The sequence below is a fragment of the Zootoca vivipara genome, chromosome 8, assembly GCF_963506605.1.
Source record: "Zootoca vivipara chromosome 8, rZooViv1.1, whole genome shotgun sequence".
NCBI lineage: Eukaryota > Metazoa > Chordata > Lepidosauria > Squamata > Lacertidae > Zootoca > Zootoca vivipara.
The window spans coordinates 832,868-956,060 of record NC_083283.1 but is presented as its reverse complement, the minus strand read 5'-3'; the positions used below and the strand labels follow the sequence as shown (position 1 = coordinate 956,060).

General features: G+C 52.4%; 3 protein-coding genes across 7 annotated transcripts; 1 reads left to right on the top strand and 2 right to left on the bottom strand.

Annotated features, from left to right (window-relative positions):
- The first annotated feature begins 2,645 nt into the window (after window positions 1-2,645).
- BOP1 (BOP1 ribosomal biogenesis factor) lies at window positions 2,646-75,040 on the top strand. The gene is made up of 16 exons (XM_035124614.2): window positions 2,646-2,777; window positions 4,324-4,512; window positions 14,585-14,704; window positions 68,656-68,810; window positions 69,127-69,244; window positions 69,339-69,440; window positions 70,264-70,476; window positions 70,644-70,805; window positions 71,288-71,368; window positions 71,643-71,712; window positions 71,846-71,978; window positions 73,066-73,246; window positions 73,485-73,773; window positions 73,992-74,076; window positions 74,555-74,662; window positions 74,773-75,040. The coding sequence occupies exons 1-16, from the start codon at window positions 2,724-2,726 to the stop codon at window positions 74,924-74,926; spliced, it is 2,214 nt and encodes a 737-aa protein (XP_034980505.2). The 5' UTR covers window positions 2,646-2,723; the 3' UTR covers window positions 74,927-75,040.
- Window positions 50,876-62,328, bottom strand: SCX (scleraxis bHLH transcription factor). Of its 2 annotated transcripts, XM_035124652.2 has the most exons (3): window positions 61,765-62,328; window positions 58,888-58,961; window positions 50,876-51,585 (listed from the first exon to the last, which is right to left on the bottom strand). In XM_035124652.2, the coding sequence occupies exons 1-2, from the start codon at window positions 62,293-62,295 to the stop codon at window positions 58,914-58,916; spliced, it is 579 nt and encodes a 192-aa protein (XP_034980543.2). In that variant the 5' UTR covers window positions 62,296-62,328; the 3' UTR covers window positions 50,876-51,585; window positions 58,888-58,913. The 2 variants fall into 2 exon arrangements, with proteins under 2 accessions (XP_034980543.2, XP_034980544.2); XM_035124653.2 differs by lacking the exon at window positions 58,888-58,961.
- Window positions 75,041-75,177: 137 nt separating the features above from the next.
- On the bottom strand, window positions 75,178-122,307 carry MROH1 (maestro heat like repeat family member 1). 4 transcript variants are annotated; one of them, XM_035124606.2, is made up of 43 exons: window positions 122,164-122,307; window positions 117,001-117,425; window positions 111,574-111,719; window positions 111,075-111,206; window positions 110,624-110,786; window positions 110,306-110,404; window positions 107,551-107,702; window positions 106,355-106,495; window positions 105,953-106,045; window positions 105,309-105,387; window positions 102,403-102,516; window positions 101,017-101,090; window positions 100,225-100,344; window positions 99,711-99,830; window positions 98,630-98,774; window positions 97,709-97,749; window positions 96,861-97,002; window positions 96,357-96,409; window positions 94,357-94,464; window positions 93,962-94,081; window positions 93,396-93,518; window positions 92,859-93,005; window positions 92,685-92,711; window positions 91,298-91,420; window positions 90,704-90,783; window positions 90,217-90,355; window positions 89,717-89,812; window positions 89,310-89,414; window positions 88,365-88,500; window positions 87,354-87,466; window positions 87,041-87,193; window positions 86,387-86,541; window positions 85,808-85,973; window positions 84,712-84,908; window positions 82,070-82,207; window positions 81,259-81,373; window positions 79,983-80,129; window positions 79,507-79,695; window positions 79,067-79,222; window positions 78,831-78,965; window positions 77,946-78,048; window positions 77,751-77,816; window positions 75,178-76,121 (listed from the first exon to the last, which is right to left on the bottom strand). In XM_035124606.2, the coding sequence occupies exons 2-43, from the start codon at window positions 117,020-117,022 to the stop codon at window positions 76,036-76,038; spliced, it is 4,959 nt and encodes a 1,652-aa protein (XP_034980497.1). In that variant the 5' UTR covers window positions 117,023-117,425; window positions 122,164-122,307; the 3' UTR covers window positions 75,178-76,035. The 4 variants fall into 4 exon arrangements, with proteins under 4 accessions (XP_034980497.1, XP_034980496.1, XP_034980498.1 ...); XM_035124605.2 differs by lacking the exon at window positions 122,164-122,307 and adding an exon at window positions 121,172-121,295; XM_035124607.2 differs by lacking the exon at window positions 122,164-122,307 and adding an exon at window positions 121,163-121,266.
- Between the last annotated feature and the right edge of the window lie 886 nt (window positions 122,308-123,193).

Below are 123,193 nucleotides of genomic sequence, written 5' to 3'. Positions count from 1 at the left end.
TGGCCACATGACCTGGAAGCTGTATGCCGGCTCCCTTGGCCAATAACGCGAGATGAGCGCCGCAACCCCAGAGTTGGTCACGGCTGGACCTAAAGGGTCCCTTTACCTAAGCTATCCTGGGGGACGCAGGTGGCACTGTGGTCTAAACCACAGAGCCTAGGGCTTGCCGATCAGAAGGCCCCAACCTAGCAGTTCGAAAACACATCACAGTGCAAGTAGATAAATAGGTACTACTCCAGGGGTACCTTTACCTTTACCTTTACCTAAGCTATCCTGGGAGTCTTTCTTGGCTGAAGAGTGGTATTCAAAATATTTAAATAAAACATTTGCATACATACTCGCAATGGCTCACAACATATCATTAGCATCGTATACACAGGATAATTTAGTTTCCTATGCATAGCAGGTATATCATGCTTTCAGACAATTTACAGAACATCTGCAGTGCTTCCAATCCAGGCCCCAATGACCTTTCTTTTACTTGGCCACCTGCCAGCCATTCTGCCTGGCTAATGTGTGAAACTTGTTCCTAGCTCTTAAATCCCCCCCCCCACTCTGGCTTCACCTTTAATATTAAAGATGTTGGGAGAAAGGAGTACTGGAGCTGGGGTGGCCATGGTTACAACAACCGTGTAATGGTGGCCATTGTTAATGCAGAAGGTTATAGGTGTGGTGTGGTGTGGATGAAGCTGGTGTTTGCTGCTGCACGCACTGTCCTGTTTCTGTTAATTGGTTCTCATGGGAAACTTACAGATTCTTGCTTCACACAATTAACTCAAGGCAGTGTCAATTTACTCTTGGCAGAAACCCAATGTCTGCCTGACCTGGAAACTACTCTCTGATTGGTTAACGACCAGCACTGAACTCTGTTATCTAGGAATGCTAGCACAGTTGTTTCTTGTTGGGTGTTAGGAGTAGGAGTGCTGCGTGTGGTTGGAGAGAGAGAGAGAGACAGAGAGGATTTATTTTGCTTTGCTTTGTATGCAGAAACTCTGCTGGTTTTCTTTTAATAAATCCTGTAAATAGTTATTCTGCGTCTAGCCGACTAGTCATTTCCACCTCAACTAGCTTCTGCGCTGTGCAGGAAAACTCTGCTACGTTTGGGCTAAAGCCACTAGAGCTATGCCTGACACTTCAAACCCTCCCCTGTAGTTGCAGGAAATATAAAAACTGCCTTCTGGACCAGACCAATGGCCCATCTAGTCCAGCATCCTGCATTGCACAGGGTTGGACTTTCTTCTTCTTTGGTGATCACTCGTAGCCGAGTAACATTGTCTTCCATAAACACAATTTTAACAATGGGTCCGTTGTTGGACTAGGTGACCATTGGGGTTCCGTCCAGTTCTACGATTCTATGATCCTCTGATCCTGTACTCACATTGGTTACCGTAACTTCCGTCATAGAGCTTCAGTATGATGATGACAACGTAGTGTGCGCACGCTCAGAGGATGACCTCCGAACCATCCTAAATATCTTTGCAGAAGCTTATTAAAAGCTTGGCCTATCGCTCAACATCCAATAAACCAAAGTGCTGCACCAACAAGTACAAAACAACCAACTCAATGGTGTAACGTTGGAAAATGTCAATCACTTCTCCTACCTAGGCAGTTACCTTTCCACAAGGGCCAACATTGATGCCGAAATCCAGCATCGCCTGAGCTCTGCGAGTGCAGCTTTCTCCCAATTGAAGTGCAGAGTATTTGAGGACCGGGCATAGCTGCCAAGTTTTCCCTTTTCTCACGAGGAAGCCTATTCAGCATAAGGGAATTTCCCTTAAAAAAGGGGATAACTTGGCAGCTATGGGACCGGGACACTCACAGGGAAAACAAAATGCTTGTTTATAAAGCTATTGTACTACCGACCTTACTGTATGCTTGTGAAACATGGACCACTTATAAATGCCATCTCCAGCTCCTCGAAAGATTCCATCAACGGTGTCTCTGAAAAATGTTACACTGACAGCAGTCACACAAAGGTAAAGGAGAGCTTTATTTTTGCTGCTCCCTTTCATTGAGCAGGTGGTGGGGTTTGGAGTGACAGCTGCCTGTTGCTGAATCACAACTATGCTGAAGTCTTGCAGTTTTCTATTGTTTAAGAATAGAGGAAGAGCCTGCTGGATCAGGCCAATGGCCCATCTAGTCCACCATCCCGGCTCTGACAGCACACGTGGTGGAAATATACCCCGTAACGAGCAGCTTTCTCTACTGACAGCTCTCATTTCGGAGGAAAAGGGGGAAGGAAAAGAGTTCCCGGAAGCTGGGCTCGATATGCACGTCTAAGCTTCGTGTGTCTATGTGCATCAGGGTCCCTTCGAAGCCATTCCCTGCGACCGTAGACTTATGCGATCGTGGCGCCTGCGCTGTAGGCGCGATTTTTTGCAACTCGGGCCTGTGGGGCGCACGCGCGGAACTGAGAAGTACACCGGCGCGCGTGTGCTGACGTCACAGCTTGACCTCTGACCTCTCCCCTCAGGTTTCCCCTCAGAGCCGCTTTCCCCGCCGGTATTTGAATCTTATCGCTAAGGCAAAGACGGCGACCTCGCTCTGAGCGGACCGAAGAGAAATCCCGCTCCGTCCGCTTCAAGGCGAAGGCCGCGCGACGACGCACGCGAGCGAGCGAGGAGGGGCGGGGCGTGTTCCTTCCCGTCGCGCCTGCGCACTTGCGAGCAGCTGGAGCGGCGAGCGCACGCGGCGGGGACGTGAGGCGGCTCTGAGGGGGAAGCATGAAGGCCGCCGGGGGCGAGGGGAGCAACGGAGGCGGCGGCAGCAGCAGCCGGGTGAGGGCCGGGACGCGAGGGGACGGAGGGCGGAGGCCCCGCTCCGGGGTGGCCACTGGCCTGGGAGTGGGGGAGGAGAAGAGGGGGCAGCCCCTCCCCCGAGACCCCCGGGAGAAAAGGGGGCCTCCCTCCGGGAGTTGCTGGGCCCTCCGCTCCCAGGGGCCAGGGACCTGGCCCGCCCCTTCCTCATTCTAGAACAACAGCCCTGCGAGGTGGCAACGCTTCAGAGATTGTCTTCCTGTCACTATAATACACATATGTTGCATTTCTTCATTTCATAGAATTGTAGAGTTGGAAGGGGCTTGCAAGGTCGGGCGGCTGCGGCTGCGCCCCCAGGCCACGCCCCGTGAGCATCACGTGGCCCCGTGGAGGATTCGAACCCAGACCTGCCTCAGCCCTTGACCCGCTCTGCTACCCGCTCTGCCGCCACAGGCTCTCCCTGGGGCAGTTGGAGCCCCGAGAAGCGCCTGGGGAGCCATGACAGGCAGGCCCAGCCCTGGCTGCAGAATGGTGGCAAGATCCTGGGGGGCGGCTGCCAGTCAGAGTGGGCAATGCTAGGTCAGGTGGGCCAGGGGCATGAGGTATGGTGTGAGAACCTTCACGTGTTGTGTTGTAAAGCACCGTGTGGTCCTCGGATGAAGCGCACTATAGAAATCTAGTGATGGGGATGAGGACGGTGCCCCCAGAGCTCCTGATGAGCAGCAGTTTCTAGCTTATCAGGAGGCGGAAGGGCTCTCTGGGCACTTGGCACCATCCTCATCACCATTACTTTAAAAAAAAATAAAGAAATATATAAGAAAACTGGGTCTTTTTCTTTGGCGATTGCTTGTAGCCGAGTAAGATTGTCTTCCATGGACAGTTTTAACATTGAGTCCGTAAGTGACTGTGGAGGCCAATTCTGGATCCACATGTCCTTCCACAGTGGGGACATAGTTTTCCGTGTGGGGATTGATAACGGTAAGGGTTTACCAAGCATGCCTTCCTCTTGGCACGTTTCTCTCTTGCGTCGTGAATTCCAGCGTCTTCAAAGTCCACGACACCTTTGCTAAAGGCTGTTCTCTAATTGGAGCGCTCACAAGCCAGTGTTTCCAAATTGTCGGTGCTCATACTACATTTTTAAAGATTTGCCTTGAGAGAGTCTTTAAACCTGTTGTTGACCACCACCATTACACTTTCCATTTTTAAGTTTGGACTGAAAACTGAGTAGCGATGCTGGAAGCTGGGTAAAAGAACTGGGTCTCTAGCATTGTTGGGTAAGTGGGTTGTTGAAGACAAGAGTCATATCTGAATGGCAAGGTATGTTTCTGGTGCCCAAGGCTATTATTGGAAGGACGGTAATTAGTTATTGTCTCTGCAGCCTATTGACATCACAAGCGATGCTTGTAGCGTTGTTTGGAAGAACCTTTTGGCCTACAAGGGGATGATGATGATTTTTTAAATTTCTATACTGTTTTTCATCCAAAGATCACAGGGTGGCTTACAATATAGGGATTTTTGACACAGCTGCTAGTAAACTCTTCTAATGCTTTCTGTTTCCTTCTGGCAGCCTCTCCTCAGCATCCTTCCCCTTGAGGAGCAAGAAGGGCAAAGTGATGATCTGACAGACAGTGATGAAAGTGTATTCTCTGGACTAGAGGATTCTGGGAGTGACAGCATCACAGAGGATGAGGAGGAAGACCAGGACAGTGGGGTCGAGGAGAAGTCAGAAGGTGTCTTGCCCTCTGAAAATACGCTTGTAAGTATAGAATACTCTGGAGTGCTGTGTCTATGGCACTGTGTCTTTAGGTGATTCTTCTCATGTAGCTTTTCAAGAAGGAGGTTCTGGACAAAGAAATCACATACAGTGGTACCTCGGGTTACAGACACTTCAGGTTACAGACTCCACTAGAATCATAGAATCATGGAGTTGGAAGAGACCACAAGGGCCATCCATTCCAACCCCCTGCCAAGCAGGAAACACCATCAAAGCATTATTGACATATGCCTGTCAAGCCTCTGCTTAAAGACCTCCAAAGGAGGAGACTCCACCACACTCCTTGGCAGCAAGTTCCACTGTCGAACAGCTCTTACTGTCAGGAAGTTCTTCCTAATGTTTAGGTGGAATCTTCTTTCTTGTAGTTTGAATCCATTGCTCCGTGTCCGCTTCTCTGGAGCAGCAGAAAACAACCTTTCACCCTCCTCTATATGGCATCCTTTAATGTATTTGAACATGGCTATCATATCACCCCTTAACCCTCTCTTCTCCAGGGTAACCCAGAAGTAGTACCTCGGGTTAATATTCAGGATGAGAACAGAAATTGCGGCGCAGCGGCAGCGGGAGGCCCCATTAGCTAAAGTGGTACATCAGGTTAAGAACAGTTTCAGGTTAAGAATGGACCTCCAGAACAAATTAAGCTTTTAACCCGAGGTACCACTGTATTCCTTCAGTGGCAACGCTTCAGAGATTGTCTTCCTGTCACTATAATACACATATGTTGCATTTCTTCATTTCATAGAATTGTAGAGTTGGAAGGGACTTGGAAGGGTCATTTAGTCCAACTCTTGCAAGTTAAGAATCTTTTGCCCGAAGTGGGACTCAAACCTACCACCCTGAGATTAAGAGCCTTGTGCTCTGCCGTCTGAGCTATCCCTTCAGTTTGTATGTTATGCTTGTCATTTTGCAGTGAAGTTGGTTTTCCTTGGGAAGTTTCCCGTTTAAGAAGTTCAGGTGCACATACAATGTTTGGCAAGCTCAGCAGCTTCAAAGTTGTAATTCATGTTTTTCAGGTGGTGGAATTCCACTTATGCAACAGAGCTTCCCCTTCCCCTTTTCTCCCTGTGCACCCCCAAAAATGATCCAGAAAGTCTATTCTCGGGGTGCATGGAGGCTGCAGGAGAGAGGATGAGGAAGAGCCATTGTGCAAATGGGAGTATTGTGCAGTTGGAACAGTAGCTTTGGATACAGCCCTGTGTGAAGCATGCACAGTTCTCCGGTTGCTAAAATGTATTAGTAAGCCAAGAGTTTTAAGTTCCTTTGGTTTTTTTAACATTTAAGTTACGTCTGGAAGGGGTGTGGAAACTTCAGCTCAAGGTCCTCATTCCCTCATAGGCAGCCTTCCAGCAGTCACATGTTAATTGTGGGTGAGGCAAAGAATGGGACTTAGCTTTGTATGTTCTAGCCATGCAAAAGGAAAGGAAAGTGCACACACCTCCATGCAGGCAAGGAAGAGGCATTAGCACATTCAAGGACACGTTCCAGCCAGGCAACAGCACTTCAGGAGGGTGCCAAGGAGGGCTGGTAAGGGGTGTGGCCTGTGGACAGTCTCAAGGACCTATCAGAGAGGTGGCAAGGGAGGGGCTCAACTTCTCTACCATGGATATTAGGGTGGGTCATAAAAAACTTTTTTGGGAAAATGTTTCCTCCCTTGATTTTATATCAGGCGTATGGTATAAACATAGTCAAATTTGAAATTTGAAATTTTTAATATTTAGACCCTGCTCCTACAGATTGAAATTTTGCCTCACTACGAGTGATGAAAACATAGGAATTTGACTCATTTATTCTCAGTATGTTAAATTGTGAACTAATAAACATAAATTTTAGGTTTTATGTAGAGCGATAATAGTTGCATATTATTATTTTCTGCAATATTTATTTATTTAAGATAAAACATGTTGATAATTTACATGAAAAACCAATGATTTTGAACAAATTATATGGAACAATTAAGCAAACGGTGTACTAAACAAGTAAACATAAACATTAAACAATCCATCCCCTTGATTATTTTGATGGCTCTTTTCTGGACCCTTTCCTTTTTGAGATGAGGTGACCAGGCAAGCTTTTGAATGTGTGGATTGACGTGCTTACTTGAGTAATTGGTTTTCGATAGGCCTCCTAGTGTGGTTGGCATATTTGCATTCCCATATTTGCATTCCTATTAGGACTCCCTGATACGTTGATCTGTGAGGCTTTGCTGCTCTCCATGATCCGACCTGTTTTGACTAAGAGAACTTGTCAGTGCTTTTCATGCTCTGGCCCTCCTGTTGCAGCTGAACTGAGCAGCTGCTTTTGGCATGTGGTGCTCACTTAGAATCATAGAATCATAGAGTTGAAAGAGACCAAAAGGGCCAACCAGCCCAACCTCCTGCCAAGCAGGAAACACCATCAAAGCATTCTTGACAGATGGCTGTCAAGCCTCTGCTTAAAGACCTCCAAAGAAGGAGACTCCACCACACTCCTTGGCAGCAAATTCCACTGTTGAACAGCTCTTACTGTCAGGAAGTTCTTCCTAATGTTTAGGTGGAATCTTCTTTCTCGTAGCTTGAATCCATTGCTCCATGTCCGCTTCTCTGGAGCAGCAGAAAACAATCTTTCACCCTCTTCTATATGACATCCTTTTATATATTTGAACATGGCTATCATATCACCCCTTAACCTTCTCTTCTCTAGGCTAAACATAGCCAGCTCCCTAAGCCATTCCTCATAAGGCATTGTTTCCAGGCCTTTGACCATTTTGGTTGCCCTCCTCTGGACACGTTCCAGCTTGTCAGTATCCTTCTTGAACTGTGGTGCCCAGAACTGGACACAGTACTCCAGGTAAGGTTTGACCAGAGCAGAATACAGTGGTACTATTACTTCCCTTGATCTAGATGCTATACTCCTATTGATGCAGCCCCAGAATTGCATTGGCTTTTTTAGCTGCTGCATCACACTACTGACTCATGTCAAGTTTGTGGTCTACCAAGACTCCTAGATCCTTTTCACATGTACTGCTCTCAAGCCAGGTGTCACCCATCCTGTATTTGTGCCCTTCATTTTTTTTTGCCCAAGTGTAGTACTTTACATTTCTCCCTGTTGAAATTCATCTTGTTTGCTTTGGCCCAGTTGTCTAATCTGCTAAGGTCATTTTGAAGTGTGATCCTGTCCTCTGGGGTATTAGCCACTCCTCCCAATTTGTTTTTTTCCCCAAAATTTTTTTAATTCTTTTTCCAACACATTTAACACAATCAAAACAATAACAACAAAAATACAAATAAAACACACAAATAAAAATTGTATAAACTTTCACAGTTCTTAACATTGTTCTAATCATTGTGCTGTGACTTCCTCAACTCCTTATTTGCTGCGATTCACTATTAATCCTGTTTAGCAATTCTATCTCATAGACCATTTCTATAATTTCTCAAATTCTTAATTCTTGATTCTACTATCCATTATTTACATTTATCATCTTATCTTTTCTCCCTTACTCCTAATCTACGCTACAACTTCTACTGTGATTCAAAATCCATATCTTATTAATCAATCAAAATACTATATTTCTTCAAATAAACTTTAAAACTCGACCATTCTTCTTCCGCCGCCTTCTCCCCCTGGTCACGAAGTCTCCCGGTCAGATCAGCCAGTTCCATATAATCCAACATTTTCACCTGCCATTCTTCCACTGATGGTATATCCTGGGTCTTCCATTTCTGTACTATCAACATTCTCGCTGCTGTTGTGGCATACAAAAAAACAGTAACATCTTTCTTTGGTATTTCTTCCCCCACAATTCCCAACAAAAAGGCCTCTGGTTTTTTAATAAAAGTATTTTTAAACATTTTCTTCAATTCATTGTAAATCTTATCCCAGAAGTCTTTTACTTTGGGGCAGGTCCACCACATGTGATAAAACGTCCCTTCTGCTACTTTGCATTTCCAACACTTATTATCATGTGTGTGGTACATCTTTGCTAACTTAACTGGGGTTAAATACCATCTATACATCATTTCCAGCATATTTTCTTTTAGAACATTACATGCAGTAAACTTCATGGATTTTTTCCACATTCTTTCCCAATCCTGCATCATTATATTATGTCCAACATCTTTAGCCCAATCAATCATTACTGACTTTGTTTGTTCATCCTTAGTTTGCCACTCCAGCAGTAAATTATACGTTTTGGAAAGATTTTTAGTTTTTGAATTTAATAAAAGTGTTTCCAGCTTGGATTCTTCCATTTGAAAACCTATTTTTTGTCCATTTTAAACACTTCATTGATTTGATGATACTGTAGCCAATCATATAAAAAACATCTTTCAACTGATCATATGGTTTAATTTTATATTGGCCTCCTTCTTGTATTAAGATATCCTTATACTTTGGCCACCTAGCTTCCATATTTCGCCTTTTAAAGGCCTTAGCTTCCAAAGGTGAGATCCACCTGGGCGTTTTACTCTCTAGCAAATCCTTGTACCTCATCCATACATTTAGCAATGATTTCCTAATTATATGGGTTTTAAACCCTTTATAAACCTTCGCTTTGTCATACCATAGATATGCATGCCATCCATAAACATTATCAAAGCCTTCCAAGTCTAGTACAGCGGTATTGTCCAACAAAAACCATTCTTTCATCCAACATAAGGCAGCAGCCTCAAAGTATAATTTCAGATCTGGCAGGGAAAATCCCCCCCCCTATCTTTAGTGTCTGTTAAAATCTTAAACTTAATTCTGGGTTTTTTCCCCTGCCAGATAAATTTAGATAGTATCTTTTGCCATTCTTTAAAGCATTTTGTCTTATCAATTATAGGTAGTGCTTGGAATAAAAATAGCATTCTCGGCAATACATTCATCTTAATAACTGATATTCTACCCAACAATTGACAATTTTAAACTAGACCATATATCCAAATCCCTCTTAATCTCATTCCACATCTTTTCATAATTATCTTTGTACAAGCTCAGATTTTTTGCAGTCATGTTCACGCCCAAGTACTTCACCCTTTTTACAAACATCAAGCCTGTAGTCTCTTGTATCTTGTTTCTTTCCTCTAATGACAAGTTCTTCTCTAGAACTTTCGTTTTAGTCTTATTCAATTTAAATCCCGCAACATGTCTGAACTCCTGAATTATATCCAGCGCTTTGATTACGCTGGTTTCTGGGTCCTGCAAAGTCAATACTAAATCATCCGCAAAGGCTTTTAATTTGGTGTCATCTGCAAACTTGCTCAGGATGCCCTCAAGCCCATCATCCAAGTCATTGATAAAGATGTTGAATAAGATGTTGATCTACCAGGCTTGTAATTCTGTCAAAAAATGAGATCAGATTAGTCTGACATGACTTGTTTTTCAGAAATCCATGCTGACTTTTAGTGATCACAGCATTCCTTTCTAGGTGCTCACAGACCGTTAATGATCTGCTCTAGAATCTTTCATGGTATTGATGTCAGGCTGACTGGGTGGTAATTGGGTCTTCTCTTTCCCCCCTTTTGAAAATCGGGACAACATTTTCCCTCCTCCAGTCTGCTGGGACTTCGTCTGTTCTCCAGGAATTTTCAAAGATTATTGCCAGTGGTTCTGAAATAACCTCTGCCAGTTCTTTTAATACTCTTGGATGTAGTTCATCTGGCCCTGGAGACTTGAATACATCTAAACTAGCCAAGTGTTCTTGTACTACCTCCTTACTTATTCTGGGCTGTGTTTCCCCTGCTGAATAATCTGCTCCATATTCTTCAGGTTGGGCATTGTTTTCTTTTTTTGGAGAAGACTTGAGGCAAAGAAGGTATTGAGGAATTCTGCCCTTTCTCTGTCCCCTCTCCCAGCACACAATTTTTCCGCTGGCTTGGCTTTAGACAGTAAGTTTCTTCAGTGTCAAGAGCCTGATGCTCTGTGCATTGCAAATAAAAATAATAGCAAATATATAATATACTGCCAGGCCTCTCTGCTTCTGTCATCTGCCTTATTCATCAGGGCTTGGCAGTCAGTCAACTTGGCAGGGATCCTGGGGAGCATGAACGTGTAGAACAGAATAGGCAACCATCAGCCGGCGATGGGGATGAAAAGCTCCTGTGCGTGCTGCAGCTCGGCCGCGTGCTCCAAAGTTGGGAATTCTTCTATATTGCTACTGGTGGGTCTCCTACCTCAAGGCAAAACCTCCTCTCTTGTGCATAGAAACAGGAGGAGGTGGAGGAAGCAAAGGAAGATGCTTCACCCAGGGCTGAAGAAACTTCCCTTGATGCTGCTGACTCAGGATGGATAAATTTGTGATAAACAGATGATTCTTTGTCCCTGGAAAGCTGTCTTAAGTTGCAAGCATGCACAATTCTGTGCAGTGTTCAGACACAAAACAGCGGGAGGCAAGGCAGTTTCATCTTTGGAAAACTGGCAGGCCTTCAGCCGCAGTGGCCAGCTTTTGCCTGTGTAGTTCATTGGGCGACAGGCTGCTGGCCTGGGGAGCCTGGGTGCCATTGCTGTTCTGTTGTGAAGCTCCAAGGTTGGCCTTGGGCACATCCTAGTCACTTAGCTTAACCTACCTCACACAGAGTTAGAACTACAGAGGCGATATGTGTGTGCTGGCCTTAGCTCCCTGAAGGAAGGCTAGGATTCAAGTTTCATATAATGAAGAGGGCACTCGACTTCACAGACCTCCTAGGAAGCGGGATGGTAAGGAACAGAGGAACTTGCACCCCTCTAACCTTGCGAGGGAGGAAGCTTGGCATTGGAGAGTTGCATGGGACCAGTATCCTCTGCACAGAGGAGCTCAGTCCTGCTAGTCCTGGATTTCCTTGGTGATGCCCCGTGGTGCCAAAGAGAGAATTGAAGAAGCACTTGTAGAGCTTCTGATGAAAAGGCATTAGCCACGTTAGAAGAGTTTTCTTGGTGGACAGTACAAATGTAATAAATACGGCAACACAGTTTTCAGATTAAAGGAGTCTTGCAGACGGTTACTGAAAAGTAGAGAAGAGTTGCAGAACAGACCCTTGTGCCGCCCGTTCAAGAACTGAACTGTCTCAGTGGCTTCTGCACAGGCCGTTTGCTGATGGTGAAGTGAGTTTTCAGCACCAGCCAGTGCTTCTCACCTGACCACAAGCATTGCTGAATCAGCAGATGCAGGCACAGCGGCCTCACAGCCTGACCTCTTCACCTCGGAAGCCCTGGCTGCCACAGCTGCTGCAATTACTCCTTCCGATTGCTTTTCCTGGCTGTCTCTCCTGCCCCACCCCCTGCACATTCCTTTTGGTGTTGCATGCTGCCCTCTGGCGGCCTCTTTGCCCACCTTCCTGCAGGAGCCTCTGAACTGACTGCTCAGGGCAGGAAGCAAGGCCCCGTTTTGTGTCCATTAATGAAAAAATGCAGAGAGCCAGTGTGGCTGTAGAAAAATCCAAGAACAAGAGTGCTGTGCAAGAAGGAAGGTTCCCAGCACGTATCAAGGCTAGGTGTCACCAAGGGAATTCTTTTATATGCCTCTTAATAAAAGCTGCTTGGGAGAAACTTACCCTTCATCTCACCTAAGCCCCTACATCTCCTGAGTCAGGAGGGTGGCACAAGCCTGCCCCCTCCATCTGCAAAATGAACAAATGAGCCTTAAAGCATGAGCCTTGGAACGTTCTGCCAGAGGAGACGCACTTGCTGGTGTTGTCTGAAGAACCCACATCAGCCTGCCTTGTCCTAGCTCTCTTCCAGCTGATTGCCGGAGGGACATGAGCGCAGCAACAGGAAGGGGAGCTTGGTCATTGCAGGGGCGCTTTGGTTTGCGGGTGTCTCCACAGCAGCATTGCCCCACATGTCTTGTTCTGGAGGTGCACTGAGAAGCGGCTCTTGTGCCTGTGAGGGATGAGGAGCTGGGCCAGTCTTGCTAGACCAGGGTACCCTTGGCAGTGACCCTGGGCCTCCTTGGCATGACCTGGCAGGCCGCCAGGGTGGCTTGCTGCACCAGTGGCCCATTTCTGCAGAATGGGGCTCTGCTCCAAGCTCATGGAGTGTTAGGAGGAAGGAGGACGAGGGGAGGAGAGCGGGAGAGACAGACAAAACCTTCTCAATGCCAAAAGCCTGGGAAAAAACTTACCTCCGATCTCCTTTTTAAAAAGACTTTAATAAAGCCTTTGTTTTTGCTGTAATCCCATCTTCTAGTTGGCCCTGTGCTTTCTAGGCCCCCAGCCCCACTTTCTCCCCTTGGCCAGAAGGGTGGAAGTCAGAGGGGGGGGGGCAGAAAGGGCTGTGTTATGGGTTGCGTACAGCAGAAGGTGATCACACACTGTGCAGATTTTACTGCTCCCAGGAGGGGTGCTTTGTAGGGCTGCTTTTCTGATTATTCTGTCAAATCCTCCGGTAAAACCCACTCCAGGCTGGGTCCCCTCTGAGCGGGGGAGGAGGGTGAATCTCTTTAACAGGGAAGGATGTGCAGCTCTGCCTGCACCCGCACGCCAGGCCAAGGCGTAGGTGCAGTCTGGAACGCCAGGCCCGTGGGCTGGAATCTGGCTGGGGCTGGATCCTGTCCTTTCTCAAATCCTAAGAACAGCCCTGGTGGACCAGACCAAGGTGCTTCCATCTAGCCCAGCCTCTTGTTGCCAAGAGTGGCCAGCCAGATGCCTTCAGGATGCCCACAAACACGGCGTAGAAAGTAGGAGCCTTATCCTGCTGCTGCTGCTGTTGTACATGCAGAAGACGCCTGCTGCCTCTTAGCTCATGGCTGCTGATAGGCCGAGCCATCTAAAGAACGGAAAGTTTCCATTCCGTCCATGCATAAAGCATAGAGAGCACTGCTTGATGTGTCATCTGGTGTTTGTGCAGGATGGTCTAGGGAAGCCTTCCCCAGAAAAGTGCCCTCTGGCTGCTTTGGACTACAGCTCCCAACTGCCCTGGGCAGCATGACCATATGAGGCTGGGGCTGATGGGGTTTGTAGTCCAAAACAGTGGGGGGCTCCCACCTTGAGGAAGGGTGACCTATATGCAAATTTGCCCATCTACCTCCCTGACTTTACATAAGGAGACGGCCATCACGACATTCTCTGACAACTAACTTGGGGAGGGGGTTCATTCTGCAAAGAAATGCTTTCTGTTGTCTGTCCTGGATCAGACCAATGGCCCATCTAGTCCAGCATCCTGTTCCGACAGGAGACAAACAGATGCCTGCAGGCAGAACATGAGCACAAGAGCCCTCTCCCTCCTGTGGTTTCCAGCAACTGGTATTCATTCAGAAGCCTCCCAGGTGTGGAGGTGGAGCATTGCTTTCATGGTCCATCCATCTGTGGAGGCAGAGAATAGCCTCCATCATGACTGGTGGCCATTGAAAGCCTTTTTTCATGAATCTGTCTGATCCTCATTTAAAGGCATCCAAGTTGGTGGCTGTCTCTTAACACCTGTGCGAGTGAGTTCCACAGTTTAACTGTGCTGCACGAATAAGCACTTGTTTTCATCTGTCCTGAATCTTTGAACATTCAACTTGATTTGATGCCTCCAAAGTTCTAGTGTTATAAGAGAGGGATAAAACTTTTCTCTGTCCACTTTCCCCATACTCAAATATCCGTCACATGGGACTGTCACACGGAAGAGGGAGCAAGCTTGTTTTCTCCTGCTCTGGAGGGCAGCACTCAAACCAATGGCGTCAAGTTACAAGAAAAAGATTCCCACTAAATATCAGGAAAAAATGTCTGACTGTAAGAGCTGTTCAACAGTGGAACAAACTCCCTTGGAAGGTGGTGGACTCTCTTGGAAGGTGGTGGTTTTTAGACAGAGCTTTGATGGCCATCTGCCATGGATGCTTTAGCTGAGATTCCTACATTGCAGGAGGTTGGACTAGATGACCCTTTGGGTCCCTTCCAAATCTACAATTCTGAGATTCTCCTGGGAGAGGGTGGCTCCAGGTCTCAACGTTTTGCGATGTCTTTTTCATGTGTTGAGAGGGAGCGCCAGGCTGTACCTAGTAGAAGACTTTAGCCTATAGCCCAAGGGAGGGAGGCCCTCCTTACACTGAGTGTTCATTGCTGGCCATTTTGTGTAAGACACACAGCCTCTCGCTGCCTGTACGTGGTAACTCTTTCCTGCCATCCTGCTTGTCTTTCAGGCTGAAGAGGTTTCCAAGAAGAAAGTGCGATCGCACCGTAAGATCAAGGGCACAGAACACAATCCACAGGAGGAGTCACTCTTGCAGAATGAATATGTGGAAGACAGCTCCGATGAGGAGGTAAGGTGGTCTCCTGTTCCATGTTACTCTGTGGGCAGTGCTAAACAAATCATGGTCTCCTGCTCTTTGAATGAAAAGTGAGTTGGCTCCTTGTATCTCTGTGTTTCCTGTGTGCTTTTTCAACCACTGCTGACCCATTTTTTCTGTCATATGGACATTTGGCTGCATGGGTTACAATGATGTTTGTTCTTTACAGAGGAATTGTTGCTGGTGTTGGGGGGTGGGGGGAGACTGACTTGATATCCTGCAAGAAACTTAAGAGCAGTGGATGAGGCTGTTAGTCACACACAGGGCCCAGAGAAGTGGATTATGGGGTGGCTCCAGGGCAGTGAGAAAAGGGCTGGTGGAGGGGGGGCAATTAGGTTGGCTTGTGCCTGCAAAGTTGCAAGAGGATGTGTGGGGGATTTGAGGTCGGATGAGGACCATTGTTTACCTTCCCTCAGGCAAAATGTAAGAGGCTGCACTTTCTTGGGCTCATGGTTTGAGGAAGAAAAAAATTCTGATGGTTTAGTGTTGAACTCTTAAGTAACTGGACTAAATTCCAGGTGAATGAGGAAGGTAAATGGTGGTAAACACAAGTGAGGAAAATATTCACAATGTTGAAGGGAGGATAATTGGATAGGCATCGCTGCAGAAAAAGGTCTGGAAGTTACAATAGGTAAGGCACTTTGAAGAAGCCCTTGATGCTCTTGTTGCAAAATTAGCCAAGGCCTTTTAAAGTTGTATTCTTTATTATTATTATTAACTTTCAATACTGCCCTTCATCCTAGGATCACAGGGCAGTTTACGAAATAAAAACACAAAAATACATACCATTGTGACAAACAAAATTAACACCTCCCTTCTGCACACTGGCAGTTTAAAAGGCCGTAGATTGCTTAATTTGCCAAAGGCCTAGGAAGAGAATGTTTTTGACTGGTGCCTAAAGATATGTAACAAAGGTCCCAGGCAAGCCTCTGTGGGGAGAGCATTCCACAAACAGGGAGCCGCCACAGAGCCACCCCACAGACCTGTCACAAAAGAGGCTGATTTCAGGGGACCAGGTCAGTTCATATGGGGAGAGGTGGTCCTTGAGGAGTTGCGGTCCTGAGCCATAAACTGCAGAAATCATCATGGCCAAGGGCAGACACCTAATTGTGTCAAGTTCTGGGCACTCTGTTTCTAGGCAGTTCGGAGCAAAATACAGTGGTACCTCGCTAGACGAATGCCCTGCTAGACGATTTTTTCGCTAGACGAATGGGTTTTGTGATTGGAGGTTGCCTCGCAAGACGAATTAGTTTTGTGAAAAATTCGTCTAGCGAATCGTGGTTTCCCATAGGAATGCATTGAAATTCAATTAATGCGTTCCTATGGGCAAAACAACAACAATTCAGTGCATTCCTATGGGATTCGCAAGACGAATTGACTCACAGAACGAATTAAATTCGTCTTGTGAGGCACCACTGTAGTGGGAGACTGAAAAGAGAGACAGGAGCTCTGTGTGGTGTATTTAGCCTGCACAAAAAGCAAGTGGGTGGGGAAAATACTGCTCCTAGCAGGGTGGAAAGTTCAGAAGAGTGCAAGGAAATAGGGAGGTCTCTGAGTTTGAGACATTGGCTGACTGTTGTGGCCTGAGTGTCATGTACCTCTGGTGAGGCACATGGACACAGCTGTTTCTCCTTGACAGAATCAGCACAAGAAGGTGTTTGTTGTTGTTGTTGTTTTTACAAAAGTCTGCTCTGTAAGACATAATTGAATTATTTGTTGGCATTTTAGTTGAAGAAGACTGGGATTTCCTTGCTGCCTTTGTCATTCTTGTGGAAACTTCTGCCTTGAGTAATGTAGTGGAATAACTTGTTAGTTCCTTCTCAGCAAGCGGAGTGTAGGTCAGTATTCCTAACCTCCTGTCACCTCCCGAGTCCTTGAACTCTCAGTTTCTGGCTGAAGGACAGGAAAGCTCCCTCCCCATTCCCCTGTTCCACCAGCCTGCCATTGGTTCTCTCCAGTTCTGCTTTCCCAACCAGCAGCCTGGTCTCGTCCCCACAATGGGTGAGGCCACAACAGCATTAGCACTGCCTGCCATTCCTTTTTAGCAAGCATGTGGCTGCATTTGCAACTGCTTGCATCCAGTTCCCATTCTTCCACCTGGTCCCTCTGTCAGATTCCTTATGTGGTAGTCCCAGTCTAAGCAACAGAAGCACCTTGAAGACTTGCTTAAAGCCGTCTGGGTTCTTCTTTGAAGCAGGAAATGAGAGACATCGGGGGGGGGGGCAGGTTTGTGAATACAAAATAAAAAAAATCCTTCCAGTAGCACCTTAGAGACCAACTAAGTTTGTCATAGGTATGAGCTTTCGTGTGCATGCACACCTCTTCTTCAGGTAATACCCAAGAGCTGGATGGTAAGGAGTGCATCCTGGAGGGTCTTTGTGTCACTTTGAATCAGCAGCCAGTTGAGAAAGACTTGGGACAGGCTTCCATGTCAACTGCTCATGTAGCTTTTAGTCAGTCAGAGCCAACTGCCCAGGGTGACGCAGAGGAGTGCTGCTTGCATATGGTGTTGTCTGAGTGGGATGCTTATTTGGGGAGTCTGAGTGGGTGAGGCCACAAGAGAGCAGGGAGCTTGGACCTGGGCTTAGCATCCCCAGGAATGAAATCCCTGCTTGCCTTTCTGACCCAGCAAAGTCATGCGTTCAGGGCATCCACAGACTAGAAGCCCACCTGGTCTGGAGCGGGAGCTGCGGAAGTGCCGGGTCTGGAATAGAGATTGAGAGCGTAATGAAATATATGGCCATACAAAACGCACGCTTGTGTAATGTCTCGAGCATTACCCAGGGACACAGCTCTTTCATGTCTGAATCCAAGGTCTCTCCCTCCCCAGCTGGTCCTATTTCAGGGCCCCATTGAGGGGAGCACTGATTCAGAACCTGTTGACATCAGAGAGGCTTCCAGTGGCTTTGTTCCTGCCTCCCTCTCTTTCTGTAATTGCATTTATCTCTCCTCCAGAAGAGTCTTGATGCTGCTGCTGCTTCCTGTGCTCAGGACATGTGCTTCTCACTGTGCATTATAACCCCTTGAACTCTAGATTGACAAGGCCAGTGCCCCCAGTGCTTCTGGTCAGAGACGCAAAGCTTCAGGTAATGAAAGTCCCTGTATCTTCTTCAGGCATGAGGACTGGGAGCCCTGAAAGTTGTTTCAAGGAGCAGTAAGGACACAAATGGAAAAAAACTCAGGCATAGCAAAGAGCTTTGAACTCCTGGTAGGTTGGAACTTAGAAGTGTGACAGTCCCTGCTCCAGAGTCTTCCAGCCTACATTCAGAAGGAAAAAGCTTGATGATCACACTGAGGATAATAAAATGGGTGTAAAAACCCAGTGATGGAAGCAAAGGATGAGCTTCACCACACAACCCACTCACTCACCCCTCTGTCTCCTCCAGAGAAAAATAGGACTGGCCCCCATTGGAAACAGGATGCTGGGCTTGCTGAACCCGTAGCGTGACTCAGCCTGGCAAGTGTCAGATTGTGAGTGGCTTGGCGCCTGTCCTGCGCAGCTGCAGGCTTGGCAAAGTCCACCTTTGGGGATGGGCATAGAATGGAGGCGTGGGGAGAATGAGTGGAATGAGCGTGCACACACTCCTACGGAGGAGCTTTGCTTCCTTTCCTCTGTTCCGCCATCTTTCCTCTTGGTTTCCCCAGTCTTCCCCTTTCAAATCTGCCCTGCCCTGGGCTTTCTGTCTGGGCACATTCCTCTACCCATTTCCAAATGGAACGGCAAGTGGAGATGTTTTGCTATGAGGTCATGGATTTAAAAAGAGAAGCCCTTCTAGGTTTGCAGTTTGTCTCCTTCCCAAGGCAATTCTGTCCAGCTGGATGATTGTTCTTGCAGCTGTGCCACAAAGTGTTACCAGCCAAAGCAGCAGCGAGGAGAGCTGGCAATGGGTCTCTGCTCTTTGCTGGGCAATGCCAAGGCTTGCAAGGCAGAAGGTGTCCTGCCAGAAGAGGTGCCTTTTCCAGAGGAGGCAATTGGTTGCAGCCCTTTCCCCTCACCCCCTGGATGTGCCTGGCTTGTGAGGTTTGGCCCGGCCGGGCAGCATCCTGTGGGGACGGGAGGCTGGCCCCAGGAGCCTTGGCACAGGGCCTGGCTGGGACGAAGTGTGTTATCCACATCTGTGATTGTACACATAGGTATGCAGTTTGGGATCTGGTGCAGAACTGTCCTCTGATCTCTTGGAGTTTCCAAACTTGGGGCCGAGGGGAAGGGATCCAGGGGGAGTTCACAACTCTTGGTTCTCCAGTCCTGCCTACAGGCCCAGTATCCCTCCTTTCCATGCCCTTTCTTCCTGGCATAGCCCTGTTTCCCTTCCTGATTATTTGCAAACCTGGTTCCTGTCTGCAAGGTGAGCAGAAGGCAGTAAAAGTGTTGCTGAGTTGCCTTGTTGGCAGCAGAACTGGGCTAGCAGTGTTGTGGCTCAGCTCCTGTTCACCTGCCTGCCCCCTCTGCAAGCGCTGGTGCTTCTCCCCCCTACACCACCCCATCTTCACCGCCCTCCTGGCCTGCGTGGGTTGTGTAGCGAAGACTAGCAAGCAGCGGAGGGAGGCCCACACGGCTGTCCCTGCACTGAGCACAGACTAAACTTCCTCCTACTGAGCTCCTGCTCAGTTGGCAGCCGCCGGCGTTGGGCCTGGCGTGCCGCCCAACTCCTTCTCTACCGTGTGTTCTGGGAAGAGACACAACAAAATAAATTGGTTTCCTGGCGTGGCCTGGCTGGGCCGTCCCGGATAAGGCAGCTCTGCTCGCCTTGCCTCCTCGCAGCAGCGCCTTGGACCGTCTCCCACTGCACCCCCGCTTGGCTGCAAAGATGGCTGCTGCACAGTGGGGAGAGCAGAGGTGCTGCCTGTGCAGATATGTCCCCGTCAGGCGGAGGGCTGGAGCTGGGGAAATCCCCGGCCCCCTTGCTCTTGCGCTCCTTCCCCTCCCTGCCCCCCCCCAACACTGCCTGTGTGTGCCGCACTTGCTTGCTTGCTGGGCAGACCGAGCGTCCCTCCCTCCCTCCCCTTCAGCTGCCCGGAGATGAATGGCCGGGAGCTGGAGAGGCTGTCAAGGCCTCGCTGGGAGGAAGCAGTTTGGGGCTCTTGTTTGGTTCTGCTTCCTCCCACAATGACTATTCCATATGTCGGTGGATAATGAATGACGGCGCGTTGAGTGCTCCTCCGCGAGCCAGCGGCTGTTCCAAGCCCACTTCCCTCCTTCATGGTGCAGCTGACCAGGAGGTGGGTGGCGGGGGGGGGGGAGAGTGTGCAGCGCCTGGCAGGACGGAGGGAGCTCTTCTTTCAGTAGCTGATTAGCTGGGGGGGGCGGGAATCATTCAGAATGTGCTCCTGGCAGGCGGCTTCTTGAACTCACTGCACCACGAGCAGGCATGACTTCCCAACCCACCAGAGCTCACAGCTGCTTCATCCTTCCCTCCTGCAGACGGTGTGAAGCTCAGCAAAGCTGTCTGCGAATGTCTGCTTCTCTGCCAGACCCACAGCGGAGGGGACATGCTTTGAGGTGGTGGTGCTGCTGCTGCTGCTGCTGCTGCAACCCGTGCCAGCACTTTCTCCCTGACGGGGTGTCTCAGCTGCATCGACAGGGCTTCATTCAGGGGCTGCAATCCTCTCCCTGCTGTGTAGGGAGCCCCTGCTTTGCACTCAGAGTTAAGTCCTTGCTCATACCAAAGTTGCTTTGACCAGACTTTGAAGGTGCTTAAAGGAAAACACAGCAAAGGGTGGCAGCTCTGGGGCACAGATGCTCCAAAGGCTTAAGCTTCCTTCCCCTTGAGAGTCATGGAAAGTTGCCAGGGGAGCCCTGAGGTTCTCTGTGGCTCTTTCCATTTACAGTGGTGCCTCGCAAGACGAATTTAATTTGTTCCGCAAGTCAATTCGTTTTGCAAAAAAATTGTCTTGCGAATCGCAATTTCCCATAGGAATGCATTGAAATTTCTTTTTTTATCCATAGGAACGCATTAATTAAATTTCAATGCATTCCTATGGGAAACTGCAATTCGCAAGACGAATTTTTCGCAAGACGAATTCGTCTTGCGAGTCGCCATCAGATCGCAAGAGAAAAATTCGTCTTGCAGGGCATTCGTCTTGCAAGGTACCACTGTAGTGACTTTGAGTGTCCTATGATATACATGCCTTCCCCAACCTGGTGCCCTCCGGATGTTGTTGGACTACAGCTCCCATTAACCCCACCCATCATGGCCAGGGATGATGGGAGCTCATATCGACCAGCACTATGGTAGCTTGGTGTTCTTCAGGGACATTGTTTGCTACCCTGGGGCATGCCTCACAAAGTCTGTTACTCCTGGCAACCCCTTGAACCCTGGACACAGTTCAGTGCTGCAGCTTCACTGGTGCAAGGGACTTCCTTTCCCTCTCTTCCCGCCTCCCCCTGCCTCTCAAAATAAGCTCTGGACTTTTGAGGGACCATTGGGAGCAGATTTTGGGGGCATATATGGGTTGGGGAGAGGAGGAAACAGAAGTCTCACTGGACGCAACCCCTTGTGTCTTCCATGTGTGCTTATGCAGAGACCAATAAGGAAATGAAGGCTGGGCTTGAGAGTGGGACTGGGCAGCCACCAGGAGTAAGAGCAGGGCTCAGCAAACTTTTTCTTTTTTTTCTTTTTTTCAAATTTTGTTTAAAAAGACTATTTCAAATTTTTAAAATATACAACAAAAGAAGAAACAAACTTAAATGATGGTAAAATCAGTCATATACATAGATACAATCCCCTTTACCCACCCTTTCCCTCCCCCTCCCCCCTATACTTCCCTCCGCACTTTTTCGACTTCCTTTTCCACTCTTATATTCACTCGTGCATTTATTTCCAATACAATTCTACTTTACTGTTAAAATTACTAATTAATTATTTTTTGTTTTTATTTCCCTTCATATCCCCTAGCCTACACATATTAACATATCTTCTTTCGAACAATGTTTTCTCATATACTCATCATAACTTTCCCACTCTTTTTCAGCAGGGGGCCGGTCTATTGTCCCTTGTGGGGAGCCGGACTAGATTTTTTTTTTTTAATGAACAAATTCCTATGCCCCACAAATAACCCAGAGATGCATTTTAAATAAAAGGACACATTCTACTCATGTAAAAACACGCTGATTCCCGGACCGTCTGTGGGCCAGATTGAGAAGGCGATTGGGCCGGAACTGGTCCCCGGGCCTTAGTTTGCCTACCCATGAGTAAGAGGAAGATGTGAGGGCAGAATAATAATATAATAATAATTTATTATTTATACCCCGCCCATCTGGCCGGGTTCCCCCAGCCACTCTGGGCGGCTTCCAACAAAACAGAAATTCTAAAATACAGAAATCCATCAAACATTAAAATACAGAGATCCATCAAACATTAAAAGCTTCCCTAAATAGGGCTGCCTTGAGATGCCTTCTAAAGGTCTGGTAGTTGTTGTTCTCTTTGACCTCTAGTGGGAGGGCATTCCACAGGGTGGGTGCCACTACCGAGAAGGCCCTCTGCCTGGTTCCCTGTAACTTGGCTTCTCGTAGTGAGGGAACCGCCAGAAGGCCCTCGGAGCTGGACCTCAGTGTCCGGGCAGAACGATGGGGGTGGAGACGCTCCTTCAGGTATACCGGACCGAGGCCGTTTAGGGCTTTAAAGGTCAGCACCAACACTTTGAATTGTGCTCGGAAACGTACTGGGAGCCAATGTAGGTCTTTCAGGACCGGTGTTATGTGGTCTCGGCGGCCGCTCCCAGTCACCAGTCTAGCTGCCGCATTCTGGATTAGTTGTAGTTTCCGGGTCACCTTCAAAGGTAGCCCCACGTAGAGCGCATTGCAGTAGTCCAAGCGGGAGATAACTAGAGCATGCACCACTCTGGAGAGACAGTCAGTGGGCAGGTAGGGACTCAGCCTGCGTACCAGATGGAGCTGATAAACAGCTGCCTTGGACACCGAGTTGACCTGTGCCTCCATGGACAGCTGTGAGTCTAAAATGACTCCCAGGCTGCGCACCTGGTCTTTCAGGGGCACAGTTACCCCATTCAGGACCAGGGAGTCCTCCACACCCGCCCGCCTCCTGTCCCCCACAAACAGTACTTCTGTCTTGTCAGGATTCAATCTCAATCTGTTAGCCGCCATCCATCCTCCAACCGCCTCCAAGCACTCACACAGGACCTTCACCGCCTTCACTGGTTCTGATTTAAAAGAGAGGTAGAGCTGGGTATCATCAGCATACTGATGGACACCCAGCCCAAACCCCCTGATGATCTCTCCCAGCGGCTGCATATAGATGTTAAAAAGCATGGGGGAGAGGACAGAACCCTGCGGCACCCCACAAGTGAGAGCCCAGGGGTCTGAACACTCATCCCCCACCACCACTTTCTGAACACGGCCCAGGAGGAAGGCGCGGAACCACTGCATGACAGTGCCCCCAGCTCCCAAGCCCTCTAGACGGTCCAGAAGGATGTTATGGTCGATGGTGTCAAAAGCCGCTGAGAGATCCAGCAGAACAAGGAAACAGCTCTTACCTTTGTCCCTAGCCCGCCGGAGATCATCGACCAGTGCGACCAAGGCAGTTTCAGTCCCATGATGAGGCCTGAATCCTGACTGGAAGGGATCCAAATGGTCCGCTTCTTCCAGGCGTGCCTGGAGTTGTTCAGCAACCACTCGCTCAATCACCTTGCCCAAGAATGGAAGATTTGAGACTGGGCGATAGTTGGCCATATTGGCCGGATCTAAAGATGTTTTTTTAAGAAGCGGTTTAATAACCGCCTCTTTCAGCGGGTCTGGGAAGGCTCCCTCATGGAGAGAAGCATTTACCAGCCCGCGAAGCCCATCGCCCAGCCCTTCCCGGCTAGCTTTTATAAGCCAGGATGGGCAAGGATCAAGGAGACAGGTGGTTGGTTTCACTCGTCCAAGCAGCCTGTCCACATCCTCGGAGGTAACAGATTGAAATTGATCCCACAAAACTTGACTAGACAGGACTCTAGCACTCCCCCGCCCCGGCCCTGCTCCCACGGTGGAGTCTACCTCTTCCCGAATCTGAGCGACTTTATCTGCAAAAAACTTTGCAAAATCATTGCAGGAGATCATGTGGCCCATACTGGGCCCGGATGGAGCAGGTGGTTCCGCTAAATTGCGAACCACCTGGAAGAGTCTCCTGCTGCTGTTTTCTGCAGATGCGATGGAGACGGTGAAGAAGGTCCTCTTCGCCGTCGCCATTGCCACTTGGTAGGCTCGAAGTTGAGCTCTAGCCCGTGTCCGGTCTGATTCAAAATGAGTTTTCCGCCACCGGCGCTCTAGCCGTCTCAATGACTGTTTCATCACCCTCAGCGCCGGGGAAAACCACGGGGCTGTCCGGGCTCCATGCAATCTGAGAGGGCGCTTCGGAGCCAGACAGTCAATAGCGCTGGTTAACTCCGCATTCCAGCGGGCCACCAGGGAATCAGCTGAAAGGCCATCGACATGGGATAAAACATCCCCTACCACTCTCTGGAAGCCAATTGGATCCATTAAGTAGCGGGGGCGGACCATCCGAATCGGTCCCACCTCCCTGCAGAGGGGAAGGGTTGCGGAGAAGTCCAGTTGCACCAGAAAGTGATCTGACCATGGCATTCTTTTGTTTCGCTTTTACTTAATGTCAGATCACCAACATCCATAGAGGTAAACACCAAGTCCAAGGCATGTCCGCGGCTATGAGTTGGGCCAGACTTATTCAGTGACAGCCCCATGGTGGCCATGCTTTCCACGAAGTCCCGAGCGGCTCCTTGTAAGGTCGTGTCGGCATGGATGTTAAAATCCCCTAAGACAACCAAGCTAGGTGTCTCCAGGAGCACATCCGACACGACCTGAAGCAGCTCGGGCAGGGAATCCTTGGTGCAGCGGGGAGGTCGGTACACCAAAAGGAATCCTGTACTGCCCCTATTGCCCAACTTCCAGAACATGCACTCAGAGAACTCAGTCTTACCAATAGGACGCCTGGTGCAAACTAATGACTTCCTAAAAATCACTGCAACCCCCCCTCCCCGCCCAGATGGCCTGGGTTGCTGTGCATAAGAGAAACCTGTTGGGCAAGCAGCGCCAAGAACGGGCCCATCGGCTTCATCCAACCAGGTCTCTGTCACACATGCCAGGTCAAATCCTCCATCCACAATCAGGTCGTGAATGGCAGTGGTCTTATTCATCATCGACCTGGCATTGCACAGCAGCACCTTCAGGTCATGTGGGTATCCCTTGCTGATTCCAATATCCGTCCGGTCAGGACCAGACCCGGAGGCAGGGATAGTCCTCAGACAACGACTAAGTCTGCCTCCTCGGTAATGACATGGTCTGGTCTTAGCGTAACTCCTCCTCCTACCCTTGACCACTGAGATCGGTTGTCCCAGTGCATCACCCCCTGTGGAATCTGCCCCAGCCATTTTGCTTGCTGGGACCCCCTCCCAGGCAGCCCTGACCCTTCCCCTTAAAAACAAAATAAAGCCTCTGTAAAAAACAGCAAGAACGGAACAAAAGAAAAACACAAAAAACACAGTAAAACAATAAAACCAAAAACAATAAAAATTACAATACACCAAAATTTAACAGATTTCCACACCCCACTAAAAATCCCTCCCACCTACCACCCCAAAGAAAATACCCTCCCACCTACCACCCCAAGAAAATAAAAACATAAAATTCTTTAAAAGCATTTTAAAAAGAACTCTGTGCTGTTTTAAGTTCCCCTGGGCAGCACCAGCAGCAGAGCAGCGGCGGCAGTCCTTATGAGGCCCTCCAGGCCCCGCCCTAGACTAGGTGGAAGGAGGCAGGGACAGGGCCTGTGGGCACTCACAGCAGGAGAGAGTCCTGGGCAGCACCCACCACACAAAAAACACAATAAGACAATACTAACCAAGAAACAAAAATCACAGAGTAACAAAATTTAAAAAATTCCCAAACCCAAGTAAATAACCAACCCCCCAACATAATGTATTTAAAATGATAAAAAAGAATTTAAAACATTTTTAAAAGAACTCTGCACAGTTCAGAGTCCTCCTGGACAGCAACAGCGCTGGGGGCAACAGTCCCCAGCAGGCCTGCCAGGCCCCGCCCTAGGCCAGGTGGTGAGAGGCAGGGACAGGACCTGCAGGCACTCACGACAGGGGAGTCCTCCTGGGCAGCAGCAGCGGTGGAAGCAGCAGACCTATTTGAGGCCTGCCAGGCCCCGCCCTAGGCCAGGTGGTGAGAGGCAGGGACAGGACCTGCAGGCACTCACGACAGGGGAGTCCTCCTGGGCAGAAGGTTTTTTAGCAGCCGGCTGGGAAAGCTGGATGTCACATGGACCGCACCCTGCTCTCCATGTGGAAGACCCCAGGATTTGAGCATCCTCCCCCCTGCCCCACAACATTTACGGTATTTCCCCTGGGGCATGAGAGTGGGGGGGGGGGTGTCTCCAGCATCCCTGCTTGCTCCGGGCTACTTCCGAAAGGAGGCCCTTCCAGGCATAATTTGCAGGGTTCTTAATGCAAAAGGAGTCAGAGTTGGGGGTGGGTTAGCCATTCCATGAGCATCAGCTGGGGAGAAAGTAGAATGCCTTGGGCAGGAGGTGCAGGAAACAGGAGGGAATCCTGCAGAAAGGGCTGTGGTGACGCCACAGGAATGAATGGGATGCTTCAGGAGAGCTGGATTCTGGCCCTCGCCCTGCTGTCATAGAGAGGGGAGCTCAGAACTGGGTGTAGCGAGAATATTTGAAGCCTGGGGAGAAAATATGGTTTCTTAATCTGGAGGCTATTAAACCAGGCTCTCCTCAGTGTGCAAGGGAAAGCAAAGCATAATGAAGAAATCATGCCCGCAAATATGATGCAGGAGAAATGGGCACAGAGTCCCGCTGAGGAATATTTTGAAATGCCTTTGGGAGGCATATCAGACTCCACTGAGCTGGTTGGGATTCCAGAGTTTCAGCAGGGAACATGTTTGAGCAATTGGGATCCCGTTCCTGAGTTTGTTTGGTTTCTGCTTGCCTCTGGATAGATGATTTTCTTCCTGCTGGTAATAGGGAAAGGCTTAAGGCTCTGCCTCCTGCCCTTGGGGCACTTCTACCACCTCATGGATCTGGTCCCCCACATGTTTTCAAGGCTACACAAAGAAGCCTGCTTTTTAAAATTGTATTTATTTATTTGAATTTATATTTGTCCTTCACCACTATTATGTGATGTTTTGACGCAACACATAATATGAGTGGTGTTTTATTGTTTATTGTTTATGTTTACTTGTTTAGTACACTTAATGGTTCCATATAATTTGTTCAAAACCATTGGTTTTTCATGTAAATTATCAACATGTTTTATCTTAAATAAATAAATATTGCAGAAAATAATAGTATGCAACTATTATTGCTCTACATAAAACCTAAAACTTATGTTTATTAGTTCACAATTTAACATACTGAGAATAAATGGTCAAATTCCTATGTTTTCATCACTCATAGTGAGGCAAAATTTGAATCTTTAGGAGCAGGGTCTAAATATTAACTGATTTGTCCCAAATTTGAAATTTGACTATGTTTATACCATACACCTGATATAAGATCAAGGGAGGAAACATTTTCCAAAAAAAGTTTTTTATGACCCACCCTACTACCTAAACACAACACAACATAAAGCACACAAAAAACCCACTAATTCAAACGACACCCCCCTAACCCCCCCCACAAAACCCCCACATTCCAACCAAAATCCACCTCAATGGTTTATTAATTACATTCACATGTAATCCAACTTGGGATGATATAAAAAAACAAATACTTCCTCCCCAATCTACACTTGACAGACATGACATTACAACACATGTTTTCAGACAAAAAACAAACAAACACTAATGGATATGGACCTTTTACAACCCCCTGCATTTGGGTAGGATGAATGTGTCAGGCCAGGTTGGGACGATTTAACAAAACATGCGTGGGTAGGGGAGTCAGGGTTGGAACAGGTCATAATTTCACAGAACACGCGTATTGGGGGGAATGAGTGTGTACAAAATGAAGGGGGACTCTGAACCAGAGAGGACTCTCCATGGAGACTCTGAAGGTCCATTTAACAGAAAAGGCTCCACTTAACACAAACACCCACAGCAACGCGTGGCTGGGCCAGCTAGTACAATATAAAAACCTAAAGGAGCGTCTCCACCCCCATTGTTCTCCCCGGACACTGAGGTCCAGCGCTGAGGGCCTTCTGGCGGTTCCCTCGTTACGAGAAGCCAAGTTGCAGGGAACCAGACAGAGGGCCTTCTCGGTGGTGGCGCCCGCCCCATAATAATAATAATAATAATAATAATTAATAACCCGTTTTGATTTTTATAACCAGGCATTCTGTTTTTTGTGCCCACAATCCAAGTCCCAGGAGCCAGATGACTCCTAGCTTTTGTATCCCAGTTTCTAATGCTGGAAGAGATAGCATTGCAAGCATGGGTTTTGTTGTTGTTTAGTCGTTTAGTCGTGTCCGACTCTTCGTGACCCCATGGACCATAGCACGCCAGGCACTCCTGTCTTGCACTGCCTCCCGTAGTTTGGTCAAACTCATGTTCGTAGCTTCGAGAACACTGTCCAACCATCTTGTCCTCTGTCGTCCCCTTCTCCTAGTGCCCTCAATCTTTCCCAAAATCAGGGTCTTTTCCAAGGATTCTTCTCTTCTCATGAGGTGGCCAAAGTATTGGAGCCTCAGCTTCACGATCTGTCCTTCCAGGGAGCACTCAGGGCTGATTTCCTTAAGAATGGATAGGTTTGATCTTCTAGCAGTCCATGGGACTCTCAAGAGTCTCCTCCAGCACCATAATTCAAAAGCATCAATTCTTCGGCGATCAGCCTTCTTTATGGTCCAGCTCTCACTTCCATACATCACTACTGGGAAAACCATAGCTTTAACTATACGGACCTTTGTCGGCAAGGTGATGTCTCTGCTTTTTAAGATGCTGTCTAGGTTTGTCATTGCTTTTCTCCCAAGAAGCAGGCGTCTTTTAATTTCGTGACTGCTGTCACCATCTGCAGTGATCAAGGAGCCCAAGAAAGTAAAATCTCTCACTGCCTCCATTTCTTTCCCTTCTATTTGCCAGGAGGTGATGGGACCAGTGGCCATGATCTTGGTTTTTTTGATGTTGAGCTTCAGACCATATTTTGCGCTCTCCTCTTTCATCCTCATTAAAAGGTTCTTTAATTCCTCCTCACTTTCTGCCATCAAGGTTGTGTCATCTGCATATCTGAGGTTGTTGATATTTCTTCCGGCAATCTTAATCCCTGCTTGGGATTCATCTAGTCCAGCCTTTCGCATGATGAAACTGTTCAGAAACCAAATCTTTCGCATGGGTTAAACTGTTCAGAAACCAAATCCAGCCTTGTTTGTTAGCTGTGTTCAGAAGCTGCCCTAGAAGAGAGTTCTCAAGGCCCCTGATGAGAGAGAAAACCATTGACAGCTCCAGCCTGGTTGGCCGCTGTGAGAACAGGGTGCTGCACTTGGTGGGCCAGGAGCCTGATCCAGCAAGCTTGTCTTTTGTCCTTCTGCCTTGGGTTCTCTCTCTCTGTGTGTGGCTGGCATTGTAACCCTGGGCTTTGCAGGGGTGTTGCAAGTGGGCATCTTGGGCTGTTGAGGGGTTGCTTGTTCGTTTCAGCTTCTCTCCTATCCTCTGAGCACACAGCAAGGCCCAGCATGCAGGCCAGCCGGAGGAAACCAGGGTGGCTGGGTTATTGGGCAGTGGCGGGGCAGACTGCTTTGCCTGCTGTTGCCCTCAGAGAGGTCAGTGCTGCCTGGCATCCTGCTCTGGTCCAGCTTAGCCACTTGGCTGACGTATCACCGCCTGTGTGCAGACGCTGGCATGGCAAGGAAGCACCGCGGCACTTCTATTTTGGGCTCTCCAGGCAGAGAGCTGCCCTCTCTCTCGGCTTGGGGCTGGGTGTGGTGTGAGGCCCCCCTGCCGAACGGGTGTGGGTGCCCTCATAAAAAGAGGGAAGGAATTACTCTGTCTTCTGGCCTCCCCCAAATTGATTTTTGAAGTGTTTGCATAGAAGTGTGTTATGTGGGAGGAAAAAGAGAGGGGGTTGGCAGGGAGAGCTTTTTTTATCCTGGAAAAAATGACATCAGTGAATAGTTGAAACGATCATCTCTCTCTCTCTCTGACCCAGAAAGGGAGAGAAACCCACAGCAGCTTTGAGGTGAGGAGTGGAAACTTTCTTTCCATTTATTTTCCCCCTCTGTGCGCTGGGTTCGTCTCGGCTTACGGCTGCCCTTTTGGAGGCAAGTTTACCTCCATTCCGCCGGGGTCTGCTGGGATTCCTGCCTTGCTGCCGGAACCAGAGCTCCAAAGAGGAAGGAAAGTGGGCTTAGTCAACCCAGCCGTGTCTGGTGCTGTCGGCACCCGGCGGCTGCTGCTGCTTCTTGCCTTTGCTTTCTCCAAAACGCCCAGCGCATGTTGCAGAAGCTCAGCAGGGCTGCTTTCTGAGAGCTGCACTCCATGGGCCATTTCTTCCACCTGTGCAGTTGTTAGAAGTGATGGATAGCTACAGCCTTCTCAGTTCATGGTATGAGACATCAGATGTCACATAGAGAGGCTATGCACAAATGTGGTCTCTGGATGGCCTATAGCCATCACAGGTCTCTTTGTGATGACTCTGGTTGCCCAACATACAGTGAAAGATTTCTCTTCTTCCCCAGGCCAGGGAACTCTTGCAAACTATGGAGAAGGAAAAGCAGGGTGGATTTGATTTAAATCAAATCGATTTAAATCACAATTTAAAACACTAGTCAGTAAGATTTGATTTAAACCTCTCTCTTTTTAACAGAAAGACTCATTCTTACTGGTATAAAAAAATTCCTTCCAGTAGCACCTTAGAGCAGTGTTTCCCAACCAGTGTGCCTCCAGATGTTTTGGGACTACAACTCCCATCATCCCTAGCTAGCAAGACCAGTGGTCAGGAATGATGGGAGTTGTAGTCCCAAAACATCTGGAGGCACACTGGTTGGGAAACACTGCCTTAGAGATCAACTAGGTTTGCCATTGGTATGAGCTTTTTTGTGCATGCACACTTCTTCAGATACACTGAAACAGAAGATCACCAGACCCTTATATATTACCGTAGTGAGAGGGTGGGGAGGGGTATTACTCAGAAGGGTGGTGGGAATGGGTGATTGGCTGATAGGTGTGGTAAACCTGTTGACGATGGTTAATGACAGCAATTGGTCTTACAGGAAAAAGCAATGGGTGAGATGGCTAAACATAGCTTTGTCATGTTGTTGTTGTTGTTTAGTCGTTTAGTCGTGTCCGACTCTTCGTGACCCCATGGACCATAGCACGCCAGGCACTCCTGTCTCGCACTGCCTCCCGCAGTTTGGTCAAACTCATGTTCGTAGCTTCGAGAACACTGTCCAACCATCTTGTCCTCTGTCGTCCCCTTCTCCTAGTGCCCTCCATCTTTCCCAACATCAGGGTCTTTTCCAAGGATTCTTCTCTTCTCATGAGGTAGCCAAAGTATTGGAGCCTCAGCTTCACGATCTGTCCTTCCAGGGAGCACTCAGGGCTGATTTCCTTAAGAATGGATAGGTTTGATCTTCTTGCAGTCCATGGGACTCTCAAGAGTCTCCTCCAGCACCATAATTCAAAAGCATCAATTCTTCGGCGATCAGCCTTCTTTATGGTCCAACTCTCACTTCCATACATCACTACTGGGAAAACCATAGCTTTAACTATACGGACCTTTGTCGGCAAGGTGATGTCTCTGCTTTTTAAGATGCTGTCTAGGTTTGTCATTGCTTTTCTCCCAAGAAGCAGGCGTCTTTTAATTTCGTGACTGCTGTCACCATCTGCAGTGATCAAGGAGCCCAAGAAAGTAAAATCTCTCACTGCCTCCATTTCTTCCCCTTCTATTTGCCAGGAGGTGATGGGACCAGTGGCCATGATCTTGGTTTTTTTGATGTTGAGCTTCAGACCATATTTTGCGCTCTCCTCTTTCACCCTCATTAAAAGGTTCTTTAATTCCTCCTCGCTTTCTGCCATCAAGGTTGTGTCATCTGCATATCTGAGGTTGTTGATATTTCTTCCAGCAATCTTCCAGCCTTTCGCATGATGAATTCTGCATATAAGTTAAATAAGCAGGGAGACAATATACAACCTTGTTGTACTCCTTTCCCAATTTTGAACCAATCAGTTGTTCCATATCCAGTTCTAACTGTAGCTTCTTGTCCCACATAGAGATTTCTCAGGAGACAGATGAGGTGATCAGGCACTCCCATTTCTTTAAGAACTTGCCATAGTTTGCTGTGGTCGACACAGTCAAAGGCTTTTGCATAGTCAATGAAGCAGAAGTAGACGTTTTTCTGGAACTCTCTAGCTTTCTCCATAATCCAGCGCATGTTTGCTATTTGGTCTCTGGTTCCTCTGCCCCTTCGAAATCCAGCTTGCACTTCTGGGAGTTCTCGGTCCACATACTGCCTAAGCCTGCCTTGTAGAATTTTAAGCATAACCTTGCTAGCGTGTGAAATGAGCGCAATTGTGCGGTAGTTGGAGCATTCTTTGGCACTGCCCTTTGTCATGTATAATGAGATAAGAATCCCATGTCTCTATTCAGACCAGGTCTCTCCATGGTTTTAAGTTTGGTAATAAGTTGCAGTTCAGCAACTTCTCTTTCCTGTCTATTTCTGAAATTTGCAACTTATTACCAAACTTAAAACCATGGAGAGACCTGGTCTGAATAGAGACAATCTTAATATTGACAACCAGATGAAAGTTTCATTTTTGGAATAATAAAATTTCAGAGTAGTTTTTACAGTTATATCAAAAATCACTGATTAGGTTATACTATTAGAAATACATAGACAGATAATTATGAAATTATTGTGAGGTTTAATAAGTTAACTGTTTATATTTGGACAACTTTTCTGCTGTACTTTATTGGAAGGAGAAAAATAATCATTTCTTTAATAACAATTTAAACAATTCATTTAACTAAAACAATAACATTATAGCATATGTATCCATGTTTGTTAACTGATGTGGTTAAATGGTTTTTTTTATAAAAAAAACTTGCACTGAGTTTTAGCACACATGAAAAACTTATAACAAATCCTTATTTCCTGATGAATAGCTTTTGGACTATAATGTAACTTAAATAGAAAATTAGAAAGATTTTTTTTCCAGCAAAAGCATGTTATTTTAAAAAATCTGATTAAAAATTTTAAAATCTGATTAAAAAAAAAATATCAATCATCGATTTTTATCCACCCTGAGGAAAAGCAAACTCTGGTCCTGTACCGAGTTCCTTGGCATTGTTTGCATTCTTTCCCCGTCATCCCTAGTGATGGAGGCACTTGGAAGCAGCAGCAGTGGTTCTCACTTTTTGGTTGTCTGCAGAGCCCACCATAGCCAAAGGGCCCCCTCAGCTCCCAAATGCCGCCACTGGGGGCTGCTCAGTTGGCTCTCAACACACTGCAGTGCCTTTTCAGAGGTGGCTCCCTGCTTGTGGGATGCACTCCCTGGTGAGGGGCGTCTTTCGCCCTCATTATTTACTTTTAGGAGGAATTTCAAACATTCCTTTTTACCCAGGCATTTGAAGATACTGAAAGATACTGTTTTTGGAAATACTGAGTCCACTGGTTGAGAATTTTTAAAACTGTTTTTAGAATGTGATTCAAAATGTTTTTATTTCCTTTTGGAGGAAGAATAAATAATTTCTTTGTACATCCTGGGTGGGTGGGAACCACAAAACTGGCCAATTACCATGAAAATTCAAGATTTGTGGACTTCTCATTTCTGGAACCCATCCTGACTACTACAGTTTGATTAAGAATTCTGTGGAACTTGAAAGCTTGCAAAATGCATTGTAAACTTTGGTCCTCAGCCTCATATTAACCCAGCCCATTTTGGTGTTTGTAAAGTAGATTTCATTTCTTGTTACAGTTAAGAGAAGTTGGTGCTTGGGTAATTAAGTAATTAGCAGGAAATGAAGGGGCACCGTTGCTCAGCGGAAGGGTAATGAGTTATTGTAACATCTACATCTTCAGAAATGGTTTGTGAAGTTGGTAAAGCAGGTCTTATGGGTTGGAGAGGGCAGACCAATGGGTGGCCCAGGTGAGGTGTCTGGTCTCCAGCCAAAGCTGGGGGCATTGCGGAGCCCTTCAGAAATACTTTGGTTGCTTCCCACATTGCCATTCAGCCACATGCTTGTCTGGGGTGCAACTGGGGGAGACATGGAGACACATCAGTGGGAAATGATGATAAGAACAGAAGACCCACGTTCTTCCTTTTCTGCTTGGAGAGCTTATGGGCAGTGAGATGGTGGATCCCAGTGGCATGGAGGGGAGGAGGGGAAAACCTGGAAAAGACCTGATCTCCTTTTCCTCGGTAGGTGAGCCTTGGGCCACGTGCATTTGTGTACATTCCCGCAGCAGGGAGCTCTCCTCGCCATGCTCAGGAATGTCTTGGCACCAGGGATGATGCTCCGATGCTTGAGCCCCACGTCATCCTGTCCTCTGCCCGTCTTTCCCTCCAGGCTGCTGCTGCGCTCTGTGGCTGCTACGTTGGTTTTGATTTACACCCAGCATGAAGTATTTTATTTTTCTGGACGGCAAGGGTAGAGTTTCAGAGTTCCTTTCCCCTCAGTTTAATTGAGCTTTAATGAAGATAGATCCAGAAAGATTTCTCTGGAAGAAAAGCAGCTCCTCTGCAGGGTTTATACTTAAGGGTAGGAATTCACTCGTCATCAGATCGGCTAGACTGGAAGATGCCAGCTCATGGGTACTTATTATTTTTATGTGAAAAGGAGTAGACAGCCCTTGTTGATTTCAAATAGGCCACAAATCTGGAGGCAATTGCAATCGCTTTTGACAGTGAAAGCCAGGCATCCCCAAACTTCGGCCCTCCAGATGTTTTGGACTACAATTCCCATCTTCCCCGACCACTGGTCCTGTTAGCTAGGGATCATGGGAGTTGTAGGCCAAAACATCTGGAGGGCCAAAGTTTGGGGATGCCTGGTGAAAGCCATGAGATATAGTTCCCCAACTCAAGAAATGATAAACCTTTAGGAGGGAAGGGACCTCAAATGGTGTGCCCACACAAGTGGAGCCCAAACAGGCATAAGCTGTGCTTGTAAGTGCAATAATGGATCTGCCCTCATTCCAACCTCCATGCCTGAGAAGAGAGTCTAAATTTATGTGACAAACCCTTGAATGTGGAAAGTGCCCTCAGTGCAGCTAGCTCAGTATTGGCTCTCCAGGATTTCGGGCACAGCTCTCTCCCAGCTGTGACTGGTTTCTACTTGCGCTGGAGCTGACAGCTGTGGAAGGAGCTGCCGAGAGCCCTGGGCACCCTGTCTGTGGCACTCTCCTTGCTTCTCACCTGCTCCATTTCACCATTCTTTCGGGAAGAAGCATAATAATGGCCCAACAGGGTCATCCTTTAAACAGGACAGACTCCCCACTCCCACTTGATGTAGTGGTGGCCACCAGCTTAGCTGGATTTAAAAGAGAATTTCAACAAATTCATAGAGGATGACTACCAATGGGTCCTAGTCTTGCTTGCACAGTATGAGAAGCAGCCTGCCTGTGAATTGCAAGTGGGGAGACCGCTGCTGTCGCACTCCAGTCCTGCTTGTGGGCTTCCCAGAAGAGGCAGCTGGTTGACCACAGACTAGAGGGACCAGCTTTGGCCTGATCCAGCTGCAGCCAAGCTCTTCTTACATGAGTAAGAGCTCCTTGATTGTGGCGCCTGTATCTTGAGGTTTGTCGTTCAAAGCTGAGGTGCCAGGTTGCAAGCGCAGCTCCGGTGCCTTATCCTCTTTCACTTCCTCCCTTCCTTATGGCTGTTGGGTCAATTGGGCTGAAGAAGGGGGCTCTATCCAGATCCCCTCTCTCCCAATTTGCCCACACCCAGGAAATATTTGTATCTTTCCTTTGCTAGAGTCAGGTTTTCCTATCACAGAAAAGCAGCAGTTTTTCTCATTTGCACATTGCATGCAGATGGCAACCAAAGACCTGTGTCCAGATGTGAAGCCCTCTTTTCCATAGATAGGCTTCTGAAGGGGCCAAGCCCCTCCCTCCCCAGAGTGAGAAAAATGGCTGTTGGGGCAGTTGGCTGCAGGGCATGTTTTGAAAAGCTCTCCGAAAGTTGCCCACCTTAGCCTTAAACTCCTAGAACAGGCCCTTGCCTGCATGAGGGTTGCCAGAGGAAACCTTGAAAAGATGAAGGGAGGGAAGAAACATAGTAGAGCTGAGGACTGTCAGAGCATCTTGACTCTGGAAGAGAACTGGGGGGTGAGGGTGGAGGGAGTAGAGTTACAACTGCATCAAGAATCTCATCATACAGTCTTTAACACAGATAAAAAATGATCCTGGGGGAAATTGGAGAATTGATTTAAAAACAGTAAGGTGGAGCTCAACAAATCTGTAAAATATTATGTATGGGAAGGAGACGCCGAATCGTAGACTTGGAAGTGGCAAAAGGTTGTCTCGTCCTCTTCCACCCACCCACTCAAAAGACACCTCCCAAGCCCACACAGTGCAGGAGCTCAGCGCAGACAGAAGGTGCCCTGAGCAAAGTGCTTTGAGAGCAAACGGCTCCAGATGTCTCAGACAAACCAGCCGAGCTACACGCTGCGAAGAGAGAGAAGCACTTTCCTCTGCTCATCGGTTGGTCTCCAGAGGGTTCGGTCCTGCTGGCTGCTGCTTTGTGTTGCCCTCATGGATCAACATCGGCAGGTGCACGTGGCTGCCTATTAGTCACTTGGCACCATCCTGATACCCACCTGTCAAAGTTGGCCCGCAGGGGTGGGGGGGAGATCAAGGCTTGGTTTCCTGGGCCAAAGAGGTTCCCCAGCCCTGCTGCAGCTTGACAACTGCTGCCCCCAGTGTTGTTAGGACACAGGCCTCTTTCCAAGTCACTGTGGCTGTGAAGGTGATGTGGCTTGCTCTGTGAGATAGAGGATTCCCTGGTGGTTGTACAGGTGTCTGGTGCCCTTACTTGAAGGAGGGATGAGACATCTGTACCTCCCCCCCCCCATGATGTTGTTGGACACCAGCTCCCATCAGTGTTGTGGTCAATGGTCAGGGATGGTGATGAGGCGAGTCGTAGTCTGGGGGAGCACAGCATCTGGAGGCCCACAGGCTCCCCATCCTGACTGTAAGCAAACATCCCAAATGAGAAACGCCTGCGAAGACTAAGGGACCTCCGATCTATACAAGTTTGGGGTGGGGTCTCTGTGGCAGATGCAGAGTGTTATATTCAGGGTTTCTGCTCCTTGTGAATGTGTCCTCAGCTCTGTGGTTTGCCTTCCTCAGCTCTGGAGTTGCAAAGAGGCCTGCAGCGTTGCTTTGATGGTAATCTTCGTTGTTACTACAGTTCTGCCATGGAGTCTTGGCAAGCCTTTGAGCTCCCTCCGTTCGCTTGCTCTGCCTCCTGAAGGAAATCTTTCTTTAATGGGCTTTTCTGCAGAGCAGGGCCTTTTGTTTGCCTAAGCAGGAGGGATATTGACATGGAAGTCTTGGCAGCTTCTCTCTGACAGTTTTCTGGGATTCTGGGCTGCCTTGTTACGCTTTCGGAGAGTTTGTGTGTGTTTGTGTGGTTGCAGCATTCTGGAGGGGTATAGGCCAAGGCCAACTTTTGTCACCTTTACTGTTTTCCTACATCCAGTGCCTCTTAGCCATTTTGTCTCATCCACAATCTGTGATCCCACCTGATTGTTAACATTGCATGCAGAGAAAGTACACAAGGACATGGGAAGCTGCCTCATCCTGAGTCAGACCATTGGCCCATCCAGCTCAGTGTTGTCTACACTGACTGGCAACAACCCTCCGGCCTTCTACGCTACTTGGAAGTGCCAGAGATTGAAGCTGGGACTTTCTGTGTGGAAATCAGATCCTCCGGCACTGAGTTATGGCCCTTTCCTGAAGGTGAAAGCCTTGGTGCTTTAAGAGGGGTAAAAGAAGGAAGATGATAATTCTTTCAGAACAAAAATGACTGCTTAAGAATGGCACCAGTTATGGCTGTGTGTGTAAGTTCTTCTGAGAGGCAGCCAGGAAAGCAGAGGGATAGACTCGTGCACAGGCTCATATCCCTTCTCAGCCGTGACCTTGGGACATCCCATTATCTCTTTGCCACCATTTCCCACCTGTAAAATGGGCAGAACAGCTTGGCTGGTGTGTTGTGACAAAGTAATAATAACGGCAGCAGCAAGGCGGTTTGTGAAGTGCTTGATTGTGATTGAAAAGGCGAAAGTAATTAGTCTGTTACTGTTTGGTAAAGGGACCCCCTGACCATTAGGTCCAGTCGTGACCGACTCTAGGGTTGTGGCGCTCATTTCACATTATTGGCCGAGGGATCCGGCATACAGCTTCCAGGTCATGTGGCCAGCATGACAAAGCCGCTTCTGGTGAACCATTCACCTTCCCGCCATTCACCTTCCCGCTATAGCAGTACCTATTTATCTACTTGCACTTTGACGTGCTTTTGAACTGCTAGGTTGGCAGGAGCTGGGACAGAGCAACAGGCGCTCACCCCGTCGCGGGGATTCGAACCGCCGACCTTCTGATCAGCAAGCCCTAGGCTCTGTGGTTTAACCCACAGCGCCACCCGCGTCCCTGTTAGAAAGGTGTAAACCACTCTGGTTCTGATTTGATTCTAGGGTGTATTTTAATTGATTGCTTGATTTTATCTTGATGTGTTATATAATTGATGTTAGCAGCTCTGAGCCCGGTTTTGGCCAGGGAGGCCGGGGTATAAATAAAATTTATTGTTGTTGTTGCTGCTGCTGTTATTATTATTCAGGCTTAGCCACCCTCCAGCTTTGTGCTGCCTCAGGACGCAACTGTGATGCTGCCTTGCTTCCTCTTCATTCTGGGGAGGGTGCGGGATGTCAGCAGGGAAATTTGCTTACCCACCCAGTTTGAGGCTGACAGAGGGCTGTGCTTCATCTGTGTCTCTTATAACCTTTAACAAGCTGGGCCTGGTTTGCACAGAAGCAAGATCTGGGTGGTTCCTTTATAAGGGAGCTGAGGAGGGTGGGGGGCAGTGAGCAGTTTTTGCCCCTGGACTGCACAGTGCTGGAAGGTGCCCTGGGTGCAACCTTGGGGGTGGTGAGTCCTTTGCCAGAGAGATGTGTGTGTTGCTGCCAAATGCAGATACACCCTGTAACTCCAAAACCTCCAACTTCCAACATGGAGCTCTCTGGCATCTCCAGCAACATGCTGCCACCCCACCAGCCAGGCAGTTAATAAGCAGGCCTGGTCTGCTTAGCGGAGAGGGCTGGAAGGGGTCCTGCTGCAATGAACCCTTCCTTCCTTCCTCCCAGTCCCAGCCAGCTTGAGGGAAGGCTGGCGTGGAGCAGAGAGTTTTGTTTCTTTCTCTTGCTGGAGGACCTTGGCAAATCCCAGGGCACCAACAAGGGATCTCTGTGCCCTTTGGGAGTGGCTCTTGCGGTGTCTAGAATGGAAAAGTCCAGTTGTCAAAGCTGAGAGCAGGACGTGCCAGTAGCAACAGCCAATTGGGGTAGTGGCAACTGAGGCGAAAACACAGTGAATATTGGAGGCAGAAAGAGAAACTTTCTCTGCAGGCCATAAATCAGCCTGGAAAAGAGGGGAGTTCAGGATTTGGCATGGAAGAGCTGTTGACTGCATGGAAGCTGGGGTGCTGCTGTGCCCCCAAAGGAGAGTTTGAGTCTCTGCTGGGATGTGCAGGGGGAGAGAGGCAAAAACTGGAACAAGCTTGCTGGAGAAGGGAAGGAGACCCTTGAGGACTTGCTGCACTAAGGGGAGTGCTGCATACATTGGCCTGAGGGGAGGATTGCATCTGCTGCTTTGGGGGCGCAAATGCACACAAAGGGAGAGAAAGAAACATGGGCTTATTTCATAGAATCACAGAACTGTAAGAGTTGGAAGGGATCCCGAGGGTCATCTAGTCCACCCCCTGCAATGCAAGAATCTCAACCCACGGTTCCCCATCCAATTTGAAACCATACCAGACCCTGCTTAGCTTTGCAAATGTGCTAGTAGTTTTATTGCTTTGTGTTTGCCTTGCTATCTCTTATTTCTGTGTCTTTTCTTTTCCTAATAAAATGCACTGGTTGTTTTCAGAGCTCCTTACTGATTTCACAGGCAGGTTCTGCCTACATCTCATATCTTCTAATCCTTGAAATTCACACTCCTGAATGGTGCTACAATCTTAAAGAGGGTGTGTGTGTCTGGAATGCTGTATGGCTTAAAAGTACTGTTGGACAGACAGACACTTCTGCAACCAGTCACTATGGCAGATCCTACGGGATAATCCCAATAATATAAGCCGCCCTGATGTGAGCTATGAAATGACCATGCTCAGGACAGCGACTACTTCGGTAATTGGGATTCTGGGCGGCTGTTTCTGCTCCTTTGGGCCTGTTGGGCTCTCAGCGTTGTGAGCTGGCCCCCTCCGTGGTGGAGGGGTGCCTGTACTTGTGCAAACAAGGGTCTGTCTGTGCCCCCTCTTCCGCCCGCTGCCGCGTGCTCCCCTTCCCGCCCCATTCCCTTCAATTGGAGCTGACGCACGCTATTTGTCGGAGATAAAAAATAGCAGAGGAGTAATGGAAAGACAGAAGGCACAGGAAGGCGGTTTGGTCGTTAGAGACAGAAGAGCAGAATTAACGTGCAGTGGGGGATTTGGAGCGAACACTGCCTGCATTGTAATCGGAGAGGGGCAAGGGGGGGGGAGAGAGAGACCGAGTGAGCGAGACTGACCCCCAATCCCCTGGAGGGACGCGGGGAGAGTAGCAACGAGGAGAGAGTGAAGGATTCCAGAGGTGGACTGGCTTCCTCTTTCACCAGACAGACACAAGGGAGACGGGCAGGGCGCCAGCTCCTGTACCTGCACTTCCAATCTGGGCCATTGACAGCTGGAGCTACTTTGCAGGGGAGGGGGGAGGGGAGGCAGGCAGGGCAGCAGCAGCATGCAGGCTCTTCCGCTGGAAAGGGGAGGGATGGTGCCTTGTGAAGTCGGGGCGGCTGCCACTGCCGCTGCTGCTGCTGCTGCTGGACATGGTGGAGGAGGTGCAGGAGCCGTAGTCCTTGTCGGCTGCTCTCAAAGCAGTGGCAATGGAGGGGTGCCAGGATATCCTGTCCCCAGAGGAACCAACCAGAGACCCTCAGCCAGGCAGTCTGCAACCCTGAGTTCAGGCGAGACGGGACGGATCTGGGGACAGATCTGCAGACACAGTCCCAGCTGGCAAGCGTTGAGCAAGCAGGCCAGCCTCCCTGGGGGAGGGAGAGCCTCGCAGCAGCTAAATCAGAGGAAGAAAGGGCTGCCCCGCCAGTCCCACTGGGAGAAGAGGGAGGGGGGCACATGTGTTTCTTGGCAGCCTTGCAGGTGCAAAACAGTGACACAGGCATAAGCACCTTGTGATGGATCATGTGGTGAGGGCAGCAGTTCATTCACTCTTCCACCCACCCAATTTGGGGCAGGAGGCCCAGGTCCTCAGTCTTCTTCCCCCTGGGTATAGAGGAAGCCACACTAGGAGTGCCAAGGTCCCTCTTTGGGACAGCTGTGCATGTGGCTGCTGGAGCCAAAATGAGATGCCTTTCCCTCTTCTTGTGGGGAGAGGAGAGTGTTTCAGTGCAGGGTGGGAAAGTGGGGCAATGGCTGGGAGGGTTTGGAGGGCAGCTGGGCCCCCAGTGCACCGGAGCCCTCTGGGCTCCTCTGGCCTGCCTACTTTTCAGCTGCTTCTCCAATACAACACACACATGCATATATAATCTTATATAAGCCCAAGATGTCCAAGCCAGTTGTCCCTGTTCTGAACCCATGAATATTTGAGGCCTCTTTTTGTCTTTACCTTGTTCCAAGCAGGGATTGAAGCCAGAGTGGCATCCTTTCCATCCCAGCCATGTGTGGGTTCCTGGAGGATTAGGAAGAGGAAATCTGGACTTAGGTTACTCTCAATATTGTGTTTTAATTTTGTTTGATTCTGATCATGTTGGCTCTATAGTCTCTCTTCTCCCCACGCCCCCAGCCCCAAAGCCCTTAATAGCTTGGCTTCGAGCAATTCCTCTCCACGTGCTCCTCTGGCTTCTTGTTTCTAGAGCTCCCTGGGGAGGTCTGTAGCCTTGTGGAAGATGACTGGAACTTGGTCCATGGGGTGGGAGCACCGGAGGGCTTGCCGCTTAACCTGACGTTGAGTGTGCTTGCTGGCTCCCACTTACTCTTGTGTTCTTCCACACTGGAAGATTTCACTTGCCCTATGGGACCAAAGGCTGGAGGCTTGTAGATCAAGATCTCTAGCTTGTGGCATGCGCATTTGCTCTGGAGAAAATCCCCACCAACAGGGCAGGAGAGCAGAGGCTCCTCCTGCCAGTTCTGGTAATGCTTTGCAATGCTGCACATGCTCCTCACCTGTGCTCTTGGACACCTTGGCCTACTTCAAACTAGCAAAGTTGGGTGTGTGGAGGAATGGTGCCTGTAAGAGGAGGAGGAGGAGGTGTGGAAGGGATTTCTTCAAAAAAGTATACCTATCGAAGTCATGAAACACTGTCAGATGAACAAGTAAAGCAGTTGAAGCTGGTGACATGTTCACCAGTAGAGGACCACAGTCTTCTGTCTTAGAGAGACCTCCCAGTTACTTACCACCTTCGTTTGTAGATTACTTTTGAAGTTTTTCTCAGCCCTGCACTCCTGAACCGAAGCTGAATGCTTTTGTTTTTCTTGAAACCAGTTTGCTGGTCCTTCTGGGTTGAGATGAGTATTGATACAGACAGTGTTTCAATGACTTCCTACGGCATGCAAACTTGTTTTACTGGACAATACATTGAGACTGTTTCTGTAAAAAGCTTCTCTATAGCTTTTATACGAAACGGCTGTGTGAGTGTGAAGAGGCCCCCCACTTGAACTGCTCTCAGCCCCCTGTCATTCAAGTCCTCTCTCTGTTTGTAGAAGGGCATTCGTTGGGGCAGTTGACCTCTTCTTCTGCCCCCACTGCTCTGCAATGTACCTCATTGCCACATTGGTGTTCATATTTGGGAGCCATTGAGCAACCACCTGTTCAGAAGAGGCTGCCACTTTGTATTAGGATGGAGACACAGCTCTTGGAGATGCCTCTCCCAGCTTGCCCTCATACTTTGTTGGAAGCTACCCAGAGTAGCTGAGGCAACCCAGTCAGATGGGTAGAGTACAATAAATACTTACTATTATCATAATCATTATTATTGAAGCCTGTTGCCCATGGGCACTGCAGGATTGGGGCCGTGGTGTGCTCCACTCCCTTTCTGGCAGGTCCTGAGAGTGCTTTGCCAGCTGCCAAGTGCAGACACACATCCCATCCTATCTACGTCAAGAATCTTTTTTCCTGGTGCCTGGATTTAGAGCTACTCCAACAAGCAGCTATTCCCATCTGGGAGTTTCCTTCATGGGAGTGCCCAGCCTGCGTTTCTAGCTCGCTCTCTCCCAATGGGACACCCCTGAAAGTGATCCAGAAAGGAAAGGAAAATCTTTGCTTCTGCTTCCCTTGCTTGGTTAAACCCCCCAAAATATGGCTTCCTAAAAGCATAACCCTGGCCACCAAACGTGGGCCCAGATGAAAAGCTGCTCTGATGCTTCCAGGAGATGTTCAGCCCTGTGGGACAGCCGCTGAGTAAATAGTTCACTTCTCAGACTCTTGCCACCTGGACTTGCCATTCAGGTGAGGCATTCAAGAGAATGTGCTTAGTTAATTGTAGGTTTATATCAGGGGTCTCCAAACTAAGGCCTGGGGGCCGGATGCGGCCCAATCGCCTTCTAAATCCAGCCCACGGCCGGTCCGGGAATCAGCATGTTTTTACATGAGTAGAATGTGTCCTTTTATTTAAAATGCATCTCTGGGTTATTTGTGGGGCATAGGAATTCATTCATATATTTTTTTCAAAATATAGTCCAGCCCCCCACAAGGTCTGAGGGACAGTGGACCGGCCCCCTGCTGAAAAAGTTTGCTGACCCCCGGTTTATAGGGCTCTGTCAGCCAAAGTATACAGAAAAAATGAGGCATCAAACAAGACCATTGTCAGCATACATTATGGACGCTGGGCAACCTTCATACTTATTCAGAGCATAAACAGAGTATAAACAGCCTGATGTTTTATAAAACGTTTAAGTGGTATTCAATGTAAAAACAATATCACTGAAACAGAAATGCAACATAAAATCTGTAAAACAGATGAATGAAATAAAGGAATATTGGTAATATTAGAAAGGAATATTAAAAGCATTCATTTAAACAAATAGTCCTAGTTTATGGGTCAGGGAAACCTGGGCAAGAAGACAAGCCTATCCTTAAGAAGAGCCTGCTGGATCAGGCCAAAGGCCCATCTACTCACAGTGGCAGAACAGTTGCCTGTGGGAAACCTGAAGTCAGGCTTCAAACACAGGACCTTTATTCCCCTCCTGTGACTTCCAGCAACTGGGATTCAGAAGCCCTCCTGCCTCCAAGGGTAGAGGCAGAGCCGAGTCATCAGGGCTAGAAGCCATCATAGTTCTCTCTTCCAGGAATTTGCCTGATCCTCTTGTAAAGCCATCCAAGTTGGTGGCCATCACTGCCTCCTGTGGGAGTGAGTTCCATAGTTTAACCCTCAAAGCATCTCAGTTGAAACATGCAAAGAGATCAGGTCCCATAGTTCTACACCTGCGCACTGCCATCTGCAGGTATGGTTTGCTGCAGATGAGGGTAATTTTAACCTGAAGTTTAAAGAGTCGGGCAAAGGCGTGTCTCTATGTGGAAGCGGACTCCCAAGTCTCAGAGAAGGATGTGAGTCTCTGGAAATGTCCTTTTCCCTCCCCCAGTTGTGGAATACAGTACAGACAGATATTTAGACCCTGTCATCGGTGATGTCCCACACCTGGGAAAGATTTCCATACTTCCTGTGCTAATAACTGCAGCTTATTGTGCCTCAAGCGGAGGACTACTGTCATCACAAATTGGGTCAGTTCTCTCACCTGGCCCAAGTTTAACCTCTCTTTAAAGTATTGGCTAGAGGAGGGGACCCTCTGGGGAAGATTGGGGGGGAAACTACACAGGGGAGGAGAGGGAGAGGAATCCCATCATGCAAGCACAAGCCCACTCACACAACATTAGATATCACCACAGTGTTTTTGGGTTTTATTTTTAATTCTAAAATTGCGTTTATGCTAGCTTATCTATACTGTGAGCCATATTTGCCTTGAAAAGCAAGATGTAAAAAAAAGAGTCACAACATATTGTGACAATATACTGAACTTCCCACGAGGCAAAGCTTTTTACCATTCTTCTCAGCATACACGTGCAAACTTGGTCAAAATAGTTTGTTTGTTTTTCCAGAAAATTGACTTTTGGTTATTGCATCTCTTTTAAAAAAAAATGAAATGTGAGTGTTGAGAGTCTCCCTTCTCTGCCCAGCCTTCAGCAACCTGGTGCTCTCCAGTTTCTGTTGGACCGCAGCTCCCATGAGCCTCAGCATCCCAGGGCCATACTGGCTGAGAGTTATAGTCTGAAGCGCCTGGAGGGCAGTAGGTTGGCGGAGGCTTCACCGGACCTCACTTGATGTTAAGGTCCTAGGACAAAGCTCTTGCCTCTCACTTGGCGGCTCCTTCAGAGCTGTGGCTAGCCTATCATGCATGGAGCACTAGTCCACCCAGGCACAGCCTTGGCAGTAAATTCGGTGCCCTGGGGCAACTCTCTTCAACAGCCGCCGGAAAGGTGTGTAAAAAAAGGCTTTCCCTTTCTTCTGCGGGACCTTTGCAACTTTAACAGCCATCCTATAATTTTCACCTGTGTTCTTTTAATGCCTTCCCAGCTGTGCGCATTGCCAGAGGGTATCTGGCAGGGGGCCTGCACGGGGAAGGCATGCACATGGAAGCAATTGGGAGGCAGGCTCCAGGGCTACAGGTCAGTCCTCCTGAGGGGTGGTTCTCAGGGCGGCCCTGTCACCTCCCACAGGCTGGCTGTCCCCTCTGCAGGCCAGGGACACAGAGCAAATGGGGAGCACCCCATGGCTCTTAGGCGGTTCTCACTTGTCACTTGCCCTCCCATGTTTGGTGCTGGGGATGGGATGGACGCCAGCCAGGGAGGCATCTGCTGCTCAGCCTGCCTCAGCCGCCGCTGCTGCTGCTGCTGCCAGGCAATGGCTCCCCGGGTGCTTGTTTGGCTAATGTGTATGAAAGTGCCATAAAGCTTCTCGGCTGGCAGACGGCCCTGTTGTCTTTGCTCTTGGCTCAACAAGTGGCCAGTGTGGAAGCCCCACCACCACCCTGTGGTCAGTATGGGGGGAGGGAGACTCGGGTGATGGAGGCCCCATGCTGTCTTGGTAGCGACAGCCGAGGCTCAGGTTGCTGCTGGTGCTTTGGAGTCTCTAATTTGCCCCAGATCCGTGACGGGAGGCTGGAGGACCTCCCCACCACCTTTGCTGCGAAGGGAAAACACAATGTTGAGGAAACTGTAGACACAGACCCATCAGCAAGGAGGAGGCTCAGAATTATGCAAGGGCAATGCAGCTGCTCACAAAACACGGAATGTCAGAAAGCAAACCACCCCTTTTCCCCATTCAGCTAATAGTATCCTGTGGCTTCTGAACTGACAGACCCAGAGGCTCAGAACGCCATTGTTTTGTTTGTTTCCATGCTTCTGGCTGCAAAAGCCTCAAGGGAGTGTGGATACTGACACATTTGGGAGCCAGCCTGAACCACTGGGTGCTAGCCGCATGCCTGGTCATCTAAGTGTTCAGCCCCAACTTCAGGTCATTCATGCGCAAGTTTAAAAGCCCCTTTCTTGATGCAAGTCATGGGGGTACCCCAGTTCTTGTATCCTAGCCCAGCACTATGTTTGGTATGGCAGCAAAACTGCCTTGAGAGACTAGGAGAGGGGTAGGTGACCCTGCTTATTCTCTTACACTTCTTTGCAGCTTTTGATCCTGTTGCTCACAGCAATCTCCTGGAATGGATCCATGCAGTGGTGGTTGGGGGCATTGCATTACGGTGCTTCCTGTCCTATCTTTGGGCCTGTTTTCCAGAGTAGTTATGGACGTAGGAGCTCAGCAGCATGGGAGTTAATCCTGTGGCACCCCACAAGGTTCCATTCTCTCCCCTTACTATTTCATATCTGTAGGGAGCTGTCGTCAGAGGATTTGGAGTGTTGTGTCACCAATATGCTGATGGCATATCTATCTCTGAGCCACCTGAATCATGAGAGGCAGTTCAAGTGCTTGGAGACAGTGATAGGTTGGATATGGGCCAACAGATTGAGGCTCAGAAGGCAGGGCAGGTTTTCTGTCCAAGAGGCTGGGAGACAGCCTATTTTGGATGGGGTTGCAGACCCCTGGAAGGAACCAGCATTGTCATTGGAGATCCAGGCACCCTTGGTGACTAGGAGTGCTTGTTTCCATTGCCAGTTGGTTTACCAGATCAAAGATAAGTTGGCCGAGTATAATCCATGCTCTGGTAACTTCTACATTGGATCACACTCTGAAGATGGTTCAGAAGCTGCAACTGGTCCAGAATGAGGCAGCCAGGTTACTGACAAGGGTGACATGTTGAAAACACACAATTTCTGTTCTAAACAGTTTCTCCCATTCTCCTATGGGACTTGGGCCCCACATACCTGAAAGACCACCTCCTTCCCTACAGACCCTGTCAGATGTTAGATTGGTAGAAGAGGCCGTCTGGGTACATTTGCCTCTCTCAGAGGTTCAAGGGCTCTTTCTGTGGTGGCACCTGAGCTGGGGGATTTCCCCCTTTATGGGTATGCCTGGTATCTTCACTATATAGCTTTCAATGTATGCTGAAGACATACCTGTTTCTTTACTCTGGTCTTCGACAGTTAAAAAGATTGTTTTCATGACCTATCTGGGCATTGTTAATTAAAGAATGACTGTTTTTGTTTTACCGTACTTTTCCGTGTATAAGATGAGGGGTTTTTTTATTTAAAAGTTATGTTAAAAATTGGGGGTCGTCTTATACATGGATAGTGCATAGGGGGGACGTGGGATTGGTTGATGTCGGGAGCCGGAGATTGTCAGCGGCTATTGGCCGTGTTATTGGTGTCTGCGGGAAGGACTGGTGTTCATTGGTTGTTGCTACAGCAGTTGGGCGGGCGATTGGCAGCTTCTTTTGGCGAGGGGACAGATGATAGGTGGTTTTTGTGACGCGTGCAAGTGGCAGTGTAGGTCGTCCATCGGGTGAGTGATTTTCAGCAATCACCCCTAAACAAAGCTCAACAACTTGCCCCCCCAAAAAAGCTCAACAACTCTGGGCAATCCTCCCCCCAAAAAGTTCAGCAACTCTGGGCAATCTCCCCCCATTTTCTTAATTTTGAGTCCCCAAAATAGGGGGCGTCCTATACACAGGGGCGTGTTATACACAGAAACGTTGTATTTTGTGGTTAAGCTAATTATTATTAGCCATTGACTGCTTGGAAATTTTTTGCTTACGGCCCTTTTAGGTCAACAACCCAAAATGGTTTATTCACGTCTTCCACGTAAGCTCCCTCCAGTTGGGATGGGCTGATCCAGTGTCAGTGGCATTTTCAACCAGGAATGGGAGGAATGTTTTTGCAAATTGTAACCTACTTGAAATAATTCATAATGGCAATGCTTTCCCTAGAACATGTGATGGCAGCAGCTGGGAAAGGAAAGGGCTTCTTGCTAGGAGGCCCTGCTATGTAGAATAGCAATGGTTGTGAGTGCCTGGAGATTGTGTCATCTCCAGTACGAAGCATCCAGTTAAACCGTCTCTCCTTTGTCTCTCTTCTTTTGCAATCCTGGCTCTTTCATGCCAGAAACCATTCCAAAAATCTATGTTAGCTGTATTTTGGTCCCCAGAGCACTGGGGACTGGGGAACCTGTGTTCACCCCCTTCTTCTTCCTGTGGTAGGAGGGCCCCTGCTGCTGTGGTGGTGCAGGGCCAGGTGTCCTACAGAGGTGTAACACACTGGGCAGCATATTAATGTGGTGTTACTCTTGACCAGGATATGGCCATTTGGAATACCAGCCATTAAGAGCCAAAGGTTGATTGCCTGCTTGCCTGCCTTCCTGCCTGGCTTGTCTAGCATGACCACGAAGAAGGATAACCATGGACTGGAGGGTGGCTGTGCTCTGCCTTCTGGGGCGGAGGCAGTAATGTTTCTGAATACCTGCTGCTGGAAGCTCTTGTGCTCGGATCCTATAATGGGCATCTGGTTGGCCACTGGGAGAACGGGATGCTAGACTAGATTGGCCATTGGCCTGACCCAGCAGCCAGGCTCTTACGTGCTCATTGTGATCCATTGCAAACTTCCTGCTAAATGGTGACCACCCCCTACAAGGAAGTAAGTTTCCACTTTCTCCAAGGTGTCTTGCACTTGCCTCATTATTCCCCTTGAATGTTTTTTAGTTCTTCAAAGTCATTGACTTAAGAGGACCTGAAACTAGAAGTTTCTCTCCTTTGAATTAACGAGGTGTGTTCCATTTTTTAAGGGCGCAACATGCATGAAAAAATCTAATTTGGATGATGCAGTATATGACAGAAGGCTTTGTTTATGCTCTGTGTTAACTAGAAATTGCTAGTCACAGCAGCAATAAAATAATAATATTTTTGTTCTGGTGTAGCATTTTCCTCTACAACCAAATAAGAATTTTGGCTATGTACATGGCTGTTTTTGTGTGTTTATTTCCTTAAAGTGTCAGGCATTGTTCCATTTTCTCTGAATAAACCTCTTTTATTGTTCAATATTCCTCTCTTATTCTGGTTATGTAAAAGTTCTGGCTTGCTGGTGAGAATTCTCACCTCTTGATACTATTGAATATAGTATTCCCCTTTGGGGGGCGGCGGATTTTTAGGGACACTAAAGGACTTTGGAGCCTCCAGACTTACCTTAGTTGCTCCTTCTGATAGTCATCTGCTGCCTGCAAGCTAGATTTGAGGTCATCACTAATAGACAGATATTGTATAAATTTGCACCATGCTTTGTGGGTTCCTATAACTTCCCTTAATAACTCTGAGCTCAGCAGGCAAATTAATTCTGTCCATGTTTGGAAAAATAGCTTTTGTTTAGGTTTGAATCCTTGCTGTTGTTAAAAGTATATGAGCATCTGTTCTTCCTCTGACGGAAGAGCCTCATTTGAAGAGGGCCACAGCTCAGTGGCAGATCACCTGCTTGGCATGCAGAAGGTCCCAGGTTCAGTCCCCAGTGGCATCTCCAGGTGAGGAAGAACCTTGCCTGGAACCCTAGAGAGCCTCTGCGTTCGATGGACCCAGTGGTCTGATTCAATGTAAGGCAGTTTCCTAGGTTCGCCACCAGCTCAAAGCACTGCTCTTTGGACCTAAGCATTGCTGCCTGCTTGGCGGGTGGCAGGTAGTCTAAATAGCTCTGTGGGCCTGTATCGGATCCCGTGGGATAGCTCAATCAGTAGAGCCTGAGACTCTTAATCTCAGGGTTGTGGGTTTGAGCCCCACATTAGGGGAAAGATTCCTGCATTGCAGGGGATTGGACTAGATGAACCTTGTGGTCCCTTCCAACTCTACCATTTCATGATTCTATTGAATGCTAGGATTTTATAATGCTGGGATTTTATTTAATCTGCCTGAGATCTATGACAAGCAGCCGTTTTAGGAGACAGCTGGGTGTTGCAGCTCAGTTCCTTGTCTGCCCCCCCTTTCCCATGGATGCCTCTGACTCTTGCATCCCATGCCTTGCTTGGGTCCAGTGATGCTTTCCTGCTTGCCCACAAGCTCACATCTCTGTGAGACTCCTGGAAGGAGCTTCAGCTTCTGCCCCCAGCCTCCCACACCTGCTGCCTTTTCTGCAGGCAGAGCCCCCATGTGCTCCTTGCCTTCTCTTTTGGCACTGAGCAAAGGGCTAAGGCAGTTCCCTACCACAAGTCGTAGTAGTTTGTGGAGGAGGATAAGGCTGTCAATGGCCAATTGCCACAGGGATGGCTCTTCTTGTGCTCTCTTCTCTACACAAGGCATACCCTGGATGCTGCCAATCTCAGGATTGGCTTGGGGGTCTAGCTGTCCACTTTTGATTTATTTCCCTCCCTGCCTGATTTATTTCCCCAGCATGCTCCGCTCTGATGCAGCACCTCTTTCTCCTCCCCCCCCCACCAGTGCTTCTTGTTTTCATGATGGCCATGACGCTGGCAAGTGGCCTTTTGCCTCCTGCCCACCTCACACACCTACACAAATGCTGCAGAAGTGGAGTAAGCATTGCCCCCCCCCCAAAAAAATCAACCCCTTAAGTTCATCTAGAAATGCCCAGGACCCTGTTGGCCAAATGGCATGAGCCTAAAAGGAAGTTTGCATCTGGTCAGTACAACATAGTCTTCTCTCGCTATACAAACAAGTTGGATTTATATTATTATCAATGACATGAAACTCCAGCATGTATTGATTGTAACCCCACCGAAGGTTCTGAGAACAGGATGACCCATAACTATGGATTTGAAGGCAAGTCCAGGGGTTGCGCTGTGCTCATTCTTCTTCCATCTCCCGCGGGGAACCATTACTTCCTCCTCCCTATAGCGGGATTCAGGTCCATGAGGATTGTTCTGCCATGTGCAAGTCCATGTCCTTCTGCTTGCTGGTCAGGAAAGCCCCCCCCCCCATTGCCTCAGTGGCCATGCCAAGGGCCGCTGCCTCCCAGCACTGCAGAGCAGAGTCATTCAGAGTCCTGCTTTTCTTTGCAGATGAAAGCCTGCTTTTCTTGCCTGCAAAGCCAGGCCTAGAGGGTGCTCAGTCTCTCCCCAGGGACGGGCTGCCATAAGTTAATCTTGGGTAGAACCACAGGGCTCCCGGTGGCAGCAGCAGCCAGGCACAGGCCAGAAGATTCTGTCTTTGTTTTGCGTGTGTAGCTTTTCCATCTTTCCCCTCATAATCTCCTCCTCCTCCTCCTTCCTGAATCCATAGTCATTTAACTCCGAATCGCCGACTTCCTGTCTCGGTCTTTACTCTGCAGAGGGCCAGAGTTGGAAAAGAAGAGAGTTAGACAAACACACCTGGGACCGCAAGCTGCAAGTGTGGCTGTTCCAAAGCTCCGGAGAGCAGCCAGGTGCACAAGGGATTTTGCTCATTATTTCTCTCTTTATTAAAAAATATTTATAACCTGCCCCTCGATCTGTGCAGATTTCAGGACTAGTTCTGGAGCATGAAATAGCCAACAATGCAACAACCAACTATAAAACACATCATCAAAGACAAATAGCTTCATCTGAAACTGTAGAGCATGTTAAACAATCACCGGTTTAAAAAAATTAAATACCTGGGCAAATAGGTTTTAACCTGGCACCAAGACGGTAACGTCCCCTGTGGAGGGGAAGGCATTTCACGGATGGGCACCATTCTCCCAGCTATACCAGTCCCCATGATGGATCACAAGTTTTTCTTTAGAAAACCCTCCAGGCTGATATAGGAAGAGGTTTCTGGGCCCAAGCCATTAAAAGCTTTGGAATGAACCAAACAGGCAGTCACTGTCATTTGCTCGGAGCTGGTGCCACATGGTTCCGTATGGCCCATCCTGCTTTTCATTTGTTTCTACCCAGCGAGAGGCTGGACCCAAAGCTCATTTGTGCCAGGGCCATTTTCTAGCCCTGCAAACCCCCCCCCCTTCACTTCCCATGGGCGCTCTCTGCACCTCCCTCCACCCACCCACCCAATCACTGGCCGTTTCTCCCATGTAGCCTCTCCTGCAATTATACTATTACTTTGTTTAACAAAATTTATATACTGTTTGATTGTAAAAACATCAACTTTATAAAATAAAATGTTAAGAATACACCCAAGACCTTGGTCAGCACAACCACAGCTACGTCATGTTTTTCCGTGATGCTAGCTCACAACACGGCATCCATTTTTCTGTGGATGCTGAAATCTGGCTTCCTGCTGCAAAATTTCATCTTTCATTCCCCTCCATCCTTCTGCAGCTAAAACAGAGGAGCCATTTTTCCATCAGTGGAATCTGTTTCTGTTGCTACATGCAGATCACGGGAGGGCTCATTTGGTCTAAATAGATCACAACACTACAGCATTTGTGAAATGTGCAAGGCAGGACTAGCTTTAGACTCTGAGTAGACCCAGTGCCTGGAGAAGCAGGTCCCTTCTACACAGAGCACGTGTTCTCTCTTGCAAGATTCCCCCAGAGTTGTTTGGGGTTGCCTGCCAAGCAGCCCCATTATGGCAAACCCCACCGCAACGCTGGGTGGAAGGGGGGGTCCCCTTGGGGCTTCAGCATGGGATGTGGGAGTGCTCTGAGTCAGGCCTCTGCTGCTCAAGGAGCTGCCCTCGCTCTCCCCAGCACCACACGCTGCACCCCGGCATGACTTCCTGGCTGCCACAGCCACCCGTAACAGGCAACCTCATCCTTTGTGAAAGGGGAGGGGGGAGCGCAGAAATGGTAAAATTAAATTTCCCAGATGTTCAGGCCCCAGGAGCTCTCTTGCTGTCTGGAGAGGAAATGGGGATTCGGAAAATCCCGCCTCATATTTTTTCCCCTATCACCTTGCCTTTCCGCTGCCATTAAGTTAAGCAGGAACAGTAAATTAAGGGGATTGCAAAGCAGGCCCATCTTTGGGGGAGGAGGAGGGCAGGAAAGGCCCTTCCAAGCTGCTGCCTTGCCCCAAGCAGAGAGCAGCACAGCCGGCCTCAAGGTCCCCGCCCCCCCCCCCCCCGGAGGAAAGGGTGGCAGAGGAGAGAAGGACCCTGGAGTATCTTCTCCTGCCTCTTAGCTGGCTGGGTGCTGCTTGCTTCTTGTGGCAATTCTCCATGCCCCACCCCAGCCTCAGTCCCCCCCCTCCATATGCACTGTGCTCTGGCTGGAGCTTAAGAGGGAATGGTTTTTGGGGGGGGGCAGTGCTGTAGCACTCTTAGGTCACAGCGGGTCTTCTGATGAACTAGCATTCATCTGCAAAAGTTTGTAAGCACAAGTAAAAAGGTTGTCACCAAAATCTTCCCATAATACTTTGCCAGGGGGTGGGAGGTGCAAATAGGGCTCCTTTACCCGCGAGATGAGCGCCACAACCCCAGAGTCAGTCACGACTGGACCTAATGGTCAGGGGTGCCTTTACCTTTTACCCAGCATTAAGCAGCAGTGCCCCCAATCTCTGTCCTGATCCACCTTGAGTTTATGTGGATTAGGAACCCACTGGGTCCACGGGCCACATCACCATGGAGAGCTAGCACAAGGCAGAGGGCCTCTTGTGTGTGATGTTCACCTTGGGTTCCAGATGGGGAAGGTGGCTCTTAAAATCACATCCCTGGTCATCTTCACCATGCCATAGCAGCATGCACAAGCAGCCTTTGCTCATGCTTTTAACTTCTGGCTTTTCACGGTGAGCTCCTGAGCTTTTTCTAACCTCCAGGAGAGGTCCTTGCTTTGGACAAGGTGGGGAAGTGCATCAAGCTAGCAACTGCTGCCTATTGCACAATTTCTCCCTTTCCACATCATATTAGTCAAGCTTTGCTTTTGCTATCACTAACATGAGTGAGAATTCCCACGTGGCACTTTCCCTGTTTCTCAGAGTGGCCTCCTGGGAGTGGAGCTCAAGGAACTGGCTCCCTGGTGGCTCCAGTCACACCTGAATTGGAAGAGGTGGAGAAAAAGCTCTTTTATATCTCCAGGAAGCTTGCTGCTTATTCTGTCCCTGCTTTTCACTTCTTCTTTTTTAATATATATTTATTAAAGATTTCTTGGTTTGCCAAAGTATGTACAATGTTTCTTTTTTCAAGTTACATTTTTTGCAGATCAGTTTCACTTGTTGAGACATTAGCGTTACGTAGGAACCTGCTTTTCACTTCTGACCTGGACTTTTCTTGAGCAAAGAGAGTGTTGCAGCTCCCACTCAGCCTTTGTGGGGGGGAGCACTGTCTTGCTGTTTCTCTCCTCCCCCCTTCCCTGTCCTGAATGCCTGACCCCCATAGACCTCAGGAGGTGCGGCTGCCTCTATAGCTTTTGCGTCCACTTAGCCCCCTGCTGAGCTGGGACTTCAAAGTGGCAGCCTTTTCCTGCTCTTAAAGAAACAGCTGGCGGAGGGGGGGGCGTGTTACAGCACAGTTCTTTGCTGGGGGAGTCCTCAGCAAGCCAACTGCACTTGCTTCCATTGACTTCACCAGTGTTGAAGCAATGATTCTTCAACATCAACTTCATTGGACTGGTCACGTTGTGCAGATGCCTGATGATCGTCTTCCAAAGCAACTACTCTATTCCAAACTTAAAAACAGGAAGCGTAATGCTGGTGGTCAACAACAGAGGTTTAAAGACTGTCTTAAGGCAAATCTTTAAAAAATGTAGCATAAACACCAACAATTGGGAAACACTGGCCTGCGAGCGCTCCAGTTGGAGAACAGCCTTTACCAAAGGTGTCATGGACTTTGAAACAAAATAAAAAAATTCCTTCAGTAGCACCTTAAAGACCAACTAAGTTTTTATTTTGGTATGAGCTTTCATGTGCATGCACACTTCATCAGATGTGTGCATGCACACGAAAGCTCATACCAAAATAAAAACTTAGTTGGTCTTTAAGGTGCTACTGAAGGAATTTTTTTATTTTGTTTCAACTCAGACCAACACGGCTACCTACCTGTAACATGGACTTTGAAGACACTCAAATTCAGGACGCAAGGGAGAAATGTCCTAAGAGGAAGGCATGCTTGGTAAATCCACACCATGATCAACTCCCTCCTGGAAACCTATGTCCCCACTGTGGAAGGACATGTGGATCCAGAATTGGCCTCCACAGTCACTTAAGGACTCACTGTTAAAACCGTGCTTATGGAAGACAATCTTACTTGGCTACGAGTGATTGCCAAAGAGAAAGAGACTCTTCCCGTCCCCCAGCCTTTTCTCGGGGAAACCAAGGACAGCCAAAAGGCATTCAAGGCATCCTGTCTTGCCACAGCCCACAAACTACTCTTTGCATTCCAAGAAACCCAGATACTGTATCTCTCCCCAACACCCCAATCTCCTTTTTCGTAAATAGCCATTATTGTTGCAGAGAGATGCTAGAATATGTTATGGCTCAAAAAAGGCAAAGGTCGGATCAGGTGCCGAAGAAAAAGCGACCCAGTTTAATTGCTTTGAAGGCTGCGCTTGCACTTTATGCTGCTGAGAAGTGCCTCAAGGAGTACTGCTTGCATAATGGCTTGGGGGGGCCAGTTCTTTCTGCTTCGTGTTTTGTTGATTTTTTAAAATCTGTGGACTGCCCAAGGGGCATGGTTAATTGGGTGGCATAAAAATACAAATAAAAAAACCTGTTTGTATCTCTGAAATGAGGGGCAACGTGGCATAACAGCCTTGTGTTGGCACCAATCTCTCTCCCCCCCCCAACTATCTCTGTGAACTTGGGACAGCAACTTCAACAGCAGTCGTGCCAGTTTGCTGGGGAGAACCCAGCCCCTCTACGGGGGGGGACCCCAAACCACGACACCAGTTGAAATGCCAAGAGACGCATTTTGCATGTGGTCAGTACAAAAACACCCCACATTTTTGCTCCGGCCAGCGGGCAGTGCCTCAGTGCGTTTATCAAACATTTTGAAAGGATGCTTCAAAATGGCGACTCACGCCATTACAGTTTGCTCTACTTCATTGCCCTGTTGATGAACGTGACGTTACTTGAGTGCAGCTAAATAGACCTAGCTGCAGCCTTCAATTTAGCGATCCATTCCCAGTAACGCAAGCAGGCCTCTCAGAGCCTTTACCCTCTGCTTTCCATGGATCAGGTCAGCCAGTTGGTGGGAGGTTCAGGGTGGACAAGACTCCTTCGCATGGTGCAATAGCTCACCTCCTCCTTGGGGACTGGCTTATAAGCCTGCCCTAGCATGGGGACTGGCGCTGAAGGCACAGGGCGTGCACTTTAGAAATAAATAAATAAAATGCCCTTAAAAACACTCTGGCCATTGTGGGGAACAGGATGCTGGACCACGTACACCTGTGCATTGATGCTTGTTGGCGCAAGTGCCAGCTGCCGCAGCCAATGGAAACCAGTATGGTCCCAGTGGTGGTCCTCTAAAATCGCTGGTAGCTGCCACCTGTGTTTCTTCACAGCAGGAGAGCAGCTCTATGTGTAGAGGGAGCAGCGGCGTAGGGAGGTGTACAGTACATGGCTGTTCCATTCCTAGTGTGTCTGCCTTCGCTTCCCCTCCGTCAGTTGTCCCTAGTTGGCATGATGGGAGAGGCAGCAGCAATGGTGGGCTGGAAGGAGGAGCCCTGGAGATCAGGTCAAAGGGCAGTTTGCCCCAGGAAAATATTGGCAAGGCTGGACTGCATAGGGGACACAAGTTGAAGGAGCCAGTGGGACAAAGGAGAGGACTTGAACCAGCCTCTATAAGTCTTGGCTCCTGTGAGTGCCCCTGACACACACCTAACATGCTCTTTTCCCTTCCTTCCGGGTGGGTGGGAAACTGGAGGTCAGTGGTACAGCACCATGTATGGAGAAGGCCCCAGGTTCGAAACCTGACAGGCATCTCCTGGTAAAAAGGTTACATTAGAGGGGATGGAGAAGGGAGACCTACCACCCGCTCCAGACCCTGAGAAGCCACTGCCAACTAGAGTGGACCATACTGGGCCAGGCAGGCAATGCGCCTCAGGCTGCTGCTGCTTCTGTTCCATGAAGCAAAGACACCAAGAAGCCACTTCTCAACTAGCAGGCACCGTCTCCACCCACGCTAACAGCAGCAAGAAAGCAATTCAGTGGGATTAAGAAACTTCTCTTTCACTTTTCTCTCCATGTGAAGAAGAAGAAGAGAGCAGCACTCTCTGATGTTGCCATGGATTAGGCTACTCTTCCCCATTGTGTCTGCGCTGCTACCTTTAACCGTTCAGGCATTCCCAGTGAAAAACAGGGGACTTGCTGGGTCGGACACAGGCAGATCTTACAGGAATGTGGCCATATCAACAATTTCAGCAATCAAATGCCCATCAGAGTATAGCATTTGAGCACCCCTCCAGCAGGGAGAATCAAAAGCCTTCCTCCCAGGCTGCTTCTCAGCATTTCCCTTCTTCCACGTCATTAATTGCAAATAAATTGCACTCAACCTCTGCACTACTCCTTAGGGACATTCCTCAATTCTCCCAGCTTTTTTTTTTTAATTGAGGGGGAGTATTTTCAACATAAGTCCCATGGACTGCAAGAAGATCAAACCTATCCATTCTGAAGGAAATCAGCCCTGAGTGCTCACTGGAAGGACAGATCGTGAAGATGGGGCTCCAATACTTTGGCCACCTCATGAGAAGAGAGGACTCCCTGGAAAAGACCCTGATGTTGGGAAAGATGGAGGGCACTAGGAGAAGGGGACGACAGAGGACGAGATGGTTGGACAGTGTTCTCGAAGCTACAAACATGAGTCTGACCAAACTGCGGGAGGCAGTGCAAGACAGGAGTGCCTGGCATGCTCTGGTCCATGGGGTCACGAAGAGTCGGACATGACTAAACAACAATTTTCAAAATCCCATCTTAATCATTCTTTGTCCATTTCAGATTGAATTAATTGATAAGCTAAGAAATGCCACCTCGGTCTCTTTTTGGAAGAGTGGAGAAATGAGTTCTTGCACCGCCATAACTAGGCTGTGTTTAGCGGATCAGTTGATAATAGTAGAAGGAGGTTTGCTCTGCACAGGAAATGTTTGGCAAAGTATTGAGGCAAAAGCCAGTGGGGTGCTGGAGATGGTCACTTTTCCTGACCTGTATCTCCCCCTCTATTGTTTGGGGTGGAGCTTCTCTGCCATGACCTTTTGAAGTCCCCCTGCCTCACAGATAGGTTTACAGATTTAGTTTCTGTTGCAAATCTCCCTTTTCACTCCGCTGAAACTCAAGAAGGTGCCTTTTCCCAGCTTCCTCCAGAGTTCCTTGACTAAGTCTGGAGGCCTCTCTGTTCCCGTGTGCCGCATGCATGCCCACCTATCCAACATTCCCCCAGAATGTCAAGAGCATTCTTCCGCCAACACCCACATGAAAGCAAGTTGCTCCTTGCTTTTTCTCCCCCTACGTCTACATTGCTTTATGTGGGTGATCTGCACATGGGCTGCAGTGGGCTAAGCTTTTTGGAACAGCTTTGAGGCTGCTGCTCTGCACTTTCTGACCCAAGAAGCCTTAAGAATTGGACTGTTAGGAAGCTGTGCCCCTGCCCTCACCACATGCTCAAATCCCCTTAGCTTGGACATGTTGAACTCTCATCTTTGGGTTCGTGGGGTGTAGGAATTTGCTCATTCCGAAATGCAGAAGCCAAGAGCTCATCAAATAGACCAATAAGTAGATTTACGCACCTTTTAAATTTGCGTGATAACGGGTCTCAGAGGCACAATCTTCTCTCAACAATTTCAGCCCGAAGACAGCAACTCTGAGAGTGAAAGCAGTTTGGAAATTACACTGCGAATTCAGGGCTATACCACTTTTGTAAAAACAGCTTGCTTTTTAAGCAGTGTGTTCTCTGTCAGTGCCCCACAAATAGCAAAGATGTTTGTTTTGCAGTGTCCTAAATCTTCCTTCCTTCCTTCCTTCCTTCCTTCCTTCCTTCCTTCCTTCCTTCCTTCCTTCCTTCCTTCCTTCCTTCCTTCACACCACATAGATCAGTTGGTGGATCTGTTTATGACACACCATTTCAGTTGCCAGGCCTTGTGCCATAGACAGCTGAGGGCATGCGAGACAAGGGGGTCAAAGGAGCCGAGGTCCCAGCTGGCGCTATAGCAGCCTGCCTGCCTGCCTGCCTTCCCCCCCCTCCCCCTGTCATTTTTGCTCATGCTGCTTTGCTCAGCACATGAAGCCTCCACCCTTCTATGCACCAACTTCCTTGTATAGCCTATGTATGGTTTGCACAGCAAAGTCACACTTGCCAGCTGCCCTTCCTTTTCTGCCCCTCATGGGCTGAGAGTTTGCGGAAAGGAGACCTGCCCCCCCCCTTGCGTTGCCTTTCTGGGAGGGTGAAGGTGGAATGGGCCATCCAGAGGATGGATGCCTGTGGTTCTACCCAGAGCAGCTGGAGTCCAGTATCTAGGAGGATGGAGCCGTCTTGGAACTTGAGGCTCCTTGGACTCCCTGCCTCTTGTACTCTAATAGGAGAACAAAGGCTGTGTGGAGCACTTTGTCCACACACACACACACACACACACACACACACACAAGAGGCCAGAACTTCCCCCTTTTCTTGGGGACGGTTGCAGATGTCCAGCACCTCAGTCAGTTGGTTCCTCTCTGTCAACAAAGGGCTGAGGTGAAGCAGCCTGAACTGCCAGGATTGGATTTTTATCCTTTTTCCTCTTCCCACATTTTTCCATATGCCATAAACGTCTTTATTTGCTGAGCTTCATCACACCTTAACCGCAATTGAGGTTTCATAACTGGGCGCAAGAAGAGAACAGAGTGGTGTGTCTGAACCAAGAGAGATTTGTGGAAGGGCATAAGGAAGCATGCCTTTGGGAATGCTTCCAAATGCTTTTCAGTCTGAGTGCATGGCCCTCTCCTGCCGTGGCTGGAAGTAGCAAATGCACAGGGCGACCCCACTGCCACACATGGCTTGGCTTCGCCCCCAGCCCTCTAACTGGTATGCTCAAAGGCAAGCCACACTGATGGCCACTCAGGTTTCAAATGTGGGGTTTTAAAACTAGAACCATCATCTTCTAGGGGGGGCCAACGGTACAAAAAGATTGCTAGGCGATTTTCCAGGTTATTTGCTTTCATGCTAGCTGAAAGGATATTCCTTGTTAAAACACAGTCAAAATAGTGCTTTCTGCTGGAGTATGTTAAAACTCCCCTTTGGATTAATTTTTTTCCTGTTCAAATGGAAATTGCTGGGGCACTTGTTGAACTGACCTGTTGCATATCCAATTGATATGTTTTTTCTGGGGGGTGGGGAGTAGGATGGGGGGGGGCTGGTGACTCTCTGCATTCCGGAAAGGACCATTGATCTGGCTTTTTTCATTTTATAAGATGATCCTTACTATCCTAATTTTATTTTCTCAACAACCCTCCGAGGCAGTTTAGACTGAAAGTGGCTTGCCTCAAGATTCCTATTACACTTCAGGGCTGGGTAAAGATTAGAATGGGATGAGGTGGAGGTGTCTCAACCTCCCAACCTAAACTTTTTGGGGGGTGAGGACATATCTTCTGCTAAGCAGGGGGTAGCGCTCATGGCAGAACAGGCTGTAAATCTAGCCACCGTGTAAGAAGACAAAAGCAAGCCTACAGCTACACTAAGTGGGGCTGGTTTCTCCTCTACAGAGAGAATCCCCCCCTTTGGTTTGTGAGAGGAGCAGTACAGAGGATGAGGGGAAAAGAGGGAGAGGTGAGCTGTGCTTGTTGCCCATAACTTGACTGGGTTGAAGTAGAGGAGGAATCTCAAGTCGCCCAAACCACCATGCCTGGGACTAAGGTTGGGAAGGGGGCAGGCAAGGTGGGAGGGTGTCTTTCTAGTTGCTCACTGGGGAGAGAAAAACTAAGGAGGTGAATGTGGGAAGTGATGAGTGTACAGGCAGTGACTTAAAATGCACCTTCCTTCTTGGGCATTTCCCCCAGACTCATTCCCAGACAGAGGGAGTGGCAGGGAAACTGGCGCTTTGGGTGATAGCTGAGAATTGGTGCAGGGCAGCGGAGTTGCCATTGCTCAGGGCTGGGGAGTGGAGGGAGGTGTTCCTTCTCTCCACCCCAGACTCACCAAGGAGCTCAAGCCACTCATTCTCTGGACAGAGACATTTTTACCCAACCCTCTCAAGCACTGCAGCAAAGTAGGTGTTCCCTCGGACAGATGCCCTTCAGAAAGCCCCCCCCCCCCCAGTGCCAGTTTGCCATTTGTGATGTGCAAACCACATGTGACCTCAGGGTCTTGGTGAGCATGTGCATTCTCTGGGCACAGGGATGGGCCCCTTCGCCAACACCTCTGGCTTCTCCCTGGTCTCTTGAGCTGCCCTGTTTCCCCTGCTTTCCTTGCACTTATCAGCTTCCCCTCCCAATCCTTTTCAAGCACCATCTCTCTTGGGCCGGCTTATGAGAGTTTAATAATTCCCTGCGGCACATGGAGGAGTTTATCCACTTTGGCAGCAGCGCTGACTGTTCCTTCCCGCATCCCGGAATCTTCTTAACCGGCAGTTTCTTTGTGCTCCTTCCACCCCCTCCGCACCCCCCACAAGCCAGGAGAGCCCAGGACTTACCATCTTCCTCTGGTTGCTGAGGCAGAAAGTGCAGATCTGTTTGGGCTGGGAGTTTTCGCTCTCCCTCATGGGGGGACTACTGCTGCTGCTGCTGCTGCTGTGGTGAAAGAAGGCTGGCGTGGTGTGGCACGGCTGCCCATCTCCACATGTGTCCCCCACCAGGAGGACGTTGCCCAGGTGTGAGATGTAGCTGGAGGCCAGGCGGAGAGTCTCGATCTTGGAGAGCTTCCTGTCGGCTGGCTCAGTGGGGATGAGTGTCCTCAGGGCGGTGAAGGCTGTGTTGACGCTGTTGGTGCGGTCCCGCTCCCGCGCGTTGGCCGTGTGGCGCTGCCGGGGCTCCCTGTTGATCCGGTTTGCCTTCTTGCTGCGGCGCTTGCTGCTCTTGAGTCCATATCCGCTGGCGTCCAGGTGGTAGGGCTTGTCCTCTGACCCTGAGCTCTCACTCCCATCCTCCTCGTCCTCCGAGAGCATGCTGATATCGGGGTAGAGGAAGCGGCTGGGTGCCGAGCGCAGCATGGCAAAGGAGGACATGGCCAGGAGGTCGGTGAGAAGAGAGTTGCGGGGACGGGGGGGGGGGAGCTTCCTCCTTGTAGACCTGCTGCCCTGTTACCTCTGCCCTCTCATCCTTTTGTAGTTCTGCACAGTGCAAAGAAGAGGTGGACAGGCAGCTCCCAGCAACTCCTTTCCCCTGACGCCTTGCCAGTGGTGCTCATCCACTTTCTCTGGCTGGCTCTCCTGACTGAGAAGGAGTTAAGCTCCGTGGTCACACACTGCACAGCTGGTGTCTCCTCTTTGCACACGTGTGTGTATGCTTGCATGCGCTTAAAGCTGCTTTTGGAGTGTGGCAGGAGCCAGAGAGCATTTTATAGCACCAGTGAGTGGTCTGTCAGACAAGCCCCTCCTTCCCCTCTTGCTCTGCTTGCAGCAGTTTCACGCCTACCTGAGCATTCCTTCTTTTTCCGTTTGGGATGGAGGAGGGAGGGGTTGTCAGCCGGTGGCCGGAGGCTGTGGGGAGAAGGGGGAGCCCTGAGTGGGCTTCACCTGTTGCTGCCTCCAGGACCCCAGACTCCCAGCCTGGCAGATGTGCTTGTGGGGTGGAGACCACAGAGGTCTTTGTCCATAAAAATTCTTCCGCTGCTATCGTGCGCTCAGACTAGAGTAACTTGGAGGTGTCTAGCCTTGCACAGGGTATTCTTTGAAACGATGGGGTGTGAAGTGCATGGTGACTGCTCTCTTGCTTTGAAAGGATGGGGTGTTGGATTGGGGGAGGGAACAAACGTCTCCATTTGGTTGCTCAGAAGCCACCACAAGCCCAAGAGAGCAAATGCTGGAGCAGAGGTGGAAGATGAAGCGGAGCCACGCTAGACCCCCTGGCAACGGGCTTTCCCTCCCCCTCGGAAGAAAGCCCACTTGGGGATGAAGTGGAGCCAGTTTGGATATTAGTCATTCCTGGAGAGAAGTGAGGAACAAAGAGCGCTCTGGTCTCCTTTCCCCAGTCACTTCCCACCAAGCAGAACCAAATCGATCCTGCTGCTAATGGAGCACAGCAGGAAGGAGTAGCCCTCCTGCTTCCATCAGGTCTGCTCTGGAGAAGCAGCAGGCAGAAGAGGCAGCTCCCTCTCCTCTTCTTCCTTGCCCGGCAGCACTTGCCTTTCCACCTTACGAGGGCGTCATTCATTTATCTCCTCCAACCACACTCCTAATGCCTGATACCCTAAGCCAGGCTTTCCCAAACTTGGGTCTCTGGGTGTTTTTGGACTACAGCTCCCATCGTCCCTGACCACTGGTCCTGACAGCTAAGGATGATGTGAATTGTAGTCCAAAAACAGCCGGAGACCCAAGTTTGGGAAAGTCTGCCCTAAGCTGAGGCAAGGAGCACCTGCTTAAAGGGAGGGGCTCCATACTGTAAGGGCACCCACCACTCCTTCTTTTTGCCTATGTGGCCCCACCCTGAGCTTTCTCTCCTGTGCGCTTACGCATACAGATGGTGCCTTGGAATGAGCCGGGCTATTTGGTCCATATATAGCCCAATATTGCCTGGTTCTGACTGGCAGCAGTTCTCCCATGTCTCTTTCAGCAAAAGGCCTTTGCCAGCACCTGCCCTCTGGAGATACCAAGGATTTATGCCACTCAGCTACATACCCAATAGTTTTTCTCCCAAATGAGTGGAGGCAGAGTAAAGCCTTCACTGAGGTGCAGAACAATTGGGCGCCTCCTGGCTGTTTCTCTGCAGAAGCTCAGAAGCCAGGAGATTTGGGGGTGGGGGATAAATGCGCAACAAGAGACTAGGATGCCAGGCTGACTTTTCTCCCTTGCCTCGCCGGCTAGACACCCCCAGGATTTGGCCTCCCTCCCCATCCATATTTTGCTTCTGTTTACACAGCCAAGAGGATAACCAACTTAGCACATAAAAAATAGCCTTTTTCATAAGTGGGTGGCCAGCAGGAGTAGTCTGGAATAACCAGGTTTGATATTCCTCCTCTTCCGCCTGAGAGCAGCAAGGCTCTTCCCAACCCACCTTCTCCCAGATCACCCCTTTCATGGGGATGCAGAGCGCAGGGTAGCTGCCTGTGGTGGTTGTTTGGGGGGGGGGTGGAGCCTAGTGGCCAGGTTGCCCTTCTTGCCATCCATTCACACTCCCACTTCCTTCCTAAGAAGATGAAGAAACACTGGGTCTCCATAAAGGAGGGGAGAGATCTGAGCAGTCCGGTGTGTGGAGGGGGGCACCCCGTCCTCTTCCCTCTCCACCCCCCCACCCGCTCTGCATCCTTCCACTCTCCTGCCTTTCCCCCTGTCCCTCTTTTCTCCCCCCTTCCTCCACGTGGACCAGCTATTTTCAAGAAAGTGCTACTGGGAAAAGAATCCTTTCCCTTGCCAGGAATGCACACTGAGGAATGCCTGGGCTGTTCCAAGAGCAACTTCCAGACGTGTGGCTGAGTGACGGCAGCTCCTTGTGGAGGCGGGGAAGACTATTGTGGGGGGGGGGGAGTAGAGGGCTGCAGCCTCCTTTGTGAGTAAGCGCACAGGCTGATGTGTTAACTACACGGGAGGCGGGAGGGAGGGGATGGATGGATGGAGGGCTACTGGCAGCTTCCACAGAGGAGGGAAAACTCTCCCCTGGAGCAGCTCTTGGCTGCTGACCTCTGCCTTGGCTGGCGCTTGAAATCCAAGCAAGGCACCCGCAAGGAAGAGGGCGTTGATTGTCTTGCCCTGACCTTTGTGGTGGCAACAGCAGCAGATTCACCAGGCACCCCAGCCCCTCTCAGCCCTCTCCTGGCAGGCCAGCTGGACCTCTTCCCCAGTTCAAAAGGCTCAAAATTCTGCACCAGGATTCTGCTCAACCCACCACTGTGTTTCTGAGGACTTTGCAAGAGAAGCTTGAAGCCCTTCAGGCACACAGCACTTGGCAAAGCCACGGGGGACCGAAGCTTGCTTTTACCAAAACATAAATAAGAGGGAGCTGAGACCTGAAGTTGACACCAGAGCAGGATTCTGCTCTGGCCAATTATTTCCCCCTTGGTGTGGGTGCTTGGAACCTTCTTTTGGGGGGGGGGGCTTTCCAGTGATTCCACGCCAAAGGCAACTGGTAGGCAGAAAATATGTACCTGGCAGCCTGCTAGCCAAGGAGGAATGCAGGGGGTGGCATCGGGACTGATGAACTGTTTCTTCCTTGCAAGGAGTGCTGCTGGGACACTTCTCCCTGGCGCACTGAGGGGCTCTGCACTGCTCTTTGCACGTGCAGCCTGGTCATGCCGAGGGAATGCCTTGGAAGGGAGTCAGTTGGACGTCCTTTGAGCTGGCATCCTCCTCCTCCTCTTCCCCAGGCTCAGCCAAGCTGTCCCGGCTGGAAAATTCCTGGCAGGACCCTAGAAAGGGAGACCAGGGGTGCTGAGTGGATAGACCAGGGGAGTTTGGGGGTGGTGCTATCTTCTCTCTCTCTCTCTCTCTTCCAGGGACCTTAACTTCCACCACCACCCACTTCCACCACTGTCACCCCAGCCACTTGTTGCTTCCTGTGTGTGCGCTTATGGGAACCAGATGGTGCAGCCTTTGAGCATGCAAGGCCAGAGGTCGCATTCACACCTCTCTCCCAGACAGCCTGTATTTGGGAGGAGGGGTCCCCCTTCTCTTTCTCTTGTGCTCTCTGCCCTTGAGTAAGAGGGAGGAGGTGGGAGGGAGAGAGAGATAGCAATGGCTGTAAGAAGTCAAACAAGGAGATCGATCTATTTATCTCCACCCCCACCCCCTCTGGGAAGGGGTTTCTGTTGACACCACATGTGCCACCCCCATTCCCCGCAGAAGAGGATGGGTTGGAGGGGTGCTCCCTGGGGTGCCCTTCAATCTCACACCCAAAGCCACATGAGGTGCTTCTCCTGCTTCCTGCTCTGTCTTTCCAGAGCATGCCAAAATGGTAAATTCAGTTAGGTCTCCAAACTTGTGTGGTTTGCAGTGGCCTTTTGGGTTCCACTTGGGTGAAATGTTCTGGATGGAGCTGAGGAGCCCATGAATGAACGGCTGTGGCACCTCCCACCTCTCTGGGGGAAAGAGCTTTAGGTCTCTGTAAGCGCCTGTGCCTGAAACCAAACCTTGGGCACATTGCATTCTTGGACACATGCTCTGCCTTGACGTGCTTCTCCAGATGTGTTTCCAGCAGTGTCCTTTGGCAAGTCAAGATGCTACACTTGCACACGCTCACAGTGGTGATGGTGGTTTTGCCACCATGGGGGGGGTGTAGACTGAGTTCTGCTTTCCAAGCCGGAGGCCCACCCAGCAAAGATGGAGTCCCAGCAGATGCGGAGCTGGCCGAGCCGAGGGCTGGGGGCTGCCAGCCCTACGAGTGCTGGAAAGTGTGAGGCTCCCTCCTCTGCGCGCGGCTGCTGACCACCCCCACCCCCTCTTTCTTTTAACAAGTTTCTGAAGGGCGCTCATAAATCCCCAGCTCTGCCTTTAATGAGCCGCTTGCCGCGCTCGGTGGTGGCGCCCTGGCCGTGGTTCCAATCATGGAGCCATTAGAGGCAGCAGCTGAGCGTAACCCACCCAGCCCTGTTTCGGGATTTGCCAGATGCCGGCCTCCCACCTCCCCACACACACCCCGGCAGAGGAACCGAGGCGTGGCCATGCTGGAAAGAGAGGCAGATGAGGAGCCAGAAGAGGATGCTTTGCCCCCTGGCGGGAGGCCTCCCTGCTGGCCTTGTTCCACTTGCCCCGGCTGGCTTGGAGGCTGCCTTGTGCCAGGGCAGCCCACTTAGGCCCATGCTGTCTTCTCCAACAGGCAGCCTCTTCAGCTGCAAAGAGGTCTTTCCCAGCCCTGCTCCTTGGTCCTGTTCACTGGAGAGGGAGGGATCGCATCTGGGAACTTCTGCATACAAAGCAGGGCCGCCTTCCTGCACGCTGTCAGGAGGGAGGAGAGAAGCCGGTTGCATCTGGTGGCATTTTCATGGTACCCTGAGAAGGTCTTCAGAAGCATCCCTCCAAGTCTGTGATACAGGCTAGGCCAACCCATCGCCCTGCCCCCTCTTCACCTGTGGTGGCTGCTGCTCCTCATCATTCTGGCACACCTGGCTCCCTTATGAAGCTGCCCCTACCAGATGGCGCCAGCTGCAAACCAGCAGGGTGGATCAGTGGGTGGGTAGGGAGAGGCTGCCAGCAGGCATTGTGGTTCTCTGTGTGCCTCTGCATCCACCCTGCCTGGTTTGGGGGTGCAGTCAGGATTTGAGGCCAAGCCAGGGGTGGTGCTGAGCAGTCTTGGTTTCCCTTGGACATCCTGCAAGAGCCCATTCATGGGTGAGGGAGGGGAGCAGGTTTGGACATGCCATTGTGGGATGTGTGTGCGTGAGAGATGATGATGATGATGATTTTATTTATACCCCACCCTCCCTGGCCAGGGCTACAGCTTAAAATGCAGCTTCATTTTAGTAGTAGCCCATAAATCCAGACCATAAAGAGAGGAAACATCAGATATTCACCCGAGCCAGCTATCCATGCTGGTCCTACATGGGCCAGCAAAAAAGCCAAGGAAAAATTTGTATACCAAATCCCGTATAAGGGGTCAGAGGAGTCTTAAGCCGAAGGCCAGGTGGAACAGCTCCATCTTGCAGGCCCTGCGGAAAGATGTCAAATCCCACAGGGCCCTAGTCTCTTGTGACAGAGCGTTCCACCACGTCGGGGCCAGGGCTGAAAAGGCCCTGGCCCTAGTTGAAACCAATCTAACCTCCTTGAGGCTTGGGACCTTCAAAGTGTTGTTATTTATGGACCTTAAGTTCCTCTGCGCGGCATACCAGGAGAGGCGGTCCCGTAGGTACGAGGGTCCTAGGCCACATAGGACTTCAAAGGTCAAAACCAGCACCTTAAACCCGACCCTGTACTCCACCGGGAGTCAGTGCAGCTGCTAAAGCATTGGATGAATGTGATCCCGCGGCAAGGACCCCGTAAGGAGCCTCGCTGCAGCATTCTGCACCCGCTGGAGTTTCTGGGTCAGCTTCAAGGGCAACTCCGTGTAGAGCGATTTACAGTAATCAAGCCTGGAGGTGACCGTCAGTAAGGGACCAAGTGCTTAATATGGCAGAGATGGAAAAATGCATATTGATGACAACCCAGCCCCAAACTCTGGACAATCTGGGCATGGGGACGCATAAAGATATTGAAAAACATCAGGGAAAGGACTGCACCCTGCGGCACTCCACACACCAAGGAGTGCCGCAACGACAACTCCTTCCCTAGCGCCACCCTCTGTCCCTGACCTGAGATAAAGGAGCGCAGCCATTGTCTGACTGTGCCCTGAATCCCCACGTCGGCAGAATGCCCCCCAGAATTTCCCCTGAACCTGAGCAGGTGCCTTCAGGCCTCCAGAGCTGGCTTTTGCTCTTATCCCTCGCCCTCTTCCTCCTCCAGGACATCCGCAACACAGTGGGCAACATCCCCATGGAGTGGTACCAGGACTTCCCCCACATTGGCTATGACTTGGATGGGAAGAAGATCTACAGGCCCATCCGCACCAAGGATGAGCTGGACAAGTTTTTGGAGAAGATGGAGAGCCCTGACTACTGGTGAGGGGCTCTGAGCTGGCAGAGGATAGACCAGGGAGGGGGAAACACCAAGCAGTCCAGCCATGTCCTCTGCGCATCCCAAGTGCTTCATGCGCAGCATTATCCCACCAGAAAGTCAGCCAGTGTCATTACAGACAGGGCTGAGACTGACCAAGTGTGCCCAGCGCAGGGCTAGCCTGAGACTTGGGTCCTACCAACAACTCAGGCCCTTATAGTTCTGCCACCTGTGCCCAGCAAGGGCTGGTCGGCAGGGTGGGCAGCCTGTCTGCGCCCCCCCAACACACACCTTTCACCCTCCCCTTTCACCCCACCCCAGGCGGACTGTCCAGGACAAGATGACCGGAGTGGACGTCAAGCTGTCTGACGAGCAGGTGGATCTGGTGCACCGTCTCCAGAGGGGCCAGTTTGGGGATGTAAATTTCAACCCCTACGAGGTAAGGAAAGGCCTGCCTCCCAATGGCAATGAGGCTCCTCCTCTCCCCCCGCCACTCTTCAGCTCCGCCCTCCTAAGCCCCGTCTCTCTTGCAGCCCGCCATCGACTTCTTCAGCAGCCAAGTGATGATCCATCCTGTGACAAACCGCCCAGCCGACAAGCGGAGCTTCATCCCCTCCCTCATTGAGAAGGAGAAGGTAAGCAGGGGAGGGAGGGAGGGGAGGGGTCTGGGCCAGGCGTCTCCCATCAAGCGCGGGGGCGGGGGGGGGCAGAAGATTCAGGCATTATGAGGCCTGGATCTCCAAGCCAGGCTGGAGTCCTACCCAGATCTCTTGAGGTGCTCTCATTAATCCCCATATGCTCCTCCCCAACTAGAGGGCCCACCCTGGTGGAGAGAAGGACCCCCCCCCAATCAGTATACCCCGGGGGCAGCCCTGCCCCTGAGGACCCCCATGCTGGAAATGCCTTGAGCCACCTCTTACTCCTGGCTACAGTGAGCATTTGGCTCTGGGCACGGAAGCCAGGGCACAGAACTGGCTACAGCAGCTGCTGCTGCACACCAAGATGTTGCTGGTCAAGCCTGGTCAGAAGAGACATCCACTCAGTGCAAAGCCTGACCTCTGCTCCCCAGGCAGGTGGAGGCACCTGGTCCTAAACGTTCCTGGGGCAATTCTGGGTCCAGCAAGGGGCCCTGGAGGGCTTGCCAGCACTATCTGCCCCTGCAGAGAAAGCAACATCTAGGCAGTTAGGAAAGCTTAAATGTACCTGATCAAGAAGAAAGTTTAATGCCTGGAACACAGGAAAACAAGGAAATCAAATTGTGAGTGTTAAAAAGCAGGTTCCTCGGAAGGAGGCGATGCTGTGGCCCCACTTGAGGAAGAGAGAGGCATCAGCTCAGGCCCTTGCCAAGGGGAACCTTGAGCACAAGGAAGGCAGCCTCTTCCCAAGGCAGCTCTCTCTCCTGGCTCCAAAGGCCTTGTCCAGGAGCTGCTTCCTTGCTGAGCAGGTCCCCCTTTGCAGGTCTCCAGGTTGGTCCACGCCATCAAGATGGGCTGGATCAAGCCTCGGAAGCCCAAGGAGGACACGCCGGTTTTCTACGACCTTTGGGCTCAAGAAGATCCCAACTCCATCCTGGGGCGGCACAAGATGCACGTTCCCGCTCCCAAGCTCCCTCTGCCCGGCCATGAGGAGTCGTACAACCCTCCGCCAGAGTACCTCCCCACTGAGGAAGAGGTGAGCCAGCAGGAGGTGGAGCAGGCTGGGGGTGGCCGGGGCGGGTGTGTCTGGATCAGGGAAAGAGAGTCAGGTGGGGAGGCAGAACAGGCAGAGGGTCTCCTGGGGTCCCACCCGCTTTTCTACTTCCAGGTGACCTCGGTCTCTTTCTCTCCCTCTTCCTGCAGAAGCTGGCCTGGGAGCAACAGGAGCCTTCGGAGCGCAAGCTGAGCTTTGTTCCCCGCCGGCATGACTGTCTGCGCCGGGTGCCTGCCTACCCCCGCTTCATCCACGAGCGCTTTGAGCGCTGCCTGGACCTATACCTCTGCCCACGCCAGAGGAAGATGCGGGTAGGTAGAAGGTGCAGGTCTCTGCCACTGTGGGGGCGGCCAGGAATGCAGGTTGACTGGGACCAAGGCCCACTGGGGGGTGCCCTTGGAATATGCCACTCACCTGCCCAAATGGCTTCTAAGCAGCTGGCAAGTACTAAATCCACACCAAATTAAAACCCGCAGCTGAACAGTTCCATCAAACCATTAAACACACCTGTAGTTCCATAGACAACACATCCATAAAATGTACTGGTACACAAGGCAGTTAAGGGGCAGGACTGGAGATGCTGGTGTGCAGGAGAGGGGGAGGGTTTGAGACTGCAAAGGTCAGTCTGGCTTCCAGAGGCCGACCTCTCCTTACAGGGATATGCCCTGCTGGGAGCCTGCACAAAGGAGTCTGGCCTCTCCCCTTACGGTAAGTGGCCTTCCTGGAGCAGAGGGCCCCATGGAAGGTGGGAGCCCTTTGCATGCTGCTTGCTCACAGCTTCCTTCTCTCCTAGGTCAATGTGGATCCTGAGGATTTGATCCCCAAACTGCCCAAGCCGCGGGATCTGCAGCCGTTCCCCACCGTGCAGGCCTTGGTAAGTCTTTCGAGGGACCCCACCAAGGGGAGGCAGCGCCCCCACTGCTTCCCTCTCCAGCTTTTACACTGTGGGTGGGAGCAGGGTATAGAAGGGCAAGTCCTAACTGTAAATGAGGGAAGAGGCAGCCAGGGGTCTAGGACTGCGCTCCCCCCCGAGCCCTATTCAATGGAGTGGGCAGTGAGAGCGCAGTGTGAGAAGTCTCTGGGCCGTCATTCCAGCCTTGCCTGCTCCACTTTCCGCTCCGGCTTCACTCCCCTCTTTCTCTCGCCAGGTCTATCGTGGCCACACCAGCCTGGTGCGCTGCCTCAGCGTCTCCCCCAGTGGACAGTGGCTGGCCTCAGGTAAGCAGCGGCTCTGGACGGGCACCGGGAGCACAAGCCGCTTCTCGGTGGGTAGGGGAGCAGGGGCCCCTTACCCTCTGGGAAGAGGCAGGCAGCCCTCTGCCCACTCTCACCCTTGCCTGGGCTTGTGCAGGTTCCGATGACGGGACGGTGAAGTTCTGGGAGGTCTGCACGGCACGGTGTGTGAAGACCCTCCCAGTGGAAGGCGCAGTGAAGAGCTTGGCTTGGAACCCCAACCCCACCGTCTGCCTGGTGGGCATTGCTGTGTGAGTACCCTCTCCCTTCTGGGACCAGGGGCACCCAGGGAGCAGCCAAGGCGGAGAATCATTCAGGGCGGAGGAGGGAAGGCAGCAGGGTCTCTGAAGGATCAGCGGACGGGGCTCTTCTGGCTGGGTGACTAGCACAAAAGGGATCCTAAGGGAAAGGCCGGCTCATGCTTGGTATCCTTAGGGAAGCGGTCACAAACAAAACGGCCCATGTCACCCTGGCAGGGCCTTTATGCAAACCTCCTGGCAGCTCAGCTAGAGATGCTGAGCATGGTTCTGGCCCCCTCCTCAAAAGGAGGAGACGGTGCAGCTGGGAAGGTTGCCTGCCATGGGGAAGACACTGGGGCCCTTCTGCATGGGGCCACTCTGAAGTAGTGGGGGAGGTAGCAGCGTAGTTTGTGAACTCTTGAGAGAGGAGAGTCAGAGGACAAATGCACAGACACCCCCAGGATCCTCAAACTCAGGGCAGGCGGAGAGGGAGAGGGAGGTCACCCCATGAAGCTGCTTGCAAGGAGACGCAGGAGAAAGAGGAAGAGCCCCTTCTTGCCTGGGGTTTGTTGCTGCTGCAAGATGTGCTGAGCGCCCGCTTAGGCAGCTCCGAAAGAGGGCTGCCAGGGTTCCTGCACGGAGGAAGGACCGTCTTGCGCAGAGTGGCTGGATGGGAGGTCCAGGGGCAGAGGCAGCCTGTGCCACCAAAAGGCTTGGGCAGGTGGACAGCAGAAGAGGGCTGCTCCCGTCGTGTCTTGCTTGTGGGCAACCTGTGGCACATCTGGCAGGCCTCTGCTTTCTTCTGTTAAAATGTTTGCATGCCCCCTTTTGGCAGCTTTCAGAACAGCCTGTGAAACTAGCCCCAGGACGTGGGACTCGAGGAGCCCCTTCTGATCCCGCCCAGTGAGGGTGTCCTTGTGCCACACCCCAGGTTTTGCCTGGTGGCTTCTGCAGACCCACCTCAGAGGCAGCTCCAGGCTGCCATGGCTGGGACCGTTGCTTCTCTGCACCCCTGGGACTCAGCAAGCACAATGTCCCGTCCCGTCCATCCATCCGTCCCCCCCAGGCTCACCTTTGTTTTCCATTCCCTGCCTTGCAGGGAGCAGTCGGTGCTACTGGTGAACCCCAGCCTTGGAGACAAGCTGCTGTATGGGGCCACAGACCAGCTCCTGGATGCCTACGTCCCCCCCGAGGAGGAGCGGCCACAGCCTGTCACCTGGGAGGAGGCAACGGGAGAGGAGAGGAGCCGGGGCGTGCGGCTCATTGTCCGGCATGGGAAGGTACCCGAGGAGAGGAAGGGGGGCTTTGGAGCCCAGGGTGGGAGGAGGCCTTTGCTGGGGGGGCGTGGACCCTCTCTGCCCACTAGCCTCATGCCTGCTCTGCTAAGCCCAAAGCAAGGAGGGGAGCCACCTCTCTGCTTAGGAACCTTATTTATGTTGCATCTAAGAAACTGTGTGTGTGATGTTGTTTGCCTGCACACACACAGAGAGCCTTGTCTTGCCTCCCTCCCTCCCTCAGCCCCTGAAGCAGGTGACTTGGCATGCAAAAGGTGACTACTTTGCCACGGTGGTGCAGGACAACAGCCACCTGCAGGTGCTGATCCACCAGGCCAGCAAGCGCTGGAGCCAGGCGCCCTTCCAGCGCAGCAAGGGCCAAGTGCAGCGCGTCCTCTTCCACCCGCTGAGGCCCTTCTTCTTCGTGGCCACGCAGCGCTTCATCCGTGTCTACAACCTCCTCAAGCAGGAGCTCACCAAGAAGCTGCACGCCAACTGCCAGTGGGTCTCCAGTGTGGCCCTCCATCCGGCAGGTGAGCGGAGCCTGGGCAGCAGCAGCAGCGGTGTCCACGGAGAAGACCCACTTGGCACATAGGATGGACGTGGTGGGTCCTCCAAGGGGGGAGATGCCTGCCGGCTACCCCAGAGGACTCTGCGTTATGCCTCCCCTCGCCCACTGGCGCTGCAGCGCCTAGGCGCCCTTAGGCGGATCGGCCCTTGCTGAAGGCTCCCTGCTTCCTTCCCCCCTTAGGTGACAACCTGATTTGCGGCAGCTACGACAGCAAACTCGCCTGGTTTGATCTGGACCTGTCCACCAAGCCCTACCGGGTGCTGAGGTCAGTCAGCAGAGAAGCCAGGGGTGGGTGCAGGGCCAAGACGGATCTTGGGGGAGGGCCTCTAGGCTTCCCACTCCCACCGCCCAGAGACCTGCTGCTGTTGCCCTTGACTGGCAAGGTGACACCCTCTTCCTGCCCCCCCCCTCCCGTGGCTGCAGAGGTGGGCATGCAGGTTTAGCCCCCTCCTGTATCCACTCCAGCTGTCGCCTCCCAGTGGAAGTTGGATGCATCTCCAGTCTATAGAACTTTGGGTTGTCTGAATCTTCCCTGCCTCTAGCCCATTGTAGACTCACTTCTGTGCAGATCTACTGCTTCTCCCTCTCCTCACACACGCTTGCTGGCAGCAGGAGGGGTGAGAGCCTGAGGCAAAGAAATCCCCCATCCCTTTCCTTGCGCGGAGGTTCTCCCGCTGGGGCTTGTGAAGCAACAGAGGAGCACCGCCGTGGCTGGATGAGGTTGACCTTCTCTCTCCCGGCAGGCACCACAAGGCAGCGCTGAGGGCCGTGGCTTTCCACCCGCACTACCCGCTCTTTGCCTCTGGCTCAGACGACGGCAGCGTCATCGTTTGCCATGGCATGGTTTACAAGTGAGTAGGGGGGGGGGAGTGGAAGGATTGTTGGGGGGAACCCTCCTGCATAAGGGCCAGTGTGTGAGAGGGAATCAATCAAACTCTTCTCCCCCCACCCCCCAATGCAGCGACCTGCTTCAGAATCCGCTCATTGTTCCGGTGAAAGTGCTGAAGGGCCACGCGCTGACCCATGACCTGGGGGTCCTGGACGTCGTCTTCCACCCCAGCCAGCCCTGGGTCTTCTCTGCAGGCGCAGATGCCACCGTCCGGCTCTTCACGTAACCTCCCTCCCCGGGTGGGGCTGCACCTCCTGACTCGCTTTCCCAGGGCAGCAGAAACGCCCTGGGCAGAGACTGAAGCCTGCAATGCTAGTTTTATGATTAAATGGTTTAGATACACGATTGTGGATGGGCTCCTTTGTCCCAGGAAAGGAAGGAATCCTAAAAATAGAGGGCAGAGCTGACGGTGGCCTCAAGGAAGGTCTTCCTGCCTACTTTTATTATTATTAATTCAATTTCTATACCTATTTACACCTTATGCATGGCTCTGAGGGTCATCTAGTCCCACCCGCTGCAGTGCAGGAATCTCAGCTGAAGCGTCCCTGTCAGGACGCCATCCAACCTCTGCTTAAAGAGGCCCCCCCACCTCCCAAGGGAGTCTGCTCCACTGTCAAACAGCTCTTACTCTCCGAAAGTTCTTCCTGACCTTTCGCCGGAATCTCCTTTTTGGTAACTCGAAGCCATGGGTTCGAGTCCTACCCTCCAGAGCAGCTCTACAAAATCCTATGCAAAGTACTAGTCCCCAATAGCCAAGGAAGCCTTGACACTGCGTTTCTGAGAAGCAAATACTTTATTAAAAATAGGCTGTCTGGTTTTATGTACAAATTCTACTGAGAGGAACAATGGATGAACCTGTGGAAGCTCTTGGAAGGGGCAGGAGGGGGAGGGGGTCTTGCCAGTTCCTCTGTGCACGATGGGAGAAGTGCCCCTGCTTCTCCCCAAAGTCCCAGATCCGTGTTAAGAAGAGCAGACAGTCCACACCTGATGGGGGGGAGAGAGGAAGAAGCCCGTGGGGGGGGGATGTGGAAGAGGCAGCACTGGGAAGGGTTTTTCTGTGCTCTGGTGCCTGGACCAGCCGGCTCATGCAGAGCAGCTCTGGCCTGTCCCTCGGGGGGGGGGGAGGGGTGCACTTGGAACACGTGACTATGGACTGTACAAGTGGGGGTCGTGGTGCCGGAAGAGTCCTGGGGTCGTGGGCCTCCCCTGCCCCACACGGACGGCGTTCAGCGAGTGCTCTGGAAGACGTGAGGTGCAGCGGGAAGGAAGATTGTCCGGTGAAGACCACTCCTTTACATGTCCTGCCGGGGTCCCACACGGGGTGCTTGGAGGCCCTCAAACAATCCTGACGAGGCGGCCCAGGGTCTCGGCCACCTTCACCCGCACGGCTGTCACGGGATCCTTCAGCAGCACAGTCAGAGCTGGGGGGGGGGGAAGCAGAGCCCGTGAGCAGCAAGCCAAACAACACTCTCCCCTGTGCAAGACGCGAGCTTGGGCCCAAGTGGCCTTTATTATCCTCAAACTCCTCCACCCCAAGACCCCCAGCCTGGATCCACCTCACTCCTGGACTGGGCCCCATCCTGCTTGGGAGCCAGAGCCCCACTCTGTGACCTGGAGGGCAATGAGCAAAAGCCAGCGCGCAGTCTGGCAAACCCCACCAGAGCCTCTGAAGGGCCCTGGGCGCTCCGCCGCTCCGCCTGCTGGCACAGACCCAACTGCGAAGGGGAGCGCACGCCAAGAGTTCCTCTCAAGCAGCAGAGATACAATAATATTTTTCCAGTAGCATGTTTACACTGCAAATCCGAGACTCTCGGTCCCTGCAGAGCGAACGAGGCGGCCTGATTTATGTGCAGAGCCGCTTCCCGTGGCTCAGCACTGGCCAGCTGCAGGAGCTTTCCGGGGGGGGGAGAGAGATGGGGCGCTGGCAGGCAGAGCGCCTCCCGCTCAATACGGGAAGCTGTGGTGACCCCATCCGGAGCCTGGCCTCCCCGCTCCCAAATTGCATCCCCCCCCCCACTACTGCAAACAGACGGGCCTCTCTTCAGGACCACTCCAACAGCCAACGGAAAGATAGTTTTCCCTTTTTTAGTGGTTTTTAAGCTCTGCTGGAAAGCTCAGAGATTTTCCGAGTCTTACTCTAAGCGATGAGGTCACTGCTGACAAGGAAAAACAGCCCCAAAATCCAGGAAAGTTCGTTACTCCAACTGGCTTCCTCCGCTGCAGGGCAGATCCCTGCTCAGGGAGGGACCTGCGCCGGGCATGTCTGTGTGCCCGATCGCCCCACTTCACATTGCTGGGTCTCCAGCCCCAGCACACCCGAGTGCGGCCAGAGGTCCAGGTGCCCCCCCCACCCAGTCTCCTCAGGTCCCACCCAAAGGACTGGCAGCCCTCGCCTGCAATGCCCGGGTGGTCCCTGGCCGGGTGCTGTCTGCACTTTGCAGGGTTTTTGCCAGGAAGGATTCCAGCTCTCTCCAGTTCCCACCTCCCCACAGACCCAACCCTCGTAGTCTCAACCACCTCCTTGTATAGAAAGACCAATAAAGGGGGTGATGGTCCCCAGGAAGAAAATGAGAACATTGTGGCCCATTAGCGCAGCACGCATGCTGGGTCCGTGACCTGCATTTTCGACCTCTTTCCGAGATGGGTGTCAAGGCAGACGCTGCCTTGGAGGTGGAGCGAAACTGAGCTGACATCTGTAGGCGGCCTCAGAGGGAGACACTTCCCTGCCAGCCTCTGCCACCTGCATCCTCCACAGGCTGCCTCTGCCACAGAACCCCAGCGCCCAGCTGCAAGGGCACAGGGCAAACCTAGCAAAACCTCCCCAGGAGCTGCCACCCTCACCCCAGCCAGGCTGAAAGGGTACCGCATCACTTGTCTTGAGTAGCAGTGTTCCATTTTGACTGGCAGAGAAGGGGGGGGGAGAACACAGCGGGAAGGACCAGCCTCAGCTGTCAAAGGGACAGGAGCTGGCCTTGGGCACCAGGAACCACCTGGGTGGAGGGGGAAGACCTCAGGCAGCAAAGCGTCCTGCGCCAGCCCTTAAGACTCACCGGCAATGAGCTCATCCAGGTCCAGCTGCTGGCTGTGCTCTCTGTCAACATGGAGGACAAGGAAGCCTGGGGGGGAAGGGCAAGAGGGTGATGCTCCGGGCAACACAAGGGGCAAATCCCTTGATGCCCAGCTGGGGGACAAAGGGGTGGCCAGGAACCAATCGCTCTGCCCAGGGTGCCCCTTGCCCACCTCACCTACGAACAGGGGGGCAGCCGCCCGGATGTCCGGCCAGTTGCTCTTGAAGTAAAAGAGGTTTGTGGCCACCAGACGACTCAGCGTGTCGGGGTAATACTGCATCTGCCCAAGAGGGAGGGAGGGGAGACCCAGCGGAGGTGAGCAGTTGGCACTGGAGGGGAGACACCCCCCCAAGGAGGAGAGTCCATCCACCTGCCCCCCCCCCGCCGGCCCCATCAGAGCTGGAGGAAGGGAGCAGCAGAGACTTCTCTCTTCCCCACCCACCCCCTACCCCTCCCAACATCACCAAGACCACCAATGGATGTTCTGCTTCCACAGGGTGCCCCATTTGTTCCCCAACCCACTTTGGAGTCCTTTAAAGCCCTAAACAAGACCTCTCAAGAACGGCTCCCACCCCCGTGAACCTGGCTGAGCTCTCAGGGCAAATATCCGAGGCTCTGCTCAGTGTCTGACTCGGAAGATGGGCACGAGCAACGGGGCCTTTTCAGCCAGGGCCCCAAGGCTGCTCTTTGCCATTGAGCTGTGTGAGGCTACCTGCTTCAGTGGGGATCTGGCCTGGCATAAACCAAGGTGGTTTCTCTTGCCTTTTAACTGCTTTTTTAAAGTATCATTGCTTGGCACTCGCTAGAAAAATATCCAAGTGATTTACAAAATGTTAAGAGCTAGAGGTACAGCAGAGAAACAGGGGGGGGGGGCGTAGATGAGAATAAAGAGACAGACTCGGTAAAATTTGGAAAGGTGTCTGCCAGTTGCCTGGGGAGGAAGGGGGGGGGTCTCTGGACAAAGAGGGAAAGTAAACACATTTCTTTCGGAGGGAGGGCTTGGGGGCCATGTGCTCTGCTCCGGCAGGGTCTCAGCTACCCCGGCCCCCGCTTCATACTCACCAGGTGTTTGCAGACGTCATTCATGAACTCGCCATAGTGGAGGCTCCGGTCCTCATGAAGGTGGTTCTGGAACATGTCGCAAAGGACGGCGCAGCCCATGCTGGGGCCACACTGGCGCAGGGCAAACTTGCAAGCCTGCAAGGAGGACACGGTGGCTGCCTGTGAGCTGCCCCAAGAGCAAATCTCCCCCCCCCCCCAATGCCAGCCACAGCCCCTCCGACCGAAGAGACGCGCACCTTGACGACTTCTGGCTTTGGGTCCTGCAAGTGGAGCAGCAGAGTGACCAGCCCGTTCAGGATCTGCTCAAAGAAAGCCTCTTCGCAGCTGCCGGCACTGAACTTGGTCAGGTGGCCAAAGAGGAGGATGGACGACCGGCGGAGCTCATGCTTCTCCTGCAAGCGAAGCGGCGCCAGATGTTGGGCTGTGGCGAAAGCTGCCCCATCCTCTGCCATCCAGCCGCCTCAGGGTGGCAAACACAAGCTCCCCCACAGCCACAAACCAGGATCCCCTCCATCCCTCACCAGCAGGGAAGGACCCCAACCTGCCTTAGTAAGAGCTCTGGCTTGCTGTTTCTCCCCACTCCCTCCCCCAGGGGCTGAGCTGCCTTCTGCCCCAGCGCCTGCAGCCCCTCAGCCAGGGCATCATCCAGGCCACCTTCTCCTCCCAGAGCGCTTACACTATCGAAGAACGGCCGGATGCGGATGGCGATGTGGAGCAGCATGGAGCGGACGTCCCTCTCCTCCAGAAAGCCCAGGATCTTGGCGAGGCCCCCCATGGCTTCCAGGGCCACCAGGCTGTGGGGGTCATCCTTGTCATCCAGGCCGTTCATCATGGAAGCCAGGAGCTGAGCCCCGTGCCGCCTCACCTGCACCCGGGGGGGACGGAGGGGACACACACACACACCAGGCACCATCAGTGTCAGGGGTGGGTGTGCCCCAGCGCCTCAGGGGGGGCAGCACTGAGCTAGAGGCGGCCAGGGCCAAAGCCCACCCTGGCACCCCTCCTGTGCCCGCTCTGCTCAAGGAAGAACGGCCTCGTCCTGGCAGATTGGGGTGGAGGGGAGGGAAGATGCCCCCCTGAGCAGGGAGCAGCCCAAGGCGGAGCTCAAGGGGGCCCTCCCGGGAGCGGGCATCCGCTGGCATCCGCCCTCACCTTCTCTGGCGAGCCTGAAGCCATGTTGCCCAAGCCCCGCAGGGCCAGCATCCGCACTGAGGTGCAGGGGTCCCTCTGACGGGCCGTCATGCTGTCCATCACGGACGCCAGCAGGACCAGGTCGTTCACCACGTTGCTGCTGAGGAGCTGAAAGGCACAAGCGGCGAGTACAGAGACACACCGGCCACCCTCCCCAGCAGACCTGCCCACTCTCGGGGGTGGGCAAAGGAAGGGACACCTCCCCAGGGCCACAAGCTCAGAGTCGGAGTCTGCAGCTCCCCTTGAGGCGCCCTAGGGCCCCCCTCCTTCCACAGGAGGCTCCCCAGGGTCAGGCCAGAAGGGAGAAGGACCAAGGCCAGTCCTGTGCCCCCCCCCCCGTCCCTGGCACATCGGGTGAGAGTAGAGGGACCCAAGCAGCTGACACCTCACCACCTTCCTGAGGGGGCTAGGGGACCGCAGGCGCCTGCTCCTCAGAGCTCCTATTTTAAAGCCTCGGCCGGACAGCAGGCCCAGGCAGGCAGCCCACCTGCCCCTCCGGCTCTGGGCCCACGTCCAGCCACAGGACTCCCCGTCACTCAATCCCAGGCCACTCCATCAGCGGAGACGCAAAGGGGTGGTTTATGAGCCAAGATCGAGCCGGGCAGCAACAAAGGGGGGGGGCTGCTCTGTGTAACAAAGGCCATTTGGAAATCCCAGTTGGAGGTGGGGAGTCAGGCAAGGAGATATAGGGGTTACAGCAGCAGTGGGAGGGGGTAGACTTCATCCTCAGGGTGGCAAGTCTCAGGAGCGATGATGCTTTGCTGGCTCCTGGGGCTGAGGGGCAGGCTCCCCTCTGGTGGGGGGCGAGAGAAGGGAGCTTAGGGGTAGAGCCCCTGCCTTGCATGCAGTAGGTCCCAGGTGCAGTCCCCACTGGCAACAGTTCCTGCTGCTGCTGCCAGTCGGTGTGGGCAATAGAGAGCAAGAAGGAGCAAAGGTCTTGGACGAGGGAAGGCAGCTTCCCATGTTCCCATTAAACAGCAGCTGCTGCTACTGCAGCCTTGGCCACCTTCCTACCAGCCTACTACTGGGGGAGGGGGGAGAGAGGACAAATCAGAATATTTGGAGTGTTGGGGGGGTGCAGGGTCTATGGCCACAACACCCACAGCCGCGGCCAGACTCAAAGCTCTTGGGAGTCTTCCCCTTTGCAGAGTTTCCCTCTCATGGCTGCCTTGCCCACCCTGGCTAAGGCTCAGCAGCAGGACCCCACCCCCCCACCCCGGTCTCTCCATGGACCCACCTCCGCAAAGAAGGCCGTGGTGGTCAAGCGCTGGCTGTCATAGATGCTGTTCAGCATGGGGGAGAGGGTCTTCACAATCAGGGGCAGCTTGGGCCCAGCGTGCTTTGCCATGGCGCTGCGAGAGGAGAGGGCACACACCCCAATTGAGATCGCCTCTTGCCACATAGGGGGCAGCTGCCCCCCCTCCCACACCCCATGCCAGCTCTGCTCCTTGGGAAGCGTGAGGGGAGGGGGCTCCCATCTCCGCCACCGCTTCCCCCCCTCCCAATGACCCCGCAGCCCTTGACGAGAGATTCAGCCCAGCAGCTCTTCCTCTCCTGTCTCCCTGCCATCGCATTGGCTATTGAACCCACGGGCTCTGCTCAGTCCCAGGGCCAAACTGGGAGGTTCAGTAGAACAAGAGCCTGGGGGGGGCAAAGAGAGATGACCAGGACTGACTGAACACTGCCCGCCCCCAGGGCAACAGCTCCCCCCCAGCTCACATTTCAGAAGCAGATCAACCAATGATTCTTGCACTGCAGGGGGTTGGACTAGATGCCCCTCAGGGATCCCCTCCCAGTCCTGCAATTCTACGGCCTGCCCTCCTCCCCTGGCACTAAGGAAGCAGACAGGTGTCTGTCCCTGGGATCAGCAAACAGGTTTCTTGGGATTGCAGCAAGCATCTCAACACAAGAGCCCGTTCCGCTCCTGGCCTAACTAGGCTTAGCGAGAGTCCAGGAATGGGCGCCAGGCTCTTCCAGCTGAGCCACGTCCCCCCATCCAGGGCAGCCCCAGGAGCAGAGCCTCCTCTGCCTGCCACCCACACGCTCACCTGGCCAGGACGGCAACGCCATCATGGTGCCTCTCCACGCTTCTCAGGGACTCCCAGCCGCCAGAGGCAGACACGGCCTTGGCAACCTCTTCGCTGCCCCCCTGCGTCAGCATGGCCTTGAGGGTCTCCACTGCAGAGCTTGGGAGGAGAGAGAGAGAGAGAGAGAAGGTTGATGCCCCCCGAGTCCCTCTTGGCACCTTCTTCCCCCTCACAGGGCAGGAGAGGTGAGGGTGGGGGGAGAGGGGCCGCACCCACGGCTCCTGCCACCCCAGGCGCCCCTTGGAGGTGCTCAAGGCTGTCGGACGCAACGCTGAGAAGTCCAGAGCGGCTGGCGCTGCTGCTCAGAGGAGCTTTCGCCTGCATTAGCATTTTATGGGGGTGGGATTATTGCGCCATGAGCAGAGCGTGGACATCTGGAAAACGTCCATTGTCCTGTCACCCAAACCCAAAATACGAGGGGAGGATAGGATTTGGGGTCAGCATTCGCACACAGACCAGGAGGGAAGCCTGCTCTCCTCCAGTGACTTCCCAGGGGGAGGAGAGAGAGAGATGCCCTTAGAATCATAGAGTTGGAAGAGACCACAAGGGCCATCCAGTCCAACCTGTCAAGCCTCTGCTTAAAGACCTCCAAAGAAGGAGATTCCACCACACTCCTTGGCAGCAAATTCCACTGCTGAACAGCTCTTACTGTCAGGAAGTTCTTCCTAATGTTTAGGTGGAATCTTTTTTCTTGAAGTTTGAATCCATTGCTCCGTGTCCGCTTCTCTGGAGCAGCAGAAAACGATCTTTCTCCCTCCTCCATATGACATCCTTTCATATATTTGAACATGGCTATCATATCACCCCTTAACCTTCTCTTCTCCAGGCTGAACATGCCCAGCTCCCTAAGCCGTTCCTCATAAGGCATCGTTTCCAGGCCTTTGACCATTTTGGTTGCTTTCTTCTGGACACGTTCCAGCTTGTCAGTATCCTTCTTGAACTGTGGCGCCCAGAACTGGACACAGTACTCCAGGTGAGGTCTGGCCAGAGCAGAATACAGTGGTACTATTACTTCCCTTGATCTATGCTATACTCCTATTGATGCAGCCCAGAATTGCATTGGCTTTTTTAGCTGCTACATCACACTGTTGACTCATGTCAAGTCTATGGTCTACCAAGACTCCTAGATCCTCTTCACATGTACTGCTCTCAAGCCAGGTGTCACCCATCCTGTATTTGTGCCTTTCATTTTTTTTGCCCAAGTGTAGTACTTTACATTTCTCCGTGTTAAAATTCATCCTTCTCTGGACCCAGTCTCTATCTGGCTACTGGGGGGGGGGGGCTGGCATGGAGACTCCCATCTTGCCCAGTGCCTCCAGCCATTGCTAGGATCCGGCTCGCCAACCAGTTGGGAATCTGTTTGCTGTCTGGACACAGCTCTGGTGGAACAAACCAAGGGAGTTTGCCGACTCCAACTGGGGAGGGGGATGATTCTGTGGCGCTCCAGGGATGTCCCTGGACTCCCATCTCCCTTCATCCCTTTCCACTGGCCCTGCTGGCTGCTGGGAGTCCAAGAACCTCTGGAGGACGGCAGGCTCCCCACCTCTGGCGCAGGGAAAAGAAGCCAACAGTTGGGGCAGCGACCCCAAGGTAGTGCCTTGCCTGCCGGTAGGCCAGCGAGGGGCACCCACCACCCCAGGGAGGGTGACCCTGTGGGCTTCTAAGTGGAGCAGCCTACTTGAAATGGCGCAGAAGCCGCCACCGCAGGCATACGGGCAAAGGGACCCCCTGGCCAAACAGACCCTTCCCTCCCATGCCAAGGGGGCCTTGGCATGCGAATGCCGCTGTGGCACCGGGAAACACGATTGCATTGGAGCACCCAGTGCAGCCGCTGCCTGCCAAGCCAAGGGGGCAGGGGGAGCCAGGGGGCACAAGGGGACGCTCAGAGCCACCTGCAAGGGAAACACCTGCCGCTTCTGACACTGCCCCACAGAAACCAAAAGCAAGCCCCACCTCCCTGAAGAGGGGCAGGGAGTGGGGGGAGGAAGTGCAGAGGGTGGTCAGAGGTGCCCCACTGCCCCCTCCTCCAGGGCCGGTGGATGCACAGCATTGCTGCTCTGTGTGTTGCAGGGGGGAGAGCCAGGCTCACAGCAAGGCTGCTTTGAACGTGCATCTCCCCCCACCCCACCAAAAATTCAATTTTTGTTCAGGAAAATGCTTCCCTCGCCTGTGCAATATTGAGCACCTCCTCCCTGCCTTGCTGGAGAGGCAGCCGTAACCCAACCCGGCAGCCGAGAGAGAGAGAGAGAGAGAGAGAGAGAGAGAGCGCACCTCTGCACGCACCACGCAAAGAATGCGAAGGCGAAAACCACAAGCCAGGCTCCAACAGGAAGAGCGATTTAATATTTCCTGATTTAGGGGGAGGCGAGTGTGTGGAAAGCGAGGGGGGAGGTAATCCCCCACCGGGGTCAGGCCTGCCTTCATACCTAATACGTTATGGGCCGTGGCGCATTACCCAACCATCCGATTACGCGCAGAGACCTCACTACTGCTGCTGATGCCGCCGCCATGTTGGCGAAAAAAAACAAATCCCCAACAAAATCAGTTCCACATGGCAGGTGGGGGGGGGAGGCAGGCAGCTCAGGGGGTTGGCCCAGCGGTACCTGCAGGGGTCCAGCGGCCAGAGGGGCTTCCCACGGCCGGCGCTTTTCCTCTCCTTGGACTGCATGTTCTTGGGGAGATGGACGCCCACCGTGCAGCTGACGCGGAGCAGGAGGGAGACGAAGAGCTCAGCATAGAGGCCCACGATGGCCTGGCCACACTCCGGGACAGACATGATCTCATGCAGAGCACATGTGGCCTGGAGGGGGGGGGGAGAGGGGAGATTAGGAGGGAGCGCCAAGAGCCGAGAGAGGCACCCTTGGGCGCTCAAGCAGGCAGCCCCGAGAGCCAGAGGGGCAGGAAGCCCAGGCAGCGGGGGCAGAGTCTGGCCCGGCTACCCAAGGGCCCAAAAGCAGGCCGCTCAAATGTCCCTGGGGCTTTCTGTGGGCCTGGGGGTGCTCAGGGCTAGAAGGAAACCCTGGGAGCCTTTGCTGCCAGCCAGTGTGGAGAGATGGGCCTCCTCTGCTCCTGGGGTCTCTGCTCAGCTGTGAGGGGGCTCCCCAAGTGTTGGCTGCTGGGGCTGCAGAGCAACAGGCAGGTCTGAAGCAGAAATCCTCGGGGTCAAGCAACCACAACAGGCACACCCCAATATATGTGTGTGTGTGTGTGTGTGTGTGTGTCACATCTCGCTGCCGTGGCCACTTGAAAGAGGAGATTGCTCCTAAACAATGGCCCTGGGGTGGGCTGGGGGGGGGGTGCAGGGTCTGGGGTCGGCTTTCAAGCATGACGGATCCGCTGGCATCTGCGTCTGGTTCGGTGGTGGAGGAGGAAATTTTCACAGCTGCTTTCCTGCTCAGAGAGCTGCCAAGCGGCGGCGTTTATTTTCTTGGGGGGATAAAACGCAAAGCGATCTCCCTGGAGGACGAACACCTGAGAGGGCCTTTATGAGCCGGCGGATTAGCGCTAATAGGCATTATATGGCAAGGCCTCTTTTCCAGGGGGCCAGGCCTGGCACAGACACCCGAGGGGAGGAAATGAGGGCAGCGGAGGAGGAGGCGGCAGCAGCAGCCCAGGTGTGTGTGGGGGGGGGCGGGGGTGTGTGGAAGGAAGAGGCGGCAGCAGGAGGAGGACTTCTTAGCAAGCCGGCTGGACACTCACTGCGAGGGGGAAGAAAGTGGCCACGCGCTCCGAGCCGCTGCCCCGCAAGAAGGACTTGTTCTCTTTGTAGGGGACGTCCCGGTTCACTTTCTCCAGGAGCAGCTCCAGGACCTGGGTGGCGAGGGGGGGCTCCGAGGCCAGGGCCCGCCACATGAGGCTGCTGCAGCTGAAACGGAGGAGGAGGAGGAAGAAGAGGAGGAGGCCATTGTCAGAGGCTCCCCAGGCCAAGACTGCAGGAGGAACAGGGAGCCCCACGCTTTCGGGCATCGGCCAGAAACAGGGGCTCCCCCAGCCCCGGCTGCTCAGTCGCAGACCCCTGGCAGGAGAGACCCTCTGGGCTGCAGGAAGCAGGAGTGTGAAGGGGCAAGAGAAAAAGAGACCCTCCCTTGGGCACCATCAGGGCTGACCTTGGCCAGAGCCTTCCTGAGGGTTGGGCGCCACCTCCTTACCGTGGGGGGGAGAGAAGGGAGATTCTCCCAGAGGCCCCCCCCCCCACTGCAGCGAGGCCACCAGAAGGAGCTGCATCGGCAAAGGCTTTGGCCAAAGGGCTCCAGCGGACGCGGGTGCAGAGCTGCCTACCTGTCCAAGGGCAGAGGGTTGCCCAGGAGGCTGGAGACCACGGCGGCCTTATGCTGGGTGGCCAGGATGTGGACCGTCTGCTGGGCCGCCTTCCGGACAGCCTCCTCCTCCACCTCCTGCAGCTTGGAGTGCACCAGCGCCAGGATCTCCGGCACCTACGGGGGCACGGGGGGCTCAGAGCCCGTCACGACAGGCACCCCACAGGCAGAGCAGGAGGGAGGGACCCCTCAGCTCCCAGCAGCCCCCCCTAGGGGGAGCACGTACGAGGAGCTTCTGGAGTCCCCGCTGCCTCAATGCTGCTGCAGAGCCCCCCCCCCTGCTGACAACTCCTCTACAAAAATGCAGGAATCACAACTGAAGCACCTGTGACAGTTTGGGGGGGCCACCCACTAGGGATGATTTAGTAGTGACGCCTGCATTGCAAGGATGGGGTGGGGGGTGGGTGTCCCTTCCAATTCTACCTTTCTTTGATTAAGAAGGGGCAGCACAGACAAGCCCACCGAGCCTCTGCCGCAAAGAGCCAGGATCCCAATCCGGAGGCGGGGGGGCACCCACAGCCTTCCTCCTAGTATCCATGGACATTCAAGAGCCCAAGGAAAAGGAGGGAGGGGAGCCTCCCACAGCAAAGGAGCCCCCCCCCCCCCCGCGCCTCACCTTCTCCAGCAGGACAGCCCCACGCTCCTTCAGGAGGGAGTTGACCACCACGGTGGCTGCCCGGGAGCAGTTCTTGTCTGGATCCGCTAAGCCCTCCAGCATGGAGAGGAGGAGGCTGAGCAGCTGGTCAGGGGGGAGGCGCTTGGCTATTACCTGTTGGGCCAAGCAAGGGAGGAGGAGGAGGAGGAGGAGGAGGAGGAGGAGGAGGAGGACAGGAGCTCATCAGGCAAGGAGACCAAGGGGCAGCCCCCCCCCGACACCCCCGGGCAGCAAGCGCCTCTCCCTGCCCAGGCTGAGCATCTCATGGTCCCACCTTGGCTATGTTGCAGCAGGCCTGGAAGAGGGTGTTGACGTCGGGGTCTCTCAGGCCGGTCTTCAGGGCTTTCAGCTTCTCCAGAGGCTCGTCCTTATGATCTCGAGCAAACCCTGTGCGGACGGAGAGCAGCAGCAGCCAGGTCTTTGGAGGCTCCCCAGGACCATCTCCCGAGGCTGCTTTCGTTACTTTAGTGCGTGGCTTCCCATAAAGCAAGGGGTGCTGCTCCCCAGAGTCAGCCCGGCCCCCGCTCTCTCCCCTCCCCTGCAAGCCCCCTTGGCAATCCCAGCAGCTCCTGCCTGCACAAAGGGGGGGATATACCCCCCTCTGCTGTCCAGAGGAGGAACCAGCATCCCACACAACCGCTGCACTTCATCTTTTGGGGTGGGGGCGGGGGCGGGGGCACTGGACTGAGTGGCAGCAAGTTCAAGGGAAAGGGTGAGATCAAGTTCTCCAGTTCCGACTCATTTTGCTTCCCCCCCCCCTGCTCCTCCCCACTAGGAAAAACAAGGCCGGTGGGAGCCAGGAGGTGGGAGCAAGCCCTGGTGAAAGTACTCTTTCGTTGAATTTGGGATTTTAATGGATTGCTTTCCGTAAAGTTTGGCAATAGAAACACATGAATGGAATGTCAAGTCCAGATAGAGAGAGGAGCAAATCACGTTAAAAGGCTGGTTGACGAAGCAAAGTCCTCATCAGGGCCCAGAAAGGCAACAGAAAGGCCCCTGTATGGTCTGTCACAGGAGGGAGATTGCAAGGGGCATTGTATGGAAGGGGCCCTCCTGGGGAGGTGGCATCTGCAGGGCCCCCTGAGATCGGGGTACAGAAGGGGTGGGAGATTGTTAGGGATCCTGATGCCAAGATGCACAAGGCATCCTGCACCTCGAACTATTGCAGAGGCCAGGCTGGTCCTACAGAGGAGGAGAGGAAGGGAGCCGGACAGAGAGATCCCACCAGGAAGGCTCACGCTTTTGACACACACACACACACACACACACACACACTGGCTCTTACCCTCATAGTACAGCTGGATATACAAAAGGCTGTAGACGCAGTCGACTGCATGCTGTCGGGTGCCGGCCAGGGAGTCAGTGCAGCGGGGGGCAAAGAGCGCGGTCAGCAGCCCCACGTTGTAGAAAGGGACCACCGTCTGGGCACAGGGAACACAAGGCGCCAGGGAGGCCCATTGAGAGCACAGTGGCAAAGGGGGGGGCTGCCACGCCCTACCCCAATTACAGTCCCCGCAAGGGGGGGGGCAACACGGGGCCACGACAACCTGAGCCGCTGTCGGTCGAACTCACGCAAGCTAGCAGGGCCAAGGGCTCACAGGAGCTCGCCAGGAGCCAGAGGGAGCCTCGAACCCTGTGCAGGGCAGCAGGTGGCTCAGCACTCTCGCAAGAGAGCTCTTTTGGCACAGAAGGGGCCTGCCCTGTGGAACGCCCTCCTGTCAAATGGCAAGGAGATAAACAGCTCTATGGCGTTCAGAAGACATTTGGGCAGGGAAGCTTTTAATGTATGAGGTCTTCCTTTTTATATTCTGTTGGAAGCTGCCTAGAGTGGTTGGGGCAACCCAGTCCGATGGGTGAGTTACAATTATAATTATTATTATTATAATAATTATTGAATAAACTGAGCCCTGTGAATGGCAGTTCTCCTCTGCCCCATGCACAGGCCAGTCAGGCCAGAGGTTTCGCCCTCTCCACCAGGCACCACGCAGCCAAGGATGGAGCCAAGGGAGACACAGCCAGTGTGCCACATGGGGTGGGCTGCTGGCAGCACCAGGCGGGCACCAGGCCTCGCTCCCCATTGGCTCTGTGTCTGGTGCCAACCAAAGGGGCGGCAAACGCAGGACAAGATGCTCTAGACACACCTGTGGTCCTGAGGAGCCCATAGATCAGGCAAAGTGGGGGAGGGAGGGAGGGAGGGAGGGAAGGAGAGGAAGGCAGGCAGGCAACTCACATTGACGTTCAGCTTCTCCCGATAGAACTCCAAGACAGCCGCGCTCACTTCCACGCCTCGCTCCCTCTCGTGCTCCTTGGTGGACTTGATCCAGGGGCTCAGGTGCTGCGGAGGCAGAGGGCGGAAATGGCAGCTCGGCCAGAGAGATCCCACAGAGCTCCAGCCAGCCAGCAGGGTCCCTTTGCAAGAGCTCCCGGAAGGCGGCATCAGAGGCAGGGCAAAGGGTGGCTGGCTCAGGAAAGATCTCCCAGCCCTTCGCCCGGAAGGAGGGAAGAGGAGGAGGGAGCTGGTGTCTTGGAGCAAGGGGGTGGGGAGAGAGGGGGGGCAGGCAGGGGGCAGGGTGCCTCCACCTCTCTCCAGGGACTGTCACAGGTGGGCTGGGCGGCCTCCCTCCTTGCTCCCCCTACCTCAAACATGGTCTGCAGCCCATGGGGGGTCATGTGTCTGTGCAGGATGCTCTTCAGCAGGTCCTTGAGGGCACAAAGGGTGTGGCACCACAGAGGCTGAGCATGGAAAAGGAAGGGAAGGTGAGGCCCAGGGCTGCTTCCGGCCTCCCCCCTGGGGGTGAAAGCTCCACAGAGATGCACACACACGAGAGTCAAGCAGCTTCTCTCACCCCCCCACCCCTCCCACCCCACCCCGGAAGCCCAGTCCCATGTCCTGTGGAGCCCAGAGATCCTCCTGGGCGGGTCTCTGCCTCTGCCCATCCTGGGAGCCCAACTGGAACTCCCCACGGGAGGGGGGCCGGTGGACAAACTCCAGAGGAGGAACCATGCTGACCTGCGGCAAGGAGTTCCGCCGGTGCCCCCCACGAAGCCCCCTGGACAAGGGCAACCGGGTGCATGCCAGCAACAACAAAGCGGAGGGGCTGCTTGGGGAGGCAAGAGAGAGCTGGGTCCTCCTGTACCTCTTTCTGCTCAGCCTCCAGCCCTGGCGGCCCGTCCTTCTCCTTGAGGGCTTCCGGCGGGGGGAGGGGGAGGACGCTGCCCAGGCATGTCTCCACCAGATCAGCCTTCTCAGCCTCACTCAGAGGCGGCTCCAGGACCCTGCAGAGCAAGTTAAGGGGGCCTGGGAAAAACTCCTGAGCAGGGGCAGGAAAGGGAAGAGCTTCACCCAAGGCCTCCTTCATACGTGGCTCTCAGATCTGGGGGGCTTCGTTCATTTTATGGAAGTTGCGCTGGACAGGTGTGGAGGAGCATCAGCGGTCAAAGGGACCAGCTGGACACTGGACAGCTGCTCTTGGCTTCCTGGCCAACAGAGAGGCAGAGCTTCGCCTCTCAGCAAACCCCTAAGTCTGAAACCCCCCACCCCCCGTGGAGTCCCCGGCTGGTGTTTCTAGTTGTGCCTTAGATACAGGCTGGGGGGGGGGGTGAGAAAGGGAAGAGAAAGGATACACCAGGAACATGCAGGCCGTCATCGCCTTCTGGCGGATGGGAGTTCGCAGGGAGTCCAGAGGCTCAGCCTTGATAAAATCCTGCGGAAGAGAAATCATGAGAGGGTGGAGGCTCACCGCCACAGCCCCTTCCTTGCCCCTCCCTGGATGACGCCCCCTCCCCACGCTGCAAGCCTCGAGGGAGATGCTCAGGCAGATTAAAAGGCCAGACAAGGCAGAGAGGAGATCTCAGCCGTCTTCAAAGCTCCGCAAAGGAGGAAGGGGGGGGGGCAAGGCTCACATCCCAGGAGGCGTACATCCCGTTGCATCTAGGACCCCTCTGCAGATGGAGCAGAGGAACCGGGTCCCAGCAGGGAGGGGAAAGCACTCTGCACGGGCTCAGAGCACTCTGCAGCATGTCACACTCTGCAGGTGCTGGCCCTGTGGACCACCCCCAGGGCTGAATCCCCCTCCTCCCATGGGCATGCTCTGGTCAACCAAGTTTCTGGGACAGCACCGTCCAGGCGGCCTGGGAGACACAGGCCAGAATCGGCTGCGAGTCGCATCCTTGGCAACGTCCAGCAGGGGGGGGGGGTTGGAGCCTGCCTCTCCTCACCATCATCTGTGAAACCAGCTCCGTCTTGCGGGAGAAGGTGAAGTCGCCCGACTGGGTGCTGTTGCAGATGGCCTGGCAGATGAGGCAGATGCTCCGGACGAGGCACAGCTTCAGCATCAGGTCCTGAGGGCAAAGATCCAGGGTGGCATTAGGGGGGGGGCACCAGAGCCAGCCTCCCAGCCCCTCCCTCTCTCACTCGGAGCCCAGGGGGACTTTTGCAGGCTCAGAGGGGCAAACGGCGTCAGGAGAGGAAGGTCAACTCTGAGAAGGACGACCGCGGGAGGCAAAGAGGGAGGGGCTGAGCACCCGCCTCCCCCTGAAACATGGCCAGAATAGGGGGTGCTCCATACCAGGGAAGCAAAGAAGCGCCCCCAGAAAAGAAAACCCCAGGGGGCCAAACCTCCAGCTGCTCCTAAGCAAGTCTGGTTCTGCTGCCCTGGGCTTTCTGCTCAGGAGGCTTCGGACGGGGAGAGCCTCTGCCCCCCTCCCCTGCAGGGCCCTCGCTGCCGGGAGCCTCAAGGCCAACCCCCCCCCCCGAGGAGCACCAACTTGGCTTCTCAGAACACCCAGCGTGATCCCACCAGAGAGATTAGTGCAAAAGGCAGACCGGAAAAGGGCATTGTTAGTGCGAGACGCCTTGCTATGTGCGTACACACCCAAACACACACCCCTTTCCTTGGGGGTGAGGGCAGAGTTAGAAAGTGGGCAACCGCTTCAGCCCCTGCAGGATGCCCTTGACATGGGGAGCTGCCTTATACTGGTCCATCCAGCGCAGTATTGTCTACACTGGTTGGCAGCCATGGTTCTGCAGGGTTTCAAACAAGCGTCTCTTCCAGCCCTGCGCAGAGATGCCAGGGGGAACTGAACCCTCTGCTTGCAAGGCAGATGCTCTCCTCACTGAGCTACACAGCCCTTCCCCTTTCTGTGGACCAGCAGCCCAAAGCCCTGCAAGGGGGTGGTGGCAGCAGCAGGCAAAAGCTTGCCCAGAGCTTGCCCTAAGCAGACTGGACCTGCACTTCCTTGACAGGACAGACAGAATATTATTATTATTATTATTATTATTATTATTATTATTATTATTATTATTATTAATTTGTACCCCACCCAACTGGCTGAGTCTCCCCAGCCACTCTGGGCGGCTCCCAATCGAGTATTAAAACAATACAGCATTAAATATTTAAAATTTCCCTAAACAGGGCTGCCTTCAGACGTCTTTTAAAAATAAGAGCCAGCCACAGGTGCTGAGCAGTGCTCCTTGTGGGGCAGGGAGCCATGGGGCAGGGAGCCTTGCCCCCCCCCCAACCTTCCTCCTAAGAGCTGGCTAGAGAAGAGAGAGAGGCAGACCGAGAGGACAGAGCGAGTGCAAGCAAAGGGCCTGACACTGTACCTTGGTTTCTACTTTTATTCCCAGAACCTGGACAAAATAAAGGAGACAAACACATTAACCCTCCAGGAGGTCAGGACTGAGGGGCCACTTAAGCGGCCCTCCGCCCGCCCTCCCCTGGTCCCTCCTGACCCTAACACCCAAGGGCAGGAGGGGGGAGGGGGCAGCCAGGCTCACCTTTGTGTTGAAGTAGAGGAAGATGTTCCGGAGGATGTCGGCATCAATCCGCGCCAGAACCAGCTCCTTGGGGGCGTGCTTGGCCACAAAGCCGTAGCACAGAATGAGGGTGCTCTTCACCTTCTCCACCTCGTTGTCACTGCGATCCTGGGGGGGGGGAGGGAGGACACTCAGCTCTGGATCACGGATGGAAAGATTTCAAGCAGCAATTCATTACCTTTATAGTTTATTATTGATGCTATTCTTGCCCAATTTATTTACATACATACATACATACATACATACATACATACATACATACATACATGTTCTCTCTAGCTATTTAGCTGTTATAAGTAAATTATGCTTAGAATACATAAGCTCATGGATAGATCCACCTGGGCATTGTACAAACACAGGTCCTTTAAAAAAGAAAAACAGGACTGGGCTTGAATCTCCAGTTAAAGGAACAGAACCAAACACCCTTCAAACACCTCGGAGAATAACATTTCGCCTGCTGCCCACATGAGAAAAAGTGTGTCTCAGTGACGCTCCCACCTTGAAGATACTGAACAGCCCTGCGGATTTTTTGAAGACATCCGACTTCACGAACTCCTCCAGCTTGGCGAGGGTCTCATCCAGGTGACTGACGGCACACAGCCCCAGGCAGGAGGCAAGGCCCTAGGGGGAAGGCAGAAGGTCCAGCTGGGAGGCAATGGAGACCAGGCAGCCCCCCCCTTCCTCGCCCAGCTCTTGCCCACAGCCCTCCTTCTGCCCACCCCTTGGGGCAGGTGGGGCTGTTTGGGCAGCCATTCCTTTTTTTTTTATAACGATTTATTAAATTTTCCAATTAAACACATTTAAAGACATTAAACAAAACAAACAAACATTTATAACAACACAATACATACATCACTCTTTTTACTCTTCTCACAATCTTCTATTAAAAATGCTCCGCCGAGCTTGACTTCCCTCCCTCCCCTCAATAGGTTTTCTAATCAGTTCTTATCTCGCAGTTCCTTTATATCTACTCCTTAAAGTCAATTCATAGGATTTATTTCAAGCCTGCAAGTGTCTTTAAGCTTCTACAGTTCTTGTTTGGGCAGCCATTCCAACCCCCTCACCTCTCGCTCTGCCTCCTCCTGATATCGGGCCGTTTCCAGGAGCTCCTGGAGTTGCTTCCGCAGCAGATCCTTGTTCGGACAAGCAGCCAAGGCCGTCCCAATGCATTTGTAGAGGAAGTTCTGGTGCACAAGGGAAAAAAAGGGTGACGAGAGCCAGAATATGAGCCCAGCCGTAACGACTGGCCACCGGGAACTGTCCGGAATATGCCCCCCAGGAGAGAGGGGGAGCTGGGCAGTCCCTGGCCTAAAGAGAGGAGCAATCTCACAGCCCCCCCCCCAAGCAGGAATCCGCTGGCCCCCAGCGCAGGGGCACTCAGCCCAGGTCAAGAGACAGGAGGTTTGATCCTGGCCCTGCTCTCTGCTCGCCCCCTCCCCAAACAGCCCACGCCACAGACCTTCTCCAGAGGAGACCCATTGTAACTGCTCAGCTGTCTGCCCATCTCCAGGATCAGCTGACTGGTCCAAGGGGTGTCAGAAATGGCCGCCAGGGTCTGTCGAAGGAACTGCGGGCAGAGGCATTTGCACTTAGGGAGAGCATTAGCCCCAGGTCACTGTCAAGTATTTTGAATGGCAGATCAAGGGGATGGGTTCATGCCGAAATGGTTAAAGCGAAGAATCAGAAATCAGGAAGACCAACGTTTTAATAAGGAATGGGGGAAACTTATAATTTATCTTAAAAACCATGATGAACAGCTTAAATCATTAGCAGGATTGGAATAACACTTGTAGTCTAGTGGTGAATTTTGGACATCATGGAGATGTAAAAGATTTCGGATTATCATAAAAGATGCAGGAGGAAATGATTAACAATAGGACCCACTAAGGGGAGATCCTTCAGAATTTTTTTAAAAAATTATTTGGTTTTCAAATTAAAATTTTACAATCACAAACATACAACATAAAAACAAGATTCCAGAGAAGCTCCTGGACTTCCCTCCTTCCTTTTGTGGGTCCTGTTATTAATCATTTCCTCCTGCATAGTCCAAATCGTCTTTAGAATTTTGTTTCTACGTTGTACGTTTGATATGTGAAATCTGTAAAAATTTAATCTGAAAAACCAAATAAATAAATTCATTTAAAAAAAAAAGTATTTTGACTCCAGTTTCTGGAAACCGCAGGAGGGGAGAGAATTGCTCCGTACTCAAATCCTGCTTGGAAGTTTCCCTTTGGGGGTCCTGGTTGGCCCCTGTGAGAACAAGAGGCTGGAACAGATGGGCCCCCTTTGGCCTGATCCAGCCCTTCAGACATTCACTTGCCCTCACCTCAGGCTCTGCAGCAACCAGAAGCACCACAGAGCGCTGGAGGCAAGGCAAGTGCACTGGGCATGAAGCCCAGGGCTGCAGCCGCAGAACCACAGCCAGGTCTCCTCTGAGCCACCTAGACTAGGCGGGGGGGGGGGAAAGGGAGGCACCCGGAAACAGCTGAGGAAGCATCGGATTACGCTGCTCAGGTGCAAAGGAGCAGCAAGGTGGGCATGTCGCTCTCCAGGAAGACAAGGACCCCGTCACTGTCACAGATCCAAGGTGAAGAGGATGGAGTGGGGGGGGGGGGGGCGAGGCATCTGGGCAGCTACTCAGCTCTGAAACCTGCTCTGGAGCACCTCCCCCCCCCCCAAGGAACCTCCTGGTGGACCCTCAGCTCTGTCTGTTTTTACCTGTTGACAATTTATCTGTAAATATTCACTACTCAGTAAACAGATAAAAACATTAGCAGGACTATCGCAATAACCTGCAGTTTTATAGGAGTATATATTTACGGTAGAGATAATTAAATGAGCAAGTTAAACGAATTCGGATCTGCAGAAGATATTAAAAAAATAAATTTAAGGAACAGCAGAAAGAGGGGGAAGGGAGTCGAATTTTGGAATATTAAATAGATTGTAAAATTAATGAAGTGTATAAATTTGAAAAGTATATATATATACACACACTTAAATATATAAGTATAGATAGATAGATGATAGATAGATGGATAGATGGATAGATGGATAGATGGATAGATAGATAGATAGATAGATAGATAGATGACAGATATATAGATCTAGAGCAGGGGTCACCAAACTAAGGCCCGGGGGCCGGATCCGGCCCAATCGCCTTCTAAATCCGGCTCACAGACGGTCCGGGAATCAGTATGTTTTTACATGAGTAGAATGTGTCCTTTTATTTAAAATGCATCTCTGGGTTATTTGTGGGGCATAGGAATTTGTTCATATTTTTTCCCAAAATATAGTCCGGCCCCCCCACCCCACAAGGTCTGAGGGACAGTGAACCGGCCCCCTGCTGAAAAAGTTTGCTGACTCCTGATCTAGAGAGATATACTTAAATATATATTAAAGGGTTGATGCTCAGCTCAGAGGGGCCCCTCACTCAGGTGAGGATGGAGGAGACTCGCTTACCTTAAGCAGCTGGTCTTCCCATTCCTTCTGGGTCAGGGAAGCCTTCGTATTTGCTGGAAGAAAGAGGAGAGGGGATTCGCACAAGGATCCCTGGACTGCACCAAACTCTGTCCCCTCCTGGCTGGGAATGGCTTCTCTTCACATCCAAGGGGGTCTTCCTCCACCCCCGCCCCCCAAAAGCCTATGTAGTTCAGGCTCCTTACACGGAAATGGCAGGAACTGGGCTTGGGAGACAGACCCAACACAGGCCAGATTTGAACAACTGGCGCCCCCCTTCCCCAAGAGAGCGGCGGCGGCGGCGGCTTGTACCGCCAGATTCCCCAGGAGGATCCTGCGAACACCGTAGCCTCAGGGGGCTGCTCTGCCTTTGGGGCCAGGCATGTAGCTCCCACTCTGTGTGGCGGTGCCCCCCCCTGGTCAAAAAGGGGGTGGCGGAAGAGTCCAGGACTGGGGTCCCTTCCCAAGAGAGGCAGAGGAGCTCTCCGGCCCCCTCCACACCTTTACCTTCCAGGTGTTCCACCAACGCGGGGATCTGCTGGTCCCACAGCGGCCCCAGAGCCTTGTGGACGCTGAGGTGGAGCACGTTCAGGAGGCGAAGGACGGCAGCAGCACGGCCCTCCCCCACATAAGGCTGGGAAGAGACAACCTGGGGGGGGGGAGAAGCAGGGCGGAGGGTTGCAAGGGGGTCTTCCCTGGAGTCACACGCCAGAGCCACAAAGAGAAAGCCCAGCCTTTGGCTGAGAGCAGGACCCTGGCTCTCCCTGGGGCGAGAGGTCAGCGGCAGGCAGAGGGTGTCAGGCTCAGGAAGGGACAGCCACCGAGGCCACCTCTCAGGGATGCATGGACGGCCTTGGGTGTCCCTTCCTTCCAACCCTACGAGTCTGAATCCTGTTTCCACTAGAGATCCAGACAGCTGCAACAGCAGTGGAAAGAACAGCTTCTGGACTGAGGATAGCACAACGCAATACTCTGTGGGTGTCCCTGCGGGTGTCTGGCTGGCCACCGAGAGAGCAGGACGGTAGGACGGGTGGGCCCCCCTGGGCCTGATCCCGCAGCGATGCCCTTAAGCTTGCTGGAGGAAGCCGGGTGCCACCAGCCTTTCCTAAGCCCATCGTGTTGGGCATGAGCCCCCCTGCAGCTCAGGAGCCCCAGTGAGACCGGTTCTGCTCTAGGAGGAGAAAGTGCCTTTTCCACTTGCCTCACTGGAGTACGGTTGGGCACAGCCTGGACAGGGGAGGGGAGAGCCGTTCTCTGGGGCACGGGGGCATCTCTGCCAGGGTTGCCAAGACACACCCCGGTGGCTCCACCCTTGGCATTCTCACCCTTGGATCAGACTGGCTCCTCACACTTACCAGAAGCCTTGCCAGGAGAGCATGAGGGGTGGGCAGGGTGGCTGCAGAGAAGAAAGAGGGGAATGAACAGTAAGGCAAGACCTATGGGAAAAAGCAGGCTTGGGGGGGGGGAAGCATCCGCTGCATTTGGAGCACAACAGCCCTGCAAGGGGCAGAGGAGTTCGGTTTCTGTTAATTGGTTCTCATGGGAAACTTACAGATTCTTGCTTCACACAATTAACTCAAGGCAGTGTCAATTTACTCTTGGCAGAAAGCCAAGGTCTGCCTGACCTGGAAACTACTCTCTGATTGGTTAACGACCAGCACTGAACTCTGTTATCTAGGAATGCTAGCACAGTTGTTTCTTGTTGGGTGTTAGGAGTAGGAGTGCTATGTATGGTTGGAGAGAGAGAGACAGAGAGGATTTATTTTGCTTTGCTTTGTATGCAGAAACTCTGCTGCTTTTATTTTCTTTTAATAAATCCTGTAAATAGCTATTCTGCGTCTAGCCGAATAGTCATTGCCACCTCAACTAGCTTCTGCGCTGTGCAGGAAAACTCTGCTACGTTTGGGCTAAAGCCACTAGAGCTATGCCTGACACTTCAAAATTCTAAGCCTCGAGCAAAACCCCCCAAATCACCGGCAGGCTCCTTGCAGGGAAGCGGTCAGGCCACAGGGCCTGGCCTGCACAGAAGCTTCAGAAATCAGAGCCAGTCTGTGCAGGACTCAAGCTGCAGCCCCCTTCAGGCCCTCTGCAGCCCCCCCTTCCCACCCTCAGAAAGGTCGTTTGCAGAAGAACAGCATTCAAAACAGCTGCCCGAATCAGGCAACGCCTGCCTTCCGCTTGCGCAAGCTGACTTTATGAATGCGGAGATTTCAGCAAAGAGCCAGCGCTTCCGGCAAGTGCGCGCCCAGCCGGCCTGGGAGCGACGGGATACAAACCCCCGGCTTCGTAGAGGAGCTGGAAGTCGGGCTCCTCCTTCTCTTGCCTCTGCGCAGCCAGAAAGATGAGGCTCTTGCAGAGCGGGGTGAGGGCGTTGCTCAAGTGGATGGGAATGACAAACTCCAGGAGGTACGGCCAGAGGACCTGCAAGGGCAAAGGGAGAAGAAGGCCTTGGCAAGGCAGAGCAGGCAGGCCGCCCGGCCGGAGCAACAGCAGGCTGCAGAAACAAAGCCGGATGCTCAGGAGACTCCCCACCTCCCCAGGGCATCCACGGCAGACTGGTGAGCGCATGCCTGGAAATCTGGTCCTAGCCAGAGCATTCCAAGGAATGCACAGGTGCAGCGTCCATGGCCCTGTCACGACCCACACACAGCTCAGCGCCTGCTGCTCTTCCCAGGCTCCAAACCGCTTGGGAAGCTCTCTGCGCTCCCTTTGGAGCAGCCCACCGGGAGCCAAGGGGAGGCCCGCAAATCCCTGGGACACTTTCCAGGCCATGGAACGGACTGTCCCACACACACCATAGGGAGCGCAAGTTGGTCATGGCTGCCCCGTGCGAGAGCCCAGGATGGGATGCCCACTCCGCAGCCGGTTTTAAAGAGGTTTCTGCATGGCCTCGGTCCAGTAGACCTAAAGGAGCGTCTCCACCCCCATCGTTCTGCCCGGACACTGAGGTCCAGCGCCGAGGGCCTTCTGGGGGTTCCCTCACTGTGAGAAGCCAAGTTGGAGGGAACCAGGCAGAGGGCCTTCTCGGTGGTGGCGCCTGCCCTGTGGAACGCCCTCCCATCAGATGTCAAAAAGGAAAACAGCTACCAGATTTTTAGAAGACATCTGAAGGCAGCCCTGTTTAGGGAGGCTTTTAATCTTTAAGAAATTAGTATATTTTAATGTTTCTGTTGGAAGCCGCCCAGAGTGGCTGGGGAAACCCAGCCAGATGGGCGGGGTATAAATAATAAATTATTATTGTTATTATTATTAGCCTTTGCCATGGGTTTGACACCAGTTGGTGGAGGCTGGCAGAAATCCTTGATCTGCAGCCCAGCAAGCAGCCACACCAAGCCCTTTCCTTAGAGAGAGACTCACGTCGGCCATCCTGTCGACCGTGGTGCTGATGAGGAAAAGCGTGTTCACACTGATGTCCCGGACGTGGCCGTCTGTCAAGTCCTCCGTTTCCAGGGAATGTCTCCGCGGGAGCTGAGGGGGCTGGACAGAATCAAAGTTACATAGGTAGAGAGCCCAACCCGCCTCCCGTCCCCCCAAAACACACCCCACTTCACTTCCCACAAGGCCTTTGCAAAGTGAAGGCACCGTGGACACGAGAATGGCAGGAGGGTCCCACAAACCCCCGCTAAGACCCTCGGCGCCACATCAACCCACGTGGGAAGATTGGGGACCCAACCCTGGGGACTGTGTGGGCCTGGAATTCCCAGGGCCAGGTCAGGGGAACTGAAGCAGAGAAGCTGGCCGCTGTCTTGGACACAGAGGAGATGCCTAGAAATGGCTCCCGAGGGTCAGGCCACCACCACCACCACCCCCCGCTTGTTCCACCGATCTTGAGTTGTGGAGAGGCCTGGCCTTGAGGTGAAGGGAGGCTCACCTGGTCCACGGGGAGGGCACACTGGCGGACCAGGAACTCGATCAGGGCTTCTCCGCCCGGCTGCTCCAGGTACCCGTGATGGGCCATGGCGCTGATCAGCTGCACGACGGCTCGCTTCACCTGTGGAAAAGCAACCGGGGAGTTGCCAGCTGGGTGGGCTGCCCTTGGGACCCATCCCCCCCTCCTCTTGCCCCCCCCCAAGACTTCAAGGGAGGTGGCTGCACAGGGCTGCCCTGCACAGGGGTCTCCAGAGGAGAGGGGGGACTCTTGCTGCCCTGGAACTGCTCCCCCAGCACCACGGAAAGACCTTTTAAAACATCGGCTTGCACAATTCTGGCCTCCCTGGCCCAACTTTCAGGGCAGCTGTCTTTTTCACTGCGAGCTGCCCTGAGTGGCATGATGAATTTCCTACGTGAAATACAGACACGGGCAGCACCTCCTCCAGGCCCCCTGCCCAGAAAGGGGAGCCACGTTCAGCCCTGCCATGGATGGGGGGCTTAGCTTGGCCTGGCCATGTCCCTTTGCATGATCCAGACTGTCGCTGGGCAAACTCCTGCCTCACAGGGCGCCTTATGCAGGAGAAGCAACTCCCCCCCCCCACAAGCTGGGCACAGGGCACACCCCTCTCCCCCCGGCATAAAGGACAACCCAGAGGAACCTTACAGAGCAGAGAGGGGTTGAGGGAGGCATATAAATGCTTGCTGTCGTTTTAAGAGCTCATGGGAGGCAAGAAGCATCTTGTAGGAGGGGAGGGGAGGGGAGGGAGCTGCCTCTTTCTGCCCCTCCACTCACCTTATTGCTGTTGTCCTGCAGGGGCAGCTTCATGGAAGAAAGGATGAAGGGCTTCTTAACCTCCATCTGAGATGCTGGGTAGAGGAAGGACAAGCAGAAAGGGCCGTTGAGCCGGCCAAAGCTCCACGCAGGCACAAGGCACCCCTACGCCACCAGCCCAGCCCTCCATGCTCCTTCGACCAGGGAGCACAGCATGGGACCCCCAACTGCCCCCCATGGAGGAAAGGCATGTGGCCAAGGCCACGGGGGCTATTTGGGAAGTGCTGGCAGGCAGCCAGGCAACACAGAGCTCCTCAGGCAGAGACACCCAGCTGCTTTTCAGTCCCGGCATCAAAAGGGGCTGTCCTCGCAAGAGCCCAGGAGCAGCCAGAGCCCACGGCTGTGAGCCTGGTTGAACCAAGGAGGGGGATAATCTGCTTCTGCTGGAGAGGCACCCACTTTCGCTGCTCCCTCCCTCCCTTTGCAGTCCTGGCTTGCCCAACACTGGAAGAGCCTGCTGTGCAGCCCCCCAGCCTGGCGGGGGCCTCGCCCCTTTCCCTTTCAAAAAGGGACCATCAAAGATGGCTGCAGAATTGCATTTCCCAACCCAGGCCTTTTCAGACAACCCAACAGAACAACCCTGAAGAGTCACAGCAAGGAAGGCAAACAGGGTCTCGACCAGGCATCCCCCAACTGCGGCCCTCCAGATGTTTTGGCCTACAACTCCCATGATCCCTAGCTAACAGAACCAGTGCTCAGGGAAGATGGGAATTGTAGTCCAAAACATCTGGAGGATGGCTGGTCTAGACCATAGCTGTCAAGTTCTCCCTTCTTAAAAGGAAAATTCCCTTATGCTGAATAGGCTTCCTCACGAGAAAAGGGAAAACTTGACAGCTATGGTCTAGACCTGTGGTTCCCCACGTGGGGCACACACCCCACAGGGGGGCAATTTTATTTTTAAGGGGGCCAATTCAAGAATGAGTTATTAACAGTGAATGGCCTTTTAGGCTTCCTCCATGTGAATAGGAGTTCACTTTTTGAATAATAAGAATTATATGTCACGAGGGAAGGGGGGGATCGGGATTTTAGAGATGCTAAGGTGGGGCATGGCCAAAAAGAAAAAGGTTGGAAACCACTGGGCAAGACTCAAAGAAGGCGAGAAGCGGCCAACTCAAAGCTCACCCACCCTTCCCTGAACCGGGCACAGGATGAGCCCAACTGCAGCTGTGGGGACCCAGGTGCAGCAGTGAAACGGGTGCAGGGGGGCTGGGGCCAAGCTGAGGCTCCCAAGGACTGGGTGGGGGGGTTGCTCAGCTTGCAAGGGGGGCATCTGGCCACAGCTGCTCCTTCTCTGGGGAGCCTAGGAAAGGCAGCCCCCTCCCCTCCCCGCCTCCCCCCCTCACTCACAGGCACTGTTGATGATTTGACGCAGGATGGTGAGGGTCCCCACTCGCATCCGCTCATTGCCCGAGTCCAGCTTTGGAAGCAGAAATCCCAGCAAACGGTCCGGGAAGGAAGAGGCTGCAAGAGGCAAAAGTCGAGAGCAGGATCGTCACCATTGTGTGAGGAAGGGGAGCGTCCTCAGTATTGGATTGGGGAACATTTTTAAGCTGGGCTACAGGCTGGATAAACTATGATGAAGGGGGGAGGCTTGTGTTTTCTTGCCGAGTTATTTTCCTGTTTAATTGTATGCTAGTTTGTTGTTTAAATGCATCTCTGTGCTGAAGGGGGACATTTATATTTGCCTACTAACAGCAGTAAAATAAGCTGTACTCCTATCTTAAAGAAGTAGGTGATTAACGAGGCCTTGATGAGGCCAGAAGATGTCTTGAATGGTTTTATAGCAGGTCATTTGCTGAGCCGTTTTTCCTTTGGGTGAGTGCCCCACATTGTAAACTCTTTTGGGGTACAGTTTTGATTTGGAGTTTAAACTGTAAAATGTGAAATATAAAGTGTTTCTAATTGGTTGAAAAATCAGGCCATTGTATTTCATCCAGCAGAGCTTTGCTGCTACTGAAGGCAAATTAGCACCATGGTCACAAATCCAATACTGTACATTCAGGATTGGCACAGTCCATAAGAAATCCAGTTGCAGCAGACTTCACTTAAACTTACAATAACTTATAATAAGTCTGAAACCAAGCATACAGTGTTCACTCAGCCACTGCCAGCTACGGCCGGACAACCAGGGCAGCCTTCCAGGTGGACACACAAAGGGCTCCCACCCAGGACCTGGAGTCAGAAGGCAGCCTCCCCACACCTCCCCAGCCTTAGGCAGGCCAATCCCTGCACCAATCCAGGAACCAGGGGGGGGGGTCCTGTGCAACAATGAAGGAGCCCAAAATGGGCATGTGTCACAAAACCATCTGATGACCAGGTCAGGCAGCGGAAAAGAAGGACTTAAGGCAGGCATCCCCAAACTGCGGCCCTCCAGATGTTTTGGCCTACAACTCCCATGATCCCTAGCTAAGAGGACCAGTGGTCAGGGATGATGGGAATTGTAGTCCAAAACATCTGGAGGGCTGAAGTTTGGGGATGCCTGACTTAAGGATTTGTTGGTTGAATGTTATAAGCTGCCGTTTAAGCCAAAATGAAAAAAAACAGATTCCAAGGCAGTATATAAAGAAAGGCAAAGTTACAACTATGTTGCAACATAAACAATACAACTAAGAGGAATACAAGCATTCCACCAACTAAAGATACCATAATTCAAAAAGCCCGGGCAAATTAGGTCTAAAGTTGACACTGAAAAGTTTGCGGTGTCAGTGCCAGAGGCCCCTCCCTTGTGAGGGCGTTCCACTCACTCAAGGAGCCACCACAGAAAAGGCCCTTCCCTGCTCTCCTGAGAAATGTGCTCCATCGCCTTCAACATGCTGTGGCTCTTTTCTGAACCTTTTCCAGCTGGAAGCTCAAAACACTGAAGGATCGAGCAGAAATCGACAGGTGTCTTTTGTACAGGTAACGAGCTGGGATTACAGGTAAGGCCGCTCCCTTACAGCAGGTGCTTCTAATCTCAGCTTATTACATACAGTGAAGATACCAGGTAGGCTGGCATCTGGCTGGTTGATAGGGGATCAAATACTTCTTTCACTCATCAGTCTCTGACTTTTGTCTGACTCTGGGTTTCTGGGGGGGGTCTTCCTGTTGTTTTTCTGTCTCTCGCAGCTACAATAAACCTACCATTCAAATTATGGGCTGTTCATTTCTTCGCCAGAGGGCAAACGGGCAAATTTAATTTAGCAGGGGGTCAAATACTTTCCCCCCTCACTGTAGTAAAGGGAGATAACGGCAGGGCTCTAAGGAAATACAGGCTTGCCAATAGATTACTCAAGAGATGTGGGGAGGTGGAGAGAGAAAGAGGAAGAGCTCTTGCACAACGGAAGTGCTAACTGGAGGGTGACAAGAAAATAAGTCACACTTCAGCCATGGACAAACGTTGCCAGAAGTCCATGTCCCTTAAAGAGCGACGGCTAGAGAGCCCTGTGATTTATGGCACTGCAGGAACCCCTAAGTGGGAAGGGGGCAAAACACAGCAGGGCCAGAGGCAACCTTGGCAACCCAAAGTGCCGAAAAGGAAGTTCTGAATTTCATTCTAAGCCACACGCACATGGGCTCCTATGGCTCAACAGGCCACCCCCCACTGGACCATGATTACACCAAGCTCTTTCCTCTCTCCCTGACCACCACCGCCACTAAAAAAGAATTTTCAACTCTGCCCTGTCACCAGGAACTACGGCACCTGCAGCTGGCCAGGCCCTCCTGCTCAAGGACTCGTGACGCAGGACACCCAGCCCTTCATTTTTGCCCCAGACTCGCCAGGCACAGCTAGAAGGGATAAAGGGGGCATTCCTAGGGCAGACCATTCTACCAGGGCCACAAGCGAGACCCAAAGCAGGCAGGGGCTAAGCAAGCTCTGCACTTTGGAGAACAGGCAAGGAAAAAGCTCCTCTGAAAGCAGAAGAGCAGAAGTCTGCTCCTCCCCAAGATTAGCAAAACTAAAAGTGGGACTTTCAACTTACAATGTATGGAACGCTTGCAAAAAGCAACACAAGGCCCTGAAGTCCCACCCTCTGCGCCCTGAAAGCCCTGCCAGCCCCCCTCTCCTCCAAGCATTTCGCCACACTCTGCCCAGGTCAGCTTCGCAGCCTTGAGGACTAGAAAGCTGGTTGCTTCTTTAAAAAAAAAAAAAAGGTTATCAGGAAACTCAGCTCCACAATGAACAGCAGACACAGCCAATTCACAGTGGTTATCCAGAGAGAGAGAGGGAGAGGGAGAGGGAGAGGACACTAGGAGAGATCTCCCTGGGCTCTTACCAAGCACAGTGAAGCAGCGAAGGACCTCATTGTGATTCTTCAGTTGGACTGGTGTGGAGGAGTCCAGAGGAGAGCAGATCTGCTCGAGGGAGGAGGAGAAAAGGCCAGTGAGGCAGGAACAGGGGGATCAGCCATTTTACTACATTTATTATTATTATTATTGCTCTCCAGCAGCAGCAAGCCAGTGCACCGTCTGGGGCTGCTGGGAGGGGTGGTTCAAAGCTCTTGGAGGGCCCCTGCCCTTTAAAGGGTCGTCTGTCCGTCTGCCCCCCCCTGCCCCCTTTTCCCACCCATACCTTCCAACTCCCGGTTAGAAAAATCCGGGATCAGCAGCACCGGCACCGGAAGTCGCTTCCAGACGTGCGTAGAAGCACCTTCCGGTGCTGCCCGATTTCTGGTGCCCAGACATGCTCAGAAGCGACTCACGGTGCCGCTTTGCCCGATTTCCAGTGCCCAGACATGGGCAGAGCACCCGAAATCGGTTCTGCGCATGTCCAGACATGCACAGAAGGAGCCTCCCTGGCAGATCCTGAAATCCGGGGGATTTACGGGATTTTTTTCCAATCCGGACTGCCAGCGGGAAACGGTTTAAAATACGGGAGGTTTCCGGCGAAAAACAGGAGACTTGGCAGCTATGTTCCCACCTGGAGCTGCAGGGCATTGAGCAGGGCCTCCAGCTGCGTGTCCAACGTGCGGCTGCCGATGTTGACTGCTGCCTCGAGGATCTGGCACAAGCTCTGCTCGGAGGACACAGGACAGGAGAGACACAGCGCAGCCCCAAATTAGCCCCCCACTCTCTTGGGAAGCAGCAGGGGAGAAGGGCCCTTTCCCAACCCCACCTCCAGCTGAGCCCCCCCCCCCAGACTATCCAGCCCACAAACCAGACGGGCTCTGGGAAAGTGGGGCGCTTGGCAACTTGGCCTCTGCCTCTCGAAGTCTTGGCAAGGGCTGAAGCCTAAAGGACTGGCGAGCTTTGGCAGCAAAGCCCAAGGACAGAGGCCCACAAACATCCGTCCTCTCTCCCCGGCCCCCTTCTTCATGCCTACCTTGGACACATAGTAGGCCTCTGCTGGCTTCCTGTAGAGGCTCAGGATCCCCGGGACGAGGCGAGGGAGCTGCTCCTCCAGCTTCTCACTGGGCAGCAGGTGGCTCATGGGGCCAAGCGCCTCCACAACAGCCAGTCTAAGCTGCAAAGAGGGGCAGCAGGGGGGTCACTGGCCTTCTAAGAGCCCACCAAGAGCCACCCATCCTTTGAACCAGGGGAGCTCAGTGGGCCTCTGCCAACAACACAGGGCAGAAGGCAGCAGCCTCCATACTGGAAATGGGCATTGCGTGAAATAATAATAATAATAATAATAATAATAATAATAATAATAATAAATTTTTATTTATACTCCACCCTCCCCAGTCAAAAACCGGGCTCAGGGCGGCTGACACCAACAGAATTACAATAAAACATAAAAACAATTAATTAAAATACAGATTAAAATACAGTATTAAAATTTTAAGTGCAGCCTCATTTCAAGTAGTCCATAAATCCAAGCCCTGAGGGAGGAAAACACAGGGGTCAAGCTGAGTCTAACCCAAAGGCCAGGTGGAACAGCTCTGTCTTGCAGGCCCTGCGGAAAGATGACAAATCCCGCAGGGCCCTGGTCTCCTGGGAAAGAGCGTTCCACCAAGTTGGGGCCAGTAATGGGGACTGGAACCATCTTGTGAGAGGTGCCTTCAAAACCAGCTGCTGGGCCCTCGCAGGATTCATGCCATTGCTCCCAAAGAAGCCACCCCAGGAAAGAGAACCAGGTTTAATTGAGATCCTGATCATTTCAAAAGCTCTCCCTGCCCATGCCCTGTTCCTCCCAGCCCACAGTCCCTGGCTCTTCCAGGCCCCATCAAAGGACTTCATCCTTCTGCCCAAATGGCTCCACCGCTCTCCCATGGCTGCCATCTTGTTTGCTCATTATCCAGTACTCTAAAGGGGCAAGGAGAGGAAGGGTGATCTGCTCCCCAGGACAGCGCAAGGTGCGTGCGCAAGGGAGAGACTGGGAGCCAGCTGACGTCAGCCGCCTCCGGCGTCATCTACGGAAAGGCAGGTCTATAAATGAAGGCGACCCTCGTGGGTGGAGGAGTCACAGGGCCACAAAGGAGAGCCAAGTGGCAGAGATTTGTCCGGAGCAGCAGGGGGGAGGGAAAGGCTCTCCTCTCCCCAGGGACCCCGGACCCCCAGCTCAACATCTCACCCCACCTTTGTTTCCCGGCTCTGCAGCCAGCTGTTGAAAAGGACTTCGTAAGCGCTGAAGATGTCGTTGGAGAAGGTGTCTCGCCTCACCGTCGGGTCTGGCGCCTGGTCCAGATTCGCCATGTACTCCTGGATGCTCTCGCTGAAGTTCTGCAAAGCTACAGAACAGACTTCATGCCAGCTGTGGCTCCACACTGCCCCCCCCAGTTGTCCCATAGCACACCTGGACAGCTTTAAAACAGGAAGTCCCTTTTATCCTCCACAAATTTGTCTCCCGGTCATGAGATGCCTCCGGGATCAGAAGCACCATACTGCTGAAGAGCAGCCTCTGGGGCACCCGAGTGAGGGAAGAGGGTGCTTGAGCTCCTGTCCTGCTTGCGGGGTTCCCATAATGGCCCTGGAGTGCACAGCAACCCCCCCCTTAGCCTGACCCAGCAAGCAGGCTCTTGTGATGCTCAAATCTACCAGCTCCCCTTTAGTTCCCCTGAGAGACAGAGCACAGCAGCCTTGGGGGCAAAGCACTTATCAAGATCTAGGCCCCTTGCCTGCAAGCTCAACATGCACAGCGCCTGACCCCTGCAGGCCCCACCCTCAACACCCTTTGTTCGAGGGGTGGGCAGGAGACCCTTTGCCCTCCTCTGGATCACCCAGACCAGAAACAGCCCCTTGCGACTAGTCACCTTGTCTAGGATCTGTTTGGTGTGAAGGCCGGACTCAGGAGCGTCTCCAGAAATTGTCACAAGGAGTCTTGAGCACAGCCTCGCCACCCAACATCTTCTACACAGGGTGCCTTGTGGGAAAGGAGCTGCTCCAATCTGGTCCCTCGCCTCCTGTCAGTCTCCCTTTTGATCATCAGCAGCCAGACTCGCTCCCCCCTTGGGCTTCTCCCCAATCCAAACAGGGGAAGCTTCCCATTCAAGGCTCTCCTTTGCTACACAGACCCTGCTCAACATTGCCCCATTTCAGGCACAGAGGTTTGGGGCTTCTCTGCACCTCCCCTTTCCTCAACTCTTTCCAGGCACAGCCTGCACTTTAAAGCTCCGTGTCTGAGCACCCTTTTTTGGCTCTGGAGATTTCCCCGCGGAAGCCTGCTCTTTAAAGCGCAATCGGAGCAAATGGCAATCTGCGAAAAACCTGATGTTTGCTCCAAATGAGCACTAAAGAGCAGGTTTTCACGGGGAAAGCTCTGGGGCAAAAAAATATCTATGCTCAGACACAGCGCTTTAGAATGTGGACCCATGCCTGGAAAGAGCAGGGCAAAAAGTAAGGGTGGATAAGCTGCAAGATGGGTTTTTTAAAAAAAGTTTTAACACAAAATCAAACATACAAGATATACATGTAAAGGAGATCAGTAAGAATTAATACCACAATAAACAGGCTAAGCACTCAAAGCTGGAAATCTGATTTTTAAGAAGCCAGTCATGGGTATGGTTAATGGGTGCAAATGTTCTTGTCATGATGCATTCAAGCAGGGGTCGGCAACCTAAGACCCATGGGCTGGAAGCGGCCCACAGAGGCTGTTTAACCGGCCCCCGAGCCACCCCCCAAACCAAGCTGCCTGCTCGGCGAGTCCCCGCAGGCTGCACTAAACCGGTGCAGCACGGCACAGGCACTCTCTTCCGCAACTCTGGAAATCGCTACTGCGCACGCCCAGGTGTCAGAAATCATGTCTGCGGCGCCAGAAATCACCTCTGCGCACGCCCAGATGCTGAAAATTGCTTCTGTGCAGGTGCTATTTCTGGCATCTGGGCATGCACAGAGGCGATTTCCGGTGCTGCGGACATGCACAGATGCTATTTCCGGCATTGCGCTGCGCCAGCCCAGCCCACGGAGAATCTCCACGGAAGAAATCCGGCCCATGGCCAGTAAAGCCTTGCCGACCCCTGCATTCAAGGGTCAAAACATTAAGAGGGGGAGAGGACAAAGATTTTCCCAACTTCAATTAGTGATTTTAAAGAAGAGAAAGTCAAACAGTGTTTAGTAGTAAATGTGGCCCCACCAACACTTTCTCTGACAGTTTTGCACTAATCAGAAGACAGAGAGATGCACAGGCAAGCATGTTCTTGGGCAATAGCCATTGCTTTGGGATGAGACCAACACTCAAGCCTTCACAAGGTGAAAACCACCACTAATTTAGCAGGGGAAATTGGAGCCACAATGCCTTTCCTACCTGCTGGAACGCGGGGCCTATTTATCCCACTTCCTGTCCAAGAATCCTAAATAAAATAAAATTGGGCTCTTGGGCAATCAGCGACTTGACCCACAGCCCTCCAGGGACAAATGTAAGCCATGCCCTGGTTAATATTGAGAGAAATCTGCAAGAGAACGACCAGGAGCAGAGTTGGGTTTGCAGGAGGCAGTTAGAGGCAAGGAGCTTTCCAGGTTCGATGGCAATTCCAGGATGGATGGCCAGAGTGCCCCTCTATTCATAGTTAGTAAGAAACGTCACTGATTTATCTTTGGCATGGTTGGGGATTGACTGCCATTTAACGCCACAGCTATTGTGGGGCATTTAGAAGATGCCATTATTCTTAAGGATAAATTGCTCTCCGTGGAGAGAGAGAGAGAGAGAGAGAGAGAGAGAGAGAGAGAGAGAGGGATCCAACTTGTGCCTATTTCATTGTTTGGCCTGAGGTGACTTTCTGCCCAACCTCTGAGCCCATGCAGCCCTGCCTGCCCCCCACCCACAAGGGCACCTACGAGTCACAGCTCCTGCCTGAGCCACCAGGGAGCAGTGGGGGGAACCCTGTGGCCATCTTACCGTAGCAAAAGACGGTCCTCATGTTGTCCTGCTTGGCCATCCCCAGCATGGGCAGCATCGTCCCCAGAATGGAGTTGAGGAATGGCACCATCCCAAACACTGGCAGGGAGGAGGAGAGGGAGGGAAGCTGGCTGAAACCAAGTCCTTTGGGGAGCTCGGACTTAAGAGCGTCAACCTGGAGAACCTGAGGGGGGCTGGGGTGGTGGAGAGGGGGGGCCTGGTCTTTGGCCCCAGAGGTTCCAGACCACCCATCCATGTCCTGGCTCCTCTCCAGGGAGAGGGAACTGCCAGGGATCGGGGAGAGAGACTACCACTGACCGTTGGTCATGGAGAGGTTGGCGAACGTCTGCACAATGAAGTAATGGGGCACGATTCCAGGCTGGAACTTGGTCAGCACCTCCTCCATCACCTTGTTGATGAAGCGCCTCCCAACCGCCACCAGGACATTGCTGGCCGCCTGCTGCCACTCCAAGATGACCTCCTGGAGCAAACGGGAAGAAGAGGCCTCGGCTGCAACGTGGGCCTGCCCCTCTCATGCCTGGGCGCCCCATGGGGCGGGCAGGAGGACCAGGGAGCACCCACAGGCGGGTCTGCCGTGGCTCAAAGGCAGCGGAGGAGAAATCCCAGGTCCTCAGGAGGTGGTGGTCTGCGTGCTGCTTCTCCAGCAGGGGCCAAGAGCAGCTTGCAGACATCTCAGCCACTTGGAGATGGTGGGGGCTTTCCCTGTCCCCTCCAGCCAGGCCCCCAAGTGGAGCAGCACTCCCTGTACCTTCGACTTGGTCATCTCGTTGGAGGCCAAGAAGATGACGATCTTGGCTGTGCTCTTGTCCAGCTGAGCCAAGTTGCTCCTCACCACGGCCTCCATGGCCCTCAGGATGATGATGCGGTGTGGGTAAGCCAGCTGGAAAGGGGAAGGGGGAGACGGGGGTCAGGGGCTGCTCAGGACGGCCAAAAACCCAAGGTCCCTTGTGCACCCTCCCCCCTCAATATGGGGCACAATACACCAGGCACCAGAATCCCGATTCTAAAGACGAGTTTTTTTAGCACTTACAGCAGCAGCTCACTTTGACCTCAATCCCTCCTGCCTCCGTCCAATTGCTCTCCCCCCCCCCTTCACCCCAAAGCGCACTCGGCATTCCTCTCCCCTGCTTCCATGTGACATGAGGTTCTCTCCGTGCCCCACGGGCATCTTAGGGGCCCCTTCCAACTTCACGATTCTGTGACATTCGGCCAGAGCCAACCAGGCAACCCAGCCTGCCCTGCTTCACCTTGTCATGCTGCCGCAGGTACTCCTCGCAGGCGTTCAGGATCTCCTCCGGCTCCACGCCTCCCAGGTAGCACAGAGCGCTGAATATTTGCTCGTGGACCAGAGGGTCTTTATCTGTTGTGGCGTCCATCAGGGTCATGGCCAGCCCTGAAGGAGAGACAGCAGGAAGCGAAGGCTGGAGAGGAGGTCCACAAGCCCATCCATTACAGCATCCAGGGATTGAGACAGGATGGAACCCTCCTCCTAGGTCAATACTCCTGCTAGGCTCACTCCATGGGCCCTGCCTAGGCCCACACCTCAAGGAGTCCTATTGGGGGTGCTCTTGTGTTTCCTATCTTGCCTCCTTCCTCCCTTCCTCTAAGGGAGCAAGAGGCCTCTGCACCACTGATGGAGCTCCCCAGCCTTGGGCTCCCATCTGGATTTGTGCAAATGTGGCCTCTTTGTTAGATGGGGGGTGAGCACAGCACTCCTGGCCAAACCCAACCCTCATCTCTAGCAAACAGCTCTCCGTTTGGCAAGGCAACATCTACCTCTACGATTCCCGCCTTGCTGGCAGAAGGGGCGCTGGGGTCTCCAGGCAGGACTAGGAAAATATTCCTGCTGGAGAGAGAGACGCTGCTGATTAAAGAGAGAGGAGAAGGGTTAAAGTTGTGGATTGTTGGAAAGAAAAGAGGTTTCTGCCTTTATCGCCTGGCCTTGCGGTCTAAAAGGCAACTTTTGGAGTCCAGAGGATCTCCTAACACCATGAGCGAGCGGCAAGGCACCCTCCTCTCTTGCTGTGGGGAATGTTTTCATGTTTATGCTTTATATACTTATCTTCTTTGATGTGTATTTTTTTATTGTTAAGGCTCTTTAAGTTTGATCCTACCACAGAAGAGCAGGACATAGGAGTAAAATGAATAAATAAATGCATTGAGGCTCCATGGAAAGATCCAGAATTGTTGTGTGTGGGTTTTTTTAATGAATACAGAAAGTGGTCACGGTCAATTAGGAGCAGGCTCAATGCTGCAGCTGCATTTTAATCCAAGAGGCTGCAGCAGCCGAGCAGAAGAAGACGAGGAGCAAAGGAGAGCGGCTTTGGGCTGGCCTTGGGGCTGGAGGCTTCATTCCCTCTTTCCAAGAAGCAACACTGCCATGTCACAGGGCACAGAGACCCAGCCAAGCACCTGGGACCGCCCTGCCTGAGATGCCACCATCCTAGCTAGGTGCAAAGACTTAAGAGCGCCACAGAAAATATTCCGTTCTTCCACCAGGCACTCAGAGCACCCAGAATTCGCCGCTACCTCCTCTCATTCGCCCTTGGGGTCCCTCTCACCACCAGCCTCGCCAGCTCTCACCCAGCTCTTCTGCTGCCTGTGCGTCCACGAAAGAAAGTATGCGGAGGGAAGCCCGGAGCACGCACGGCGGGACTCCCGGGCTCTTAGAACAGCCTGCCAGGGTCATGCCAATGTCAAGACCACTCCGAGGGCCATTGTGGCACTCAAGAGGATGCAGAGAGCTCTTCACAAGCCTCCTTGGCCTCACAAGAGAACCATGACTACTTAGTATTCTCTGCACTGCCTCCTGATCAGAACACGAGGAACACAATGGGATGCCAGTAAGAGGAGCAGTCCTTGCCCCTGGGAGAAAGATGAGAGGCCCCGGGGATTGGAGATGGCGAGGATGATTAATTTCCTTCTCATTTCTATACCATACAGATTTTAAAGAAAAAAGAACTCAAGAGCGGTTTACCAGACATTAAAACATCAAATACAACTATCCAGACCAGGGGTCCCCAAACTTAGCCAGCTTTGGCCCAGTGCCTGCAGCACCGATCGCACGGCAGGCCGGAGGGCGGGGGAGCATGCGCAAACGCCATTTCCAGCGCACTTCCAGGTCGGAAAAGCGGCGGAAATAGCTTGTTCACATGCGCACGGGCCTCCTCCGACCCGGAAGTGTGCCAGAAATGATGCTTGTGCATGCACACAAGCTATTTCCGGTGCTTTTCCAACCCGGAATTGGGCAGCCGTGCTGGTAAGAGCGGGTGGCAGGGGTTGCCGTGGGCTGCATAAATGAGCCTTGCGGGCTGCATTTGGCCCGCGGACCGTAGTTTGGGGAACCCTGATCCAGACTAAATGGGGGCTAAGCTGGTGCTGGTGTCTGAGAAGTCACATCTGTGGGAAGAGTCAGGGGTGATGGGAGTTGTGATCCTGTTGTACGCCTCTGGATAGCATCTGCTGGGAACCAAAGCAAGCGAAATGTGGCTGCACTTGTGGGCTGCCCCCTTGGGAGCATCTGGTGGGCCACTGCGAGACCCAGAAGGCTGGCCTAGAGGGACCTCTCGCCTGACCCAGGTGCTGCTTGTGCCAGAGAGCCCAGCCGCTCTCCTCTTTGAAAGGGGGCTCCGTTTAAAAGAGGAGGGAGGTGGCGTGCTGCACAGAAGACGAAATTAGCTGCACGATTATTCATTGCTAAAGGTGCTAAGAAGCTCAGCCAGGAGCAGGAAGCGTCCTGTGTGCTTTGCAGAGGCAGCGCAGGAAAGGCGGAACAAAGCAAACCCCTTTCAGAGCTACATGGCAAACATCAGGCCCGGTGCGTCCATTTAGGCGGACTAGGCCATTGCCTAGGGCGCCAAATTGGAGGGGGCGCTGCCAAGCCTGCCCCGCAATACCCCCGCACCGCCGCCACCCGCCCGCTCACTCCCCGAGGAGCTCACAGCGTCCTCTCCACAGGCGGGAGGAGCGCGAGCCAAAAGGAGAGCTCAGCGCCCTCCCGCCCACAGAGGGGACGCTGTGAGCTCCCCAGCGGCTGCAGCACATCGGCATGTTTCCCCTTGGCTTGGGGAAGGCAGCCGGCAAAACCGCCCCTGCATCGGCACGCTTCGGCCCGGGGGGCGCCAGAAAGTGTTTTGCTTAGGGCGCAAAAAGCCCTAGCACCGCGCCTGGCAAACATCCATGGCCACTTATCACATGAGCCATGGCAGACACAGAGGGGTCCGCCATGGAACGCCACTGTGGCATCTCAGGAACCAAACTTCATTCAAAGGATTTCCGTGATACGAGGCCTTCCATCTTCTCGTGCAAATTTTGGCCACCTTCAGCCTAAATTGACCTAAGACAAAACGCAGCAAAAACAGGAAAAAAATGTGGTACTTCTGTCCGTCCATCTGGTCATTCTACCAAAAGTCAAATCCACAGGCCAGAAGGACCTGCCTGCTTCCAACCCCTGTGGGGAGCAGCACGGGTCCCTTTCAAAGGGCATTTTGACTCTCAAGATGGGCCAGAGGCATCCAACCGTGGAACGGGGCTCCCCGAGGGACCGCCTAACCCTGGCACGTCCGGCAGCTGCTTTCAAGCCTCCAGCCATCTTCCACAATGACCAGGAGGCCGAATCCTGCTTTCCCACCAGCTTCACAACAGGAATATTGCTGAGCAGCAGCAGCTCTTCTCCATGAATCTGCCACGTTCTCTTCTGTCCTGTTCCTAAGTAGACGCCTGCTGCATGCGGAATAAGGGTTCCCTGACTTGGTGCTGGCTCTACAGAGGTCTCAATGCATATTTGATCTGCATTAACGGGGAAGACAAGCGCGCAGGCAGGCTGGCCTGACAACGTTATGAAACGCGAATCGTTCTGCTAGCCTGGTCTTCTCAGCCAATTTATTTTCGCAGCTGCTGGCTCCCTCTCCTCTACTGCCAAAAAGTGTCGAAGGGGCGGAATGCTTTTGGGGGGCATATCCTGCATCAGCAGCCCATATGGGCAGCATTCTGCAATGCATAAGCAAGAGGAATCTCACGCGGCTGTAAAACTTGCCTATGTGTCTAAAAGGGGAGCAAGTCAGGAATCCCGCACCCCTGAGACTCCATCCTTGCAGGAGTCCCAGAGTTAATTAGCCGACTTATTGAAACCATTAACATCAGTGAGGCTACATTAAAAAGCTTCCCTTTGCAATCTCAGAAGCGCTGCAGGTGCAGGAAGAAAGCCAAGCATAACACAGAGGTGGTCAAGGCAATTTCCAATCTATGGGTTAGGGAGAAATTTCAGCCAGGAGAAGTGGTTTGTGTCAGGAGGTACAGCCCTGCTCAACATAAACTTTATTCTCGCCCCCCCCCCAGTCAAAACCCACCTGAACTGCCCCTTTAGAGAACCTCACCTATCAAACTGAAACTGATAGCCAAGAGTCTCCTTGGACAGATCAGATTCTTTGGTTCCTGCAAACAGAGCTACAACCTGCTTTCTCCTCCCTCCTTCAACCGTTGTTCTGGCTGCATAGGAAGCTGCCTTATACAGAGTCAGGCCATTGGTCCACCGGGCTCCATATTGTCCACACAGACTGGCAGCAATGGCTCTGCAGGGTTTGGGCAGCGTTTTCCCCCCAGCCCTACTTGGCGATGGATTCAAGGGGGCTTGAATATTAATACTGATATTCTGCCTTTTCCCCAGTCGAGGTGGCTTACAAAGATAAAACAGAAAAAGGTAAAATCACAGAAAAGACCATCATTAAAATGTAATTCAACATTAATAGATTTTTTAAAAACTCAACTAAACTAAAAAGATCAATTAAAAACGCAGACAACAATAAAAGCATCATGGCACCAGCCCTTTCCTCAAAAACAATCAGTTCCTGAAGGCCTGGGGAAATTTTAAAAAAAGAAGTCTTCACCTGCCAAGGGAAGGGGAGCAAGGAGGAAGCTAGCCTGGCTTCTCTTGGAAGGGAGTTCCAAAGTTCTCTGGGGGCAACCACGGAGAAGGCCGTCTCCCAAGGCCCCACCCAGCATGGCCTGTGAGGGAGAAGGGCCTCCCCCAGATATCTGGCCAGGTTCGTATGAAGGAATGCAGTCTTTCAGACTGAACATGGGGCCACCCCGCTGCCAGGCCCTATGCTGTGCCACTGAGCCCTGGGCCCTTAGCCTGGCACTGCGCTCGGTCTGAAGGTGCATTTCATCACCTTCTCCTTCTGGCTCAGCAGGAGCCCCAGGAAGCTGCTAGAAAATTGTCTTCTTATCCACAGTCTACGACCACTGTGCCCAGCAAGCCGGTCGGGATTGGGGATGTTAACAGCGCTGGTGAATCACAAGTCAAAGTGCAACCAGAAACCACCCACAGTTTCCACTTTTGGGGGCAAAAGAGAAACATGGCTCTGCTGTACAGTACTGTAAATGCATTTTTTTTGGGGGGGGGCTAGGAACCTAAAACTGGAAGTGGTTCCTTTTGCCCTGACCATGTCTAGCTAGGCAAGAAAACCTTAAATTGGAATTTGTGGAGGAGGCGGGTGACTGTCCCATGCAATTCCACCAAGACCAAGACCAATGGCTACAAGCTGAAGGCTTCAGTAACCTCTGAAGCCCCTAAAAGTGGTATTGCCCCCCCCAGCCCTCCTTCCAGGCAGAGCCTTTTCCCTACACACAGAGAGACACACCAGTCCTGCCTTCCATGGCTCTGCTGTACTTACGCTTCACCCGTGACTCAGACATCTTCCTTGTTTTGGGGTTTCCAGCCCAATGAACCGAGTCCCAGTGCTCAAAGTGTGAGGTTCCAGAAGACCCTATTTTGGGGGCCAGAATATGACACACTCCCGGTGCAAATGCCTCTCCTAAGCGTCACTGCTCAGCTCCAGAGCTGGAATGGCCAGAGTTCATCTTCTGAGGCTCGAGGAAGGGTCGGGAAGCCCCCAGCCAGCCAATTCCCAGTTCCACGCAGACAACGAACAACCAGCAGAGGAGCTCTCTCTCTCTATGTCTCCAGATGTCTGGCCATTCCCAAGTGACAGGGAGCAATGGTTGCCTCTAGCTCCCTCATCCTTTCAAAGGGAGCGTCCAAGAAGAACACGCAGGAGGGCACTGGGTTCAGAAGCCGCTTCCTTCTTTCTTGCCTGGCCTGTGAAAAGAACAACAGCTCTTAAGACAGGTCCTAACACATAAGATATCTTTATTGTCATGGTCCCCTTGCGGGAACAACGAAATTACTCAGTTGCTACATCCACTCAGATAAAGCATTCCGCATAATCCAAAATTTAAAAACCTAATTAAAAACAGTAAATATAATACAAATAACAAGTAAAATAAGATGACTTCAAAGTCCAGGCTTTCCATTTAAGGCCAAAATCGCTCTAGAGAAGAAACTGTTCCTGAGACGGCTCGTTCTTGCCTGCATTGTTCTATATCTCCGTCCCGATGGCAGGAGCTGAAAGAAATGGTGACCAGGGTGCGTTGGATCTCTTGATATGTCTAGTGCTTTTCTATGGCACCTGGTGGTATAGATTTGTTCTAAGGTGGAGAGTGAGCAGCCAATAACGCTCTCTGCTGTTTTAATAATTCTACACAGCCCTGCTCTGTCCTGAGAAGTACAGCTTCCGTACCACACACATAAACCGTACGTGAGCACGCTCTGTATGGCACAGTGATAGAAGGCAAGCAGCAGCTTTTGTGGAAGATGGTTTTTCCTTAAAATTCTCAAAAAATACAGTCTCTGCTGCGCCTTCTTCACAAGCCCCCTTGTATTAACACTCCAGGACAGATCCTCCTGTCACTCAATGCCTAGAAATCTAAACGTTGTTACCCTCTCCACACATGGTCCTCATGCTCACATCTATTCATGCGCCGGCCAGCTCATGCTGGAATCTCAATGGGTTTCATTGAGGCAGGAGAAGAAGTAGTAACTTACGTCCCAAGCAAGCTCACAGCGATTCAGATGCATCAATATTGCTGGGAAAGATCAGAGGGGTTTGAAAAACAAGGGACACAGAGGTGGTGCCTTTCTGGACCATTTTGTGTCCACGGAAGGCAACATCACAGCTAAATCCAGAAGTCAAAACACAGTCCTGGCCCACATCAGAGAGGCAACCAAAGAAGCCACACAATTAGTATTATTTGGAACCTGAAGTCTCCAAAGCACAACAGAATTTCCCTTCCTCAGACACTTTGAATTTGCACGTCACCCCTACAAGAGGAGCTCCATGAGTAATGAGGAGGTGCCCCCTTCTCCCGATTCAACCCCGCTATGAAGACACGAGAGATGCTTTCAGCAGGAACTAAACATACGAGACCAAAATGGCAAGGACGCAAACTCATAGAATCATAGGATCATAGAATCATAGAGTTGGAAGAGACCACAAGGGCCATCCAGTCCAACCCCCTGCCAAGCAGGAAACACCATCAAAGTGTTCCTGACATATGGCCGTCAAGCCTCCGCTTAAAGACCTCCAAAGAAGGAGACTCCACCACACTCCTTGGCAGCAAATTCCACTGCCGAACAGCTCTTACTGTCAGGAAGTTCTTCCTAATGTTTAGGTGGAATCTTCTTTCTTGTAGTTTGAATCCATTGCTCCGTGTCTGCTTCTCTGGAGCAGCAGAAAACAACCTTTCTCCCTCCTCTATATGGCATCCTTTTATATATTTGAACATGGCTATCATATCACCCCTTAACCTTCTCTTCTCCAGGCTAAACATACCCAGTTCCCTAAGCCGTTCCTCATAAGGCATCGTTTCCAGGCCTTTGACCATTTTGGTTGCCCTCTTCTGGACACGTTCCAGCTTGTCAGTATCCTTCTTGAACTGTGGTGCCCAGAACTGGACACAGTACTCCAGGTGAGGTCTGACCAGAGCAGAATACAGTGGTACTATTACTTCCCTCGATCTAGATGCTATACTCCTATTGATGCAGCCCAGAATTGCATTGGCTTTTTTAGCTGCTGCATCACACTGCTGACTCATGTCAAGTTTGTGGACTACCAGGACTCCTAGGTCCTTTTCACATGTACTGCTCTCAAGCCAGGTGTCACCCATCCTGTATTTGTGCCTTTCATTTTTTCTGCCCAAGTGTAGTACCTTACATTTCTGCTTGTTAAAATTCATCTTGTTTGCTTTGGCCCAGTTGTCTAATCTGTTAATCTGTTAAACTCTCCCACTAGTCCACTGTTTTCTCTGTCAAACAGACAAGGCCCATTCAGCGCCTGCAGTCCATCCATCAAACTAGCCCAAGGCCCTCCTGGCATCATGCATGACACTGACTGACGCTACATAAAGCCACGGCAGATAGAAGGGAGTTGCATACAGATTGTGTAAATTAGATCTCTGAATCCCCTTGACAATTAATGGCCAATTGGTTTCAATTATTTGCCCTAACCTCCCTAGCTGATAGAGGAGAACAACTTGAGAAGTTGTCAAACCCTCTCCGCCCCCTGCTCAGCCAAGCCCAGAAATGGCGCAAGAGCTTATCCTGAAGGCAGGAGAGCTTCTCTGCAACACTCAGCAATCCGCTACTGCATCTGAGATTACAGTGGGGTGGGGTGAGCACTGAAACCTCGTTTTCAAAGCAGAGCACCACTTAACAGGCCTCTTGCTCAGGGAAATGGCAAGAACCAAAAGTCCTCCGGAGAGAATTTTAGGAGGACCCGAGATTTATTACAGCCACCCAAAAAAAACCCAGGGTGCCTTCTGGGTGTAGCGGGAGCCCAGCAGGTGAGGAAAACCCCATAGGGAAATCCTATGCAGGAGCATAGCTGCCAAGTTATCCCATTTTTTAAGGGATTTTCCCTTATGCTGAATAGGCTTCCTCGCGAGAAAAGGGAAAACTTGGCAGCTATGTGCAGGAGCCTCAGACCCCAAGGCTTCAAAAGCCTCAAGTCATTGACAAGGCTCAGACCTCAAAAAGAGGCACTTCAAACACTAGAGCTTCTTGTGGTGGAGAAATTCCCAGTCCACAAAAGCTGTCATAAACCTGCCAGCCTTCGAGGGGCACCAAGGCCTGCTCTTGTTTTTGCTGCAGCAGCAGACTCAAAAAAACAGGGCTCTGGAAGTCAGGGCACCGCAGACATGGCAACCTTGAGGACAGACAGAAGGAGAAAATCCACATTTCGGGGGCGGCGGCCAATCTTCAGGAGGGCTCTTTAAATGCCCAGAGCAGTCGGGCGGAGCCGCAGCCCAAATGAAGCAAGGGATGCAAATGGGAGGAGGGGGCAGAAAAGAGAATTTGCAGCTCCCGGGATGAGGAATCCAGGACAGAGACGCGCCGCCCGGTGCCTGGACGCGCCAAACGCCGAGCACGCGAGCGGCTCCTGCGAAGGCCGACCGGGAGCAGCGGAGCCGGATCGGGGCGACGAGGGGCGGAAGCGGGGCAGAGACTTCTCCCTTCCTGCGCCCACCTCCGGCTCCAGGCACGAGCCGCGCCCGGGAAGAGCCAGAGCCCAGGCAGAAGAGCAGCAAGCCGGGAGGGGGTAGAAAGAGGCAGGCCGGGGAAGGAGGGTCTCCGGAGACCCCCAGCGAACAGGGAAGGCGGGCAGGAGCCCCGAAGGGCGGCAGGGCGGCAGCCGGAAACCTCGGGGGGAGGGGGGAGGTCGCTGAGCCCCCACCCCCGCAGCAGGACACCTGGGTCCCTCCACTGGCTGCCCAGGAAAGGAGGGAGGGAGAAGCCGCTGGGGGAAATAAATAAATAAATAATAAATAAATAAATAAAGAACAACAACAACAACAACAATAAAATAAAGAACAACAACAATAATATATTATTTATTCCCCAGCCACTCTGGGTGGCTTCCAACAGAATATTAAAATGCAATAATCTATTAAACATTAAAAGCTTCCCTAAACAGGGAACAGCAACAGCTGCAGCCCCACCTGCCTTACCTGCGCCCGCCTTCCTCCGCGGCGACCCCTCTGCGCCTCACCTGCCCGGCTTGAGGGGCGGGACTGCGTTTCCGGGTATTTAAGGCCCCGCCCCTCACCTGCGAGAGTGGGCGTGGCGGTAGAAGAGAAGGCCCCGCCCCCTGGCGCTCTTCCCTATAGAGGCGCGAGAGGAGGCGCGTGCAGAGCGAGGCGCTTCCGGGTTCCCTTCGACGCAGCGCCGGAGGGGCAGGCTGGGGCGGGACGGGACGGGACGAACCGCGGGGACTCATCCCTGAGCGCTGGCCAGGTGGGAGGGAGAGGCCCGCCGCTCATTCCCTTTCTGCACAACAGGAAAGAGGCGGCTCCGGTCTCCCCGTGGGCAAACGTAACGGCAACGACGTCATTTTATTATAATAATATCAAAACCCGAAAAGCGCCCTGCTTGCTGCGCCTGGAGAGAGGGAGGGAGGCTGAAGAGCAGCAGCAAAAAAGAGGGAGGGGATCTCAGCTGGTGATGAGGAGGAGCAAGAAGTAGCGGCCCCGCCGGCCCCGAATCAGTGGAGAACGACACAGGGGCGGGCAAGGGGACTCTTTAAATGACGTCAAGGATAAGCCCCCTGAAGAAAGGAGGGACGGCATGGGGTGCCCCAGTCCAGACTTAGGGGTGCATGCACGCCCCCCTCCCCCCGTACGGGCAGCATGGGGATGGGCGACCCTCTTCTGCCGACGACGCTGCTGAGACCCCTCCAAGTGTCCTGGGCGCCGCAAAGACGGCTGCAACGGAGCGCGTGGCTCCTGCCCTTGGCCCGCGGGTCCCTTGGCGGCCAGCCAGCCAGACTTCCTGCGCCAGGAGTCCCCCTCCTTGCAACGTCACAGGGCCGCCCCTGACGCTAGCGGCATGGAAGCGGGCAGAAGAGGCGCCCCTGGCCATGCGTTGGAAAGAGTTCCGAGGGTCATCTAGCCCAACCCCCCGCGATGGACGTGTCACGGTCCTTTGGCTTCAAAAGCCTCACCTAAGCACCAGCTTGCGCATATTCGCTCTCAGGAAAAAAGCCCCTTTACTCGACGGCGCTTCCTCCCCGGGCCGAGGGGGGAACGAGAACGGGAGGTCTAAGCTGGAAGCAAGCGCCGCTCCAGCCGCAATCCCACCGGAAGTGAGGGTTCTCTCATTTCGCTTTCTACCTCTATGGTGCTCTCTCACGACTCCGCCCCTTTCCTCGCGTTAGGAAGGAGGCAGAGCAATCGGCGCGTGCGCAGTGAGGAGTAGGTGCTCCGCCCCGCGGCCTTGTCTCGTGACGAGCGATGCGGAGGGAGGCGCCGCCCCTTCCCTTTCGCCATTGGACAGCAGACCCCCGTTGCTCTCTCTATTGGTCCGCCCCGCACAACGTAGCCCGAAGTGGGCGGAGAAAGGCGGGTGCCCGCGCGGCCATTGGCGGAGAAGGACGCCCGTCACTGAGGAGGCTGAATCACTCGCAGGAATGGCGAAACTTGGCCCTCCAGCTGTTTTGGGACTACAATTCCCATCATCCCTGACCACTGGTCCTGTTAGCTGGGGATGACGGGAATTGTAGTCCCAAAACAGCTGGAGGGCCGAGCTTGGGGGTGCCTGTAAGGAACCGGCCAGTCCGGACTCCGGCTAGGCGGGCGGCGGAGGAGCCTCGAGGCGGAGGAAGGAGAGCTGCCCTTTGGTGGGATGGAGGCATGCAAATAAACAAACATATATATTTCTCCCTCTCTCGCTATACAGTATTTTAAGTGTTTTAAATATTTTTGCGTGAGCCGTTAATATATATATTTCTGTCATAAAATGTCATATATATATATATATATATATATATATATATATGTATATTTGTATATGTGTGTGTATATATAATTAGCCAGGCTGGGGCTCAAGGCAGCACGCAAAAAAGCTGACCGGCTTGGCTGCTCATTGATGTCCCCGCTCAGCAGAGATGGAGCCAGCACAGGGCAGCCCACGTAAAGATGGGAATTCTCACAAAAAGGACAACATTCTTGGGCTGGTGCACAAACCTTTTGCCT

What these genes read in the sequence shown, in the direction of transcription:
- BOP1 (XM_035124614.2), top strand. Translation starts at nt 2,724, where the DNA reads ATGAAGGCCGCCGGGGGCGAGGGGAGCAACGGAGGCGGCGGCAGCAGC. An exon ending in TGCCCTCTGAAAATACGCTT is followed by an intron (nt 4,513 to 14,584) that starts GTAAGTATAGAA and finishes CTTGTCTTTCAG; the next exon opens with GCTGAAGAGGTTTCCAAGAA. An exon ending in AAGCCCTACCGGGTGCTGAG is followed by an intron (nt 74,077 to 74,554) that starts GTCAGTCAGCAG and finishes CTCTCCCGGCAG; the next exon opens with GCACCACAAGGCAGCGCTGA.
- SCX (XM_035124652.2), bottom strand. Translation starts at nt 62,295, where the DNA reads ATGTCCTCCTTTGCCATGCTGCGCTCGGCACCCAGCCGCTTCCTCTAC. An exon ending in TCAGCAACCAGAGGAAGATG is followed by an intron (nt 58,962 to 61,764) that starts GTAAGTCCTGGG and finishes TTTCACTCTCAG; the next exon opens with AGTTGCTGTCTTCGGGCTGA.
- MROH1 (XM_035124606.2), bottom strand. Translation starts at nt 117,022, where the DNA reads ATGTCTGAGTCACGGGTGAAGC. An exon ending in GTGCCCTCCCCGTGGACCAG is followed by an intron (nt 99,831 to 100,224) that starts GTGAGCCTCCCT and finishes GATTCTGTCCAG; the next exon opens with CCCCCTCAGCTCCCGCGGAG. An exon ending in ACGGCCTGCATGTTCCTGGT is followed by an intron (nt 90,356 to 90,703) that starts GTATCCTTTCTC and finishes CTTGCTCTGCAG; the next exon opens with GGTCCTGGAGCCGCCTCTGA.